We start from the raw sequence: 140,311 nt of genomic DNA on the forward strand, positions 1-140,311 counted from the left end.
GTTTACATCTTGTGAAGATCCTTCAGGGAAGGGAGAGGGCAGCCAATAATCTTCCGGAGGTGGTGATGATCCTCTGAAGCGCTTTCCTCTCTGTCTCGGTGCAGCTTGCAAACCACACACAGATAGTCAGTTGGCTCTCAATAGAGCAGCGGTGGAAGGACATAAGCACCCTTTGATTGAGATGATGCTTCCTAAGAATCCTCAGAAAATACAGTCTCAGCTGTGCCTTCTTAACCAATACTGTGGTGTTGGTGCTCCAGGTTAGAAGTTAGGTTCTCCTCTATATGCTCCAGGTTAGGTTCTCCTCTATATGCTCCAGGTTAGGTTCTCCTCTATATGCTCCAGGTTAGGTTCTCCTCTATATGCTCCAGGGTAGGTTCTCCTCTATATGGTGCAGGTTAGGTTCTCCTCTACATGTTCCAGGTTAGGTTCTCCTCTATATGGTGCAGGTTAGGTTCTCCTCTATATGCTCTAGGTTAGGTTCTCCTCTATATGCTCCAGGTTAGGTTCTCCTCTATATGCTCCAGGTTAGGTTCTCCTCTATATGCTCCAGGTTAGGTTCTCCTCTATATGCACCAGGTTAGGTTCTCCTCTATATGCTCCAGGTTAGGTTCTCCTCTATATGGTGCAGGTTAGGTTCTCCTCTACATGTTCCAGGTTAGGTTCTCCTCTATATGCTCCAGGTTAGGTTCTCCTCTATATGCTCCAGGTTAGGTTCTCCTCTATATGCTCCAGGTTAGGTTCTCCTCTATATGGTGCAGGTTAGGTTCTCCTCTACATGTTCCAGGTTAGGTTCTCCTCTATATGCTCCAGGTTAGGTTCTCCTCTATATGCACCAGGTTAGGTTCTCCTCTATATGCAGGTTAGGTTCTCCTCTATATGCTCCAGGTTAGGTTCTCCTCTATATGGTGCAGGTTAGGTTCTCCTCTATATGCTCCAGGTTAGGTTCTCCTCTATATGCTCCAGGTTAGGTTCTCCTCTATATGCTCCAGGTTAGGTTCTCCTCTATATGCTCCAGGTTAGGTTCTCCTCTATATGCTCTAGGTTAGGTTCTCCTCTATATGCTCCAGGTTAGGTTCTCCTCTACATGCTCCAGGTTAGGTTCTCCTCTACATGCTCCAGGTTAGGTTCTCCTCTACATGCTCCAGGTTAGGTTCTCCTCTATATGCTCCAGGTTAGGTTCTCCTCTATATGCTCCAGGTTAGGTTCTCCTCTATATGCTCCAGGTTAGGTTCTCCTCTATATGCTCAGACCCAGATTTACCAGTTTAGTAAACAGTCCGTGAGGAAGTGTAAGACAACTTCCGTATAATAATATATAATAATAATATTTAAGGGGCCAGATGACTCATCCGGCATTCATTCGAATGGCCCTAACTAAGACCTCTGCAGCGGATATAAATATACAAACTATAGTGAAACACTATTATTAGCAAGGTAACTTAGATCAGCAGTTTAAGACATTAAATCTGTAAGCACATAACACAAGACAATAATCTTAAAGATATAAACAAGACTTTATTGATTGTTCTAACACATAAAACTAAAATCTAACCCAATCACATGCACACACACATTCATACGAGTTGAGATAGAGTAATAAGAGTGAGGAAAGAAGGAGTTTTAAGAGTGAGATGGTGAAATCCCAAGTTTCTATATGCACTTATGAGACATGACTTGAACAAACCATCCAGTGCCGGCGCTATGGGGGGGCATTAGGGGGCAATGCCCCCCCAAATGTATTTTGTGCCCCCCCAAATTGAATTATGATATAATTTACAAAATAATATCAGTTTAATTTAATTCACATTTCAGTGAGAAATAGTACAAATATATGTCTACAAACGGCTCATTAGCTGCAAATACAATAAAGCCAACATAAAAACCAGTGTGACGCTGTGAGGAAACCCCCCTGCCGCCCCCCCAATCACGCACGTTAATACTTGAATGAAATGATTTTCAGTTGGCGCGACCGCGCGAGCTTCCTGCATTCAAAACAAAGCAAACAGATGAAAACTCCAAAAATGGAAATTAGAAAATGGTTCAATACCACAGTTTCTCCTTACACATCGATTACCCCATACAGCAAGACAACGACAGCCCGGCTTTGGTATTTGGTGCTTCTACCGTGCAGTGTTGTAGTCGAGACCGAGACCAAAGACAGTCGAGTCCGAGTCGTAAGTGTAGCTATTTATCTAACTGGCATGTACTGTAATGTTCACTATGTGTTGTCACGTGATGAAACTAATTTAGTTGGCCTAGTTTTTGCGCTGCCCATTGTCCTGAAATGTCACTCACTCCCGCCGTGGAGAAACAGGTGTTAAGCCTATATTTTCTTGTAAATGGAAATTGTAGAATAATATCTGTGTATGTTGTGGGTGTTTTTTATTTGTTAAAGGTGTTAAAGGTTTTATTTGATAAAGGTAACTACATGATGCTTTTTTAAGGCTACGAATGTAAATGCTTAATTAGAACATAGCAGAATAAAGATGAGTAACTTAGCTTTTTTTTTTCTCACTTCCGCCATTGAGATAGCATAACGGCTATTCTGTCAGTGTACATGTTCGTTAGCTTTGCTATTATAAAGCTGTGTTCAGAGTCGGTCTTGCAATTTTTTTTTTGTATAGGCCTATTTAACCCTTGATCAAATTTCTTAAGAGTCACTCGTCTTGCAACAATGTGTAATGTTTTATGTGTTTATTGTGTGGGTTGCATTCTACTTCATGTTAATAGCTAACAGAAAAGGCAGTAGCAATAATAAATATAGGATATCTAATATCGGAAAAAAAAGTCCCCATACCTACCTAGTGCCCACCCATTGAAAATAAATGCCCCCCTGCTAAAAGCGGTCTGAAGCCGGCTCTGAAACCATCAATCATTAATTTAACCCTTTTATTGTTTCTAAGGCGGTTATTCAATGTTATCTCAATGCACCAGTTCAGCTAAGAGTATATTTGCGTTTGTCTGTGCGTTGCTTTGGGGATTCCCTTTTGTCTGAGTAAAAGGGTGTTTCCCCGAGTCCGTTGTTTGGCTGGTGGTCTTCTCGTGCCTGAACAGATCTTGGGGCGGCCAATCACGTGGTGTGTTGGCAATGGATGAAAGTCTTTGGAAGTTATAAATAAGTTGCAATAAAGCTAAGAACAGAAAGAAAAATGAAACGAGAGTATAGATGGTTAGAATGAAAGCTGTTTAACCCGTGGATGTTATCCTGATCTTGTGGCTTCTCCACGACTTCTGTAACTCTAAGCATAACTTCATTATAACAGCAACATAATTCCAGTTTAACTAGCATAACTCCAAGACTTTCTCCGGGTCTTAGATTTTAAACTCAAATGTTTGTCCAGCCTCCTGGATGAGTTCGGACCAATTAGACACTGTCGTTATTAGAGAAGTGGTATGTCCTTCAGCTCTCATCGTAAATCATGCGTTATCTGGGATCTCTTTACTCTCCAGCTTTAGCAAACAGAGTACAGAGGATACAGTTTAGACATGACTATTATAAGAACACAAAACATTTTACACAGATTTCACTCAAGCCATTTTCTGAATTAAGAACATATGATCTTTCTGATAGGAAACACGATACACTTTCATTCACACTAATCTAACAGTTAGAACAATCACATGACTTATATGTGACCTAAGCATAATAGACACATACAGAGGTTGTAGACACAATATAGAATTATGTAGTTGAGCGATGTTTGATTATGAGTCCATCAATAATTGTTGTGGGATGATGTTTTGTATTTGTATATGTAAAGTCTCGGTCTCTGTGGTTTTTAGAGATGTCAACCCTGGGGTCGTTGAGGGGTCCTTAAGAAGGTCTGTTTTAAATCCGTTGTCTTAGGATCAAACAATCTCTGCTGCTCTCTTGGTGGGTCCCGAGCCGTGCCATCACTGACCCAGTCAGTCTTTTCCAAACTAGCTTTGACCAGTTCTTCCTCTATTTTGGAGCCTGCAGGGGTTTGTTTTGCTCAAATCCTACATGAAGTATGGTCTTAATTAAAAGCAGAGGTAAAGTCCACGAGCAACATCCTATTGTGGCTCCCCTGCTGCTTTAGAAGAATCAGAGGGGTTTGTGGGTAATTGTGGAGTAGCATAAACAGCAATAGAAGAATCAGAGGGGTTTGTGTGTAAATGTGGAGTAGCATAAACAGTTTTACAAGAATCAGAGGGGTTTGTGGGTAATTGTGGAGTAGCATCAACAGTTTTAGAAGAATCAGAGGGGTTTGTGGGTAATTGTGGAGTAGCATCAACAGTTTTAGAAGAATCAGAGGGGTTTGTGGGTAATTGCGGAGTTGCATAAACAGCAATAGAAGAATCAGAGGGGTTTGTGGGTAAATGTGGAGTAGCATAAACAGTTTTAGAAGAATCAGAGGGGTTTGTGGGTAAATGTGGAGTAGCATAAACAGCAACAGAAGAATCAGAGGGGTTTGTGGGTAAATGTGGAGTAGCATCAACAGTTTTAGAAGAATCAGAGGGGTTTGTGGGTAATTGTGGAGTAGCATCAACAGTTTTAGAAGAATCAGAGGGGTTTGTGGGTAATTGTGGAGTTGCATAAACAGTTTTAGAAGAATCAGAGGGGTTTGTGGGTAAATGTGGAGTAGCATAAACAGTTTTACAAGAATCAGAGGGGCTTGTGGGTAATTGTGGAGTAGCATCAACAGTTTTAGAAGAATCAGAGGGGTTTGTGGGTAATTGTGGAGTAGCATCAACAGTTTTAGAAGAATCAGAGGGGTTTGTGGGTAATTGTGGAGTTGCATAAACAGCAACAGAAGAATCAGAGGGGTTTGTGGGAAGCTGATTCTTGTCCCATTTATGCCACTCCACAGAGGGGTTTGTGGGTAATTTAGCGGTATCATAAACAGTTCTTGAAGAATCAGAGGGTGTTATGGGTAACGGAGTGTTTCTGCAGTCAGTGTGAGGTCTGGTGTCTTTAATCTCCTCGTACAGCGGTTGAGGAACCTGAGAACAGAAAGAGGAATTATTTACAGCTTTTAATGAAGGTCATTCATTCAAACACATTCTTATCAGATATTTTTAACTTTACAAACCGCTTCACTGTTTTCTGTTCCAGGTTCAGATGTTTTAGAAGCTGAATCACGGTCTGTAAAACAAATATACTACATTAAATACTGACAATAATAATTCACATTAGTGTTAAAGATATATGAGACTTGCGTTGACTAGTTGTGAGCAGCAGGGGGAAGAAACATCTTTCTAGACTACAATGTAATTCACTGGCAAACAACTGTAAACAATATTCTGGCAAATAAACCTCTACACTTCTGAGAACATTGGCTGGTTTACCTCGATGATGCTTCTTGTAGAGAGTCACTATACAAAACATGAATCCAATGATGAGCAGAAGCAGAATCACAGTCACACAGATGACCAGAGACGAAGATGATGATGAAGATGACAAAGTTGGTGTTGTACTATCCTCTAAAAAATAGACAAAAGCATTCTCAGTGACAAATAGTGTTTACATTTTCAAGGTTTAAAAAATCCAGAAACTCTCCCTTTTGTAAATGAAAAATCTTGATAAACTTTGATTTTTATAAACCTCAAACTTATTGAGAACTACACAAGGCAGACATCCCACCTTTAGTTATGATCATACTACACCTTCAGCTATAAATATCATACAATACAACCAGGGATTATCTGTGTCTCTAGAACAGACACTCAAAACACGGTTTTCCATTTCTTTAAGACACTTTAGTTCATTGCTCTTGTTTTAGACCCAGTTTCCTATTCTGTAAAAAAGGAGAGCTGTAAATTAATGGTAAAGGGCTGTAAATTAACAGTGCATTGCTGGAAACCACAGCTGCCAGTAAATTAGCCTTATTTTACAGTGCAATTTCTAACAGTCTGATTAATGATTCTATTCGTGCCCGTTCTCATCCCAAAGCGCCATATACGACGCTTTTGCAAAAGCGTAAAAATCCAACGCACATGGCACCCTTTAACGTCAAATGAGTCGCAGATATATTTGGGCAGAAGGCGCCCCCTAGTGGTCTAACCCTAACCCTACACCATACCTAAACTTAACCATAACCGAAGCGTCTCATTAGACGTTAAAGGGCGCCATGTGCGTTGGATATTTACGCTTTTGCAAAAGCGTCGTATATGGCGCTTTGGGATGAGAATGCGTTTTATATACATGTACCGTTAATTATCTCATCAGTTCATTTGCGTTTATTCTCCCTATTGGGTTATGTTCCTTGTCTGTATAGCTAGCAAGCAACCATCGAAAACATTTTTAATCAATGTTAAATCAATTTTCATGTCAAAGTTAATCAACTCCACTTCTGCACCTGCAATTAATGTTGAAAAAAATTCAATAAAAAATTCATAACTGAATCAATGTTATGATGTTTGTTCAACATCAAGCTTACACTCTCAGAAAAATGAAACACAACCAGTACAACTGACTGAAAGACACACCGCATGAAGTCCACTGAAGAGGATAGAAGACATTAAACAGTAGAGCATTGGTGCTTGCGACGCCAATTTCATGGGTTGGATTCCTGTGGAAAGCAAGTGCTGATAAGAATGTAAAAGTGTACGTTGAAATGCTACATGCTTAAAATGCTCAAGTTGCTTTGGATAAACCAGACTGACTTTATTTCTGTCAGACGTCTACAGAAGCTCCTATTGAGAATTAACAAAAGTGGATGTTTTATTGAAAATGTTTGCTCACCATTTTGGTGATCAGTGTTTGCTTTAGTTGCTCAGTTTGACTCTTTTTATCCGAGTTTGTAGTCTTTGTAACAGTGCTTCCAAAAATACACACATACAACACATACATATAAATTCACCAAACATATCTCTGCAGGATAAGAGCAAGCGTATACTTGTGAACAAGTATCTATTACTATTTGGATTGACGGCTCAATCGGACTGAAAAGTCTTTATGTAAACACTGTAATTGATCAGATTTTGCTCGATCCCAAAGACATTTCGATCAGATAGGAAAGGAAGGTTTATTCCTTTTTTATCCGATCAAGAGATCATGTAAACACTTAATCGGACTGAAAACAGAAACTGAAAGGACTTCGCATGTGCAATGATGTAAAAAGAGCGAGCTGTTGATCCTGTTGAATAAAGTGTCATGCAAATGAGTATCTCATCATCCTATAATCCTCCTTTCACTGTGTGTGATTGTGTGAGTGTGTGTGTGTGTGTAAATAAATAAATAAAGAGCAGCAAATACACCAACATTACAGATTTCACTCATATAGCCCATAATTTACCTGGATTTCAGCAAGCGATCCACATAGCAATTACGGGATATTTCAGCCATGCCAATAAAACTCATTTGAATTTTCATGAGAACAATTGCAAATGGAAAAATATAAGACCAACCAAGACTAGGTTGGTCTTATATTTTTGCATTTGCAATCTTTCTCAGTTAAATTCAGAAAGTATACCTGTTGACATTTACTGTTTTGTGGATGAAGTTAAGCATGTTTTCACATAAGACTGTAAGCAATTATCATAAGTTCCTCTTTATTATTCTTCTGGCTTTTGAATGAAGAAGTATTTTCTGAGAGCGCACGCATGATGTTGAACCAAAATCACATCTAACATTGATTTAATGGTGAAAAATGTTCAACGTTAACCGCGGGTGCAAAAGTGATGTTGATTTAGTGTGATTAACATTGACATATTAACATTGATTTAACAGTGTTTGATGGTTTCTTGCTATCTGTGGTAGCTTTATGCTCCATGTGGATGTTACTGTCATTCAAAACTGTTTTCTGTGGATTATCTTTTCTGTGATTTTTGTTATTTCCAATTTAGTTCATGCATAAAACAATAATAAAAAAAATACAGTCAGAAAAATAAAACTTAATTTAAAAGGAAAACTAATTTTACCAAACAAATTCCTCGTGCAATAATGTCAGAAATAACAGCATTAGTCATGGTCAAGTTTAAAAAGCATCTGGGTTACTCACGCTTTATAACATACAGATTCACTTCAGTGGAGAGATCTTTTCTGATAGGTCTATCAACGCCACAGTAATATTTCCCAGAATCCTCTTCTGTCAGATCTCTGATGGTCACAGTGAAGACTGCTGATCTTGTGTCGTCATACAGAGAGAATCTTCCATTATTAACCCATTTATCTTTAATATCAGTCTTGATTTGGTCTGTGCAGACTGACCACTCTCCTTTACAAAAACACTTTGTTTTGTCTGTATATTTTTTATCATATGTGCATGTGATGTTGACTCCTCCTCCTGAATATCTGGTCACACTCATGGAGCTCACGACACCTACAACAAACCAGCATTAAATACTTTATTATGTTGATTATGAGGATCCAAAAGTTTCCTCAGACTCTTACCAGGAATCATCATGAGAGTGAAAGTCCAGATGATCTTCATTCTTCTCTTATTAAATGATCTTCTCTGTTGTTAGTAGATTCAGTTCTTCTGTTGTATCAGTGGAGTCCGTTCTGTATTCAGTGTTCAGTTCTTCTGAAGCTCTCCGTGTGTTTCAGTCTTTTAGTGTTTGATTATGAATATGATGAGATGCTGACTTCCTCTTCCTTTGTCTCCGCATGTGTCACAGGTACAACTGAGAGAGAGAGAGAGAGAGAGAGAGAGAGACTATTTTTAACTGCTCAATATAACTTTTATTACAATAAAATTAACAACCATTAAACATTTTGTCACAATAAATGAATTACAAACTTAATGTGAAACACAAGTCTCCATTCACAACTGAACATAAAGCATCTCTATAACATATAACTTCATTAAATCAACAATCCTGGAAATCACCATTACTTCAAACACCTTTCCCACATCACTATCATTCATTTGATCTACATGATTTCTCTTATGACGTATTCAGCCATGTTCACTTTACCTTTAAGTATACACTTTATAAAATTAAAACACTGACATTCTCCACGTCTACTTTTCATATATTTAAAACCAAAAATTTTAATCTATACAGAAAAAAAATAATTAAAACAATTGAACTTTTATATATATATATATATATATATATATATATAAATAGAGAATGATTAATGAATGAATTGATAGATAGTTGTATTTGAGTGACTAATTATAACATTTTATATTGTATATTTTGTATTGTAATTCACCTGCTCGGGGACTACAGATGGAAACTAGCTTAAGCTAAATCTGGTGCAAAGCATCTTTAATTAATGTTTTTTTGCACATTGTCCCTGTTGAAATAAATAAATAAATGAAATAAATGAAAAATGAAATGAAATATATATATATATATATATATATATGTAGAGCAGCAAATATACAAACATTAGAGAGTTATTTCTACCAAATATCTCACAATTTACCTGAATTTCAGCAATCCAGCCACATAGCAATGGTGTGCTATTTCACACAGCCATGCCGATGAAGAACATGCCAAAAAATGAAAAAAATAAAAATAAATAAATAAATAAAACAAATTCCATCAACAAAATAAGACCAATCTTGACTTAACACAGAACTGTTGACATATACAGTTTTGTGGATGAAGTTAAGCATGTTTTCACAAAAGATTGTAAATTTCCACAAGTTCCTCTTTATTATTCTCCTGGCTTTTGAAAGAAAACCAATATTATAATAAAATGAAGTAGTAAGTGAACATACTTCTCATAATTTCACTTTACTTCCGTCTCGATTTCCCTCTATATCCACATTCTTGTTCTCTATTCAAGTATTCATGAATAAATGTAGTTCTGCTTAAACTAGAGAAAACACACACACTACTTGATCATTACGCTCATGTTTTCATTCAACAATTAGAGTTGAATTAAATATATTACATTTCTATCATGACAGCTCTTGGAGAGACTGGAATAATGGATATGACAATGTTTTCTCAGCCGATGTGCAGTTTGGAGCACAGATGTGCAACAGCTGAAAGATACTATTATACATGTGTACAGCACTTCTCACCCAGCACACACAGCAAAATCCCCAGGGTTAAATTAACACTGAGAAGTGTGAATTATATAAAGAAGCAGTGTTAAAGTTAATGAGATAATTAAGTGAATAATTGAGTGATGATTGAGCATTATTGAAGACACCTGATGTTAACAAGCAGAATCACTGAAAGGAGAAAACCAGCTGTTTTAAGTCACCATTATGGAGATCAGTGTTTGCTTTAGTTGGGCTCTTGACCCTTAAAGCTACAATACCTAAGATTTAGATGCCGCTAGAGGGCGCTACATTCAAAACAACAACAACAGCTTTGCTTGATTTTGTTTGGCTGCTGTGTGTGAATATATAACAGCCAGATGAACAAATAGAAAAGGTGATCTAATGGTGATGGTTGTGTTTTAACATAATCATTAATTGACCTGAATCGCTGAACTCTTCAAGAGCATTAATTCTGAATTAAATTTACCTTATGGTTTTTAACAGCATGGTAATTATAGAACATCCCATTTTTATCCTGTTAAATGACTTCCAAACAATAAAAAAGAAAATATAGTTTTCATGTAGGCACACACAGACATCAAGAATTAACGTATGAATCTCAGCAATGGTGACAAACAGATCACCTCTGAACATAAGCTCATTATTTATTCATGCAGCAATGCATGATGGGGGCCATGAATGAGTTTTGATTGGTGGCACCCAGAATGCAATGCAACATTCTTTATTATTGTCACCATTGTTGAGATTCACAGGGAAAACATTGATGTCTGTGTCTTAAAAAATTAAAGAAGGGAAACTTTTAAGAAATTATTTTGAATACATTGTAAATGTTAAAAATATTATGCTGTACAAGGTCACTGCTGCTATAATTAATAAAATAAACCTTACTCAGAAATTAGGCTCCAAATGAATTCAGTGATTCAGGGTTTCTACCTCTGTAAGCGGCAATCCACCTGTCACTCAAAGGGCCACTCCATTAATTATGCAGAACTTTAAAGCTTAATATAATTTAAACAGATGAGTTATGGAAAAATTCACCCCCTCGCAGTTATCATGAAGGGCAAAATTAGCTATATAGAGCAAAACCCCTTTTTGCACCAAGCTGAAAACACATTTTTTGTTTGATGCGACAAAGTGACCGTTACAAATCGATTTGTTCTTTGAGTCAGGAGTGTATGTCATCAATAGATGGGAGCATCAGCTTCTTGTCTGGGATTAGTTGTGAGATTGAGCTTATATACTTCACAGAGAGACTTTTTCAACTGCCTTGTAAGGTAACAAAACTTAAAATGGAGTACATGTCATTCATATACATTATATTTGCATCAATAGACACCTCTATTCTGAGTGAACATGTTACATTGTACACCTCTAAGCAATTTATATCTTTCCCTCTGTCTGACATGTTTCTCACATCCATGCTATCTATAATCTCTTCATTCATTCAACCACATGCATTTAAACTATAAGATAATACAACTGATTATTATTATGAATATTAATAAAGAATAATAATACAGATACATGATATCAAAAAATGAAAACATATTAGATTAAATTTTAGTCTTCAATATTCATACCCTTTTATCATTTAATGTTTTACTTGAAAAGGGATAAATAGAAAAATCTGTCACATGGAACCTTTAACATACAGATAAAATGTATCAAATATTCCAAAAACAACTCTAAACTAATTTATTAATTACACATTAACTGTTTCTTCATGTCACTCTAATATAATTACTTTCTGCAGAATGTAAACCCTGAAGATGTTTCGTTTTCACTGGTAGTTGTGATGTGGAAGTGTCCAGCGATGGGACAAAAGTTGAGTAAAGTTTAGCTGTGGCTTCAACAGAAATAAGACACACATTTACTTAAATCAACTGAACAGATGCTACAAATAATCTCAGAAAAAAAAAAAAAAAAAATATATATATATATATATATATATATATATATATATATATATATATATGTTCTGAATCAACTCATATCCAAAGAAAAGGCTATTTAGGATCTTATTGATTAACTACTGAGGACATTTTCTTTATTTTTTGATGAAATTGAGAAGACTTGAGAAACTGACAGATTCTCATATCCAGGAAAACCCTACTGGTGAACAGCAGGTCTGGGATGAACAGTCTATGGGAAAAACACATTGATTATTAATGATCTGACTTTTGAATGCAACTCTTTAGCACGTGTAGTTTTAGATATTTCTCTTACTGCGAGTGTGTTGTACAGGTCAGATGATCTGATGTTGGGCTCAAGAGATATATATGTGCCTTCACTGGGATCAGTTCTGGGATCAGTTCTAGGATCAGTTATAGGATTGTTCTACAGGGAAACAGAAAATCACTATCACCACAACACAAGAGATATTGCAGGACAATCAAAAGTGTAATCACTGCACAGTGTTTCTTCTCACAAAATCCCGTAAAATCTTGAGTGTGGTATATATTCTACATGTACAAGCTGTAATTGATTCTGTGGTTCTGTGGCCATCTCACCTCATACTCGTGTATTGCAGATCTACAGTTTATCCTTTTCTTCTGTCTGTAAAAAAAAAAAAAAAAATGGAAACATGCCATTTCATTCTTTCATGCACTTCTGCATTAAGCAAAAGCTAATAATATTACTCTCTTTCGATAATTATATATGCACTTTTTATACAGTACGATGATGATGATGATGATGATGATGGTTACACATGCCACAGTGATTCCCAACCAGACGAGCCAACCAGCAGCAGGACCAACTGAAAGAGGGAGAATATCATTATTAAAATGCTGTAATGACCTTATATACATTAAAGTCAGAGATTAGGCTTTAAATAAGTTCTATAATGCATATGATGATAATTTTTAAAACATAATCAACACTACCTGACTACCTTTTCTCTTTGTTCATCTGGCAGTTAAAGGAGAACTCCGGCGCAAAATGAACCTTTGGTCTAATTACACATTGTTACCTAGTCAACCGTTATCTGAGATTTGTTTTCATGATTGCCGAATGTAAATAGTTGTATCTATAAAAACAGTTTAGCCTATAATGCTAGTATAACGCTAGTATATAGGGCATAGAGTAATGACAAATAAAAATCTTGCTTAACTAATGCACAGATAATACTGAATTAATGTGTAACTAATGATTATTTAAGCTATTCATTAATGATTACCACATTAGGAACTAACTAAGAGTCTGTAAGGTTAATGTATTAGTTCATACATGAATTGTTATCAATTAAATATGCAATTGTGGATTAATTCCATAATAACTCCATTTTTTAACTAATAGTGTCAATTAATATGTTAATTACCAGAATGAGCCAAAGCCTTGTATTTCAACTTCCAGATAATATGACAGGTACCCTAATATGCATTAATACATGATTAATTACTTCATTGTTACTGCAAATTCATGTGCAAATTACAAAATGACTAGTTAATAATGATGTGCCCCATCAAGTAAAGTCATAACATAATGATACCTTTGCAAATCATTAGCTAATGATTAATTAAAGCAGACAACTGGAAGTTGAAGTGCATAGCTTTGACTAATTGTGGTAATTAACACATTAATTTACACTATTAGTTAATAAAATATGTTATTAAGGAATTAATACACAATGACACATTGAATTAATAGCCTCCTCTCCGCCACCAGAGGGAGCCTTCCCCGGAATATTGATCATTGGCCTTAAACTCAAATTCCCATCTTACCTGGGACTGATTGCCCCTCACACCTGCACTGCATTTACACACACACATAAAAGACACCTTCACACACCACATCTCTGCGAAGTCTTGATTTGCCCCGGTGATCATTTCTGAGCATTTATTCCCTGATTCTGGTTTTCTGGTTTTGGACTTTGGACTGTTTACTGACTCTACGATTGATATCTGCCTGCCCTGATCTCTGCCTGTTCCCTGGATTATGCTGTTGCCTTGTCTGCATTGTTCAGTCTGCCTCGTCTTGACCCTGATTAAACATCGTTTGATAGTTGCTTGCTATCTGGCGTAGCTATTCTGAGCGTGTTATTCAAACCTGTTTTCTGAAGTTATCTTATCAAAGCCTATTTCTGTGAATTTTGTGAATACAAATTTAGTTACTGTGTAAAACAAGAAAAAAAAATACAGTCAGATTTATATTTATAGTTACTTATATGGTCAAATAAATAACTTACATAACAGAAAAAATAACAGCATTAGTTATGGTCAAGATCGAAACGCATCTGGGTTACTCACTCTTTATAACATCCAGATTCACTTCAGTGTAGGGATCTGGTCCTGGTTTATCAACTCCACAGTAGTATTTCCCAGAATCCTCTTCTGTCAGATCTCTGATGGTCACAGTGAAGACTGCTGATCTTGTGTCGTCATACAGAGAGAATCTTCCAGCATCAAACCATTTATCTTTAATATCAGTCCTGATTTGGTCTGTACAGTATGACCACTCTCCTTTACAAAAACACTTTGTATTCTCTGTATATCCTTCATCATATTTGCATGTGATCGTGACTCCTCCTCCTGAATATCCTGTAACACTCATGGAGCTCACGACACCTACAACAAACCAGCATTAAAACACTTTATTATGTTGATTAAGAGGATCCAAAAGTTTCCTCAGTTTCTCATCAGAGTGAAAGTTCAGAAACCCCATACTTTTTTCCTTTTAGTAAATGGAAAATCTTGATAAACTTTGATTTGTATAAACCTCAAGTTTATTGAGAACTACACAAGTAAATGAGTCGAAAAATGATTTGTTCATTTTGATGAACAGGCGAGCCACACAGAACAGAGCAAGGTGCCCAGATAGCAAACTGACATTGAATCAACGTGGAAATATGACATCGAAACAACGTTGATCTGACATCGTTTTGCTCATCGAATTAACGTTGAACCAACGTCAGACGCGTCATTCTTTCAAAACTAACGGAAAATCAACTTGAAATCAACGTTATGAAAGCAAACCAATTTTCGATTTTCATTTAGCTTTGAAGAATGCCGCGTCTGACGTTGGTTCAACGTTAATTCGATGAGCAAAATCAACGTTGTTTCAATGTCACGAGAGACGTCGTTTCCACATTGATTCAATGTCAGTTTGCTGTCTGGGTTGTGCTTATAAAACTTAAACTTTTGTATTTATTTTTTAAATGGCCGCTAGTTTTGCGATGGCCAAAAGCCTAAATTGTAAATACCATGTTGATTATCTTGCAAAGAAATGAAAATTCACATTGGGTTTTCTGTAGGCTAAAGTCCTGTTTCTCGTTGGCTTCACGTAAACGCTTAGTTGCTGGTCTTTTTTTTGTCACAGATTGATTATGGAGATACTATCTACAGGATTGCCTCTCTGTCCACTTTGTCCAAACTTGACCCCCTCTATCATTTAGCTCTCAGATATTTCACCAACTAGTTTTAGGACGCATCATTGTACAAATTGGTAGGATCTCTTCATTTGCGCAGGCTCGAACATTGGTATATTTTAATTTATAAGGTATTTTAGGAAAACTTCCAATTTATTTAAACAGGATTTTTTTTTAATCATTTCAAAGCCGTCATATTCTCAGGTCACATCATTGGCTTCAGTTCACAGTTCAGAGGCTGGAAAGCTAAGCCTGTTCTATTATGGCTCTTGGTCTTTTGGAACGATTTGCAGACCAAACTTAAACTGCAATCCCTCATTAAACCTATATGATAAAACTGTTTGTTTCTATGCAACTAAATGTTTGTGTTTTATGCTGTGTCATGGTGTTGTATAACATGTTGTCATGGAGATTTGTTTTGTTGTGTTTTTGTTGTATGACAATGTTGTGATTGGTTATTATTAATTGTTAATATTTAATATTTTAATATTAACTTATTGTTGCTTGGAATTTGTTTAATCCTGCTATCTGACTCCTAGTTAAACTTTCCTAGTTAAATAAAGGTTAAAGGGCACCTATTATGGAAAATTCCCTTTTTACATGGTGTTTGAACATAAATGTGTGTTGGCAGTGTGTGAGCAAATCCACCCTGGAATAATAAAAATCCACCCAGTGTTTTTTTTACAATCTCAATAAATCATATGCACTGCCTCAGAACGAGCTGTTCTGAGATTCAGCTCTTTGTGACGTAGAAAGTGAGACAGGGGTTTGATTGACAGTGTGGCTGTGGCCTAGACCCCGCCCTCGGTCATCTGCACACCATCCTCCATTGTTTCAACGACGACAGCCGGTAATGTCTCTTGGAAACATAAGTGTTAAACAAAAGTTAATCCTCAAATGTGGATCGTCGTCTACTGTTTGCGATCCACCGTCATCTCCAGTAACAGTAAGTGTATTTTATGATTTTTGAGCAAATAGTCTTTTAAGTCAATGTCAGCCAATTCAACAACAAATGCGTCTAAAGTTGTTGTCGTCGTAGGATGTCTGTGGATATAATTTAAACCTTGTTTGTATAACGTTAGTGTGTAACCACACGTTTATATATACCCACATGGAAAGAAACTATATGAGGATATATGCGCATATATGAAACCTATATGCAGTTTATATGCACATATATGCTGCATATATACAGCATATATGCACATATATGATAATATATATGCTGCATATGTGTGTATATATGACACATATAGGCAATTTTAGGTGCATATATGCACATATATGATAAGATATATGCTGCATATGTGTGTATATATGACACATATAGGCAATTTTAGGTGCATATATGTGCATATACAGGCCATATACTGTAGGTCTCCTGCATTGCTTCTTTATATCCACACATAAGTGCTATATACAAGAGTATCCTATACTGTAGCTCATGGCAGGATCTGGTCATTTGTAGCTCATCCACTCTAAACAATGCTGGGTTGTTTGAACCCAAATTTGGGTGAAAAATGGACAAACCCAAATGTTTGGTTAAAAATTTAATTTCAAATTTTAACCCAAATTCAACTTTCACTGTCACTTTTTCAACTGTACATTTTTTAAATTGCATTTTTAACCCAACATTTGGGTTTGTCCATGTTTGACCCAAAGCATTTTTAGAGTGTATATGTCACTATATTGCTCAAATAAATAAATAAATATTTATATACATATCAGAATGACTTAGTGGAAAAGAAGGAAATGTATAACAAAAGGGTTTGTTGTTTTTTCATTTTACCCTTTTTCCAATTTCAAGTCACTTTCCCATACACATCCACACATTCACCGATACATCCACCAAATGCAATGCAAATTGCAATGTTTTCTGTATTGTCTGAATGCAGTTTTTTTTCTGGCTGAGATCATTACAGTCAAAAAAAAAAAAAAAAAAAAAAAGTGAATAGAACGTACATTCAAATAATAATCATCATCCCACCATCCCACCATCTATCTGAGCAATTCACAGTGGTTAATAAATTCGAATGCTGCTGCACTGCCGATTGGCCGCTACAGCGCCCCGTAGTTGATGACGTCACCCGCCTAACGCTTGACGTTATCCGTATCCGATGAGATGAAGTCAAGTTTCGCGCCGGAAGATAACGGCTGGGAGTAAAAATTGCGATTTCAGCATTAGAGATCCTCTAAGTCCTACTTATCACCAATCGTAAGTATTCCCAATTTTATATTTATTTGCAGGGTGGAAATTGCGGTGGCAGAGAAGTATAAACTTAGCATTTATTTTTTGCCAAACACACCTGTTTCAGCCCATACACTTCCTATGTTGTTAGCTGGTGAGGTAACGTAACGTTACTGTGGGTGCTAAAATAACTTAGCCGTTGATAAGATTCAATTTAGAATTAACGTGTATTTATTTGTTTCTTTCTGGAGGAATTCGTAGAGGGTTATCAAAAGTCATGGCCTAGAGAACATAACGTCATGAGAATAAATGATACTTCTCTGCCAACGGCTCAAGAAGGCAATCGGCTCCAGAAAAAAAAAAAAATACCTGTGGAGTTTGAATTTGGTCGAAATTGGTGAAAGAAAGAGCCGTATCAATGGGCTTGCCTTTACAGTTGCAGGAAATGTCTTTCAAATAGTAAACATTAACGTTAGGGCATTACTATTTTGATTAAGTGATTGTAATTGTTTTTTTTTCTTCTTTATATAACCTCTTTCTAGAATTACCTCAAATGAAAAGTTACCTCGCCATTATTGCTCAAAAAGGTAAGTTCCTCTGATTTTGCTTTTTAAAGTTGTTTCTCTAGCAGAGCTGTAGAGACTTGTGATGTTGGGCTGATTGATAGTGTTAATTATTTGATTTAAGTCATTTGCACTTTAATTTATTGAAGAGAATAACTTTTATTTTTCTTCTATGAACAAGACTGGAAGGAGTCCTGTTGAGGATTTAGATTCCTCCTCTTTTGAAAAGTGCAACCGGTGAGTAACCCCCTTGAATTTTTATTTATTTATTAATAAATATCCCCATCCCCACCCCGACACCCTATCCTCCTCCTCCTCTCCTTTAAGAACATTTAGGGCAATTATTAATTTGTTTCATATTATTATTTTGTGTAATATTATTATTTTGTTTCTTTATCATTAATCTGCATTCATACATAAAAACAAATAAACTATTGGGAAGCTAAGCATAAGAATCAATATGAAACAATGCCAATAAATGAATAAATTATTTTTCAGATTGAAGTTATAAAGGGCTCTGGGGTGTTTTGTCAGGCAGAAGTGTGGAAAGCAGCCCTCCTTGCCACCTCTGCTTCTGCCATGGTGTGGAATCTGCTGCTGGGCACATTTGATCTGGAGACTTTGCTGAAAAACAACCTGAATGGTACAAAACATTCTCCTAATCTCTTCTGTCCGTAAAAAACAATTAATATTCTGTGGAATAAATTATGTTTGTGAGCGGGCATACCATCGCTTTTTTACTTGCCATTTTTGTTTTTCCTTGCACCTCAAGAAAATGTGATGTGTATATAAAAAAAGTATTGCTTTCACAAGCTTCATTTTAACCCCCTTTTATAATAATTTTGAAATTTTACTTTAAGGTGGGAAGCCAACCAGAGGGGATGGGGAGCAGCTGGTCGCCCTTGACCAAATTAAAAAGGCATCATTATTGGTGAGTAAATGTATAAAAGTTTTGTTTTCCCTTCTCAACGCATTAGGATTTTATAAGTTCACCACTTTAACCATAGCCTACTTGTATCAATGTTTATTAGGCATCAATTGAGACTGGATAAGGGATTATTGTTACTATATCTACTTGGAACCTATAATACTAATTCATCGCTTGCTCAGTTCTTGATCCTAACTTTCCTTTTCTTAAGCCACGTTTCAGATTTTTCAGAATCTTCAGAATCATCCAATTGACATGTTTACATGACGCATTTTTTAAAATGATCAACCTTTTATCAAAAAATATGTGTCCGATCACATCTGTACTGTAAGCACTTTGGGTTCCTGATGAAGTACTATATTCTTCTTCTTCTTCTTCTTCTTCTTCTTCTTATTATTATTATTATTATAGTGTCTTATTATTTTTGTCTTCTCTAGATGCTACATTGAAGAAGGTCAGCCAGCCGAGGGGAGATGGGCACGTCTATCAATTCAAAGCTCATGGAGCTGAGAAGATCAAAAAGATTTTTTTTTCTATCCAGTTTTTTTGTCTTATTTTTGTTTTTGTACTATTTGATCTTAAGTAAATAAATAATCTAAATGCATACATTTTGGACTATTATTTATGTTGCCTAGTAGCTATGGATTTTAATAATTATTCTAATATAGGTAAACATGTTGGTGCATGTATTGGTGAACATATATGTTCATATATACATGCATACATGTACTTATATAGGTACATATATGCATGTATATATGCACCTATATGTGCACATATATGCGTGCATACATGTACATATATAGGTTCATATATGCACAAATATATGCACCTATATGTGTACATATATGCGTGCATACATGTTCATATATGCACCTATATGTGTACATATATGTGTGCATACATGTACCTATATAGGTGCGTATATATGTGTACATATATGCACATATATATGTACATATATGTGGATATATGTACATATAATATAGGAAAACGGCCAATTTTATATATGTCACATATATTAAAAACATATATCAAAACCTATATTAAAACATATATGTTTATATAGGTTTTTTCCATGTGGGTATTTAAAGATATTGTATTAAAAACTGCATATATGTTGTTGTTATCTCCTCACATTTGCCACAGAAGCACCTGTATGACAAGCTAAACATGACGTCCCTCGTATAAATGTAATTTCGCTTGTACGTAGCAAACTTTATCACAGAATGTGTATGTAATTTCAAAAAAACTGCGCCAGCATTAGTGTTTGTGTGTGTGTGTGTGTTCCACATGCCCGTCATTTCAAAGGGGACGCGATTACAACGCTATAAATACATAAATTTATCAAATAACCATACCGAGACGTACTGGTCCATTCTCATTTGTGTTTATTCTGCCGGAGTCTCTTCGTACTATTTATATATTCCGATTCAAACGTACGCTGAATGACATATAAAACAGCGGTTTCTCTCAGTCTCTCAGTAACAACTGCCATTGGTATCAAGTTACGCCCTCATCCAAAGGCAGGGCGGGGATATGCAGCTCATTTGCATTTAAGGTAGTATACACCCAAATCAGCTCATTTTTAAGCAGGCCCCAAAATGACATTTTCAAATGGTTATAATAAATTAACTGTGGGGTATTTTGAGCTGAAACTTCACAAATACATTCTGGGGACACCAGATACCAATATTACATCTTGTAAAAAGGGGCATAATAGGTGCCCTTTAAATAAAAATTAATTAATTAATGTGAAGCTGCTTTGAAAAATATTGCTATCTTATTTTATTTAATGGCTATTGGCCTGTTCCTTTGTACGTAATTTCTACTACAGGTACACACCTATTATAAATATTAGCACTTACCCAGTTTAACCTGCAACATAATCTCTGAATAGACATCAGTAAAAATACTCCTCTCCACAGCACACCAGTATTGGCCTTCATCCTCTGTTCTCAGATCAGTGATGGTGACGGTGAAGACTCTGGCCGTCGTGTCGTCAGTCAGAGAGAATCTCTCGTCTTTAGCTGGAGATCCTGATTTAACTATGATGTCACTTGACAATAAACAGTCCCCTTTACAAAAATACTTTGGATATGTTTCATATCGAGATTCATATGAGCATCTGATGTCAACTCTCTCTCCTCTGAATCCAGTAACTGTCTGTGGAGCTCGACCACCAACAGCTGAAAACACACACATCATCATATAGAGCTGTTATGTGTGAGAAAGAGACGAATAATAACTCTCAAATCTCCTCCATATGAGTCTGATGATCAAGATGTCAAACTGTGTGTAAAAGAGCTGAGAGTCTGAAACTCACCTGTACAGATGCTGGAAAAGAGCAGCAGGACGTCCAACATCATGACATCTGACGAGCGTTTCGCTCAAATAAAACAACAAACTCTGTGTGACAAACGTTACTGTCCTTCTCTTCCGTACTGAGAGGACAATGTGTGTCAGCAACTAAATGTATATTTCCTTCCCCTTCTGACTCTCTAAATCACTTCCAGCTCTACATCATTTACTAGAAAACTAGAAAAAATCAAAAACCAAATTCACACAAAAAAAACACACACACAATACAATTTATAACATCACATTGAACAATGGTAAAGTCTAGATAGGGCTGCAACAACTAATCGATAAAATCGATTATAATCGATTTTGAAAATCGTTGTCAACGAATTCCATTATCGATTAGTTGGTCTGATTACGTCACGGGGATTGTTTACATGTTACATGCGCTTCATGAGGCACACATGCAAGGTCTCTCTCCCTCGCCGCTCTACCCTGCCTCGCGCGCGCAATACGGGCTGTTTGGCGCACATTATCTTCTGTCCCTCATGCGCGCTCTTGAGTTGTTTGAAATAATTTGCGGGCATCAGCGAACCACTATCAATACGCCGCATACACGAAAATCACTCACCTTTCAGCACAATTCGCCGTCTTGAAACCAATCGTGTATACTTTATACTATATGAAGCCATACTATAGTATAATGTGAGATAGAAATGTATATTTAAGTCATTAAATTCAAGTTGACGTAAGCTTTTCCCTGTTATCATTCTCCATATGTCGGTGTTCAAACAGCGCGTCGCGTTCGGTTACGACAGTCAACACGATGAAACTCTTTCCAAGATGATTAAATGGTAATATTATTATAATTGATAGGTAGATAGATAGGTCTATGGTTTCATAAAATGACTATCTTGCTAGTCTTTTATTGCTTTAACTTAATCACTTTCTACTGTGTCTGAGTGTCTGTTAGATCATAACACTAGAGTAGAGTCAGCGCACTAGCCTATTATTGAAGAGTTCAGATGGAAAAGCCTCTAAATGCCATTTGAAATTTTCTTCTTTAATGATGATTTTTATCAAAGTTCAGTAATTTCACTAAAATAACAATTAATAGGTAATTATCATTGAAATTACTGAACTTAAATATACAAGTTTGATGAAAATCATCATTAAAGAAGAAAATTTCAAATGGGATTTAGAGGCTTTTGCATCTGAACTCTTCAATTGTTCTTCACGCGCACAGTCGCCTAACTGAAATTTAAAACTGTTAAAAGAAAAGGCTGAATAAACTATTGCATAGATACTGTATAATACACTATCTTTCTCTTTCCTTGGTGCTTTTAACTTTTCAATGCGGCGGACTCGAAGAGCTGCGCACCGCCCTGTGACTCAGTATCGCTTAAAGTGCATCATTCAGCGCTTTCGGTGCGCATAAGCGCTGTGTTCAGCACTGTTTGAGTCTTTCACAATCATGTCATAATACTTTTGCGCAATGAAAGCATATTAATAGCCTTTCTTGTTCTGTCCTATCTATAATATGTTGCTGCTGTGCTTTACATTTAAAACAGCTGTGCATCTTAGTTTTACGTTGTTATTTTACAACAATACAAAGAGCACGTAACGTTTTTCCAATTTTATTTGTTCCCCACTAAGGAATTTTTTTTTTCACTAAATGTTCAGATTTTATGCGATTATTGCGCACTTGTGATTTTTCTAGGCTAAGTTTTGCTGAGTTATCCACTAATCTAGTTTACAATAGCATTTTTGTCATAGGTTATGGTCATATATATATTTTATTTGTTGTTTTTCTGTATTAAGTAGATTTTAACACACAAAATAGTGATTATCAGATCAACGAGGCCTCACCCTGCTCGCCACAACCCTGATTTAGGGTTTTATTTAGTTATGATAAACAAAAAAAATTTATATAATTTTTATCAGATTAATCGGAAAAATAATCGTCCGATTAATCTATTATCAAAATAATCGTTAGTTGCAGCCCTACTAGAGAGTGAAAATGTCACGTAAAATTCATCTAATGAGAAAAAAGCTTTGACAGAATCGATGAATGACTCTGACATTCTTATAAAATCGGTGGATAAAGGAGGTGCGATTGTAGTTCAGGATGCGAGCAAATACCGACAAGAAATACTTTCACAATTAGACAGTAAAAAGTTCTATAAAAAAAATTCTAAAAGATCCTACGGATATTTATCAATCTGAAATATTGGCTTTTTTAAACTTTAGGTTGGATATCTCAATCGGAGTTAAAATTCTTGTACTCTCAACACCCGATTAGACCTGTTTTTTATACTCTTCCGAAAACTCATAACAGACTTATTGATCCTCCAGGTCGACTCGCCCTATCGTGGCACAGACTAATTCTCTCTTATCTCCTTTATCTGATTTCTTTATAAAGCCTTTTGTTTTTTCGTTACCAAGAATAGCACAAACACACACCCTACATATGACATACCCACATATGACATTCCCTCAATAAAAAAGTTGCTGCTCATAAGTCATTTTGAATAGACACATAACTAATATATTTAGAAAACCACTCTTGAGAGTTTCCAGTTCAAGACCCCCCCCCCACACACACACACACATTCAGACAATCAGACGCACCCCCCACACACCCCCACAAAACTAACAAAAATAATCAAATTAGTTCAACACTTTTGTTGTTTTTACTCATCTAACATTTTATTCAAATAAATAAGCTACAAACTTTTAAATAGGCTACCAACCAAAACTACTATAACTAAAGACTTTACAATAAAGTTCAAATGTTATATAAAAAAAAGAACAAATAAACTTAGTTACAAGCAGTGGCCCCCCAAAAATAGAACAAAGATGCAACAGATTAAATGCAGTTTTAAAGGAGAACTCCGGCGCAAAATGAACCTTTGGTCTAATAAAACATCGGTACATAGTCAACCGTTCTCTGAGATTTGTTTTCAGGATAATCGAATGTAAAGAGTTTTATCTCTAAAAACTGTTTAGCGTATAATGCTAGTAATGGGGGCATTGAGTAAGTAAAAAGAAATCGCTAGTTTATACCACTAACAAGGCTCAAAATAGCCCCACACTAACACGGTAACATAATGAGGGTCCCTGCATGCAAAACGAAGCATTGAGAACTTTGTAAGTGTACGGACCGTTTAATAAGAAGATACTTTATGAAGACAGTTCACTTCGCGTATAGAGACAGCAGCCATCTTTGGAAAACAGTCTCGACAAGTCGATCCACGAACGACGTTCATACAGTTCAGCTCACTCAGCACGTCGTTCGTGGTTCGACTTATCGAGACTGTTTTCCAAAGATGGCTCCTGCTGTGTATACCCGAAGTGGACTCTTTATTAAGTCCAGGGCGTTATTTTTAAAAGTCCAGGGCGTTATTTATCTTTATAAAGCTTCAAATTAATAATTTAGTTTATACACTGCAAAACTGCAGCTGCAATAAATAGCCTGTTATGAGATTAATGTTTTAAATAAATGTTTTAATTTATACAAGGAAAAAAAACAACAACTTTTAAACATGAAACTAAACCACCAGTAGGTGGCGGCAAGTGGCCGTCTTAAAAAGTGAGTCATTCGTTTAAACGATTCGTTCAAAACACAGAATGATAGTAATCATTCAGTAACAAAACACCGCACTGATTTTTTTTAGGTGAAATAAAACCATTTTGATGAACAAGTTTGAACAGGAGAGTCACGAACGCGCATCACAGAACAGAGCAAGGCGAGCATTTGAGCTTATAAAACTTAAACTTTGTTATTTAGTTTTTAAATGAGCGACCGTTTCGCTTGATAAGACCCTTATTCATCGTCTGGAATCGTAAAGTCCTTTGAACAGTTTGCACTGAAACTCTCTTTTGGACCTTGAACCGTTTGGTTCCCATTGAAGTCCATTATATGGAGAAAATCCTGGAATGTTTTCATCAAAAACCTTAATTTCTTTTCGACTGAAGAAAGAAAGACATGGACATCTTGGATGACATGGGGGTGAGTAAATTATCAGCAGTTTTTTGTGCAGTGAACTAATGGGGCACTAATCCCATAATCCCACAGTGATGCATCTGATTGGTGGAAGTCGTGTAACTGTCTGGTTAAACCCCACGAAGGTCCGTGAACACTGAAGATCTAAATGACGTAGGGCTAAGTTCATTGGTCGCACCTCAGAGACGCCCCCGCGCCATTGGATGTTCAGTAGCCGCAGCACAGCCTATGAGAGAGCCAGATGCTCAATGTTTTAGCATGTGCTGCTGCAAATGTGTTTTACATATAAGCTTCAGTAAATCGAGGAGAAGGAGTTTCCCTCCACATTCACTATATAAAATTGGCCGTCGTCAGATTTGGAAGTCACTCAAGGTCTCTTGTTGAGAAGATCACTGGATCACTGGATTATCTGCAGTGGAGTAGATCATTGGATCTGGTTTATCTGTTGAATCTGGTTTATCTGCAGTGGAGTAGATGGTTGGATCATCTGGACGTTCTGCTGTATTGTAGATAGTGTCTGTATTCTTGCACTTGAACTCGCTGATCTCCTGATAATTATGGTCACTCCAGTCAATGTCCTGCAAAAGAACTCATGTTATCTTCCAAACCATTACACATTTGAACACATTTGAGCAGAAACATGTTGAGTTTTAGATGCAGGAGAGAGATGTTCAGAGTCAGCAGCTCCAAACCAACGAGCAACAATCAGCTTTTACCAGCACTGACATTACAGCGGGTGTTTTAAAGAGCTTATAAACGTAATATCATCATCATCATCAACATCATCATCAACACTCACCTCTGCAGTGGTTTCTGCTCTTGTACTCAAAGGCAACAGCCCGACTGCGACTGCCAAAACACGAGGATAAATAAAGTTACATTCAAACAGCAAACATTAGAAAGAGCCGTGTGTGTAAGCGTAAGTAAGTGTGTGTGTGTGTGTGCGTGTGTGTGTTTAGTTTCTGAGAAACGTGCATCTAAATCTGACCATGCTGGGAAAGTCCTGATTGTGTAACTCTTGATGATTTCTTGCTTCTCTTCCTGAACAACACGATCAGCGCCATGAGGAAGATGATCATGATGAAGACTAACCCAACACAGATGTAGATGACAGACCCTGAACGAGAGGCCTGACCTGTAACACACATTTAACGTCCTTTAAACTGATATATAGATGCATCACACTCAAATACTCAAGAAATATGAGTCATAAAGAGTGGCAGACAGATGAAAACTGACCATCAGTGACGTGATGATCTGTGTGATTCATGCTGGTTATTCGTAGATTCGGTTCTGATGTACTGAAATATGATGATGATGATGTTTTTGAAAAAGAGCTGATGGTTGAAACCTCAGTAGTCTTATTTGATAGCCTGCCTACGTCAGACTTCCTACTTCCGCTAATTTCATTTCGCTCCTGTAGTGAGTCTGAGATAGCGGCCTATCTTTCAGTTTTCCACCGGCCTGAAAACAGCCGGCCAATCAACGAACAGAGGGCGGGCTGAGAGCCGTGACGTAGACGCTAAGCGCCGAGTTTACATTGTAGGTTAGAGAAATCGAAAACCGAAACAACCGCAGAAATGGGAAACGAGACACGGGATGCAATTCGCTCTCTTATGGAGAACATTCTGGGGTTTTTCCAAACTGAAGCAAAAGTCGTTTACAGCCGTGTTCACTCCGGTATTTCGCTCGCATCATCAGTGTTTACAGCCAGGATGGGCGCGTGCACTTCTGCCGCTCTAGGCGAAAAAACAATTTTGCTGCCCCTCTATTTGCAACGTAGCTATACCAGCAAAACCCAGCATGCTTGGCCATTATGTAGCTTGCACAACGCGCATACACTTTTGATTCTCTCATCAACACAGATGCAGCCGTTTTTATTTTTGCAAATCATTATAACAAGGAAAAATATTAACACTTCAAGCTTAGGCGTTTAGGCTACACAATTTTTTCAGGCTAATTGTAGTAATGACGGATCAGACCTGTTTGGCCATAACTATACGACAATTCACAACAATAACAGACGCTCTTCCGGGTGGCAAAAGCCGAAGCGTCCCTATGGCAACACTAATAAATTGATTGGAGGGAGACACACCATCGGCAGAAGCCTAATCTATATTTCAACAGTTGATTCAAAAAAAATTCAGACATAGTTAACATGATCATTAGAGCTTAGATTCTTTGATCTAGAGACGTGCACTCCCAACGCACTAGACCGCGACGCGGGACTCGATCTGATGGCCGAGTGTAATGCATTCACTCTGTGTGCGCGGATTGCAGGAGAATAAAACAATTCGCGGGACTCCCGCAAACTAGAAATATCTATGAATAAAACAAATAAAAACTAATACATTTGTATTCATCAGTTGCAGAAAAGCAACAAGAACAACTAAAACAAAATAGAAATGACTTACATGGCAGAGTTTCTTTTTATAACGTGACTGCAGCGATGAGCGATGTAGCCAATCACAGACATATGTGTTGATTTGATATTAAACGCAATGGCCAATCAGAAGCATTTACGATGAAGAAGCATTTACTCACCGCTCAAAAGAAAGTAACATAGAAAGTAATATAAATTAACTAACTTAGTTGAGAACGTCAGTTGTATAACGACCCACGTATTAAAAATGGTTGGGTTTAAATCGGGCTCAGGCTCATAATTAGTAGACGACATGCACTTTTGACGACGTCCACTCGCTTTAACCTCCTCACCCACAGTTTCCGCTGGATAGATTTACTTTTTTCTGAAGGAAATCGATAAAAAAAAACCTACACCTTTAGCTGTATATCTGGTGGCGCAACCCCAAACACAACATATTTTCGCCATAGATTCAACTTTGATCAACAACAATGATTTTAACTGTGTAACTGTTCAGTTGCCGGCTGGATCTCTTCAGTTAGTCGATAGAAGCCGCTCGCGTTCTGCCACCCGGAAGTATCGCGGTGCCTATTGTTTACAAACATTCTGAAATGCCCTATACGCATAACTATAAGGGCATAACTTACCCCCATTCAACGTCAGTTCTCCGTCTTTTTCGGCCATGACATGAAAGTCGGTCTCCTCGGCTGTGAACGCTCCTGGTGCGCTCTTATTATTATATTATTATTATCATAATAATAATCCACCATATTTCGTTTCGACATCCTGCTGCATTAGTCCCATATATGTGATTCATGAACGATCTGTTCATTGCGTATGTCACGTGACAAATGAACGTAAGTCTCGGAAGGTAAAGTGATTATTTATGTTCCCTGTAAGTCATATTTTAGTGCATTATGATTTCTTAATTCAGAATATGATCAACATTGCGTAGGTGGATGTGATCGGGGAATTTGGCTGTTAAAATTATAACATTAAGCCACTTAAATAAACGAAATGACTCGGAAAATGCACTTCCTATTCATGACTCGCGAGAGCAGCGGCTCGGGCTCGGTCTCGCCCTCGCGGCGCTTCGGAAACTAACTTAAATCAGACTCGTGAGAGCGGGGCACGCTGACGTTGCGGAGCGGCCGCAACTCAGTAATTCATATAAATAACTTAGTTTGTGAATTGTTCATTCCCGGTTAACTCACATTTTGCAGCCCTTACAAAAGCACCACCCCCTGTCTACAGTGGAAGTTCGATCATAGATTTGAGTTCGATGCATAATGTCTCGATGCGGCCGTGCCGGCGCATAACATACGTCATAAATAAACTTATCTGATTGGTTTACGGGTAACCAATGATTTTAAACTTCAGAGAAGCGCCCCCTTGCGAGAGAGAAAACACTTCTCTATTATGCCATTCCAGACTCTGTCTACGAAGCAAAGTGAAGTAGCAGAGTCTGGTATTACCAGGCTAGTTATCTGATGGATGACAGGAAAGATCAACTTAAAGTCAAAGTTTCTAAAACACTGACACAGTAAATAAATATTGTCTTCTAGGCCTGCTTTTAACTGAATGATTGTGTAATTTAATAACTTTGCAACAATGAAACTTTGAAAAATGCTGCTTTGAAAAAATATTGCTGCCTTATTTTATTTAATCACTAATTGGCCTGTTGCTTTGTAGGTAATTTCTACTACAGGTACACACTTATTATAAATATAATCACTTACCCAGTTTAACCTGCAACACAATCTTTGAATAGTCATCAATAGCAAAACTCCTCTCCACAGCACACCAGTATTGGCCTGCATCCTCTGTTCTCAGATCAGTGATGGTGACGGTGAAGACTCTGGCCGTCGTGTCGTCAGTCAGAGAGAATCTCTCGTCTTTAGCTGGAGATCCTGATTTAACCATGATGTCACTTGACAAGAAACAGTCCCCTTTACAAAAATACTTTGAATATGATTCATATCCAGATTCATATGAGCATCTGATGTCAACTCTCTCTCCTCTGAATCCAGTAATTGTCTGTGGAGCTCGGCCACCAACAGCTGAAAACACACACATCATCATATAGAGCTGTTATGTGTGAGAAAGAGACGAATAATAACTCTCAAATCTCCTCCATATGAGTCTGATGATCAAGATGTCAAACTGTGTGTAAAAGAGCTGAGAGTCTGAAACTCACCTGTACAGATGCTGGAAAAGAGCAGCAGGACGTCCAACATCATGACATCTGACGAGCGTTTCGCTCAAATAAAACAACAAACTCTGAGTGACAAACGTTACTGTCCTTCTCTTCCGTACTGAGAGGACAATGTGCGTCAACATCTAATATTGGCATTTCCTTCCCCTTCTGTCTCTCTAAACCACATCCAGCTCTACAGCAATTACTCTGACCAACTTTGCTTAGAAAAAATCAAAAAACAAATTCCACATATTATAAGCATATCTCTATGAGCATTAAAGCTATACATACAATTGCCATGTTCATGTTGGAAGCGGAGCAACAGTTTGTTATACAGTTTCATAAAGTTTTGGCCGCGAAGAAGGTGAACTTTGTAACAGTTTTTGTTTCGTGTTGCTCAAACGAACGTGAAACCGTGAAAACTGGCACTGATTGAGTGAAAGAAGATTTGCTGTGTCGTCGGATAGAGTGACGTAAGGGAATCCCGCAATCCAGTCATGAAAATGGAAAGATGTCACGTAAAACACGCGAAATAATGGATGGAGACATGGAAAGTAGAACTGACTGCAATAAATCGCAACATGATCTGTGAATATTTAAGCATATTTAAAAATACTGGATCCGTGTAACGCTTCAAAATTCAATTTTCGGACCATAAAATGCAAATGAAAAAAATTTAAAAAATGGAAATCAGACATTAATTTTTCTTGTTTTTCCAGTTACATTATCAATGGATAGTTGCCTTTTTGTCCCTTTTTTCAATTTTACTTGAAATTGTGACTTCGGAAACAAATATTTGAATAAATGAAATCTAATTGATTTTTTTAATTTTCGTCTTGTAATTTGCGCCGTGGGCGGTACCGTTAGCACGGGGGTGTGGCCCTGGACTAACTTTACTATCATTTCATTGATGCGACTGCTTTATTTCCACTGCATGCACGTTGAAGAGAAGATTAAAATACAGACCATCATCATCATCATAAAGCCACGCTTTATTTGTCATGTGGAAACGCGAAAACGAAAACATACATTTCTGTGCACTTATTATTCATCAATTATTATTTAATGCAACTTGCCAACTTTGAATGTGTAAGTAAAATAAAATTCATGGCTCTGGATATTGTTTATTTTTGTAATTGTATCTGAGTGTTTGCAAGGTTGAAACATTTAAACTATAGGCTACTTAAGTGTAGTTTAATGTAAAACAATGCCTAGTTTTACTGTGAGGGGAAAAAGTAGGCTATACTTCACATTTGTACGTGAATACTTAATGAAGTAGGCAATGAAGTTCCTTACATTCCCCCACTGGTTATGTTGAAAATTGCAGTAACAATAAATTAAAGCCTTCACACACCTGCAGACAAAAGGTGTGTATAAGAAAACGACCAAAAGAGGAGATCGGTCGACAATCTGCAAACGACAAACTCCTACATACTATCAAAGGCTTGCATTTAAAAAAAAAAAAAAAAAAAATTTTATTTGCAACGTTTTGGTGTCATGACCTTCATTGGGCATACACAAATGTCTAATCTCATCACTTTTAAAACCAAGCACATGACTACCCAGACAGCAAACTGACATTGAATCAACGTGGAAACGACGTCTCTCATGACAATGAAACAACGTTGATTTTGCTCATCGAATTAACGTTGAACCAACGTCAGACGCGGCATTCTTCAAAGCTAAATGAAAATCGAAAATTGGTTTGCTTTCATAACGTTGAAACAACGCGTTGATTTCAAGTTGATTTTTTGTTAGTTTTGAAAGAATGACGCGTCTGACGTTGGTTCAACGTTAATTCGATGAGCAAAACAATGTCAGATCAACGTTGTTTCAATGTCATATTTCCACGTTGATTCAATGTCAGTTTGCTATCTGGGTACTCACCTGCACTACAACTGTAGCCCTTTCGACTCACTATGGGCAAATAATCACCATCACATCAACATGATAATCAATAGGGCTGGGTAATAAATATCGATTTTTCGATATTAATCTATTCTCATTTTTACGAACCGATATCGATTCTTAAATCTCAAGAATCGATTAGTCATCCTGTTTCATTTGAATGAATGGGACATTGTCTCACGGCTGCGCGGATCCAAAAATTCGCAATAATCTTTGTCCTTTGTTACTATTGATATGAAACAAAGTCTCGATTTTCAAATTACGTCCATTTTCTTTAGAAATTCAAAAACATAAATAGCGTTTTGTCGCTGTGGCGTGAGATCGCTCTGGAGAAGCAGCAGCGCTGATCTCTCTTCCGGCTTAATAATACCAGTCACAGCGCCAAATAAACATGAATGAGCATCTGAAAGTGTGTTAAAGATAGAGTATAACTTATCGAAATCCGGATCATGTCACATTGATTCGCTCAATCAGCGTTTCAACCGTGGAAAGACGTCAGTTAAACAGCTTGTAATCAATGTATCGTCATATTTACCTTAGAAAACCCACATAAACTCGTTAGTCAGCTAGAAAAAATAACTCTAGAGAGGAGCATTTTGCTAAATATATACACAATATTACAGACTAATTCTCTCTTATCTCCTTTATCTGATTTCTTTAAAGCCTTTTGTTTTTTCGTTACCAAGAATAGCACAAACACACACCCTACATATGACATACCCACATATGACATTCCCTAAATTAAAAAGTTGCTGCTCGTAAGTCATTTTGAATAGACACATAACTCACATATATTTAGAAAATCACTCTTGAGAGTTTCCAGTTCAAGACTCAAAATGAATCAAGATAAGTGTTGCCCCCCCCCCCCCCCACACACACACACACACACACACACACTCAGACACTCAGACGCACCCCCCACACACCCCCACAAAACTAACAAAAATAATCAAATTAGTTCAACACTTTTGTTGTTTTTACTCATCTAACATTTTATTCAAATAAATAAGCTACAAACTTTTAAATAGGCCTACCAACCAAAACTACTATAACTAAAGACTTTAAAATAAAGTTCAAATGTTATATAAAAAAAAGAACAAATAAACTTAGTTACAAGCAGTAGCCCCCCAAAAATGATGCAACAGATTAAATGCAGTTTTAAAGGAGAACTCCGGCGCAAAATGAACCTTTGGTCTAATAAAACATCGGTACATAGTCAACCATTCTCTGAGATTTGTTTTCATGATAATCGAATGTAAAGAGTTTTATCTCTAAAAACTGTTTAGCGTATAATGCTAGTAATGGGGGCATTGAGTAAGTAAAAAGAAATCGCTAGTTTATACCACTAACAAGGCTCAAAATAGCCCCACACTAACACAGTAACATAATGAGGGTCCCTGCATGCAAAACGAAGCATTGAGAACTTTGTAAGTGTACAGACCGTTTAATAAGAAGATACTTTATGAAGACAGTTCACTTCGCGTATACAGACAGCAGCCATCTTAGAAAAACAGTCTCGACAAGTCGATCCACGAACGACGTTCATACAGTTCAGCTCACTCAGCACGTCGTTCGTGGTTCGACTTATCGAGACTGTTTTCCAAAGATGGCTCCTGCTGTGTATACCCGAAGTGGACTCTTTATTAAGTCCAGGGCGTTATTTATCTTTATAAAGCTTCAAATTAATAATTTAGTTTATACACTGCAAAACTGCAGCTGCAATAAATAGCCTGTTATGAGATTAATGTTTTAAATAAATGTTTTAATTTATACAAGGAAAAAAACAACAACTTTTGAACATGAGACTAAACCACCAGTAGGTGGCGGCAAGTGGCCATCTTAAAAAGTTAGTCATTCGTTTAAACGATTCGTTCAAAACACAGAATGATAGTAATCATTCAGTAACAAAACACCGCACTGATTTTTGTTTTCCTCTGGAACTATTTTCGTAGATGAAATAAAGTCAATAACGTGTCTAAAATGTAGGTAACTTAATATAGGCCTACAGGCTACTTGTTTATGATAATAAACATTTATGATCATTAAATAGGCTTACCTACTTTGTGATGATATTCAGCAAAACAGCTCCATTGGTTGTGTTATGTATTAAGTAGCCTAAATAATATATTAGCCTATATATATATATAATTTTTTTTTATACTTAAAAAATATTATAATAATACTACTTTAGCTGTTGTAAATTTAACAAATCTTTTTCCGAGTCAATTCGTTCATTTCGTTCGCTGAATGAACCAAATGACACGAAAAACATGAACGAATTGACTCGGACAAAGATTCGTCCATTTTGATGAACGAGTTTGAACAGGAGAGTCACGAACGCACATCACAGAACAGAGCAAGGCGAGCATTTGAGCTTATAAAACTTAAACTTTGTTATTTAGTTTTTAAATGAGCGATTGTTTTGCTTGATAAGACCCTTATTCATCGTCTGGAATCGTAAAGTCCTTTGAACAGTTTGCACTGAAACTCTCTTTTGGACCTTGAACCGTTTGGTTCCCATTGAAGTCCATTATATGGAGAAAATCCTGGAATGTTTTCATCAAAAACCTTAATTTCTTTTCGACTGAAGAAAGAAAGACATGGACATCTTGGATGACATGGGGGTGAGTAAATAATCAGCAGTTTTTTTTTTTAAAGTGAACTAATGGGGCACTAATCCCATAATCCCACAGTGATGCATCTGATCGGTGGAAGTCGTGTAACTGTCTGGTTAAACCCCACGAAGGTCCGTGAACACTAGGGTTGGGTATCGAGAATCGAGTATCGATTGGAACCGACTAACTATTTGTTTTTCCGGGAATCGTTCAAAAGTTAAAATTTCGATTCCTAGTTTCGATATTCACAGTCCGCCGAGCGGAAGAAGAAACCGCTGAACAACACCAACGAAGAAGCGTCTACCGGAAGTGTTGGCATAACCACGCGAGTCGAACATGAGTAGCTTACGTCGGCGATCCAAAGTGTGGCTTCACTTTTCTAAAAATAACGAAATCTTGGCAAAATGCAAAACTTGTGACAAAAGGAGTATTTGTGACAGGATTATTTCCTTCAGAAAGAGCGTTGGTTAGCAAGGTTAGCTAAACTTTTTTGACCCTGTATCTTACAAGAATCAGAATCGAGAATCGTTAGGAACCGGAATCGAAACAAGGAATCAGAATCAGAATCGTTCAAATTCAAACGATACCCAACCCTAGTGAACACTGAAGATCTAAATGACGTAGGGCTAAGTTCATTGGTCGCACCTCAGAGACGCCCCCGCGCCATTGGATGTGCAGTTGCCGCAGTAGCCTATGAGCGAGCCAGATGCTCAATGTTTTAGCATGTGCTGCTGCAAATGTGTTTATAAGCTTCAGTAAATCGAGGAGAAGGAGTTTCCCTCCACATTCACTATATAAAATTGGCCGTCGTCAGATTTGGAAGTCACTCAAGGTCTCTTGTTGAGAAGATCACTGGATCACTGGATTATCTGCAGTGGAGTAGATCATTGGATCTGGTTTATCTGTTGAATCTGGTTTATCTGCAGTGGAGTAGATCGTAGAAACTTGAATCTGGATTATCTGCAGTGGAGTAGATCGTTGAAACTGGTTCATCTGCTGTTGAATCTGGTTTATCTGCAATGGAGTAGATCATTGAAACTGGTTCATCTGTTGAATCTGGTTTATCTGCAGTGGAGTAGATCATTGAAACTGGTTTAACTAATGTTGAATCTGGATTATCTGCAGTGGAGTAGATCATTGAAACTGGTTCATCTGTTGAATCTGGTTTATCTGCAGTGGAGTAGATCGTAGAAACTTGAATCTGGATTATCTGCAGTGGAGTAGATCGTTGAATCTGGTTCATCTGTTGAATCTGGTTTATCTGCAGTGGAGTAGATCATTGAATCTGGTTCATCTGTTGAATCTGGTTTATCTGCAGTGGAGTAGATCGTAGAAACTTGAATCTGGATTATCTGCAGTGGAGTAGATCATTGAATCTGGTTCATCTGCTGTTGAATCTGGTTTATCTGCAATGGAGTAGATCATTGAAACTGGTTCATCTGCTGTTGAATCCGGTTTATCTGCAGTGGAGTAGATCGTTGAAACTGGTTCATCTGCTGTTGAATCTGGTTTATCTGCAATGGAGTAGATCATTGAAACTGGTTCATCTGTTGAATCTGGTTTATCTGCAGTGGAGTAGATCGTAGAAACTTGAATCTGGATTATCTGCAGTGGAGTAGATCGTTGAATCTGGTTCATCTGTTGAATCTGGTTTATCTGCAGTGGAGTAGATCATTGAAACTGGTTTAACTAATGTTGAATCTGGATTATCTGCAGTGGAGTAGATCATTGAAACTGGTTCATCTGTTGAATCTGGTTTATCTGCAGTGGAGTAGATGGTTGAATCTGGTTTATCTGCAGTGGAGTAGATCATTGGATCATCTGGACGTTCTGCTGTATTGTAGATAGTGTCTGTGTTCTTGCACTTGAACTCGCTGATTTCCTGATAATTATGGTCACTCCAGTCAATGTCCTGCAAAAGAACTCATGTTATCTTCCAAACCATTACACATTTGAACATTACACCATTATTTGTTATCACTAGCAGAAACATGTTGCGTTTTAGACCCCATTTACACCTGGTATTAAAATGCGATCTGTATCCAGATAAGTTATCCGGATAATAACGCACGTTAATGCAAGGTGTAAATGCGTTGTGATTGGATCTGCCTGACCACATCTGGAGTTAGTCTGGCTCGCATTGTGTTCGGATCTTTACTAGGTGTAAACGCAATCTGGTTGTTGAAACCACATATTTTACTCCTCCCAAAAATGCTAAATAATAAACGAGTGAGAGCGTGTTATATAGGCTGTAAGTAATGACGGCGCTACTGCGACACGCATCACCGCAGATGAGCAGCTGAGCGTCTAGCTATTCATAAAGCCAACGTGCAAACATCGCAAATAAAAGTGAAAGTAAGACGCTTAACACACAATCATCTTCAAGTAAAGAAACGAATTTTCTCACCAGGGCTGTTGCCGCTCTCTCTTATTGATGTTTTTGATTTGGAAATTAGCTGATGATCAATAAAATGCAGCTCAGATCTGTTGCTTTTGGTGGCGTGCAATCCATTAAATCTGCATATAACGCGGGAGTTTAAGATCGGATTTATATCCGTTTTGCAAAAACACATTTATGTGGCCAGGTGTAAATGGAATCGGTACTTATTATCCGGATAACTTATCTGGATACAGATCGCATTTCAATACCAGGTGTAAATGGGGTTTTAGATGCAGGAGACAGATGTTCAGAGTCAGCAGCTCCAAACCAATGAGCAACAATCAGCTTTACCAGCACTGACATTACAGCGGGTGTTTTAAAGAGCTTATAAACATAATATCATCATCATCATCAACACTCACCTCTGCAGTGGTTTCTGCTCTTGTACTCAAAGGCAACAGCCCGACTGCGACTGCCAAAACACGAGGAGAAATAAAGTTACATTCAAACAGCAAACATTAGAAAGAGCCGTGTGTGTTTAGATGAGCTCAATGACTGACTGTCAACATCTTTTCCACATAATCAACCAGATCCATCCATTTAATCCCTGATTTATACAAAACTCATTTCCACCATAGTGAATGATAACAATAGCTCACATAACTAGCTGTATAAAAGCAATAGATGTCTATGAAAAATCCCCATTTAGAGCGTAAGTAAGTCTGAGAAACGTGCATCTAAATCTGACCATGCTGGGAAAGTCCTGATTGTGTAACTCTTGATGATTTCTTGCTTCTCTTCCTGAACAACACGATCAGCGCCATGAGGAAGATGATCATGATGAAGACTACCCCAACACCGAAGTAGATGACAGACCCTGAACGAGAGGCCTGACCTGTAACACACATTTAACGTCCTTTAAACTGATATATAGATACATCACACTCAAATACTCAAGAAATATGAGTCATAAAGAGTGGCAGACAGATGAAAACTGACCATCAGTGACGTGATGATCTGTGGGATTCATGCTGGTTATTCGTAGATTCGGTTCTGATGTGCCGAAATATGATGATGATGATGTTTTTGAAAAAGAGCTGATGGTTGAAACCTCATCTGATGGATGACAGGAAAGATCGACTGAAAGTCAAAGTTTCTAAAACACTGACACAATAAATAAATATTGTCTTCTAGGCTTGCTTTAACTGAATGATTGTATAATTTAATAACTTTGCAACAATGAAACTTTTATTTTCCTGTTTATTAATGTTAAGCTGGTTTGAAAAAATATTGCTGCCTTATTTTATTTAATCACTTATTGGTCTGTTGCTTTGTAGGTCATTTCTACTTCAGGTTACACTTATTATAAATATTAGCACTTACCCAGTTTAACCTGCAACATAATCTCTGAATAGAGATCAGTAATAATTCTCCTCTCCACAGCACACCAGTATTGGCCTTCATCCTCTGTTCTCAGATCAGTGATGGTGACGGTGAAAACTCTGGCCGTCGTGTCGTCAGTCAGAGAGAATCTCTCGTCTTCAGCTGGAGATCCTGATTCAACAATGATGTCACTTGACAATAAACAGTCCCCTTTACAAAAATACTTTGAATATGTTTCATATCCAGATTCATATGAGCATGTGATGTTAAGTGTCTCTCCTCTGTATCCAGTAACTGTCTGTGGAGCTCCAGCAACAACAGCTGAAAACACACACATCATCATATAGAGCTGTTATGTGTGAGAAAGAGACGAATAATAACTCTCAAATCTCCTCCATATGAGTCTGATGATCAAGATGTCAAACTGTGTGTAAAAGAGCTGAGAGTCTGAAACTCACCTGTACAGATGCTGGAAAAGAGCAGCAGGACGTCCAACATCATGACATCTGACGAGCGTTTCGCTCAAATAAAAGAACAAACTCTGTGTGACAAACGTTACTGTCCTTCTCTTCCGTACTGAGAGGATAATGTGTGTCAGCAACTAGAATATACGTTTCCTTCCCCTTTCTGTATCTCTAAACCACATCCAGCTCTACAGGACATCATAGAGAGCTCATTTACTCTGATCAACAGCACATGCTTTGCTTAGAAAAAAATCTAAATCAAAAAACAAATTCCACATATAATAACCATATCTATGAGGATTGAAGTTATACTTACAGTTGTGAAATCACACCCAACACATTCTCATCCTAGGGCGTCATGTAGTGGCGCTTTTCACAATGCGTATACATAGCTGCCAACTCTCACGCATTGGCCGTGAGACACCCGCATTTGATTGGTTTCACACGCTCACACGCCACACCCCCGATTTCTCACGCTGAAGTGTCAACCCTCCCGTTTTTCCGGGTTTCTCACGCATTTTAGCTCTTTTACTGTCTTCCCATGTTAGTATTTCCCGTAAAATATCTCGTATTTTTACACTCTGATTGTGTATTTAAACATTCTCTATAGTATTTTTTTAATGACACAGTGCTCTTTCTCACACATATGTCGGCTAGTTCTGAACTCTTTCAACTTTTTGAACAATCGAGTCCTGGTGTCCACTACTGAGGTCATAGCATAATATAGGATTAAAATCTTTTTTTTTTTTTTTCCATTTGTTTCTTATGCTCTTAATAATGTAAAAAAAAAAAAAAATCCCGTATTTTCGCGATGGATTCCGGGAAATCTCCCTTATTTTCATTGTTCAATGTTGACAGCTATGCGTTGATCCCAGACAGCAAACTGACATTGAATCAAGGTGGAAACGAAATCTCTCATGACATCGAAACAACGTTGATTTGCTCATCGAATTAACGTTGAACCAACGTCAGACGCGGCATTCTTCAAAGCTAAATGAAATCGAAAATTGGTTTGCTTTCATAACGTTGAAACAACGCGTTGATTTCAAGTTGATTTTCCGTTAGTTTTGAAAGAATGACGCGTCTGACGTTGGTTCAACGTTAATTCGATGAGCAAAACAATGTCAGATCAACGTTGTTTCGATGTCATGTTTCCACGTTGATGCAATGTCAGTCTGCTATCTGGGATGTAATTTCAAGTGTTCGTTTTTAAAATAAGTTTGTTTTTAGTTATGTGATGATAAAAACGGTGCTCTGACATCATGATTGACAGGTTCTCTGTGCGAGGTAGTCACTGAAGCACCAGCTAACTTTTTTTAATAATGTTGATTATGTGGTTAGTAGTTGTATTTGCCTTATTTTAACGAGGTTCTTTAATGAGACAGAGGCCACTTACTGAAAGTGCAAGGCGTGTGCTTGCGTTTGATTCAGCGAGAATGAGGGCGGGGCCTTGATTTCGCGGCTTTACTTCCTGCGCAGACTCAAGATCAAGATGTCAGCGTCATATTGCGACACTGACGGCTTCAGTTCAAAAGAGCGAAGGGGCGTCGTCCATCTTTTTTTACAGTCTATGATTTCCTCATAATGGCTGCTTGTTGCTATATTTTACATTTTTAATAGCTTTATTGACTGTCGATGAGGTGTTTCAAATAATATTGAAGTTTGAGTCATTTTTAGATTTTATTCACATTCTTTATTTAGTTGTTAGAAACATTTAAGTAATATTATACACTTTATAAACTGATAATAGTAAAAAAAAGTGTGACAAAAGCATTGTACCCAATTTATTTTTTTGGATCATCAATCTGAAATGTTTTTGGACAGGCATTTTCATTTAAAGTTGATCACTGAATATATCAGACCCTCGTTAGTTGCGATTGTGATGTTTTGTGGATGTGTTGCTGTTGTGTAGATCATTTCTATCCCGCTGTCCTGTGTTGCGTCAGGACGCTTTATACTGGCATAATAATCACCGGCTGTATCTGTCACCTGATTGGTCGAGTGGGTGTGACTAGGGTTTAAATCAGAATGCCGTTTGGTTACTGTGGCGTAAACATCAGAGACATTTGTGCAGTTGTTGTGGTGTGATGCAGGCGTCTGATTGGATGAAGATGCAGGCGACTGATTGGATGAAGATGTTACCACGGTGACATCACTGTTTGGAATCTCTTCATACATGAGGTCAGTCTGAAAAACAACACATACGTCAATAATCTACTAGTTAATATAAATAATACTCTCTGTTAATCAATAAACAATCTTTAACATGAATGTCTGATGTTCTACAGGTTTGAACACACACCTCTGTATTGCGCTGCATGTTTTGCTGAAATAAAGCTGAATGGAGCATGAATAGAGAAAAAAAGAACAAGTCAAATCAATTCAAACACTAAAAAAGGACTTTATAATATAATCTCAAAGAAATTGTTACCTGTCCCAGATTTCCTCTTCCTCTTCTTCAGGATGATGAAGGTTCCACAACACAGAGTCAGAACCAGCAGAACCGAACCCAGACCGCCAGCAACAGAAGCCAGATCTAAAGACAACGCTAAACACATGATATTTACATGATGAAACACTGCAGATTCTGATTATACTGTTAAATAAACAATAGATATTGTAATATTGTAAATATACAGGTGTAACCGAAGTGAAACTGTAATGGTAAACCTCAACTCTTCAGAAGAAAACACTTCTCTTTACGGCTGATGTCAAACCAAATTAACCACAAGAAAAATGTGAAAAAAGAGTGATCATGTGATCGGAGAGTTGCATTATGGGTAGTGTAGTTTGTGTTCTTACTGGTGTTAGGCTGATGGAGTTGAACTGTAGTATTTCCTGTTGTTGTTCTTGTTTCAGTTTCTGTTTGATGAGTCGCTGACGGAGAAACACCAGTGACTGTGAATGTGACAGTAATATAATAACAAATTATAATAGACAAACACACACATAACACGGTTTGCTATTGATGCATATGAATGTCTTGTTTTTCTGCTCATAATACCGAATACTGATAATCACATTATATTAATGTTCATTTAGAAGACACTTTATTATCTGAACTGACACAGGGTAACTTTGTATAAAAGTCTCTGTCAAACACACGTGAAGCTGAACTCGTGTTGTGATGGCATTACTGTCATTATTACGAGATGATTTTACTCAGAAAGACCTGAAGAAAATGTCAGTAAAATGACACGTCACACATTCAGAGTTGAGGAACATCATAACCTCTAAATGTTCAGTGTGATTCAAGTTTATTTTTACAGAAGTCGAAACTTCCAAGTTTGTGTAAGACATGAATGAACTTGAACTAAATCATGATCATAAATGCAGCACAACTTGTTTAAAAGCTCTATTAATGATAAAGTTTAACCAATTAATGTTGTGATTGAATTTATGTCAAGTTCTATAAACACAATAACTTCACATTAACTATATTTTCATCAACACACATGTGAGTACAGACGTCAGTGTGTGTGTGTACCTGTGTTGGTGTGTTTAGGGCTGCTGTGTTTATATGGACGAATGCTGGTTGTTGAGATCTTGACAGGTGTTGTTTTCACTGGAGCTGAGAAATGAAGAAGAGCCGTCAAGCCGTAATACATTCATAAATCAATAACACAGCAGATGATTCAGATCGGTGTTAAAGCTGCAGTCCGAGTCCGAAACTTTATTGTGTTTATAAAATGAGCGAGAACGTCTTTAATCAATCTTCCAAACCGTGTTCTGTCTTCTCCTGATTCTCTACGGTATAATATCTATAATAAGTGTTTATATTGGGACTACTTTAGACCGGTCGCACCGCTGAGGAGTAATCCAGTAACCCAGAGCCGGTGCGACTCGCCATCGACACGAGAGAGAGAAGGAGATCCGGCTCAGTGTTCTTCAGCAGGACTCAAATAAATACCGTACCGTAAAATACCGTAACAGTATACACTTATGAACAGCCCAGCCAGCAATATTATGATAGAAAGTTCAATATGATTTCATGCAATACATTATCAGCAGTAATTCTGTACTGTACACCAGAACAAGCATTTCAGTTCTAGAACAGCGAAGAGTCAGTTTATGTTCAGGAACGAAAGCGTCAGCATCTGTGAACTCAGACGTGTGTAAGAACCGATCTTTTATACCGCGAGTGCCAGAACACGACTGGACGGATGAGAAGGGAATCAGTGACGTAACGATTGAGTCTTCCTGCCAGAACTTATGATAAAGCTTTCATTCGGTTTATTGACCTCTAGAGCGACACAAGTTACAGACTGCAGATTTAATATTGAATATCAGGCACCTCTGAGCACTTCTAGCTGGACGTCTAGGTAGTGTACCACTAGCCATCCAGATCTACAGCCGTACAGTCCAGCATCGTCCATCTTCAGGTCACTGATGGTCACTGTGAATGATCTGGTCTGAGGATTATCCTTCAGTGAGAATCTGCCTCTGGACACTGGGGACTTTCCATCAGATTCTAGTATAAGGACACGGTGTGCGTAAACTCCTCTGTAGAAGTATTTGTAGGAGTTTTCATATCCTGCTGGATAAGGGCAGGTAATGCTCACTCGTCCTCTCTCCGTTCCTCTCACTGTAATGTCCACAGACTGTGATCTGCTCACTACACACACACACACACACACACACACCAGCACACTGCTTTACTCATGTACACCTCCATAATATTATATATAAACACTTTTATCAGAGATCTTCAGCTCTTACCCGTCAGCAGAAACACACAAACTATCAGTGGAAACTTCATTTCTTCATCAGTTCAGGTCAGAAAATCAGTCTGAAACTCTCAGTAGTTCCTCACACGACTCTCTGAAACTCAAACAGCAATAATACTGCTCTCATCCGTCGGTAGACAGCAAAATAATCCGCTTGTTGCTCATCTGGTGTGATGAGAATCTGTGATCTCGGTGTTTCTCATGGCGTTAGTCGTGAAAACGCCTCAATTTTGACCACAAATGAACTGTAAATTCATCAACCACAACCTGTTCCTGTTCTGCCTTTCACATGTTTAAGAGCTTTCTCTTGCTCTTCTGCTCTTTTTATACTTCTACATTTTTATTAATACATACATAAAAATGTTACATGTTAATTTTAAGGAAACTATCATTGCCAAACTCTGAATGATGAAGAAGAAAAGCTTGTTAGTGGTATTTTCTGTGGTAATCGACAGCAGGGGAAAACACTGTTGTTTACAGAAACTAATACAGTTGAACATTAAGATCACAGTTTCTCCATCATATGAGCTCTGAGAAGAGTTGCATTGTGGGAAATGTAGTGTGTGTGTTTAGCTGAAGCCTCAAAGCTCTTCCTGTGGCTGTAGTTTCACTTCCTGTTTGGCGAGTGTGAGCCGAGGACATCTCATGTTTAACTGAAGCTAAACGCCTCCTAATATTATGATGATAAAGCTGTTCTTAAGGGTTATGAACCCAGTATGGGTTGAGCCATATCACTGAAAGGGTGACATTTCTGTCCCCAGGACATTATATGTATAAAATTGCAAGAAAATTAACTCTAAAATACATTTTATTATTAAGCAAAATGTCATGCACATTAAGCTAACAACAAATTTAAAACGTATAATTAAAAACATTAATAATGCTACTAAAAAAATAGCATTTTCTGCACGTCCCAACTCTCTATCTCTAAATTTTACCATGAAATATTACGATTAAAATCCTTCAGAAATCTGAATTTTTCTTGCATTGTTGTGCGACTTTATATCCAAACTGCTTTAACCCTTTCATGCATGAATTATGATATCCTCACTCAGGATTTTATTCCTTTGTGTTTTTATTGCTCTTACGGCATGAAAAACAAGATTTGATTTGATTTTTTTTAAACAATTTTTTATTAAACATAATACAGTAATCAAATATATGTGTATTTAACAAACTAATCAATACAATTACATCAAATCACGTGAAAACTATGAAATATATTGAAAAATATAAATAAATCCGAAATATTGCAAAGACAATTGACCTTCATACAAGTTGCACTACATATCTTGGATATCAGAACATGATGATGTGAATCCATCAGAAATATCTTCAACCTGTCGATGTACAACTGTGGAAACACTCAGATGCTCAGATGAAGTTTCAACCGATTTTAGCATTATAATCCAGTCTGAACGCAAACCGAGGTTTAAAATCTCCAAGTGTGTGTCCAGTCTGAGGTTTGGTGTAATGAACTCATCTGTGTTTATGAAGGAGGACGTTATAGTTTATGAAACGCCGCTGTAAAATACAGTTGATACTGTGTCTCTGTCCTCTGGATTACAGAAGAGTCCAGTGTCTTTGATCTATAATCACACAAACAACAGTTATTACGTTAATGGAGAAAATAACTCAATCAACGGGGGCCTCGAGCAGCCGCTCAGTTCGCTTACGCCTCGGGCCGGTTTCTGCTGACTCACCTGATCATAAATCACTGGAATAAACACAACAGTGCTGGACGACAGCAGACCTGAGCAATAGATCAACATTACAGTCTTAGATACTCACTTCTTCAGTTATCTTATAACTCATAATTATAAACCCTTTAATTCAGTTCTCACACGTGTAATCACACACACAACCAAATATTTAGTGTGAAATATTACCTTTATTCTTCTTTTTCTTTCTCACAGCCACTATAATCAGTGGAACTGCTATCAGGAGTAAAACTAAAGCCTCCGCAGTGACGATAATCACAAATGAACCTGGAAAACACAAGAGAGAAACACTGTATGAATATGAAATACAGTAAAAAAAAGAAAGAGAATATTAAAAAATACAGAATATTAACCCTTGTGCTGCATTAGATTTTTAACACCGTTGAGTGCATTAAGGACCAAAAATGGCCACATATTAAACATTGCCTAAAATATTATATATTATTATTATTTTCCACTTTTACCAAGTTAAATCTTTTAACCAGCATCAGTCCTCATCATAACTACCAAAAATGTATTCAATTTCAGGATTTTAACCCTTTAATTAACAGTTTTGTTTGCGAAACCATCAATTTGTATAAGAGGAAAAAACACAAAAATTCAATTATTTTCAATAAACTAAATGCAAAGAGAAAACTTTAGATTTGGATTATCACAGTCCCACTTTGCAAAAAATCCCACTTAGCGCGTTAGAGACCAAAAATGGCCACCTATTAAACATTGCCTATTGCCTAAAATAAGGTGCATTTGCACCCATAGGGAATAAATATGTAGTGACGTCATCTGGTGGAATACACTATATAATGCAAATATAATGCTTTTGCTTCAAAATGAAAGGATGTTTGTGCAAAAATCATGTTTATGTATTACTGACAGCCTCAGATTTAAACAACGTTTTAATGGGTTTCAATGGGCCATTTTTGGTCTTTATGGTGCTGAGTGTTACTATTTGATCTACACAGTGTGTGTTATACATATTTTGCAAAATGGGATCACATTTTTTACATGTATCCGAAAAGTCACAATTTTGCCAAATTTCATACCATTTGCATTAAAACAGCCAAAATGGTCAAAGAAATTAAACTGCAAAAGACCAAAAATGTCCCTAATGCAGCATAAGGGTTAAAGGAATAATAGCATTAATTTGGGGATTACTGAAATTTATGTTACTATGACAACTGCCTGTCAGACTTTTCATTTTCATGATTGCATCCACATATTTCTATGCGTATTTTGGGATATCACATAAAAACACTGGATGGAAATGGCAAGATGAACATCAATTCTAGAAATGTGCATAAAAACATGCGGTCAATTGAGACTTTCCTGTGAACAAACTGGACTAACCAGCAGAACGATCTCGTCGCACAGCATCTGAAATGTTACTTTGCTCATTCTTCGTCTCGCTGGATAAAAACGGTCCTTTATTCGCAAACATTTTATGAGTTAAATTTAAGTTAAATTTGCAACTTTGGATGAAAACATGATGTGGAAAGACAAATTGACCTGTATAATCAGCCACTCTTTGTAAAGTCTTGTATATGTGACACTGCATTCCTCAGCGCTTTCTCGTGGTTTTGATCTTCTGCCTGATTTTGTGGTTTTCCCTGTTTCCCTGTGTTTCTTGCCTTATGGTCTTTTTGGATTATTATAATTTTATATTATTATAAACCAAACACTGATCACCATAATTGTAACCATTTTACATTAATTTTCTCCTTCAGAGATTCTGATTTAGGTGTCTTCAATAATATCTCAATCATCACTCAATTATTCACTTAATTATCTCATTAACTTTAACACCGCTGGGAATATTGCTGTAGATTATTGTACCATTAAGAATATTGTAATATTGTAAATATACAGGTGTAACCGAAGTGAAACTGTAATGGTAAACCTCAACTCTTCAGAAGAAAACACTTCTCTTTACGGCTGATGTCAAACCAAATTAACCACATGAAATCTGATATGTGGATCATTTATACAGTAGTTAAATGTGTCTCAACAAATATTCAAAGCAATGTCCTTTCAAAGAGTGATCATGTGATCAGAGAGTTGCATTATGGGTAGTGTAGTTTGGGTTCTTCTTACCTGTGTTTGTCTGCTGGAGTTGAACTGTATTTCCTGTTGTTGTTCTTGTTTCAGTTTCTGTTTGATGAGTCGCTGACGGAGAAACACCAGTGACTGTGAATGTGACAGTAATATAATAATAATACACAAACACACACATAACACTGTTTACTATTGCTGCATATGAACACATGTTGTGTTTTCTGTTCATATCACTGAATACTGATAATCACATTATATTAATGTTCATTTAGAAGACACTTTATTATCTGAACTAACACAGAGTTACTTTGGATAAAAGCAACCCGGTCTCATCCCAAGACGTCATATAACTGACGTTTTGGGACGTCTTTTGACCATACGTCAATATTCGCCTTTTTAGGGCCCCCTTAAACGTCGGTAGATGAGGTTATGGGATCCTAACTCTACCCCAGACCTAAACCTAACCCTAAACCTAACCCGTCAGCTAACTGACGTTAAAGGTAAAGCGTCAGTTGTATGACGGTCCGGGATCGCCATCTACCGACGTTTAAGGGGGCCCTAAAAAGGGGGATATTGACGTATGGTCAAAAGACGTCCCAAGACGTCAGTTATATGACTTTTTGGGATGAGACTGTGTTAATAAAAGTCTCTGTCAAACACACGTGAAGCTGAACTCGTGTTTGTCGCCTTACGCTAAATAAAACCCAAGCGCAGACAGTAACTTTCACAGAACAGAGTTCATTTACAACCAGAAACAAAGACCCAATAACTAAACTTGACAATAAAACGGAAGTGGGACATTCACAGACAATACTCGAATGTTAACAAGACGAACCAGCACTGAGGAACAAACACCAGGGCCTGTACCATGATGATACTTGAACAAACTCAGGCTTACAGGATTAGTTTCGAGTGGACAAAACCAAACCAACCCAACCAGGCTTTGATCCTGAGTTTAGGAGTTTAGGTGTGACATCAGTAGCGAACAGCCAATCACATGCTGAGAAAGAGTGAAACTCATTCAAAACTCATTGAAATGAATTTTTCACGAGAGAAGTAGCGCAATTCACTTATTAAATAAAAGTATTAAAATATTAAGAATTTAAACAAATTAACACAGCAAGAAGAAAATAGCTGCCTGTGAAAGACGACAACTAAACGAAAGTCTCGCTACTGGATATCAGTGCAAGTAAAAGTTGTGAAGTTACGTAGTTTATACAGTTGATAAAGGTGTAGAGAGAATTGAACATTTAAGTTCACATGTAGTCATTTTATAACTTCATTTATTGATTCTATTTCTAAAGCGTATTTATATTACCTTTATATACGTATTCATGTAAATCTGCGTAATAATAATTGATGAACTGAAATTGTACATGTGAGATTGTTTAAGAGTATAATAATTACAGAAATAATTTCTAAATCATACAAATGTATTTACTAAAAAAAGCCATGATTTTGTCTTTTACAATCATTTGCTATGTAGTGACTTTTAATTTGGAGTGGAAACGGGTCGAGTGACTTCATTGCGTCAGACATGTGTCACTTTGCTCACAGCTGATTGGTCCAAGTTCGGTTTGCAACCTCTTACCTGGAACATAACCCGCCCCGGACCAGGTTAGCCGTGGACTGTGACGATGAACACTGCTAAAAGCCAAACCACTGTAATGGTCCCTAAAACCCAGGGTTGGCGCAAACTAAACTGAAACATATCTGGCTATCCACCTAAACCGGCTTCATGGTACAGGCCCCAGGCGCTTACACAGAACAAAGATTTACAAAGGTACAGGTGACAGTGATGAACATCAATACTAACGAGGGAACAAGGGGGCGTGGGAACATGATCACAATCACAGGTGACACTAATAGAACATTACCTAACGAGGAAACGAGGGAAAACAGAAGACAATGCAGACAACTAGCCAAAAACAAACAGCACACAAAACAAGGGACAAATACATGACGATGTTGTGATGGCATTACTGTCATTATAAAACACATGAGAGTGCAGACGTCAGTGTGTGTGTGTGTGTGTACCTGTGTTGGTGTGTTCAGTGTTTGTATATGGACGAATGCTGGTTGTCGAGATCTGGACAGGTGTTTTTATCACTGGAGCTGAGAAATGAAGAAGAGCCGTCAAGCCGTAATACATTCATAAATCAATAAAACAGCAGATGATTCAGATCGGTGTTAAAGCTGCAGTCCGAAACTTTATTGTGTTTATAAAATGAGCGAGAACGTCTTTAATCAATCTTCCAAACCGTGTTCTGTCTTCTCCTGATTCTCTACGGTATAATACCTATAATAAGTGTTTATATTGGGGCTACTTTAGACCGGTCGCACCGCTGAGGAGTAATCCAGTAACCCAGAGCCGGTGTGACTCGCCATCGACACGAGAGAGAGAAGGAGATCCGGCTCAGTGTTCTTCAGCAGGACTCAAATAAATACTGTACCGTAAAATACCATAACAGTATAGACTTATGAACAGACCAGCGAGCAATATTATGATAGAAAGTTATTTGGCGTAGGCCACGAGGGTCCGGACTCTACACTTCCTCACTGAAGACGAAGTCAGGGGCGCAGCCGACCCCCCGTGAGGTACATTAGGGACCATCCTGAGATGAGTCTGTCTGCAGACAAGAGAGAGGGGCGTAACAGGAAGTGGCGTAACTTGAATTTGTCCAAATCACACAGAACCACATGATATGTCAAACTAACGAGATGTTGTCGGCAAGATGTCAGCTCATATAGAGACGATAAGAATATCTTCCAGAGATAACTGAGTATAAGTCATTTCGCCACTTTTTACATCACAGCGAGAGCAGAGCAAGCGTTATGAACTTTGAGCTTATCAATCCGTCTCACTGATTCCCACAGATGCCACACAGTAGACGATCACCCTGGAGTGATCATTTCCCATTATTAAAAAGTGAATGCATGGGTAAGATGGCACGTAATTGATGTAAATGCATAAATCTCGTCTAATTTATTGTTTTCTATACCAGTTTACGACTGTTTCCTCGATCTTTTGTGCAGCTGTGGTGCTTTTGAGTGACGAATCCTCATTTGTGCTTTAACCCGCATTGTGTTGCCTTTCAATGAAAAGATTTTTGTTGATATCAGTGTTTTTAAAATCAGGCATACAATACGACATCAAAAGAATGACATTAAAAAAAAGAAAGAAATAAAGACCAATTGGTGGGACGAATAATCGATAAAACAACACACTGCAATATGATTTCATGCAATACATTATCAGCAGTAATTCTGTACTGTACACCAGAACAAGCATTTCAGTTCTAGAACAGCGAAGAGTCAGTTTATGTTCAGGAACGAAAGCGTCAGCATCTGTGAACTCAGACGTGTGTAAGAACCGATCTTTTATACCGCGAGTGCCAGAACACGACTGGACGGATGAGAAGGGAATCAGTGACGTAACGATTGAGTCTTCCTGCCAGAACTTATGCTAAAGCTTTCATTCGGTTTATTGACCTCTAGAGCGACACAAGTTACGGACTGCAGATTTAATATTGAATATCAGGCACCTCTGAGCACTTCTAGCTGGACGTCTAGGCGGTGTCCCCATCCAACTCTACAGCCGTACGGTCCGGCATCGTCCATCTTCAGGTCACTGATGCTCACTGTGAATGATCTGGTCTGAGGATTATTCTTCAGTGAGAATCTGCCATTGACCACTGAGGACTTTCCATCAGATTCTAGTATAACGACACGGTGTGCGTAAACTCCTCTGTAGAAGTATTTGTAGGAGTTTTCATATCCTGCTGGATAAGGGCAGTTAATGCTCACTCGATCTCTCTCCGTTCCTCTCACTGTAATGTCTGCAGACTGTGATCTGCTCACTACACAAACACACACACACACACACACATGAGCACACTGCTTTACTCATGTACACCTCCATTATATTATATATAAACACTTTTATTAGAGATCTTCAGCTCTTACCCGTCAGCAGAAACACACAAACTATCAGTGGAAACTTCATTTCTTCATCAGAAAATCAGTCTGAAACTCTCAGTAGTTCCTCACACGACTCTCTGAGACTCAAACAGCAATAATACTGCTCTCATCCGTCGGTGGACAGCAAAATAATCCGCTTGTTGCTCATCTGGTGTGATGAGAATCTGTGATCTCTGTGTTTCTCATGGTGTTAGTCGTGAAAACGCCTCAGTTTTGACCGGAAATGAACTGTGAATTCATCAACCACAACCTGTTCCTGTTCTGCCTTTCACATGTTTAAGAGCTTTCTCTTGCTCTTCTGCTCTTTTCTACATTTTTTATATATTTTCAAAGCATTTTAATTACATGTTAAGCATCATCCACTTTAACATTTTAAGGAAACAATCATTGCCAAACTCTGAATGATAAAGACATGATGAAGAATAAATAAAACAGTTGAACATTAAGATCGCAGTTTCTCCATCATATGAGCTCTGAGAAGAGTTGCATTGTGGGAAATGTAGTGTGTGTGTTTAGCTGAAGCCTCAAAGCTCTTCCTGTTTGGCGAGTGTGAGCCGAAGACATCTCATGTTTAAAAGAAGCTAAACGCCTCCTAATATTATGATGATAAAGCTATTCTTAAGGGTTATGAACCCAGTATGGGTTTTATCTGTGGGTTGTCTGTTTAGTTTGCTGGATGGAGTTAGGGTGACGTTTTCATCTCGTCTTTTCCCCCATTTGATTGTTCGTACTTTATTAGATGTTATTTTGTGCTGTCTCTTTCTTTGCGAGTCGGCCGTGACTTAAGCATCTCAATAGCAGTTTCTTTTGGGCCCAAACTAATCGGTGTCATTTATATGTTTCTTGCAATGATTTATCAGGATATTCAGCAACTTTTGAACGGTGCAGTTCCAACATCAACCAGCAGGAGTGAACAGACGAAACCAGACGAAACCCTGCATTGAACATCCAGCAAGAAAATGATACCGCGTTTTGTACATTTGAAGGAGTTTCACCGCACTCACGATAAACAAGGTGCCCGACAGACAAGACTAGAAAACTCAAAAAATTAATAAACTGTCCGCACACTTGAATCCTTTAAGCAAATTTAATAGCCAAGCTTTCGGTCAAAAAACCATCTAAATGTCTAAATACTAAATGTCACACTCCATTTAACTGGTCAAACACATCAGGACAATCAACAGTGATAACTCACACCTGCAGAAGACAGGTACGACCAGTTGTAGTCCAATGGTGGGAGTTGTAGTTTTTTTAGGTGATCAACACTAACTCCAAACTGACATAAATATACATATACAAAAAGTATACAAAAATATAAGCGCATATATAAATATATATATACACACATTCATTCACGCTTGCTATATAAGTACATGGAGACGGCAAAAACATCAGTAACACCTTCATAAACTGCAGCACTCAAGACTTATAAACAACAGCTGAGACTATAGCATGACACTCACGTCAAAGTCCACATTTAATAATTAAAGCTATGTAGATTTTACCATATTTTGAGTCATTTATGGTTGATCACTGAATATATTGTTGAGATGTTTTGTGGATGTGTTGCCGTTGTGTAGATCATTTCTATCCCGCTGTCCTGTGTTGCTTCAGGAAACTTTATACTGGCATAATTATAATCACCGGCTGTATCTGTCACCTGATTGGTCGAGTGGGTGTGACCGGGGTTTGAATCAGGCTGCTGATTGGTTACTGTGGCGTAGACAGTAGAGACTTCTGTACAGTTGTTGCGGTGTGGTGCAGGCGTCTGATTGGATGAAGACGTTGCCACGGTGACTGTGTCTGGAATCTCCTCATACATGCGGTCAGTCTGAAAAACAACACATATATCAATAATCTACTAGTTAATATAAATAATACTATATAATAAAGGTTTGGACACACACCTCTGTTTTGCGCTGCATGTTTTGCTGAAATAAAGCTGAATGAAAACAGAGAGTAAGTCAATATAAACACTAAAATATAACTTAATAATAACAATAATACTCCTGTTACCTGTCCCAGATTTCCTCTTCCTCTTCTTCAGGATGATGAAGGTTCCACAACACAGAGTCAGAACCAGCAGAACCGAACCCAGACCGCCAGCAACAGAAGCCAGATCTGAACAACACAACAACACAATGCTGATTCTGATTACACTGTTAAGTGATTATTAATATTCTTGTAATTGATATGTGTTATAGTACTATACTATAATAGCCTATATTATATTGTGTAGCTGAAGTGAAACTGCTATGGTGAACCTCAACTCTTCAGAAGGAAACGCTTCAGTCTGTGGTTGATGTTTAACCACACAAGGACGAGCCTGTTCCTTTCTCCAAAATCAGCTAATTCTATGTGATCAGAGAGTTGCATTATGGGTAGTGTAGTTTGTGTTCTTACTGGTGTTAGGCTGATGGAGTTCAACTGTATTTTCTGTTGTTGTTCTTGTGTCATTTTCTGTTTGATGAGTCAGAGAGAGACAGTGACTGTGAATGTGTCGCTGAACACATATAAACTCTAAAGCTCTACATTCACACAAACTATTCACATCACGTGAGCTATATATTATTTTATTCATAACACTGATTACTCTCAACTAAAATATTTTAAGGTTCATTTGTAAGACGTCTCTTACCCAAAGCAACTTGTACATGTTTAAAAACCGGGAGCAAAAATATGAGGACTGAACCTTCAGTTTTCAACAACTTTAATCACAAAGGAATCATCTAACATATGAATCACAATATTCAAGAAATAAGAGTCATAAGAGCGAGAGACGGAAGAACTGACCTGAGTGTGGACTCGGTTGTGTTGTACTGGAAGATGACGGTGTTTTTGAAGAAGGGCTGATGGTTGAAACCCCAGTGGTGTTATTACCTGATGGGTCACAGGAAAGATCAACTTAACACTCACACTGAATTTACCAGTGTTGTAGTCGAGACCACCTCACTCGAGTCGAGACCGAGACCAGAGAGAGTCGAGTCCGAGTCGAGACCGAGACCAGTGAGGGTTGATTACCTAATTTACTTTTAATTACTCAGAGAAATCCTTTTTTTTTACTGAATTTACTATAGTTTAAAAAATATGATCAGTTTAGGGTAAAAAGGCCACATAGTAGGTGGTGTTAAAAGTAATTTTATTACAATTTGTCATGCGCAGTTGCGCACTAGAAAATCACCAATCACTGGGTGTGTCAATCAATTTAAAGAAATATTTTATTAACATACATTAATAATCATGAAAAATATTTTGAATTGAACTCGAGTGGACTCGGGAATAAGTCCGAGTCCTAAAAAAAAAATGTTCGAGTACGAGTCAATTCCGAGTCCAAATGCACACGAGTCCATGACAAGACCAAGACCATTAAAGGATTAGTTCACTTTTGAAAAAACTTTTGCTGATAATTTACTCACCCCCATGTCATCCAAGATGTCCATGTCTTTCTTTCTTCAGTCGAAAAGAAATTAAGGTTTTTAATGAAAACATTCCAGGATTTTTCTCCATATAATGGACTTCAATGGGAACCAAACGGTTCAAGGTCCAAAAGACAGTTAATAACAATTTCAGATGCAGCTTCAAATGTCTTTAAACGACACCAAACGATGAATAAGGGTCTTATCATGCGAAACGATCGCTTATTTCAAAACTTATTCCAAAAATGTAACTTTTCTAAGGACAAATGCTAGCCTTGCTCTATTCTGTGAGGCGCGTTTGTAACGTCACGTAATACGTAATTACGTTAAAAACGTCACATCAAAAACCTTAATTTCTTTTCGACTGAGGAAAGAAAGACATGGACATCTTGGATGACATGGGGGTAGGGTTGGGTATCGAGAATCGAGTATCGATTGGAACCGAGACTAACTTTTCGTTTTTCCCGGAATCGTTCAAAAGTTAAAATTTCGATTCCTAGTTTCGATATTCACAGTCCGCCGAGCGGAAGAAGAAACCGCTGAACAACACCAACGAAGAAGCGTCTACCGGAAGTGTTGGCATAACCACGCGAGTCGAACATGAGTAGCTTACGTCGGCGGTCCAAAGTGTGGCTTCACTTTTCTAAAAATAACGAAATATCGGCAAAATGCAAAATTTGTGACAAAAGGAGTATTTCTTTCAGAAAGACCGTTGGTTAGCAAGGTTAGCTAAACTTTTTTGACCCTGCCTCTTAAAAGAATCAGAATCGAGAATCGTTAGGAACCGGAATCGAAACAAGGAATCAGAATCGGAATCAGAATCGTTCAAATTCAAACGATACCCAACCCTACATGGGGGTGAGTAAATTATCAGCAAAAGTTTTTTCAAAAGTGAACTAATCCTTTAAAATATGGTCTCGAGACCGAGTCCGAGTCTCGAGTACTACAACACTGGAATTTAATTTAAAATACATTCAATATTTCATTTAATCTCCGTTTTAATCTCTCAGTTTCTTGTTGTGCCAAAGTAATCCATCACTGTAACACACAGCCACGGTAGGCTTATTACTGTATTTAACACTCAACACACTGCAGTATACGCAGACAATCAACTCAATACAACAATATGAGTCAGCTGACAACCCCAAATCCAGAAGAGGAAATAAATTACAATAAAATGAAGAATCTGTGTAAGTGAAGGAGAAAGCTGCTCATCAGTTCAATGCAGAGTTGCCGGTGTGTTCTCTGAGCTCAAACTCTTCTCAAATGATCTAAAACACTGGATAAAACTTTGGTTCCCATTGAAGTCCATTATATGGAGAAAAATCCTGGAATGTTTTCATCAAAAACCTTAATTTCTTTTCGACTGAAGAAAGAAACACATGGACATCTTGGGTGGCATGGGGGTGAGTAAATTATCAGCAAAAGTTTTTTCAAAACAAATCACAGGACTCTGATTATTGCATTTTACTAAATGATCCATCTTTTGTGGATTTGGGTTTGTAGAAGATTAATGACTTGATCTCTCACTCTCTTGTTTCTATGCAGTTCATTTCTGATATTGACATATTTAATCACTCACCAACTTTAACCAGCAGCGCAATCTCTGAATAGTCATCAAAAATAATCCTCTCCACAGCACACCAGTATTGGCCTTGATCCTCTGTTCTCAGATCAGTGATGGTGACGGTGAAAACTCTGGCCGTCGTGTCGTCAGTCAGAGAGAATCTCTCGTCTTTACCTCGAGATCCTGATTTAACCATGATGTTTCTATTTCCATAGTTACACTTCCCTTTACAAAAAAACTTTGAATTTGATTCATATCCAGATTCATATGAGCATCTGATGTCAACTCTCTCTCCTCTGTATCCAGTAATTGTCTGTGGAGCTCCACCAACAACAGCTGAAAACACACACATCATCATATAGAGCTGTTATGTGTGAGAAAGAGACGAATAATAACTCTCAAATCTCCTCCATATGAGTCTGATGATCAAGATGTCAAACTGTGTGTAAAAGAGCTGAGAGTCTGAAACTCACCTGTACAGATGCTGGAAAAGAGCAGCAGGACGTCCAACATCATGACATCTGACGAGCGTTTCGCTCAAATAAAACAACAAACTCTGTGTGACAAACGTTACTGTCCTTCTCTTCCGTACTGAGAGGATAATGTGCGTCAGTTACTAGAATATACGTTTCCTTCCCCTTTCTGTCTCTCTAAACCACATCCAGCTCTACAGGACATCAGTAATGATTCACCAACCATTATTAAATACGTAAGCAGTGTTTTACTCTGGACGAAGGGATGATCCACTTCATTATAAGAGGGAAGGAGCATCTGTGACATTTACACAGTGTGTAACTATTTGTGTTTTACAACTCTTCTAGGACATAATAAATATAAATGATGAGATCAAAATAAAATATGACGGTAATATTTTTCTTGACCCTGTTATGTGTTAAACAAAGGCATATCCATGTAAAATACACTGAATAAACGGCATTGTTTTAAACACGATTATCCTTAACGGTACACCTTCTCAAGCACCAGTTCTCTTCAGGTGTTCATTGTCATAAGAAAGAAGAGACTTACACTTGTAGTCCACTTGTAGTCCAGATTCCCTCACAAAAACCAACAGGATTTTCCCACAGGCTTTTGGATTATCGCAAAAAAACAACCTATATGATCAACAAGTTTATGATACATGCATGTTTTGTCCTGCAACATAATTATCACATATGAACAACTTTTATGAATTATGAAGCCTAAATACATTTGCTAGAACTACACCAGGGTCCCACGACCAGAACAACCTTCACCATTTGTGTGTATCTACTTACGGTTCAGAGTATTTATTTATTTTTCTGACATTAATTTCACGTGTCTAGTACAATTATGTAGGTTTGTTTTATTATTACAGTGTATAATTTTGTCTTGATATGCCACGAAAGATTGGAAGTGAAATGTGACAACATGCCCCATAGGTGGAGTACATTATAACAAGACCATATGACAAATTAAAATGATGTCTGATCTAATAATAAAAATATATATATACACAAGACAAACTAAAATATTTTCTCAATAAAATACAAGTATTAATCTTTTCAATAAAATAATGCCATTTTTTAATAATTAATTGAGTTTGACAATGTCTTTATTCACCATTAAACAGTCTTTATTCATCGTTTTCTGAATAGAGTTCATAAAAGTATTTACCAGATTAGCATATTTCTAATAGGGGCTCATTATAACACAGTGTGACAACATGCCCCGCCTGCACATCTGGGGTTTAAACCCTGCTAGCGAATCATTTAAGAACCATATCAACGGTTAGGTCAAGCCTAACATATAGGAGATTAAAATAATATCATTTTCGTCTAATTTAAAATGAAAAATTAACAAGACATTTGCTTTTGCCAAGGTTAAGTAAACGTTTAGTGATATCTTCCAAAGATTTCTGAATTATGGTGTATTTTTTTCTCTATAGTGTTGAAATGGCAAAAAATCACTGTGTTTCGTCATGCTAGCATGTGTGGAAGTATTTAAGACACACGTTACGACGAGCCCTGCGCTGAGGTTGGCCCCAGGAAACATCAACCAAGGCCCTTCCGAAATATAGATCATCATTACCTACATGTATAATTACACAACATATACAAAGTCTTGAAAATACATTCAACAGAATGTAAGTTGTTTATTTACAAAACTTACATTTTTATAATAGAAAATACAATATTCATATTTATAACGGATTGTTCCCTTAAAAACGGTGACAGGCACAAGAAATATATGGCTGAAATCTGAATTTAATCTATATTTTAATGGTTATTACGTCAACTCAACTAATTGAATGCAAAAGAGCTGCATAAACTACTAATAAAATAAATGTCAACTAAGTAAATGTAAACGAGTAGCGGATTAATCGTTAACCGATCTCGACTCAAACACCCACGTGATCTACTTCATAACTGAGCATAATCATGCTGTTTTACACCTGTTTAATTGACACCGCTTGATATCTGCAGTGATAAACACACTCCGCTCATGCATGTGATGCGAAACTGAGACTGGTTAACCTCTGAAAGTACATCACCGCACCGCAACATTTAAATAATCTGCGTTTCTGTGCAGCTTCACGAACTAACCATCTTTCAAGCACAGATTAGCGTGTATTTATGCGTTACAAACATTTAAAAAACAGCTAAACACAGTGTTGATTAAAATAAGAGTAAATCATATTTTTAAAAAAGTATTTTGACACTTGTGACCATGAATTTGTCATTAAAGTTATAATGGCCTCATGACAGCCTGACAGTTTAATGTAATGTTAACCAATAAAGCTAGGTGGCTTCTAAAGTTTGATCATTAATCTGCTATGTCATGCTTATGACAGGTTGTGTTGTCTCAGGTTATGATGTATTAGTTTATGTCAAGGAATGTCATAATTGAGTGAATGACACTTAATGACAGTTGTCATAAACATGCATAAAACTATTTAAAACATATGATGATGAAGGTGTCATGTCAGTCTTATGCACACCTCTTCAAGTAAAGTGTTAATGATGAGGTATTTTGTTTCTCCAGAATTGTGGGAGAATCACGATTTCCGCTTTACCCAAGAAAATCGATGGAGAATCGTGGAGCGTTAAGCGGATCCTCGTCTGGTTTGATGTTTTGTGGATGTGTTGCTGTTAGGTAGTTATAATCACCGGCTGAATCTGTCACCTGATTGGTCGAGTGGGTGTGAGTGGGGTTTGAATCAGGCTGATGATTGGTTACTGTGGCGTAACCAGTATATTCAAACGTGCAGGTGTTGAGGTGTGATGCAGGCGTCTGATTGGATGAAGGCGTTCCCATGTTGAAGTCTGTGTTTGGAATCTCCTCAGACATGCGGTCAGTCTGAAAAACAACACATATATCAATAATTTAATAGTTAAGATAGATTAAAACACTCTATTCTTTAATAAATAATAATTTAACATGAATGTCTGATGTTCTACAGGTTTGAACACACACCTCTGTATTGCGCTGCATGTTTTGCTGAAATAAAGCTGAATAAACCAGAGAAAAGTCAAATATCACACAAAAACATGAATATAATAATAAAAATGCGCTCAAAGAAACTGTTACCGGTCCTAGATTTCCTCTTCCTCTTCTTCAGGATGATGAAGGTTCCACAACACAGAGTCAGAACCAGCAGAACCGAACCCAGACCGCCAGCAACAGAAGCCAGATCTAAAGGCAACGCTAAACACATGATATTTACATGATGAAACACTGCAGATTCTGATTATAATGTTAAATAAACTATAGATATTGTAATATTGTAAATATACAGGTGTAACCGAAGTGAAACTGCAATGGTAAACCTCAACTCTTCAGAAGAAAACACTTCTCTTTAAAAGGCTGATGTCAAACCAAATTAACCAGAAGCTTATATATATATATATACAGGAGCTAAAATGTGTCTTAACAAAAGTACAAAACAATTTACTTTCAAAGAGTGCTTTATGTAATCAATAATGCTGCAGTTGCATTGTGGGTAGTGTAGTTTGTGTGTTGATCGAGTTGAACTGCAGTGTTTCCTGGTGGGTGTTCAACTCTTTACCTGTAGAAGAAAACACACTGGCTGTAAAATGACACGTCAAACATTCACACAAGTGTTGAGGAACATCACAACCTCTAAATGTTGTAATTGTGGTTTATTTTTTCACAGAAGTTGAAGCTTTGATGAAATTCAGTTTCCAAGTTGGTGTAAGTTTGTGTAATCTTGTCAGAACGAGCTGGAAACACGTAATTACATCATGATCATCCATGCAGCATTAGAATAGTGTATGGGTTTGATATCTGTGTATTCAATATAATCAGACTAACTATTAATATTTTGATTGAAGTTATGTAAACACAATTAACTTTACATTATCTATATTTTCATCAACACACATGTGAGTGCAGATGTCAGTGTGTGTACCTGTGTTAGTGTGTTCAGTGTTGCTGTGTGTATATGGACTAATGCTGGTTGTCGAGATCTGGACACGTGTTGTTGTCTCTGGAGCTGAGAAACGAAGAAGAGCCGTCAATATGACAAATATAAAACAATAAAACATGAGTGATTAAGCAGATTGTTGAATATCAGTCACCTCTGATCACAATAAGCTCCACATGATGGTAATTTTCATATTCATGTCCAGCTTTACAGCCGTACGGTCCGGCATCGTCCATCTTCAGATTACTGATGCTCACTGTGAATGAACTGGTCTGACGATTATCCTGCAGTGAGAATCTGCCATTCATCGCAAACGTCTGCATTCCATCAGATTCTAGTATCGTGACCCGATCTTTGTAATGTCCTCGGTAGAAGTATTTGTAACTGTAAGCATATCTAAATCCTTCTGGATAAGGGCAGGTAATGCTCACTCCTCGTCCCTCTGTTCCTCTCACTGTAATGTTCACAGACTGTGAACTGCTCACTACACAAACACACACACCAGCAAAAAGCTTTATTCATGTACACTGCCATAATATTAGATATAAACACTTTTATTGGAGATCTTCAGCTCTTACCCGTCAGCAGAAACACACAAACTATCAGTGGAAACTTCATTTCTTCATCAGTTCAGGTCAGAAAATCAGTCTGAAACTCTCAGTAGTTCCTCACACGACTCTCTGAGACTCAAACAGCAATAATACTGCTCTCATCCGTCGGTAGAAAGTAAAATAATACGCTTGTTTTTCATCTCACGTGTACTGTTTGTGTTCAGCGAGTCTTCATCTTGCTTTATTTTTCTTTTGTTTGGACGCGCCCTTCGACGGATTGCGTCATCGCGGCGCGACGAAAGCTGTCGCGATGTAAACAAAAGCAAATTTTATTGCGTTTTTTTCCTTCTTTACTTTCTCTTTCTTCCTCTTTCTTCTTCCCCGGGCAGAATTAACCTTCTCATCTTGGCCTGCTATGAAATATTCTGCGTCTGAGATTGTCTGTGTCGCTGGGCGGAGTTTGCACGAGTTTCATGTGTTGTGTTAAATTAAACCCTGTCGCCGTCACCCCTTTCTAAGAATGGACGTGGAAATCTATCTAAACCTAAATGGTTATAATTCAAGAATGCTTTGGAACTAAAACCTAAGTTGTTGTTGTTTTTTATTTATTTATTTTATGAAGCACTGCCAATCTTTGTAGACTTAAATTTGTTGTGCTATAGTTTGGCCAAATTGCACGCAAAAACATGTTATTGAACTTAAATAAACGCTATGATGAATGCCTTTTTTATAATAGCGAATATAGCTACTCTTCATTCTTTCCCAAAGAAGATGACTTGTGCCAATAAATACCTTTACACATGACACTTTTTATTCACTTTGTTTTGAACATGACAGTAAATTTAACAATAATACATGTTATAATTTAACATCTTATTAAATTCATTATATGCAATGCTTTTTATTTCTTAAAAACCTAATTTGTTACATTTCATCTGATCAGAACAAGGGTCTTTGACTTTATCCAGATAGACGCATAACGATCACCTCATTAAGTTCAACACATGTTAAAAACGTACTTTTTAAATGTTTAATAAACTTAACATATTATTTAATATATTTTATAAGCTATTTGTAACCATTGCTATTAACTATTTTTCATTCTCCCCAACAGACAATATGGACTATGCAATGCAGCTAAAAAAAATCATATCCGTGTCAGGCCTCTTCATGTTCATAATTCCAGCGTTCTGTGAATATTTAATAACAACTTTCCCTGAAAACATTCCTTACAGTCACACAAAGCAGATTGGGTCATTGAACACACATCATAAACACTCCGTAAGCACGCACAGCAATCACCTGATAGTCAAACACACACCCCCTCTAAATCAAGGGCGTCATAAATGTTTTTTTGTCATCAGCTACAGTAAATATACCACTCACTCCTATTAACCATGTGTTTCTCTTATTTATTTGGAGACAGAAATACACACACATTAATTAAGTTTCAAGTTAGATTGAACAGCATTGTTCCTCATAATGACTAATATATAGATAGTGAACTACTAAATAAAGACAAGAGTCAGAACCATTAAACTTTGAGTGTCCACATCCTGAGCACAAGCTCTTCAACACATAACCAGAACATTTAATAACAGAAACTCCTCTAAATGTACAACATAACACATTACACATGAATATAAACTACTACAATATTTCCCATTTCTGTAAAACACATAAAATAAGGTTTCATACCTAAATTTACTCTCCAGTCTATTGCTAAGATTGATAGGAAAAGATCCACTGACCAGGTCTGCGTTTCTCAAAAGCACTGTGAGATTAATTATCAGTAAATTTAGGGATAATAAGGTGTTATTTTATGTGTTTTTCAGTGAATGGAAAGATGTTGGTAGTTGATGTAATCTATGTTACCATTGTGCTGAAGAGTAGCGCTGTCATTTGATTATAATTCACCATTAAATATAATTTATATTTAATTATTTTTATGTTATGCTTCTTAATGTTTAAAAACAAAAAAATCACAATTTTTATAATTAAAAGAAAAATTAATTGCCCAGAAGGCACACATGTGTCAAATGTATCCATGCAGAGCTTTAATGGAAAATGCATATTGAGTTAGTGTAATAACAGCTTTCTCTTGTTTTGAATTTGATTGAACCTGATTGAATTTGGTTACAACAAAATTAGAAATTTTAGGTAGAATCACGCAGAAATATCTTCTTAACAACAGCATGTTTACTGTTTACTATGCACATCTACTCGTAGAATATTTTGTAATGTAATTGGAGTACTGTATAAGTAATATTATTACAAATCCAAACAGAGCTTTAATGGTACTGTGCCCTATAGTTTCATGGACCATTTTACTACTATTCCTGCTGCTGTTGCTACTGCTCGTCCTACTAGTGCTAGTGCTGCTCCTGGTCCTCCTGCTGCTCCTCCTACTGCTCCTACTGCTACTACTGCTAGTGCTAATGCTAGTGCTGCTCCTGGTCCTCCTCCTGCTCCTCCTGCTCCTACTGCTACTACTCCCCCTCCTATTACTGTTAATGCTGTTGTTCCCTTTTCTATCAGATATTGTTTCCGAGACTCCCATTTAATTTTTTTCTGGGCTTCTTTATACATGTCATTGGTGTAGTGTTTTCCTTCATTCTTCTCCACCATCTTCTCAATCTCCTCCAGTAGTTTAGTGACCTGAGAGCGGTTCTTTATCTCATTATTATTGAAGGAGTGAATCCTGCCACCACACTCATTAACAACAGCCATGAGATCATTACTTTTGCTGATATAGTCCTCTAATGGTTTATCCAGTGAATCAGCGTGAGTGAACAGAATGATGGTGTAACGTGCAGCTTCTTCTCCGAAGTTCTCCTGAATCCATTTCACTGTGTTTTTCTCTTCATCTGTGAATTTCACGTCCAGTCTGATGACCAGGAGAAACACATGAGGACCAGGAACAGACATCTCCACACACTTCACTATCTCAGCATTCAGATGCTGTTCTGTCATTGTCGTATCAAACAGGCCTGGAGTGTCGATGACTGAGATGGTCTGGTCACCTTCTTCTACTGCTCCTTTCGCACAGGTTTTAGTGACTGACTCTGGTGAACTTTCCTTCTGAAAACACTCTCGACCCAGGATGGTGTTTCCCGTTGAACTCTTTCCTGATCCAGTTTTACCCAGAAGAATGATCCTGAGTTCTGAAAGTGAGAGGAGAAATTGATATTTTTGACATTACGGAGACATTTGGTTGGGCCCCACAAGTGTAACAGGTACATACACGTACAACAGAAAGTAGGCTATACTGTCAAATGCATGTATCATTAAGTATAATTGACACAAAATGAATCATTTACATATATTTGATGTGGCTGCCTGATTGAAATGAGTGCTTTCACCTTTAATACGCTGATTTCACGCATGCCGCCATTTTGAAATGGCTCCAGTGGGAAGACAACCGGAAGTGTCGCCTTTAATCACAGGAGAGTCACGAATGTGATGGCTCATTGTTGTGTTTAATGTAGAAATTTGGGTAACACTTTACAATATGGGTGCACTAATAAGCATGCTTAACTAATGCACAGATAATACTGAATTAATGTGTAACTAATGATTATTTAAGCTATTCATTAATGATTACCACATTAGGGTTAATGTATTAGTTCATACATGAATTGTTATTAATTAAATATGTAATTGTCGATTAATTCCATAATAACTCATTTTTTAAGTAATAGTGTTAATTAATATGTTAATTACCAGAATGAGCCAAATGAGCCTTGTATTTCAACTTCCAGATAATATGACAGGTACACTAATATGCATTAATACATGATTAATTACTTCATTGTTAGTGCAAATTAATGTGCAAATTACTAAATGACTAGTTAATAATGATGTGCCCCAACAAGTAAAGTCATAACATAATGATACCTTTGCAAATCGTTAGCTAATGATTAATTAAAGCAGACAACTGGAAGTTGAAGTGCATACTAGCTTTGACTAATGGTGATTAACACATTAATTTACACTATTAGTTAATAAAATATGTCATTAAGGAATTAATACACAATGGCACATTGAATTAATAGCAATTCATGTATTACTTAATCTATTAATAATATAGACGCTTTATTAGTTGCTGATGCAGTAATCATTAATTAATGGTTTAGCTCTTCATTAGTTATACATTAACTCATGATTATCTGTGCATTAGTTAAGGATGAATTAATGCATGTTAAAAAGTGTTACCGAAATTTGTTATTCTAAAAATGCTGTACACACATTTCTTTTATACTTTAGACTACATACAGTGAAATTTATATATATATATATATATATATATATATATATATATATATATATATATATATTCAGAACTATATACATATGCTATTTTGGATATTAACATCCAATAGTGTAAATTGCGGCAGCAGCTTTGGTAGTCCACGACATTGTTGTCTGTCTGTTCCGGGATTCTTCCCACCGAAATGCCCATCAAAATGGCGTCTGCGTGAAATCAGCGTATTGTTGTGATGTCATGAGCCAATATAACTTCCTGTTCTGTCTCCTCCTCTTCCCTTTTGCATTGTAATCTCTCATGGGATGAGTAGGTTTAGTTTTACTTCTGATAATCTTATTTAATCTTCATTGGAATTATTGCTTTTATATCTATATCGTCACTCTTGTTTATGGGTATACTGATTTTTTACTTCCCGGTCTGATTATTTTTGTCATTGTACCCTTTTTGAGTTATATTTTTGTGCCTTAATATGTGGAAATGAGAGCACATCCATTTTGACAGAGGGTCGAGTCTACTTCATATGTACACTGAAGCCAAGCTGGTTGAGGACCAAAATGCAACTTTAATAATAAACTCTTAAACACGCAACAAGCAAAGACTGGAAACTGGTGACTGAAAACAATAACAAGAAGCTGGCCAACAAACATTCAATCCTAGACAAAGACACAGGAGAACTGACATACGAATACAAGCATTGTGAATGATGATAAAATAACTTTTTGAGCCGCTACAGGTTGTGTCACATTCCTTTTGTTTAAGGATGGGGATTCAAAGCATAAAAGACAGATGACATTACCTCTCAATTATTTTGGTAACATCATGCTGTATTTTAATCATGATACTCTGTACTTGTGTACATAATTAATTCTGTCAACTACCGGAAACAAAAAGCACACGATTAATTTCTCAGTATGGTATTAAACTAGGATAACATTAGATTATTTAACTTAAGGGAGACGGGTGTACGTGATGACGTATTGACGTAGTGTGTGTGTGCGCGTTGGGTGCTAATTCAACATGGCAGCGCGCTGCTGCTAGAAAAACAAACGAACTTTTTTTTCTTTTTTTTTTTTCCCTCACTCGCTTTTTCAACTACAAAATCAACCGTTTTAACCCTAACTTAAAACCTGGATTACAACTCGGACCTGGACCAACTGGAGTATTACATTGACCACCACTTCAACAGACTCTGCAACGTTACAATGGGCCGATCACGCAAAGCCAAAAAACCACGCATTTCGGACTCTCCCTCATCAACCGATTCACCGCCGTCACCAACATCACCATTATCCACTCCGATCAAAACAAACTGCTGTTCCGACATACTCCTATCAATCAACGAGCGCTTATCAAACCTGGACTCTAGACTTTCACTAATCGAAGTACTGCACAAAGAATTTCAAAACCTCCGCCACAGCCTGGAATACAGTCAACAGCAAGTCGATTCACTCACAGAAGAAAATAAATCACTGAAAAGCTCCGTGGACACACTCACTGCAAAACTTTCAACTGTAAACACTCAACTTACCTCCGTCATCACCGAGAACAAAGCCATGCAAGAAACCATCCTGGATATACAGTCACGCAGTATGAGAGACAATTTAATCTTCTCCGGCATTCCCGAATCACCCACCGAAGACCCCGAAAAATCTGTTAAGGACTTCCTGGTTAATCAGCTCAAACTTACACCGGAGACTGTGGCGCACATCACTTTCCATCGCGTTCACCGTTTAGGACAGAAACACATCAACTCCACCCGTTCCCGCCCCATCATCGCCAAATTTGAACATTTCAAACAAAAAGTACTGGTTCAGCGACAAGGACGGCAGCTCAAAGGGACTCATTACGGACTCAACGACCAATATCCACAAGAGATCATCCGCAGACGTAAGCTACTTTTCCCCATCCGCAAGACAATGATCAACCAAGGTAAAAAAGCAATCATCACAGTGGACAAATTATACATTGATGGACAATTATTTAGAGACAAAGACACTACTCCCTGGCTTTACTGATTATTGATAATAGCAATGTAACATTTCCAATCCGTTTATACTCAATTTATACTCAATTCAAAATCCTCATATTCTTTTATTAAATCACTTGCACCACGCACGCACATTGTACTTTAAATGCACCTAAATAACCTTGCTCAATGTTTATATGTTCTGTCGTTGGTTATAGGTATCTATGTTTTCCCTGTTTTATTTGTCATTTGTTGTTATAGATTTACACACACACACACACACACACTCAACCGCATTCACATCCACACACACAGATTTATACTCACACAAGGTAACTATGAAATATACAATATAGGTTCATGCATTTGAAGTTCATAACTTGGAATATTCGTGGAGTTGGTTCACTAACAAAAAAAAATAAAGTTTTAAATTACCTACAAAATACACAAGCAGATATATGTCTAATACAGGAAACACACCTCTCACAATATACACAAAATAGCTTAAAAACTACACATTTCAACCACTGTTTTTCCTCCCACTATAATTCAAAACAAAGAGGAGTATGCATCTTAATAAACAAAAAAATACAGTTTAACCACCATACAACCATTTCCGATCCTGAAGGCCGTTTTATCATTATTAACATTTCAATCAATAATAATCCAATCACAATTGGCAACATCTATGGACCAAACTCTGATGATTCCTCCTTCTTTGCAAATTTCTTCTCCTCTCTTTCAAACATTTCCAACGGTCCAATAATTATAGGGGGAGACTATAATACTGTAATCAATCCATCATTTGACAGGTCAAAACATACAGGTAAATCTCCGCAATCCTCCAAAACAATAAAGCAGTTCATGAGTGATTTTGGTCTTTGCGATGGTTGGAGGCTACAACACCCACTCGCCAGAGAATACACCTTTTATTCTAACGTTCACCAAACCTACTCCCGCATTGATTTCTTTCTAGCCAGTAATTCAATCATACCAAATATTTTAGAAACCAAAATACATCCGATCACTATCAGTGACCACTCCCCGGTAACTCTCACATGGAACCCATCTGCAATACAGAAGCACCCCACCAGATGGCGTTTTAATACATCACTATTGAAAGATCCAGAATTTGACAGTTACTTCAAAAGAGAGTGGACATCCTTCCTTGAAGTAAATGACTCTCCAAAGTCGTCAGCATCACTGCTCTGGGAAACATGGAAAGTAGTTTTACGGGGGAAAATTATATCATATTCAGTACATAAAAAGAAAAAGGACAGAGAAAAAGAAGCACAACTGGAAGAAAGAATAAAAGAACTAGAAATTTTACACGCAAATAATCAATCAGAAAGCATCTATAAAGAAATTAGAGAAAACAAATTTTTGCTCAATGAAATAATAAACAAAAGAAACCAATTTCTGATTCACAGGCTCCGTCAAGAAACTTTTCACCATAGCAATAAATCCGGAAAATATTTAGCCAGTCAAATTAAAAGAAATAAAGAAAAAACAGCTATAACCTCCATCAGAAACTCGGCAGGGAAGCTAACCAATTCACCAGTTGAGATAAACAGGACATTTCAAGATTACTATACTAAATTATACTCATCCGATCTTGATCCGAACCAAGAAGACATAACCCAATTCCTCGATAACATCATTCTACCAAAACTCAACATGGAACAAATAAACACACTAGAATTACCAATCACAGAAAAAGAACTTCACTCCGCACTGAAAAGCATGCAAAATAATAAAGCACCAGGTCCAGATGGCTTCCCTGCTGAGTTTTACGAACATTTTTGGTCAACCTTATACCCACTATTTAGCAGAACAATAACAGAAATAAAACACAATGCAAAGTTCCCTTCCCACATGAATACAGCACTTATATCACTCATTCCTAAACCTAACAAAGACCATACCTTCACATCTAACTATCGCCCTATCTCACTCATAAATGTCGACATAAAAATTATTAGCAAAGCATTAGCCCATAGAATTGAACAAATTATACCATATATAATCCATCCTGATCAGACTGGCTTCATAAAAGGTAGACATGCATCTAATAACACCCGCAGATTATACAATTTAATGCATTACTCATCAACACAACAGAAAGATACTCTCATTGCCACATTAGACGCCGAAAAAGCTTTTGACAGGGTCAACTGGAAATTTTTATTCACCACGTTACAAAAATTCGGCTTTGGAGAGTCATTTATTAACTGGATCAAGACTTTATACACATCACCATCGGCCACAGTCACAACGAATGGACTAACATCACAAAGCTTCGCACTGCATAGGGGGACGAGGCAGGGATGTCCACTCTCTCCATCCCTATTTACCATTTTTATTGAACCTTTAGCAGCAGCTATCCGTCAAAACCCAGCAATCAAAGGTATTGAAACACCACAACAAATACATAAAATCTCACTCTATGCAGATGATATCCTACTATATATACAAAAACCCCTAACATCTACTCAAGAAATAATTAAAACAATCCAGTCCTTCTCAAAAATATCCGATTATGCAATAAACTGGAATAAATCCTCCATCCTCCCTTTACATAAAACCAAATGGGATGTGGCACCCCATCAATCACCAATACCTATTTGTCAAGATCACATCATTTACTTAGGCATTAAGATTTCCTCCAGACTGTCAGAGTTGGTAACACTCAACTTCACACCACTACTAAAAAAAATAGAAGACGATTTGCTCAGGTGGCTCAACCTCCCAATCTCCATAATCGGCAGGATAGCAGCAATAAAAATGACGATTTTACCAAAAATTAACTACCTATTCTCAATGATTCCAACCCACCCCACACTCACCTGGTTTAAATCACTAGACTCCATTATAACTCACTTCTACTGGAAAAATAAAACGCCAAGGATAAAACTCACTACACTACAAAAGAGTAAGGTTCAAGGAGGACTAGAAGCACCAAATTTCCAATATTACTCAATGGCTAACCAACTGCAATACATATACAAATGGATTCACCCCACCCAATCTGATATTATATGGCTAGATATAGAACAATCACTATGCAAAGAATTAAATATAGCTGACATACCGTTCCTCACCAAATCAATTAAACAACACACATGTTTTAATGCAGTAACTATAGCCTCCACTCTGACAGCCTGGTGGAAATTTCACCAAATCACAAACTCTACATTAGCTCCATCTAACCTCACTCCACTATGGAACAACCGTGATTTTATAAGCAATAAAAAAACATTGAATTTTCACACATGGGCGGAAAGGGGTATCACCCACATTAAGCATATTTTCAAAGCCAACACATTTAAACCATTTCCACAACTGGCTCAGGAGTATAGCATCGAGAACAACGAATTTTTAAAATACCTACAAATCAAATCTTCTGTCCTGGCAAAAATAAACATCAGAGATACAAATTTAGAACTTCCACCGGCAATATCAGACATGGTCAACATTTCCTCTCCAAAAAAACTGCTCTCTAAAATATACAAAATTATCTCAAATCAACTTCAGACTATATACTTACCAACAATAAAATGGGAAAATGATCTTTCAATAGCCACTGATGCCAACTTCTGGACCCAAATCTGTAAAAATGTCTATCTCATGTCCAAAAATGCGAATCTTCAGTTAATACAATACAAAATAATCCACAGAACACATTACACAGGCAATAGATTAGCTAAAATGGGTTTCACATCAGAAGTTTGCACACATTGCAATCAAAATTCTACAGACACATACATCCATGCAACCTGGCACTGCACTCCAATCAAACACTTTTGGGAAGAGGTCACACAATCACTATCCACTATAGTTGGCTGCCACATCCCATTGTCGCCTTCCCTTTGCTTGCTGGGGGACCTTACAATAATCACTGATAAAACTATAAACTCTAAAATACTCCTCATAGCGCTAACCATCGCCAAGAAAACTATCCTCATGAACTGGAAAACCAGAAATAAATTACACATTAACATTTGGAAAAATCTTATTACAGACTTCATTGCAATGGAACTCGCATCTCCCCTTCATAATTACACATCTGAAACTGACCTCTACCGTCCAACACTTTCTGACCTCTTACAGCTATGAATCCCTTCTCTGTTCTTAACTCAGTTTATAACCAACCCACGAATATTTGTGCATTTTAGTTGTTCGAACTTGTTTTTGTCATCATTGTTATTGCTATCTTTACTGTCACTGTTATGATTACTATTTTCACTTTTATTTTATTTTTTGTTGTTTCATTGTTGTAATTGCTGTTGTTGCTGTCTTTTGCTCTCACCGTTGTGATCACCACTGCCATCATCATTGTCATTCATTATTATTATTATTATTATTACTACTATTATTATTATTATTATTATTATTATTATTATCATCATCAATATTGCCATTGTCAATGCTGTAGAATTAGAATGTAGAACTAGAATTAAGCGTCATTGTCATCATTAATGCAATAACTTCCCCCTTATCTCTTCATGGGTTTTTAATGCACCACAACATAGAAAAGGAGAAAAAAAAAGAAAAAAAAAAAAGAAAAAAAAAAAAAAAAAAAAAGAATAAGTATATTTGGATAAACATCGCAAACACCAAGGCAGGCAAGACAGGCGAGAAGTAGTTTCAACGGGACAGCATCTCTGGCCCAATTTGAGACATTCTCGCACTGTACTCCCTCTTTTAATGCACTTTAGACATTGCACATAACACACACACAAAAAAAAAGAAAAATATAGAAAAGATAGGGACTGAAGAGATGTGGGGGAAGGTTGTCTTATATTATATTATATTATATTATTATATTATATTATTATATTATCATATTTTGTACAGGATTGACAATGGCAATTGTTACATAGGAGGAAGGATGGAAATAAAAATCTACAAAAACAATATGGGCAGTATGGTGGTAGTGGGGAGTGATGGTAATGACAATGGTAATAAATAATAAATGGTTACTTTGTGTACACACGCATACACATACCCACGCTCATACACGCTCACTTACACACTTAGATCAAACACTTAATCACTCTTGCCACTGCTGGAATTATGGATTTACAAGATTGCTCACTACTGCACTATGTTGGTTTGTTTGTATGTATGTCTGACTGTTAAATAAAAAAAAAAAAAAAAAAAAGATTATTTAACTTAGACTCACCTTTATCTGCTGATGCCATCATGTCTTTCGCAGTTAGTGCTTGTCGTTCAAAGTCCCTCTGTGTTTGTGTGTGTGAGCCGGACCTACAGTAGTTAATGTGTCTACACTTCCTCATATTGTAAAAAACGATAACACTTTACAATACGGGTGCAATAATAAGCTTAAAGGGTTAGTTCACCCAAAAATGAAAATTAAGCCATTAATTACTCACCCCCATGCTGTACCAACCCCGTAAGACCTTCGTTCGTCTTCGGAACACAAAGGAAGATATTTTTGATTAAATTTGAGAGCTGTATAACTACCACATTGGCTCCTAAGGGACTGCCTCTTGACGGCCCAAACAGTCAATGAAGAAAATGTTTAAATATCCCAAGTGACTACCGTGGCTCAACTATATGTTTATCAAGCGACGCGAATACTTTTTGTGCGAAAAAACAAACAAAAATAACGAGTTTATGCGACTATTTCTTTTCTTCCTTGTAGGCCAGAACGAGACTTCCTTAGATTTCCACGACGCATGCGCGAGAATTGCGAGATCGCAATTCTCGCGCATGCGTCGTGGAAATCTAAGGAAGTCTTGTTCTGGCCTACAAGCCACTTGTAAGCCACTTGTTACACACTGGTAAGCCACTTGTTTACAGTATGGTTACTGTCACCCACTCACTGATATTACAATGTCAATATTCAAATATTCAAACATTTACACTCTTCATACATTTATTAGACACGATTATTTAAGAAAAAAACAAATACTAAACATTCATATGCAGCAAGTGTGAAGCAGAATAAGGGGTTTGGTTTGTTGATGAGGTGTCTGTGTTCAGTCAGTCTGTTTTTTATCAATCCTGTGATATATCGACTCTTCTTGAGCAGAATCAGCTGTGAGATCCTGATAAACGTGACTCTGTCGACTGGCGTTCAGTTCAGTGTAGATCGGATCTGGACTCAGACTGTTTGTCGATGCAGCAGCAACATTTATATAGAAGAGGTTGGTGTCGGCTGCTTTTGTGGGAATCTCGTTTGCTGCCGAACTATTATCACTTTGAGCTGCGTTTGAGTTTGGCAGGACAGTCGGGCAGGACAATCGGGCTTTATCGTATTCATTCTGTACATTGGAGGAAGGAAAGTATTGCTTGGTCATTACTGGACAAGAACGTGAACCTTGACTTATACTTGAGAAGAATAGTTAATAATGATGGACATGTTCAACTCACCTCTTCTCCTTTTCTTAATAACAGATGAAGCCTTGCAGTGAAGATTGCCAGACCTGTGATAGATGAATGTTATATAAGTTTCAAAACTTCCAGTATCTGAATTCAGTCCATCATGATTGAATCTCATTTCTTTAGTTAAGTTAGTTTTTTCACAACCCCAATTGTTTTAATCTAAATGATTATGTCTGTTTACATGTATAGATTTTCCCTCATCAGGGACTATTAAGTGTCCACACTGTCTGAATTTTATATATTGTAATATTTGATTGTGGCTTTGATTGGGCTTTAATATAAAGATAACTTTAGGAATATATCAAATAAACCCTCGGACACGGACGAGCTCTTTTCTCAACTCCTTTTACTTCCGCTCTCCTCTCTCTGTACCCCCGTCATAATAAAAGTCCCTCCAGTAACATCCACTTTAACACAATATACTGATGAATCAACAGTGAAATATTCAAATAAAACATCAGGATCAATCTTTTTAATATAATGTGCTACATTTAAGTCTTACAATATTAATATATCGTTAACCAAATATTACCACAAGTCAGCTTTTTCTTTTGTATGGCCAACACAAACAATACTCCACATATCAGGAGCAAAAACAAAACTCCTGCGACGATGATGCCAATTGAACCTGAGAATAGAAACAAATATAAAATTGCTAAGCATCTTCAAAGAATGAAATGAAAGATGATAACATGAGATGAGGTGTTGAGAGGCGTTTACCTGTGTCAGGTGAAGAGGTTTGGGGAAAAGGGGTTTGAGCCAATGCATCTGATGAAAGATGTGTGCTTGTAATTAAAAACAGGCTGATAGTCGTCTTCTTATTTAAAGGGGTAACAATGAAGATGGACTATCAATTATTAAACTAATACATGACATGAGCACACTCAATTTAATTCAAAACAGATACAAACATTCATTTAGACTATTGCAGAAGTGGCATTAATCACTTACCCAGTATAACCAGCAACAAAATCTCTGAATAGACATCAGTAATAATACTCCTCTCCACAGCACACCAGTATTGGCCTTGATCCTCTGTTCTCAGATCAGTGATGGTGACGGTGAAAACTCTGGCCGTCGTGTCGTCAGTCAGAGAGAATCTCTCGTCTTCAGCTGGAGATCCTGATTTAACCATAATGATTTTATTTCCATAGATACACTCCCCTTTACAAAAATACTTTGAATTTGATTCATATCTAGAATCATATGAGCATCTGATGTCAACTCTCTCTCCTCTGTATCCAGTAATTTTCTGTGGAGCTCCACCACCAACAGCTGAAAATACACGTATCATTAGCGAGCATGTTGGATTAAGAGAGACACATAGACATTTTGAACTCACCGATGCGAATGCAGGCCCAGAGAAGAACAATACGGTTCCACATGGTGAAGCTTTACGGGACTTTGTTGACTAAATAAAATCCTTAAACGTTGACAAATGTCTCTTTCTTCCGTTCTGGCATATGGTGTAAGGCTTAACTTCTCCTTCCCCTTATTTCCACATTCATCATTATAACGGGTCCTAAAACATCTTGACATTAAAAGCTTACTGTGCATATCAAAACTGTGCATAGTTTATAGTTTTATAATCTGTTCATTGTGTTATTATGAGGCCTCAGAGGGTATTAAGCATCCATGTAGAACAAGTAGAAGTTCAGTTAAAGATGTTTTTAATAGTTTTCATAATCCATTCTCCGATTTTAATACCGATACAAAATGGAGAAAATACTTCATCGAGAAATGGGGGGTTGTTGAACCTATTGAAATACACTTAGGTGTCAGATACGGTGCAAGAAAGAATATGATCTCAGGAATGTATGAACAGACTTTCATATATATTTCCCTCTTCTTAAGACTCTTGAATTCATTTTTAGGAATATCTTTTTCAAGAGAAACGGCAAAGTGACGTATCGAGATTTGTGTGACGGAAAAACATCCTGTGCTCCATCAATAGCAATGCACTTCAGATCCGAAATTTACTACGATGATCTTGAAACTGAAAACCCATTAGGATCTAAACATGGGATTCATAAACTTGGCTGTTTATATGTTGGATGCACACATAAATTCTTCCTTAATAAACATACATCTAATTTATTTGTTTCGTTCTGAAGATGGAAGAAAGTATGGCATTGACAAAATACCCAGCCCATTGGTTGACGATGTAAAAACACTTGAGCAGGAGGGAATGAAGGTGGAATTTTTTGAGGAGCCCATCTTTGGTTCTTTTGCGCAATTTACTGGCGATAACCTACGTCTACATGATATCCTTGGTTATGTTAAATATATTCACATTCCTGACGGTGCCTCACTGACAAGGTGTAGCACAGTAAGTAGTGAGGATGATCCGCAGGTGATATTGCGTAACAGAAACCTAAATGATTAATATTATAAGTATCTTGCTGACGACCCCAATGAAAACTCCAGTTATGGTATTCTGTACTCAATACCTTGACTTACTTTAATGTATCAGAGAACTTTGTGCTGGATATTATGCATGATATACTGGAGGGAGTTGCACAGTATGAAGTGAAACTGCTTTTTCAATACATGAGTTACAATATAATTTTAGGCGATTCCATTCCTCAAAGATTGTATGCCTTCAACTATGGCTATTCGGACAAAAATAACCACCCAACCAGGGTCAACCTATAAAGCATACACTCTTAGAAGAAATGGTTCTATTTAGAACCAGAAATGGTTCCTTCCCCCTTCTTTATATATGGAACTCCAAACCTTTTTTTTGGTAAAAGGTTCTATTGGCCAAGTATGGAACCCCAGGGTTCTATATAGAACCCAGAGGAACCCTTTTTTTAAGAGTGTATAGAACCTTTTAGGGGTTCCAAATATGTAGCACTGATAAAACCTTTTAAGAACCTTTTCTTCTAAGAGTGTGAGGTGGCCTTCAGCTGCTTGCAAATGGACTCTTTTGAGGAGACAGTGGATTTCCAAATGTGTTGCCCTGATTCCACAGTCCACGCACAATGAGTGTGAAATGGAGATAAGCAGCCTTGTAGATCTGTAGCATCAAACCCACATTGCTTATAGAAATACAAGTTGTAAATAGTAATGAGATAAGAAGACCTCATGCAGCATGGACCAACAAGGGTATCAAACAACCTCCAACCAAATATCGTAAAAGTCCAAAAAGTTCTTCGTTTGAAGGCAAACTTAAACAGTTCTCAAATTGGGCTTAAAGAAAAGGTAGTCATGAACTCAACCATGGGGTTTCCCTCAATCCAAACACAACTCTCTTGCTCGTCTGTGATCAGGGTTATATGCTGTAATCAATTAACTCTAGCGCCCTCAAGCGGCTGCTAGTGGTGGTAACACATGTTGGCCCCAATGCATCATCCTCAAGAAAACAATGGAAAACAATATACAAGTAACGTTTTATACTGTTACATCAGAAATTGGTCACTGAATTCAGTGATTCAGGTCAAATGATTGTGAAATAATGATTATTAAAACACAATAACACCAACAGATCACATTTTCTATTTGTTCATCTCATCTGGCTGTTATAACTCACGTACTGCAGCCAAACAAAATATAAAGTTAATGATTCATGGGTAAAGAGCCGAACTAAAACAAACACTGATCAACATAATAGATCCCCAGACATATGTTGTGATGCAATTGTGACATATCGAGATCTTTACTCACACATATTTCTATACCGACACTTAGACTGGGTAGAAACAGTAGACATTAGATTTACAGTACATTTAATGTGTGAGAGTTCATTAAATAAAATAATAATTTACAGTCTTACACTATTAGACATTAAAGCTTATTTATTCAAGAGTGCAATTCAATGATTTTTCTTTATATACACATTACCATTCACAGTTTTGGGGTAACATTTCTTACTGAATTAATACTTTCACACATTAAACCGATTAAAAGTGACAGTAAAAAAATTACCTTTACATTGTTCGAAAAATAAAATCAGCTCTGATCACAGGAATTAATTACGGTTTACAATAGATTCACGTAGAAATATTGCTGTTTTGCTTTTTTTTTTTGCCATTGTGAGAATAAGAGACATATAAGAACATATGAAAATTATTAAGGAGAAACCAGACAGGCTGCATGTTATCAGTCAGTATTTTGATCGATACTGTAATAAATTGACTCTTGAGCAAAACCAGGTTTCATTTCTGTGTAGATCGGATCCAGGCAGTCTGCTGGAGCAGAATCGATGTAGTTGACGTCTTTGCTGTGGGTCTGTTGTGTGTTTGTCAGTCTGTGAATATCCTCAACATACGAACCTTTCTCCCTTTGAGCCACGGATGAGTTTGAGAGTACGACTGGGCTCATTTTCAGATACTCGTCCTGTAAAGAGGACGCTCCATATCAGCAATGAAATCAGTGCCGACCCAGTACCAACCCGATCTCACGGGGAATTCGTACGAATTAGTACGATTTTGCTAAATTGTACATATTTTACGAATTAACCAATTCGTATGAATTCGTACGAATGACCTACCCCTGACCCCGCCCCTAAACATAACGTCACGTGGGTTTGGACTAATCGTATGAATTCGTATGAGTGAGGTCATACGAATTAGCCACTTTTGAATCACTCGTACGAATTGGTCGTGAGATAGTACTCGTGAATGTGATATGATAGATTACGGACTTACAACAATGTGATCTGATGTTGTCCTGGTGTGATAAGATACAGAAACTGGAGAAAAAAATACATGTATTAATTGCATGATAAATGTTAACAATGTTTAATATTGTTTATATGTCTAGGTGGTGTTTTTAATGCTTTATACGATGTGAAAATTCATAAGTTGACAGCATTGCTGAGTATTTGCTTAAAACTGCAGTGTAAACTCAAAAACACGGTCATTTTGGTGATCAAAGATGAGTTTTAAGGGGGATTTTAGTCAGTGAAGATGGTGTAGATAAGAGGAAGTCTTGTCAAGCCGACTCACCTGACTGCTTGCAGGTGGCGGCCCATTTAAAAACCTTAAACAGAGCGTATGGACACACAAGTAGAAGTGTGCCGACACACACCAGACCCAACACGGTCACAAACCAGAGGTGAGATTCTGTAGAAAGAGGAAACGATCTGACACACATGATAAAAACACCATTCATTTGTGTGAAAAAAGAAACAGAGAGAGAGAGAGAGAGACCCTCGCAGATTTCTTCAAGACTGGTGACGATATTAGATCTGTTAATGAACACCAAGACACAAGCTGTGTGTTTGTGAGAAGTTACAAAGAATGGAAGTTACTGTAAAGAATCAGATGTGATGGATATAGATAGATAGAACCAACCAACCAGACAAAACAAATGATTGAAAGAGTGAACTGTGAATAACACGATACACAGACAGATACCCTGTTCTCCTGTCTCGGCCCAGTTCTGTGCTGTGATGTTTGCAGGACTGTTTGTGCTGCTGACAACCACTAAAACACATCATTTGAAGGAAGTTCATTAAAACATTGTGTGAATATTTTTTATTTTTTGTAAACAATAAACATAATTTTCCTGGTTTACTATCGTACCTCTTGGTAATGAAGTTGTGGGTCTCTGTGGTTTATCTGTGAAGAGAAGGAACGTGAACAGGAAAGATTCGCTAACAGGGAATGTTCCCAGAACTTTCTGGCAAGGTGCTCTCAAATGTTCTTCCAGTAATGTCCGCTCAAAATGACATGGTTCTTAATGTCAGCACTCCAATCTAATCTTATTGAATGAGGTCTAACATTTAATAATATTACTTGTTTTAGAATGTTCAGAGAACATTCAAAAGTAACAATGGGCGTGTTTCCATTACAGATTTGCACAAAACTTTTGCGATATTTTCCAAATGTCGATAAAAAACGATTGCGAAATGACGGTGTTTCCATTAACCGATGTTATGCGACTAAAACGTATTTTTTTCCCTCTCGCGATAAGTCATTACAAAAATCATGGCAACGGACTTTGTTAGGTTTATAACCTATTTCAGAGCCATGACATGACATTCACCGCACTAGACATTATTATTATTAATGGAAGGAAGGAGACGTGGTGTGTTATCCAAGCATTAATGGCAGGGAAAGACACAGAGTTCCTGGGTGTTTCTCCCTTATTTCTGATTTGATGTCTTAATGGCAAGTCTTTGAGGTTTAGAGAGGCTATTCCTGTAATTACTGTTTCTTTTTTTTTTAAATGAATTTAATAAACAACTCTATCTCGTATTATGTCCCAAACGGTCGTTGCAAAATGAAAAATGAACGGTTGTTCTATTTTTAAAACGCAAAGTTGAACACCAACATTTTAGTTTGACCACGCCAATGCTGCGCTATATACATCTCAACGAATTTTCAGATATTTGTTTATGACTTTTTGCCCCGTTTAAAACAAATTAATATGGGGAAAAAATGTAGATTTTACTGGTTTTCTAAGGCCAAATTAGAACCTGGATATTTATGATATTTTTCCCGCAGTGCTGTATAGGTAAGTTATTATAAATGCGTCTGAAAAGATAACGAGCTAAAAACATAATCTCCGGATGCACCTTTCATACGGATTACATAATCAGAAGGTATTAGCTTACGATTCGAATTTGTTCTTTTTAAAGTGGACATTTAAAGCTTTAGTCTATAAAGGATATTGTTTCAGTTCTCGCGCTCCAGTTCACGAAGATCATAAATCGCACCTGATTGTTTTATGTTATTTTACAAAAGCACAACGTTTTCTTGTTATTGTGACATCACGCAAATAAAAGTAGTTGCGAATAATATATTATTATTTTCTGTATAACCAGAAATGATAGAGTATTTTAAGTGGATTTCACTGTTGATGGGAAAATGAAAGTGTTCACCACGCGGCTCTTGAATATTGGTCAAAATCGAGTGTTATCCTAGCCCTATTATTATTATTCTCCAACCTCTAGGCCTACTATGAATGAGATGTGACGAATTGCTTTGTTCCTTTTTTTGGATAAAAGCGTCTTCAGATGTAGCCTGATAAATGTTATAATAGGCTAATGATGATAATTATTATCATTATTTGTGGACACGGGCCTAAAACACACTCCGTCTTCTAAGTCAGGTGACTGTAAATGCGCAAAATCAGTTTTGCGAAAAAATCCTTTTTCGAATTGCCTGAAAAACCTCCGTAAAAACTTTTTTTGCGATAAACGGGAGTTTTTTGCGAAATTGACGTGTTTCCATTGAGTGTATTTTCATTTCGCAATTTCAATTTGCGCAAATTGAAGGGTAATGGAAACGCAGCTATTGTTATAATGTTTGCCAAATGCAGGGCTGCCAACAGAGAAGGTCTAGCGCCAAGCTAAACTCAAAAGTTGTCAGCTCTGCCAAATGAAATGTTTCATTTATGTTCACATTACCATTTTTAAACATTCAGATCTACCATTCTGCAAAACGTTCTTAGAACATATTTTTGTTGGCTGGGATGTGTGCGTAAAGGACTCTCACCTCGTCTTCTGACAATTAGTTGTCTTTCGGCATCGGGATCAGGCATCATTTTAACATCCACGCCGAAGGTGTACACGTCAGAATCCTCTGAGATCAGTCCGAAGATGGTGGCGGTGAGAAAGTGCGCGGATGTGTTGTCAAGAAGAGCGAATCGTCCTCGTCTGGTCCACCTGTTGGATTCAGTGGTCTGAACCAGTTTCTCAAAGAATAATCCATTTGATCTGCCGAAGTACTTGCTGTTTCCCTCGTAGTGCGATGGGTATCCGACGTGAAACGTAAAGTCTTCTCCCTCATATCCAATCTCAGTCACAGTGCAACTAATGTCCAGTAGACAGACTGGAAATGAAGTGACATAAAATGACAATTGGCTAATAATATAGTAGGTAAATACGTTTAACTGTGGTGTTTTACTTGTGGTAGATCTGTTCAGATTATGTCAAGTCAAGTATATTTACACAATATAGATTGCATCACAGCAGCTTCACAGTATCAATCAAAACATAATAACAGTGTTCATTACTTGGTGGAAAAACATCCTCGATGTAACCCTTAAGATCCTAATTTTGTGTACAAGCAATTATATTAAAAATTGTTTTTTTATTAGTAGATAGTGAACTATAGATTACCAAACTAAAGTTTCAAAATCATTTTCCCAATACTAATGCAGACAGAATATCTTCTGAAATTCAGATAGTGTTATTTTATTGTAAAACGATCACTAAAACTCACCTGCACAGATGCAGAAACCAAAGACTCTTGCTGTCCGCATGCTGAATGGTTTAATATGCTTTTGATGGTGGGCAGTGTATAAACCTCATCTGTCTTTCTGTCTGTCTCTCACTTCCTTGTTTCTATTTGGGTCCAAAACACAAGACTTCAGTTGTACAAATGCAGTTCAACTGAGATTTCTCAATATGATCAACTTCCCTAACTTTTCACCAATATGCAGCCTTCTCTTTTCTGTATAATTGCTTGCACAGAAACAAAACATTTAAACACAATTTACTGTAACAACTGCATTGTAAGTATTGATTTGACTGGGGTGTTTTTACCGGTTTGATTAAGCACATTACTCTATAACTGTGCAAACTGACACTGCAAAACATTGGAAACTTGTTTTCCATTAGAATGTTTATTTGAAGCAAAATTGCATGGTCTAATGAAACTTTTTTTCAGAGAAACAATGTATATTTACATTGGATTGCAAGACAAAAACAACAGTGCAAAGTGAAGATGAGAAACACAATAGAATAATAATAGTACCTCATAATACTGTATCAGGCAGTTACTGCTTCTCAAAACCAGACAAATCTGAAGGAATTCTGTATTATATTCAATAACTTACATATCAAGATCCTTTTTTATTTTTTCTTCTTTGTTGTGCATTTTTTGTGCAACGTTTTTATGCTCCATATTAAAGAAGGCAATTTTATCCCTGTGATTTTTTTTTCAAACTCATCATATTCATTTTATAATTTTAGCAAACTCATATTTAATCATAAAGTTACATATTTAAAAGTTTTTTCCACAAACATTTCTTCATGCCATAAAATAGTTGAATGCAACTCTAGATCCTTGCCTCATTTAGTATGTGCGGTTCTATGAATATGCAGATGAGCCACGCCCTCACTCCCTCACTCAGCTCTGAGATCCACTGGTTGACGATCTGATTGGTTGCAAGTTCGTTTGTGACGTCAGAAACGCCAGCGATTTCAAAGCGTGTTTTTGAGACTGTCTTTGGTTCACTGCAGTTTTAAGGAGGAAATACTCAATGCTGTCCACTTATGAACTTACACATGGTGTGTGTTAAAGCGTATTAAACACACAAAAATAGACATAAACAACATTACAAACTTGATTTTCACCACAGGGACTTTAACAAAAGACTGTATCAATTGATTCACTTAATATTTTTTATTTTATTTTGTGAAAATACCACAAAAAGGGTTTTGATGCCGCTGTTGATGAGGATTCAGTGATCAATAGTGTGATAGATCGCCTCTTCTTGAGCAGAATCGGCTGTAAAACTCTGATACACGTGACTCCGTCTGCTGGCGTTCAGTTCTGTGTAGATGTGGTCTTGTGTTTGTGCTGGAACTACATCTATGTAGTAGGAGTCTGTGTCGACTGCTTCTGTGTTTATGTAATCCAGGTTTATGGGTCTGTAAAATTCCTCTTGACCACTTTGAGCTTTGGATGAGTCTGAAAGCCTTATTCTCTGGTAGGCATCCTATATAAAATACATAAATATAACTTAAACAATTATAAGCAGATAATGGCTAATATATATATATATATATATATATATATATATATATATATATATAAAAGCCTGGCCATAAAAAAAGAGTTGCTCTTTAGATTAGGCAAATGCTTAACACTGTGTCCTAGCCAGACGTGATGCAATAATCAATATAATATAATAATAAATCAGATCACCTTTTCTTTTTGTTCACCTGGCTGTAATAACTCAAGTATTGAAGCCAAACAAAATCTAAAGTTAATGAATTAAGGGTCAAGAGCCCAACTAAAGCAAATACTTATCTCCATAATGGTGACTTAAAAGATGTGGTTTTCTCCTTCAGTGATTCTGCTTGTTATCATCAGGTGTCTTCAATAATGCTCAATCATCACTCAATTATTCACTTAATTATCTCATTAACTTTAACACTGCTTCAGTGTTCATTTAACACTCAGCTCAGAGTTTATATAATTCACACTCTCAGTGTCAATTTAACACCGGGGATTTTGCTGTGTACTATACAAGATCTTGCCCAAAAACTGATGCACCTCTTGATGGAAACAACATCACAACATTTATTTCCATAAATCTTGTCATTGTCATCCTGGAATATGGCCATGATGTGTATAACAATAGTAATGTTAAAACAACATGATAAATTATGAATGAGATTTGCTGTCGTCACCTGCACTGGGTTTGATATTGTCCTTCGGTGAGGAGCAGAATCTGATAAGAGCATAACCAATTTAATTATCCATTCATTAAACTCAGAACATTAACAGAAGATGTTTTGAAGAACAGACATGTGCTCTAGTCTCACCTGAGTTACGCCGACTGCTGTGTTTCAGGACTTGAAACAGACCAAACAGAATCACAAAAAGCAGAGCGCAAACACACATCAAAGCCACCATCATCATGAACCTGGAGTAAGACTCTGTTGATGCAAACCCACAATGAGTTGACTGAAAAAAGGAGAACCACATGTGTGTGTGTGTGTGTGTGTTTTCGTAACCTCACCGTCACGTTCTTCTGGGAACAGGTCAATGGTTTGTTCTTGTGGATCCCCTGCACAGAAATCAAAAGCGAAAGGACTATAGTTCATCTATATCGAAACCTCACCACACATGCAATTGAGATCCGTCCTCACACTCATTATGAGCCGTGTAAGAGGAAGACGATGCCGTATCACATCCCATCTGAAACCAATCTCAGAGTCTCAAATGCACCTCAAATATCTCTGTAACTGTTGTAGGGTCAGTGTTTCACAGTGCATATGATCTCAGTACAGATCGACATGGGAAATATACAATAATATACTTTTATCAAGATATTAGGTGTCACAGTTTGTGACGAATCTATATTCCATGTCCTCATGTCTCAATTTACATACATACGCCGATCCATGAGAACATACCTGAAATTTACATGAGCTTTTAAAAACCACAGGCACAGTGTAAAAAGAGCTTTTTAAAGTAGAATGTTTAAGATGTTTAAGTCAAGTCAAGTCAATAACGCTTTTAACAATATAGATTGTTTCAAAGCAGCTTTACAGTGATAAAAGGGAATCACAGGAACAGAGATTTTTTGGCTTTACATCCGCTCGAATAAAGTTATTGTCCAGCTTAAGTTAGTTTTGATTGATTCACTTCCATTGCAAAGATCATTAGTTATTAAAGGGATACTCCACTTTTTTAGGAAATAGGCTCATTTTACAACTCCCCCAGAGTTGAACAGTTGGGTTTTACCGTTTTCGAAAGTATTCAGTTGATTTTTTGATTTTTAGAAGAATATCAGCAAGCAATTTTTTTCCTACTATGGAAGTCAATGAGACCAGAAACTGTCTGGTTACTGCTATTCTTCTAAATCGGCTGAATGGATTTGAAAACGGTAAAACCCAACTGTTTAACTCTGGGGGAGTGGTAAAATGAGCCTATTTCCAAAAACAAGTGGAGTATCCCTTTAACTTAGGGGCCGCTAAACACGACACCGTTCCAACAGAAAACCCTACATCACATTAGCCGCTCGTACATATTAACTATATTCAGGACAGTGAGTCTCCAGCTGTTGTTCATCTCACCTTTGCTGACCGTAATCCAGATCTCAGAGGTAAAATCCGGCAGGAGATCGATATCCACCCCACACCAGTACCTCCCCGAGTCTTCTGGAGCCAGCCTAGAGACGAGAGCCGTGAGAACATGAGCGCTGGTGTCGTCCAGAAGAGCCAGTCTCCCTCGTTCAGACCTCGCGTCTCGACGGCTCGTGTGGACACACTGAAACCGGCCGCTCATCTGACAGAAGAACTTGCTGCTGTTCTCGTATGTTTCAGGGTATCTACAGGAGACTGAGATGTTGCTTCCCACAGATCCGGTGACGGTAAGAGCCAGTGGGTTATTCATCAGACACAGCGCTGACAGAACAAACACTGCTGACAGAGAAAGATTCAGTTATTAGAGGAGAAAAAAGGGCAATTCTCACTGATTCAGTGTCATGAGAGATATCATACCTGAGAAACTGATGGAGGAGACGGTTCTCATGACTGTCGACTTCAACATCGACTCCCACTACCTGTTCTCACACTACATACTAGATAGAGATTGTGTGTGTGTGTTTATAGAGTTACACTTCCCTAATGGATAAACACAAACACAGTGTCAGAAGAATAAACCTCTCCCTCTTCAGGCCAGTGGAGGGAAAGTCTGGCGATCCTCAATGTTACACCATCCATCCATCATATTCTTTCATTATTTCTTTATTTCATTCATTAATTCATCCATTCATTCATCCATCCATCCCTATATTCATCCATCCATCATGTTGTTTCCTGATTCTGCTGTAAGGGAAGGCAATTGAATGTTCCTGCCTGAAGGAGCTGTAAAATATTACTGAACATAAAAACATACACAGTTTGATCTTATTTTTTAAACACTGTCTTTAAAAATGAAGAACTTGTCTTAAAGAAAGAAAAACATTTACGACTTAAAATTGCTATATGTGTCAGAGGTCGCACGCCTCTGGAGCAACTAGGGGTTAAGTGTCTTGCTCATTGGTGTCTCACAGTGGATTCGAACCTGGGTCTCTCACACCAAAGGCATGTGTCTTATCCACTGCGCCATCACCACCCCAAAACACTTTCATGAAGCTGTAAAACACCATCTAATGACGGTGACAGCAAGTTTCCCTTCACACTGAAGTATTCGTTTGATATCTGTAAGATCTGTAGTCATTCATTTAGATGTTTTTTAACCAATCTTTTTGAGTGAGTGTTTTTTCTTTTTCTTTTTGCAAGAGGTTTCATGTGGGTTGTTGCTTAAGTAGACTTTAAAAAGAGGAAGGAAAAAAAAAGACTGAAAATAGCAGAAGAAAGTTTTCAGCTTGCATTTGCACTTCACTCTCCTGGAGTGTTTACAGCGGCTGAAACTACAAAATGGTAAGAGTTACTATCGTTCCGTCATTAATATTGTCTAAATAATGAATCTCCACAGAATATTGAAGGGAGAAACATTTTCTATCGTAATAACCTCTGAACATCCGGAGCTCATGTGTTCCTAACATTGTCTTTAAATGAGTTTCAATCGTGGAAATCCACTACAGTAAAGATATTTTTCAATCATTTTTGCACTGTTTATAATCTAATACACTGCTGTTATTGTAGTTTTCATGAAACAAAAGCTGACATGTTGTACTGTTGTGTAAATGATTCAGTTTGCTGTGGTGATGTCCCTGATAACTCTTGCTCTGGTGTTTCTGCTCCTGATTCCAGGTCAGTCTCTTCTGTAAATGACACACGAGTTAATTACTAACTAAGAGTGAAAGGTTTTGGCTAGTTAGCATGAAAAATATGACTAGTAAAATATCTACTATAACGTAGGGAAATTTCTATGATTCATTTGTTGCTTCCAAACAAAATTGCATCATTCAGGTTTTTGCTGATATAATGCGAACTGCTGAAGCTGCTAACATTTACAGCGTGACGTTGTTCATAGTTAGTGTTCAATGTTCTGCTTCCTGCATTTCATCACCGTCTGTCTGATGTCTGTAGACACAGATCAAATCATATGTGATTCAAAACATTTTCTTAAACCTTGTAAATATTTATTTCCTTGTAAATATTATGTTTCAGGAGTTTGTAGTGAGTGGAGTGTGAGTTACAGTCCTCCACACATCTGTGCACTAAACGACTCAACAGTGATAATGAGATGCACTTATACATACCCTACTGGATATAAGATCGAGAAAGTGTTCTGGATAAAAACACTGGTAAAAGATGATGACGAGTTTCCAGATCTGTCTAATGATCCTGAATACAGTCAGAGGCTTCAGTATCTGGGAGATAAACAGCAGGACTGCACCGTCAGACTGAGTCATGTGACACTGAAGGATTCACGCATGTACTATTTCAGATTCATCACTGATAAATACAAATGGATTGGTAAATCAGGAGTGAATCTTACTGTCACAGGTGACTTTGATGAGGTTTATCTCTTCTTCTGTGCATTATGTTGAATAATAATCAGTGTGTGACAGCAGCACTAGATATAATGTGTGTGTTGTGTTCAGATCTTCAGGTGGAGTCTCCTGAGAGAGTGACAGAGGGAGATTCAGTCAGTCTGACATGTAAAAGCAGCTGCGCTCTGACTGACAGAGCAACATTCATCTGGTACAGAAACTCACTGAAGATATTAACTGAGAGTAAATTCAGGAACACACTCATCCTCAATCAAGTCAGAAGAGAGGATTCAGGCAGATATAGCTGTGCTGTAGACGGACACACACACGTCTCTCCTGATGTTCACCTCAATGTCACGTGTGAGTATGTTCTTTAAAGTTTTCTTTCCAAAGTTCACTCGTCCCTCCTTTTCTTTAAAAATTGAAGTAATTGGGGCTAATCTTTAAAATATTAATATACTCTCTGTTTAGTACAGCCAAAACACATGAACAATACATGTGTTTTTAACATTTTCTGTAGAATGAATCATTCAAGAGCCGAACATATAGCGCTTTCTTCAGTCACATCTAACAATTACGTTACTAACTTCAATTTGTCATATAATTAGGAATCACTAACTGACCTAGTTTGTAAGTAATCTAACAGCACTGAACACAAACACAGAAAAAATATGTTTCTTAATACTTGACATGATCTTTTGACACAAGGATCCATGGATGTATGTTATTATTGCTAAACTCTGCACCTACAATCTGTGTGTAAGGATAGAAATAGAAGTGTTTTGTTGGGCTGATGGGTGATACAATAAATTTCTCCTGTAGATCCTCCAGTGAAACCAGTGATCTCCATCAGTCTATCTGGTGTAATAGTGGAGGGAGATTCAGTGACTCTGAAGTGCATCAGTGACTCAAACCCTCCTGCAGAAATCCACTGGTTTAAAGGAGGAACGATTGTAGGATCTGGAAGAATCTTCAACATCTCAAAGATCAGATCTGATGACAGTGGAGAATACAAGTGCAAGTCCATCAATGAACATGGAGAGAAATACTCTGATACTGTGACTTTAAACGTCATGTGTGAGTTGTTGATGGTTCAGTAACTGTAGTAACAAACAAATGAGTGGATTAGCATTTGCAAAACATTAATGTAGAGTTTATTTTGTCTGTTTTAGATCCTCCCAGGAACGTCTCAGTGTCCATCATTCAGTCTGGTCAGATCTGGGCAGGAGATTCAGTGACTCTGAAGTGCATCAGTGACTCAAACCCTCCTGCTGTGAACTTCAGCTGGTTTAAGGAGAATGAAAGCTCAGCTGTTGGATCTGGACAGAGTTTCAGTGCACTACAGAGTGGACGCTTCTACTGTCAGGCTCACAATCAACATGGATCTCAGAGATCAGACGCTGTAACTGTCACAGGTGAAGCTTTTATTAACACACTCCAGTCTCAGTTTTTAGATTTAATTATGATATTCTCCCTCTTTCAGTTGGTCCTGCTGCTGGTTGGCTCGTCTGGTTGGGGATCACAGTGGCATGTGTAATCACCATCATCATCATCATCGTATTGTATAAAATGTATATAAAATAATCAACAGAGAGTAACATAATTAGCTTTTACTTAATGCAGAAGTGCAGAAATTAAGAAAATGATTATTAAATGATCGTTTTTTTTTACAGTCAGAAGAAAAGGATAAACTGTAGATCTGCAATACACGAGTATGAGGTGAGATGGCCACAGAACCACAGAATGATAGTAATAAATCAATCACAGCTTCTCTGTTCATGTAGAATATATATATATTAGCACACTCGAGATTTTACAGGATTTTATGTGGGAAGAAACACTGTGGAGTGATTACACTTTTGATTGTCATTATAATAATTTATAATCTCTTACATTTAATACGGTGATGATTATGGTTGGGTATCGTTTGAATTTGAACGATTCTGATTCCGATTGTGATTCCTTGTTTCGATTCCGGTTCCTAACGATTCTCGATTCCGATTCTTTTAAGAGGCAGGGTCAAAAAAGTTTAGCTAACCTTGCTAACCAACGGTCTTTCTGAAGGAAATAATCCTTCTGTATAAATACTCCTTTTGTCACAAATTTAGCATTTTGCCGAGATTTCGTTATTTTTAGAAAAGTGAAGCCACACTTTGGATCGCCGACGTAAGGTACTCATGTTCGACTCGCGTGGTTATGCCAACACTTCCGGTAGACGCTTCTTCGTTGGTGTTGTTCAGCGGCTTCTTCTTCCGCACGGCGGACTGTGAATATCGAAACTAGGAACCGAAATTTTAACTTTGGAACGATTCCGGGAAAAACGAAAAGTTAGTCTCGGTTCCAATCGATACTCGATTCTCGATACCCAACCCTAGTGATGATCCTTTTCTCTGTTTCCCTGTAGAACTATCCCAGAACTGATCCCAGAACTGATCCCAGTGAAGGCACATATACATCTCTTGATCTCAAGACCAGATCATCTGACCTGTACGACACACTCACAGTAAGAGAAATATCTGAATCTACACGTGCTAAAGAGTTGCAGTCAAAAGTCAGATCATTAACCCCTTTAAGACCGGCGGGAGCGCCAGCGCTCCGGTTTATGTGTGTCTGTTTAAGAGCTTATAGAAACTGAAATTAAATGGCTAGCTCAATCATTCTTTTTCAGAGATGTAACATGTTCATATAAAGCCTCAAACATGCTCATGTTGCGTTGTTTTCACCCTCTAATGAGTCTGTACAAATTGCGTAAAATGCGTTTCACAAAAAAATCACAAAAATGCATTGCACGTCTTTCCACACATGATCTGTAGATCTGCGATTGATAGTTACGTCTTCCGATGGCTCATTGTTCGTATCACGTTCTGTGCACTATGACCCCAGCGTGTGTCGTATATTGTGACGTCAAAAGCTGCGTCATTTGACCATGCGTTTGACTCCTATTTGACTCCCATCTTCTTTATGTTCCTTCTTATTGTTATTGTCTTTTTACCATTGCTTCATTCTATCATTTCCTTCTCGTTTAGACACTCGCAAATACAAGCACATTCACACACAAACACAACACGCAACACGCAACGTTATGTCTAAACGAAAGTACACGGACGCGGAGGTTTTGGAAATACGTCTGCTCATCGGCTTTATTTATTCATTTTATATTTATTTTATTAGTAATTGTTCTGACAGGGTCTATTTATTTTATATTTTAACCAATTCAATGTTCAATCAATATTCAAAAGCAAAATGTTGACCACAAATGTAATTGAATATTTTACATTTTTACCCCTTTTTTGAGTTTGAATGAGTGTATCTTAAAAACTAATTTATGTAAAGAGTTCAAATCAATTCTGTATAGTTTTAAATTGTTTTATGCACGTTTTTCACATTGACAAGTTTCAGGTTGACATTTATCCATTTTTTGTATTGAATAAAATATGCATATATTTTTTTAAATTGTTTTTCTTTTAGTTTATTGCACTTTTGAGATATTTATCTAGGTACTATTGATTTATTACAAACATAGCCTTCAATTTGGGAAAGTAAGGATTATTTTGATGTATGACATATGAAAATGCTCAAAAGAATGGCATATAAAAAGAGAAAGATATACTCTGGTGGGATTGTTCTATGGCAGGTCATAAAGGGTTAATAATCAATGTGTTTTTGCCATAGATTGTCCATCCCAGACCTGCTGTTCACCAGTCGGGCTCTTCTGGATATGAGAATCTGTCAATTTAATCTGTAAGTCTTCCTAATTTCATCAAAAAATAAAGAAAATGTCCTCGGTAGTCAATTAACTAGTCAAAACAGTCTTTTCTCAGATTATTTTTTAGGTCTTGTAGTGTTGATTTATGTAAATGTGTGTCTTATTTCTGTTGAAGCCACAGCAAGACGCCGCAGTGAGATGAAGCTCAAGCTAAACTTTACTGTCCCATCGCTGGACACTTCCACATCACAACTACCAGTGAAAACGAAACATCTTCAGGATTTACATTTTGCACAAAGTAATGGATTATATTCATGTGACATTAATAACAGTCAATGTGTAATTAATAAATTAATTTCGAGTCTTTAATATGTTATACATTTTATCTGTGTATTTAAGGTCCATGCGACAGATTTTTCTCTTTAATTGTTTTCAAATAAAACATTAAATGATAAAAAAATGTATGAAAATTCAATATTTTGTTTTGAATCTGTGCTTTAGAGTTAATATCAGCACTGGCCAAGTCACGTGATTTCAGCAAACGTGGCTTCGTTGGGTCATAATGTCAAACGAAATTTGATAATAAAACGGTTCACAACTTTTTTTTGTTCTTGCCCCCTTTAATCCTTTAAGAAAGATATTGTGCCCCCACCTCAGACTACCATATAAGTTCACCAAAAATTATGAAAATTGAAACATTTGCAACTGAAAAATATATGCAACGAGAAAAAACAGCAATAGTTTAATGTCATACCTGAGAAACTGATGGAGGAGACGGTTCTCATGACTGTCGACTTCAACATCGACTCCCACTACCTGTTCTCACACTAGATACTAGATAGAGATTGTGTGTGTGTGTTTGTAGAGTTACACTTCCCTAATGGATAAACACAAACACAGTGTCAGAAGAATAAACCTCTCCCTCTTCAGGCCAGTGGAGGTAAAGTCTGGCCATCCTCACACCATCCATCCATCATATTCTTTCTTTATTTCTTTCTTTCTTTCTTCATCCATTCAAAAATTCTTCAATCTACACATCCATCCATCTACTCAATCATCCACCCATCCCTACACTGCAAAATCCCCAGCGTTAAATTAACACTTTAAAGTGTGAATTATATAAACTCTGAGCAGAGTGTTAAATGAACACTGAAGCAGTGTTAAAGTTAATGAGATAATTAAGTGAATAATTGAGTGATAATTGAGCATTATTGAAGACACCTGATGATAACAAGCAGAATCACTGAAGGAGAAAACCACATCTTTTAAGTCACCATTATGGAGATCAGTGTTTGCTTTAGTTGGGCTCTTGACCCTTAATGCATTAACTTTAGATTTTGTTTGGTTGTTGTACATGACTTATAACAGCCAGATGAACAAATAGAAAAGGTGATCTGATGGTGATGGTTGTGTTTTAACACTATCATTAATTCAGAATCATTTAACCTGAATCACTGAATTCATATAGAACCTAATTTCTGAGTTAGGTTTACTTTATTAATTATAGCAGCAGTGACCTTGTACACCAAAATATTTTTAATGTTTACAATGTATTCAAAAAAATTTCTTTAAAGCTTTTCTTATACAATTATTTACTTCTCTACTAGTGATGGGAAGTCCGGTTCTTTTCCGCGAACCGGTTCTTTCGGACAGTTCGTTTTAATGAACCGGTTCAAAAAACCGGTTCACCAGTTCTTTTACGTCATCACGTAATGACGTCAATTCTATCATCCCGGCGGATAAAAATACTTCAAATTAAAGGGCATTTTTAATCACAACTTCAGTTAAATAATAGTATGCATTTTCATAATCATCTTGGATAAGTTTCTTACATTTACATTTTGAAAACGAACCCTGCTGCGCAGCATAGCGATGTGCTAACGCGGATGTTTTACATGTTTTAAATATATAAAATGCATAAATGGTCTTCATCATTTTATTTGTTATTAAATAAACTTACATTTCGCCGATTCGCCCTCTCATTTAAGTCCTGGGTTCACCCGTACTACTGCGTGCTCGTATATATCAGCACAGGATCAGCCGAAAGAAAGTTCTGTTTAGAGACGGTGCTATCACGCATGCGCAGTATCTCCAGCTCATCGGTTCTCCGTATCGAACGTGTCCGAAAGAAACAGTTCTTGGTTCTGTACTAGTGATTCAAGAACTGCAACAACCAGTTCTCGACTCGAGAACCATAGCAGAGCTGTGTGCTGAGCTGAAACCTGAATATACAGTCGACAAAACTAAAAAATCGATGCATGTCTGTCTCCAATAGCCTTCTGTAGCCTATACAGTTTATATATATCATGTTTATAATGTGTTAAACATAACGAATTAATTCGTTATGTTAACACATTATAAACATTTACTAAGCAGTGCACCAAACCTTGGCAAGAGTTTACATCAATGATTTATATTGTTACTTAGAAATTAAATGAGCTAGCTGTTCCTGAAAATATTATTTAATAATAAATGTTTAGTAGTTTGACAGTTTTAGAATCCAATCATTATTTCCAATCGTTAAAATAATACAGTGATAGCCTACAGTAATGTGATAAACATGTTTCCAAAATGTTTTATTTTGTTACACTTACTGATGTTCAATTAAAGACATGGAAACGTACATTTCGTCCCTCAGAAAAAAATGCACGCATGCTCAGCTCATCAACTCATCAGTTCTCAGTATGTCGAACGTGTCCGAAAGAAACAGATCTCGGTTCTGTGCTGGTTATCCGACCGCTGTACCTGTATGTTCGGTAGTACACGCATGCGCAGTATCAGCTGCTCGTGCTCGTCACTTCTCTCAGCACCAACATGTCTCCGTTCAGTGAAGTTTTTGAGTTACTGAATAAAATCTACTAATGGATATTGGTTTATTTCGATTCGGAGGGACTGTCAGGCATGTCTGAAAGTGAGTAACTTTAGTAACTTGTGGTTTAGCGCTGACGCAAGACGCGAACTGTTTCGAAAGATTCAGTCCGATTTAGTGTACTGGTTCGACCGGTTCACTAAAAAGAACCGGTTCAAAAGAACGATTCGTTCACGAACCGGCCATCACTATTCTCTACTATTGTAAGACACACATACATCAATAATCAGCCTGTGAATCTCAACAATGGTGACAATAATAAAGAATGTTGCAGTGCATTCTGGGTGCCACCAATCAAATCTCATTCATGGCTCCCATCATGCATTGCAGCATGAATAAATAATGAGCTTATGTTCAGAGGTGATCTGTTTGTCACCATTGCTGAGATTAATATGTTAATTCTTGAAGTCTGTGCCTATATGAAATATTTTGGGGATTTTTTAATATATATATATATATATATATATATATATATATACATATTAGGGGTTGAACGACTTCAGATTTTTTTAAGTCGACTGTTATGACATCAAAGTCGAGTCGACGTCGACTAGTCGCTGACGTCATTCATAAAAACACAAGAGATGTGACAGATTTGCAACATGCCACAATTAGCAATTAATTAACAGAAAGTGACGCTGACAGCTCATAATGGGGCCATTTACACCTGGACACTTCATGCGTTTTTACTGATCTGATTTATCAAAACGATTCCATTTACACCTGGTCACATAAATATGTTTTCGCAAAATGGATATAAATCCGATTTTAAACAACGCACTATATGCAGATTTAACGGAGTTCACATCACCGAAAGCAACAGTAATGAGCTGCATTTTATTGATCATCGGCTAATTTCACAATCAAAGACCGCACTGAGAGAGACAGCACTGGTAAGATCATTTTATTTATTTACTTTTAACGAAGATGATTGTTTGTTAAGCGTCTGTGACTTACTTTCACTTTGATTTACGATAGTTTGCACGTTGGCTTTATGATGCTCAGCTGCGGTGTGTCTTATAGCTTCGTCATGAATATAATAGGCTGCTCTCACACGTTTTATTTTAGCATTTTTGGGAGAAGTCCAATTTACATATGCGGTTTCAACAACCAGATGCATGTACGTGTCCAGTTTCGGCCCAGACCTCCTCATGAAGTGGTTTGAGCGATCGGATTTAAATCCGTCTCGAATGCGTTTCGGAGGGCATTTAGCTTAGCCTACACCTGGTCTTTTCACGATCGGATAGCAATCAGATCACAGAAACACGTGAAGTGGCCAGATGAAGCTAAACAGCCCATTGTTTACATCATCATTTAGGATGAAAAGGGAAAAAAAGCTATAAATTCACATCTGCACGTTAGTGATGGATCTAAGTAATACAAAATAATATTCCAATTGATTGCGGGTGAATTAGAGATGCATTGATATGTTTAAATAAATATATGGAGAAAAAAAATTAGGGTGTTTGAATGATTGTTTTTCATTGAAAAGGCTAAAAATTGTATGTCTTAAAATGACAGTGCTGCTAAAATCCTTCAGCTAAATTTAACTCAGAATTTATGTTCTTGATGATTTCAATGATTCAGGTCAATTAATGATTAAAATAAAACACAACCAACACCATCAGATCACCTTTTCTGTTTGTTCATCTGGCTGTTATAAGTCACATACAACAGCCAAACAAAATCTAATGAATCAGTGGGTCAAGAGCCCAGCTAAAGCAAACAGTTTATATAATTCTCACTTCTCTGTGTTAATTTTACACTGGGGATTTTGCTGTGTACATTCATCCATCCATCATGTTGTTTCCTGATTCTGCTGTAAGGGAAGGCAATTGCATGTTCCTGCCTGAAGGAGCTGTAAAATATTACTGAACATGAAATCATACACAGCTTGATCTTATTTTTTAAACACTGTCTTTAAAAATGAAGAACTACCTGTCTTAAAGAAAGAAAAACACTTCCATGAAGCTGTAAAACACCATCTAATGATGGTGACAGGAAGTTTATCTTCACACTGAGATGTGTAAGATAGATGCATTTAGATTTTTTTTTTAACCAATCATTTGAGAAAGAAGTTTTATGTGGGTTGTTTTTGTCTCAACATGGGCCGTTGCTTAAGTTGACACTAAAAAGGGGAAGGAGAAAAACTGCAAAATAGCAGAAGAAATTTTTCAGCTTGTATTTGCACTTCACTCCCCTGGAGTGTGTTTACAGCGGCTGAAACTACAAAACGGTAAGAGTTACTCTCGTTCAGTCATTAATATTGTCTAAATAATGAATCTCCACAGAATATTGAAGGGAGAAACATTTTCTATCGTAATAACCTCTGAACATCCGGAGCTCATGTGTTCCTAACATTGTCTTTAAATGAGTTTCAATCGTGGAAATCCACTACAGTAAAGATATTTTTCAATCATTTTTGCACTGTTTATAATCTAATACACTGCTGTTATTGTAGTTTTCATGAAACAAAAGCTGACATGTTGTACTGTTGTGTAAATGATTCAGTTTGCTGTGGTGATGTCCCTGATAACTCTTGCTCTGGTGTTTCTGCTCCTGATTCCAGGTCAGTCTCTTCTGTAAATGACACACGAGTTAATTACTAACTAACAGTGAAAGGTTTTGGCTAGTTAGCATGGATCAGTTAGCACTATGACTAGTAAAATATCTACTATAACGTAGGGAAATTTCTATGATTCATTTGTTGCTTCCAAACAAAATTGCATCATTCAGGTTTTTGCTGATATAATGCGAACTGCTGAAGCTGCTAACATTTACAGCGTGACGTTGTTCATAGTTAGTGTTCAATGTTCTGCTTCCTGCATTTCATCACCGTCTGTCTGATGTCTGTAGACACCGATCAAATCATATGTGATTCAAAACTTTTAATTAAACTGTATGGTCCTGTTTAACTCATAGATGGACATTTGTTTCCTATCCTTGTTTCCTTGTGAATGTTGTGTTTCAGGAGTTTGTAGTCAGTGGGCTGATTGGGGTGTGATTTACAGTCCTCCACACATCTGTGCACTAAAGGACTCAACAGTGATAATGAGATGCACTTATACATACCCTACTGGATATAAGATCAAGAAAGTGTTCTGGAGCAAAACACCGGTAAAAGATGATGACGAGTTTCCAAATCTGTCTAATGACCCTGAATACCGTCAGAGGCTTCAGTATCTGGGAGATAAACAGCAGAACTGCACCGTCAGACTGAGTCATGTGACACTGGAGGATTCACACATGTACTATTTCAGATTCATCACTGATATAACAGATGGAAAATGGATTGGTGCTTCTGGAGTGACTCTTAATGTCACAGGTGACTTTGATGAGGTTTATCTCTTCTTCTGGGCATTATGTTGAATAATAATCAGTGTGTGACAGCAGCACTAGATATAATGTGTGTGTTGTGTTCAGATCTTCAGGTGGAGTCTCCTGAGAGAGTGACAGAGGGAGATTCAGTCAGTCTGACATGTAAAAGCAGCTGCGCTCTGACTGACAGAGCAACATTCATCTGGTACAGAAACTCACTGAAGATATTAACTGGGAGAAGAGACAGTAACAAACTCATCCTCGATTCAGTCAGAAGAGAGGATTCAGGCAGATATAGCTGTGCTGTAGACGGACACACACACGTCTCTCCTGATGTTCACCTCAATGTCATGTGTGAGTATGTTCTTTGAAGTTTTCTTTGCAAAGTTCACTCGTCCCTCCTTTTCTTTAATAATGGAAGTAATTGGGGCTAATGTTTAAAACATTAACATTATCACTGTTTAGTACAGCCACAAGACATGAACCATATGTGTGTGTGAGGGTGTGTTTATAACATTTTCTGTTATATTATATAAGAATGATTCGTTCAAGAGCCGAACATCACTAGCACTTTTTCACCTAACAATTACCTTACTAACTACAATTTTTGTCATGTAATTTGGAATCACTAAGCGACTAATGGAGTTCTGTACAGAGTGTACAAGGGTTCTTCAGGAGTTATGCAAATTCTGTGGAAATTGATGAAAGTGGCATGGGAAAGACAGGTTGTACCTAGAGCATGGAGCAGTTGGTGTCTTTATACCTAAAGAAAAAGATGCTACAAGCATCAGTCAGTTTCGTCCTATTTCGCTATTAAACAGTGAGATTTTCTTCAGCATTATTGCCCAGAGATTGTCCACCTACTTATTAAAGAATGGCTTCATTGATACTTCAGTTCACAAAGCGGGAACTCCAGGGTTCTCGGGATGCTTGGCTAATGCATATGGTTCAGTGCCACATGAGCTCCTTTGGGCAGCATTTGATTTTTTTCAGAGTACCAATGTCTATAACAAAGTTAGTGAAAGCCTATTTTGGAGATTTGCAATTTAGTTTCTTAACTCCAAAATTCAGCACTGCATGGCAATGCTTAAAGGTTGGAATACTGCCAATTCTCTACTGGCTTTTACCATGGCAATGGAAGTAATCATTAGGGCATTAAGATGGGTAGTAGGACGCTTGGCTTCTGGGATGCGATACCATCTGTGTGTAAGGATAGAAATAGAAGGGCTTTTTTGGGTTGACAGGTGATAGTATATATTTCTCCTGTAGATCCTCCAGTGAATCCTGTGATCTCCATCAGTCCATCTGGTGTAATAGTGGAGGGAAATTCAGTGACTCTGAACTGCATCAGTGACTCAAACCCTCCTGCAGAAATCCACTGGTTTAAAGGAGGAACGTTTGTAGGATCTGGAAAAATCTTCAGCATCTCAAAGATCAGATCTGATGACAGTGGAGAATACAAGTGCAAGTCCATCAATGAACATGGAGAGAAATACTCTAATAATGTGACTTTAAACGTCATGTGTGAGTTAATGATGGTTCAGTAACTGTTGTAACAAACAAACGAGTGGATTAACATTCGCAAAACATTAATATAGAGTTTATTTTGTCTGTTTTAGATCCTCCCAGGAACGTCTCAGTGTCCATCATTCAGTCTGGTCAGATCTGGGCAGGAGATTCAGTGACTCTGAAGTGCATCAGTGACTCAAATCCTCCTGCTGTGAACTTCAGCTGGTTTAAGGAGAATGAAAGCTCAGCTGTTGGATCTGGACAGAGTTTCAGTGCACTACAGAGTGGACGCTTCTACTGTCAGGCTCACAATCAACATGGATCTCAGAGATCAGACGCTGTAACTGGTGAGGCTTAGATTTTATTAAGGGTTCAAGACACTTGTGTAGCTTTGAGAGTTAATATGAACTCAAATTCTTCATCATTCAGTACATCGTGGTCATGGATGGCTCTGGTTGGGGATCACAGTGTGTTTAGGATTCATCATCGTCATCATCATCATTCTGTTTATAATGTAAGTTTGATTAAAATCATTCTCAAATACAGTGGGTGTATGAATGTAATTCGATTTAAAACTAGGGCAGGTGGAAATTCCTCATGTGATGTGATTAGTATTAATCTTTAAAATGCATTTACAAGTTTAACATATCTGTTAAATCAGGAGAAAACGAAGAGGTGCTAAAGCTGAAGACCTCACCGAAAATCAGGTACATCTTCCAGACACAACTTTCACACAAAACATGAGAGGCAAGTCAGTGGAACGAGAGACAAAACACCCCAAAAAGTTTAGAGATGTGCCTAGAACAGTTTACCGCTTTTTAATTTTAGTGCTGTGTTTAACGTCGTCATGTGCGTGTGTTATAGAAAAACTATGGAAAGCACTGAAATGGAAAACCATTTTTCCTGTTTGAACAGCCTTTAAATTTATATGAATGATAAATAATATTTCATTTTCTTCCATTTCAGGACAATCTGTACTCTACTGTAACAGGGAGAAATGCTCATGTTTCTGAATCAGCCGATTGTGATGACGCTCGGTACGAAAGTGTTACTCCCAGCAAACCCAGAAGAGACGGAAATGCTCCTGAAGGCAGAGATACTGAGGAGATCCAGTACGCAACTGTCCAACATCACAGAAAGACCGAAACGAAGAGAGCAGAGGAGGACGAAAGCCACTACGACAATATCAGGATTGGTCAGCCTGATGCTGCCGTGAGGTGAGAAAACAAGCTTGAAGAGACAGTTCACACACAAATAAAACATTTGCCATCAACTCAGTCATGTTAATTTTTTTCTTAATAACTTTGTGTCCCACTGATGTTCACTCAAAAAAAATGATGTTGGCTTTAATTAACTTTTTAATGTCAACTGGTTCCACATAAATGGGTTACGCTAAACAAACATAATTTGTTCATGTAACTTCAACATAATGGAATTAAGTAATTTTAAGCTATGAGCACTGAAGCAGTGTTAAAGTTAATGAGATAATTTAGTAAATAATTGAGGGATAATTGATCTTTATTGAAGACACCTGATGGTAACAAGCAGAATCACTGAAGGAGAAAACCGGAATTTAAAAAATTCATAATTGTCACCATTATGGTGATCAGTGTGTGTTTAAGTTGGGCTCTTGACCCTCACATCTTTAACTTTAGATTTTATTTAGCTGCTGTACATGAGTTATATCAGCCAGATGAACAAATATAAAATATGATTTGATGGTGTTGGTTATGTTTAACATAATTGATATTTTACAATCATTTTACTTGAATCGTTGAACTCATACAGAAGCCAATTTCTGTGTGAAGTTTAATTTATTGAATATAGCAGCACAGTCATTGTAGCACATACCATTTTTAGCATTTGAAATCAAATGAAATCAAAATGATCAAATCAATAAAAACTAAAGACATTTCAAAACAAAATTTTATGTAGGCATACACAGACATCAAGAATCAGCCTGTGAATCTCAACAATGGTGACAATTATAAAGCATGTTGCAGTGCATTCTAGGTGCCACCAATCAAAACTCATTCATGGCTCTCATCATGCATTGCTGTGTGAATAAATAATGAGATTATGTTAAGAGGTGATCTGTTTGTCACCATTGCTGAGATTCATACGCTAAATCTTCAGGTCTGTGTGTGCCTACAGAAAATACATTATATATATATTTATATTTTCATTCTTTAATAAATTTCTTGATTTGGTTGATTTTATCATTTGGATTTCATTAAAAGGCTACCATTGATGTGCTCTACAATGACAGAGCTGCTATAACCCATGAGGTAAAATTAACTTAGAAATTGGGTTCTATATAAGTTAAGTGATTCAGTTCAAATGATTATGCAATATTGATTATGTTAAAACATAACCAACACTATCAGATCACTTTTTTATTTGTTTATCTGGCTGTTATAATACATAGAAGTTACATGAACAAATTATGGTTGTTTAACGTAACCCAGTTATGTGGAACCAGTTGACATAAAGTTAATTTATGGAACCTGTTAAGGTAAAAAGTTAATTAAAGCCAACATTTAATTTTTTGGGGAATTTTTAATGACTTTTATCATCATGTAATCTGATGCATGACATGATTGTTTTTATTTGATGTTTTTAGGCGATCAAATGTGCAGACTGTGGAAGATGTTTCTGTTATCTACAGTCGTGTCAAATGAGTAAATGAGACCATCATGAAGACAAAGGCCAAAACAATGAAACAATATTCTGAGAGTAGGGCTGTCACATGCTACTTCACTCAGTTATTTGTTATTCGTTAAATTAGGTAAATATGTCAGGAATGCAAAGTCTGTAATCTTTTTCTCATTACAAGAGCCAAGAACCAACAACACAGTGTTTAGTGAGACTAAAAACATTTTGTGATGTCACTGGCTTGGTAATTTTTGTTCTTAATGTCATTTGAACTTTTGACTTCATGTGTTTCTGTAAGCAAATAAAAATGATGTATCAGTTTTACCAAATTCAAGCTTGTGTGTGGTCATTTCTGGGTCATTGTAGACCTAAACTCAGAAGAACCTTCCATATGTGTAATATCAAGTGTTTTTTCTGATTAAAAAGGAAAACCAAAAATCAAATCATAATTTAGTTTTTTCCCCCTAAAATAGTTTTTTTCTCATTTTTTTTTTCATACATGAAAGCAAGAACAAATGAATGGACGATACTTGAACATTTCATGGCTGCTGTAACAGTGCATAAAATGCATTTGTTGTGGCAAAGAAAGCCAAGGTGGAGTGAGATTACATGATGATGATATAATTGTCATAAAGTGGTCACATTAGTGCTATTAATGCATGCAAATTTTGTTATTTTGTCTATTGACTTTGTGATAATGCAGTGTTAGCAGTGTTATGCAATCTGATAATTTGAAGATCTTTAAAAACACACAAACAACCACAATCCACCACTTTCTGTCTTTTTTTTTTTTTTTTTTGCCAAAAGAGCAAAAAAGAGCTTCTCTTACGGCTGTCAAAAATAACTCTCTGTGGTCGAAGTGACAACATCCAGTCTTACTCAATACATGTTTCAAAATGATTCCGAAAATGTTTCCAGGAAGAAACCGTGGTCAGAATAAAAAGCCAAAGGTTTTATTTTAAAAAGTTTGATCTAAATATCTCTTCATATTTAACATCTCTTCAGTTTTAATATGTGAAAAAGCAAGCAAAACTGTAAATACATTCATATCTGACAATATGCCAATTAATCTGAGATTCACTGATCAATTAAAGTGGTGGACCAAAAAATATGACAAAAGTAATTAAACCCAAAATGCCTTAACACTAGGAAATGAGAGTTCCTATTATTAAAAAAATAAGGGATTTAATTACTTTTTAGATTACAATAAATGCCATTGGATCATGATGAAATGTTTTGAGAAGTTTCTCACTCAAGGGCAGGACCCAAGAAAGAGGAAGGAACATTTTGTTTTAAAATGGGGATTTTAAAACAGCGTTGATCACGTGAAAACAGTTGTACCCGAGATCAGACTCCCCAGAACACGGTAAGAGATACAATGGTTAATATCTGAAAACAGTATAGTCAGATTAATACTTTTGTGGAAACCTCTAGCCTATTCAATAGGAGATATTCTAAATCTAATATATGGAAATATTTTGGAAGATAAATACTTTTTCTAATGATGTGTGTGTTATATTGTAGAAATCCATCAGAATGGCTCCTTGTCTTCCTCTGGTGATTCTGCTCATGGTTCACAGTGAGTCATTTGAGAATTAATATAATTAATATTACATAGTCACTTAATAAATAAACCTGTTTTTTCTGGGATCTGACAATCATTGGATTCCCTGGTGAACCCCCTTTACTTTTTTACAATAAGGCTAGACACTACAGGTGAATAGGGTAAAATTTTTAAATATTAGATATCACCATGAAACTTCATCAGTTGAATACTTAAACAAGTATGTAAAAAAAATGTATTATACGTTGTTGAAATTTGTATGTTTAATTATGCAAATTAGGCATTATCTCATTAAATATGCACAATTTTGCATATATTTTAGTAGTAATAGATAGATCTGAACATATGATAAAGCCAGGTGCAAATTACTTTTTTTCATTTTGTTTACACACAAGATGAAAAAAAAAGTTCAGAGGAATTTTCAGGATATATGCTTTCATTACCTAGGAAATCAAAATATACTGTCCATAGCCTATTTTCGCCATATTTTTAAGTTAAAATGTCACATAAATCAGGCCAGGAATGATTTATTAACAAATCCCTCTGAAAATATTTTCAGAATACTGCTAAGTGTATAACTGGAAAGTTTGGTGTACATAGGCTAAGATATTTGTACTGGAGAATTTAAAGATTTAAATAGTGAATTTAATACATTTCTATTAGAAAAAAAATGCTAATAATACTGTATATGATATTTCAAGCTCATGAAAACTGATTATTTAATAACACGGCAGGCATAAAAGACCTGCAACTGCAGTAAATCAATGAATTAACATTGGCAGAGTAACAATGTGTCTGAGCGAATCACGTCAGCAGAAACTGGCAGTAGCCAATGAGATTTCGTCATTAGCTTTAAATCACCCTTTGGACATTCATGATTGGTTACTGATAGAAAGGAAATGGCCATATTTGGGTTACATAGCGTTGTGCAGGAGATTCAAAACTTTACAACGAGACCGGTCATGACAGACTTCAGTAAACAGACGGAGCGTGGCGTGACTTCTTGGTAAATTCGGGATAAATTTACTGCCGCAAGTGAACAAAATGTAATAAAATAAACATTTTGATGTATATTTTCAACGTTTTCTTTATAGCAGCTTGAAAGAGCACTTATTGAAGGAGTAAACTAGCCCAAAAACTGATCACTGCATGAAAATTTTTACGTTTTTGCCTGCTGTGTCTCGCCTTAATCAGATATAGAACATTTCACAAGATGTAAACAACACTGGTCCAGAAGCACTTCCTGTTTCAGTTTTTTAACACTACATAAAAGCTGGGATAAAATACAACCAACAGAACATTTAAAACTGAATCAAAAAGTTAAACAAACATCTTTAAGATGTTTTCTTTACATGTGAAATAAAGAAAACAGTTACAAACTGAAACAGGAAGTGCTTCTGGACCAGTGTTGTTTACATCTTGTGAAATGGTCTATACAATGTCATTTACCACGGTCTATCTGAATAGTTAATTCTTATTGGCTGAAAGGTTTGCAATAAAACCGTTTAATTGTAGTTCCATGTCAGTTTAATCACTGTTCTATATTAATGCGCTGCTTTCATTGAACTCTAAACTTCATTGATATAGAGTGATTCTGCACAGACGTCTCTCTCTCTCACGTCTCTGCAGTGTGACCAAAATCCTGGCTCTTCCATGCTTTATAAAGTCCATAAAAGTGCATCAATCCATGATAAAACTGCTCCACGCAGCTCTGCAGGGTTTATACAGGCCTTCTGAAGCAAAGCCATGTGTTTGTGTAAGGAAAATATTCATATTTAACACGTAAAATAGAAAAAATTACAGCTTCTGGCCAGTGGCCACACAGTCTACAGAACTACCACGGCAGAGCAACAGCCCCTCTCCCCAAACACGTTATCCCCCTCTCTCCAACATCTCCACTTCTGTGCTTTTCAGAGAAAATGGAAAAACTGGTGTATGCTGGAACCAAACTATCTGCTGCAAGCCCCCAGATACCAAACTAATAACAGCAGGCCCCGCAACCACCAAAGCCTGCGGGCCCAGCTCCCCCTCCTCCTGTGAGAGCTCTTTGGCCTCTCTGCCATAGTGCCATGGCCCACACCCTCCTCAATCTGCTTGAGGTGAACCAAAAACAACTGATACCAGGTCTCAGTGATATGTGTCGGGTGCCCGCTATGAAAACAGTAACTTTCTTAAATGTTTACAGAACAAGCGGGAACCCAGAGTGCCTGAATCTTTCTCTATTGCTGTTCAGTTACATGATAGAAAATCTAAGGCCTTCAAAAGCCGCACAGCAAACCCATCTAATCTGGTGCCTATTACACACCAAAGATTGCTGTGGGGACAAAAAGTAAGACTGTTAAGTTATATATTGGCTCACTTAAAAATAAATCACTTCTAGCCAACAACTTAATTACCAGATACAACCTGGACTTTATTGGCGCTTTTCCATTACCAGTACCAGTTCGACTCGGCTCGGCTCACCTTGGCTCGGCTCAGCTCGCTTTTCGTTCCGTTTTCCATTGCAGGCAGTACCGCCACAAATAGTCGTCATAGCGACGCCTTTCGTTCCTCGTTGCCCTATCAATCTCCTGCTGGATCCTCTCTTCGGCCACCAAACAATAATTATAACAACAAAACCTAGAATCAGTGAGACATACAAAACAAAAAAAACTACATACCAATTGAATTCAGGATTGTATTTTTAGACAGAAATATAAACCAGGTTAACTGGAAATTTTGGGTGAACTATCCCTTGCTAAATTAAAATTAAAATGACTGTACAAGTTTATGACAGCAGAAAGGTTTGGGACAACATTAGAAAATTATGAGAGGTGAACTATCAATTTAATGTGTGTTTCAGGAGTTTATGGACAGAATGATGATTGGGGTGTGAGTTACAGTCATTTAGACATCTGTGCACTGAAGGACTCAACAGTGAAAATGACATGCTATTTTACATACTCTGGATATTATATTACCAATGTGTATTGGACTAAAGATTCTGTAATAAAGGGTAAAGAGATTCCAGATCTGTCTAATGACCCTGAATACAGTCAGAGGCTTCAGTATCTGGGAGATAAACAGCAGGACTGCACTGTCATCATGAGTCATGTGACACTGAAGGATGAAGACACGTACTACTGCAGATTCATCACTGATCAATACAAATGGACTGGTTATCCACCAGGAGTGACTCTTACTGTCACAGGTGACTTTGATGAGGTTTATCTCTTCTTCTGTGCATTATGTTGAATAATAATCAGTGTGTGACAGCAGCACTAGATATAATGTGTGTGTTGTGTTCAGATCTTCAGGTGGAGTCTCCTGAGAGAGTGACAGAGGGAGATTCAGTCAGTCTGACATGTAAAAGCAGCTGCGCTCTGACTGACAGAGCAACATTCATCTGGTACAGAAACTCACTGAAGATATTAACTGAGAGTCAATTCAGGAACACACTCATCCTCAATCCAGTCAGAAGAGAGGATTCAGGCAGATATAGCTGTGCTGTAGACGGACACACACACGTCTCTCCTGATGTTCACCTCAATGTCATGTGTGAGTATCTTATTATTAGTATTTTATTTAGTAAATAAGAAAAAAAGGCCACATTCTGAGGCCATTTTCCATTAAAACAGTAATATACAGCAGAAAACAATGCATTATTGGCAATATTTATCATTTTCGAGAGAATAGCCTAAATCAGTGTTTCCCAATCCTGCTCCTGAAGGACCCCCCAACACTGCATGTTTTCTTTATCTCCCTAATCAAACAAACCTGATTCAACTCATCAGCTCATTATCACAAGGGGATATACAGACGTGGAAAATTCCAGGGCTGCATTCAGCCCCGACAAAACGTCGCACAACGTTTTTTTAAACAGAAATGGTGATGTGTTGAACACACTGTTCTGATGACGCAAGAGTTGCAACTATGGCAGCAGAGAAGGTCATTCTTTGGCCATGTTTACACGGAAACGATTCTGAAGAGAAAACGCAAAAGTGGCGTTGCTTCATTACTTTTTATTCTGCGTTTAGACGAGTGTTTTGTGCGGGAAATTTGCGTGCAGATGGAGACGCAAAAGTCTGTGAAATTCAATGTAGTATGCACTTCAGGCGGCTAGGAGTGAATACTACAACAACACCAAGTCCACGCGCCTGCATACAAGCTTCACTGTCAAACAGACTTTTGAGTTTTAACCGTTTACACGGGAACGGCGGCGGTGGAGCGTTTTTAAGATTTCCACTCTGGAGGGTGGTTTCACTTTTTTGCGTTTTTGAGCCTCAAAAACGCCGTCGCCGTGTAAACGAAAGGCACATCCGATAAAATATTTTTACGTTTTCAACAGGGCCTTTGTGTTCTTTGTTAAGAATCTGGAGCCTGATGAAGTCGGTATAGATATGTGTTTACTACAAAATGTGCCCGATGTTACAGTTACTGCACTTGCTGCCCGGAACACAAGAGAACATCTCAAATCGAGTGAAGCGATTTGTGAAAACTGAAATGGAAGCACATATTTTCCAAATTCAGATTAAAACACTTCTATTTAGCCTCATACTGACTTTATTTGTTGAACACTGTTTTAATAATACACAGCAAAAACTCCAGTGTTAAATAAACCAAATTAAAATGAGTGTTAAATTAACAGTCAAGAGTGTTAAAGTTAGACCATGTCCACACGGACACAGGTATTTTTATAACCGTGACTTTTTTTACGCGGTTCGGCCGTTTGCCCACATGGAAAACGCAGTATTTTTGAAAACCCTTGCCAGGGTGAGGATTTTCAGAAACAACCGTTACAGTGTTGTCATGTAGACAGTAAAACCGGGGATTTTGCCTTGCGACGTCAGAGTATGCACACGTGCCGCACCGTTAATAGTTATAACTGCCAGATAAACAAAGAGAAAAGATCACCAGGAAGTTAATCACAAATCATTTGACTGAATCAATGAGCTTGTTAATAATGCTGAGCATACACAGGTCGAACAGTTTTCGAGTCAAGAAATGGTTGTTGCGGTTCTTGAATCACCAGCATGGAACCAAGAACTGTTTTTTTTTCGTACATGTTCGCATGCATGCGTGAAAGCACCGTCTCTAAACAGAACTTTCTTTCGGCCAACTGATGATGTGCTCATACATGAGCACATGGCACGAGTAAACCGAGGACTTAAAATGGTTCATTTAGTTTATTTAATAACAAATAAAATGATGAAGACCATTTATAGACTTTATATCTTTAAGACATGTAAAACATCCATGTTTGCACATCGCCTGTAGGCTACTGGGTTCGTTTGCAAAGTGTAAAAGTAAGAAACTTATACAAGATAATGATGACGATGAGTACTATTATTTAACTTAAGTTATGATAAAAAAGCATTTATTTTAAATCTGCCGGGATGATAGAATTGAAGTCATTACATGAGGACGTAAAAGAACTGGTGAACCGTTTTTTTGAACGAAACGAACTGTCCGAAATAACCGGACTTCCCATCTCTACTAATTAGTGAAACAGGACTTTTTGTCTTTGACCCCTGGATTACCCATCTCTGCTCATGACAGATAATGAGGGCTTTAAAACTAGACGATATATAGCTCCATCAAACCCTGCTGTGAGATTTATAAAGAAATGACTTACCGACTCTGGTCTGGAAGAATTTGATTGCATGAAGTCTGTGAGTCTGTGTGAGTGAATTCAAATCAAAGTTTTTCTTGACACTTTGAGGCATTTAATGATGAACTAAAGATACAAATATCAAATATTTCACCTGTAGATCCTCCAGTGAATCCTGTGATCTCCATCAGTCCATCTGGTGTAATAGTGGAGGGAGATTCAGTGACTCTGAACTGCATCAGTGACTCAAACCCTCCTGCAGAAATCCACTGGATTAAAGGAAGAAAGATTGTAGGATCTGGAAGAATCTTCAGCATCTCAAAGATCAGATCTGATGACAGTGGAGAATACAAGTGCAAGTCCATCAATGAACATGGAGAGAAATACTCCGCTGTGACTTTAAACGTCATGTGTGAGTTAATGATGGTTCAGTTACAGTAACCATTAAATGAATGGATTTACAATCACAAAATATTAATATACCCTTTCTTTTGTCTATTTAAGATCCTCCCAGGAACATCTCAGTGTCCATCATCAGTCCATCTGGTGTAATAGTGGAGGGAGATTCAGTGACTCTGAACTGCATCAGTGACTCAAACCCTCCTGCAGAAATCCACTGGATTAAAGGAAGAAAGATTGTAGGATCTGGAAGAATCTTCAGCATCTATAAGATCAGATCTGATGACAGTGGAGAATACAAGTGCAAGTCCATCAATGAACTTGGAGAGAAATACTCCGCTGTGACTTTAAACGTCATGTGTGAGTTAATGATGTTTCAGTTACAGTAACCATTAAATGAATGGATTTACAATCACAAAACATTAATATACCCTTTCTTTTGTCTATTTAAGATCCTCCCAGGAGCGTCTCAGTGTCCATCAGTCCATCTGGTGTAATAGTGGAGGGAGATTCAGTGACTCTGAACTGCATCAGTGACTCAAACCCTCCTGCAGAAATCCGCTGGTTTAAAAGAGGAACGTTTGTAGGATCTGGAAGAATCTTCAGCATCTCAAAGATCAGATCTGATGACAGTGGAGAATACAAGTGCAAGTCCTTCAATAAATATGGAGAGATATACTCTGATGCTGTGACTCTGAATGTCATGTGTGAGTTAATGATTGTTCAGTTACTGTGACATTAAATCCTCTGAACATTTTTGTGATGTGAATTTTTTGGTGTGTTTTCTACTTAGACCCGCCAAAGAACGTCTTAGTGTCTGTCTCTGGTGAAATAGTGGAGGGAGATTCAGTGACTCTGAAGTGCATCAGTGACTCAAACCCTCCTGCTGTGAACTTCAGCTGGTTTAAGGAGAATGAAAGCTCAGCTGTTGGATCTGGACAGAGTTTCAGTGCACTACAGAGTGGACGCTTCTACTGTCAGGCTCACGATCAACATGGATCTCAGAGATCAGACGCTGTAACTGTCACAGGTGAAGCTTTTATTAACACACTCCTGTATCTTCACATCATTCATCAGTTTGGAGAGTTAATCATGATGATCTTCCTCTTTCAGTTCATCATGTTGCTGGTAGGAATGTAATGGTGATCACAGCGGCTTCTGGAGGAGTATTCATCATCATCATAATCATCATCTTCATCACAATATTTATAATGTAAATACAATATTAGAGAATATAAATTGCATCTACTTTCAAAATAATGCAAAAGGATATTTGATAATTATTCATATGTGAAACAATTACATTTTCAGTCGTTCAACGTTATGTCAACGTAACTGGGATCACTTCAGGGATCCCTATGATTTTCGATTGTATACAGAACAAGCCAATGCACACTGGAGTGCGAGATTTGCATGTCACCCCCCACCCTACAGCACGGGTATACATACAGAAGCGGATGCACGCACCTTTGGCTTTCACTTCGGAGCATAGCTTCCTGTACTCTCTAAGTGTGTTGCAGACTTCAAGAGCTTCTACTTTGTGGAAATTATTTTGTTTGGTGTTGGTGTGACGGCACAATCAGTGGTGTCCGGAAGCTATAAAGAGAAAGCTCAACAAATGCTGTTTTCACAGCACTAAAATTCTGTTTCGGTTTGGCGTTCCCCCGTTTTGAGTGTGGACAGCAGGCTGTACTATCCCTACTTTTGCACTGGAGCTATCACTGGGTGCCTAAGCACTTAAACTAAAATTGTTACTGTTTGAGCAATGCAGAAAACTTCACATTCAGTTGGTCAAGTGATGTCCGCCATGGTAGTCCAGGAATGCCACCAGTGGCTCAACCTGGCAGACATGAGGGAGACTGATAAATATTCGTTCCTGGACTCCCTCATCTTCCAGTTTGGGCTGCACTCAACAGCTTTTCCCAAAAGTTCTTGTCTACCCAGAAGCAAACGGAGGTCAACCGGCACATTCTGTCCCGGCGGACCGCTTCTGCCAGACCGTTCCTATGCTTTGCGTTCAGGGGACGGGCATAACAGTACAAGGTCTTACCCTTCGGGCAGGCCCCGTGTCTTGAAGGTCGCTCCCATTATAGAGTGTGGTGTTCGCATCCTCAACTGTCTCGACAACTGGCTCATTCTGCTGTAATCAAGAGATCAGTTATGCGAAAACACAGGGATATTGCCTCATTGAAACTTTTTCAGTGGATGTGACGTCGCTTGGATTGCTTCATATGAGGCACTGCCTTCACGACCAGGTCCCAAGATTGGCGTGGCAGCATGGCTCATGCCGGGTTTCCATCAACCCACACTGTCGCCAAGTGGTCAGACCTTTCCTTTCTACCACCAGGTGTCCCCCTAGAACAATTGTCTAGGTATGCTGCAGTCTTCATGGATGCCCCTGCCACCAACTAGGGGGCCACACACTACGGTCACAATTAGAAGGGAGAGGTTATTATGTGAGTATAGGTAAGTCTGAGTGGACATCCATGACATGCGGAGTTCCTCAAGGCTCAATTCTTGCGCCACTCCTGTTCAACCATGCTTCCAATGAGCTAAATAATGAGAAAGAACCAAATTGCTTACCACAGCTGTGCAGACGACACACAGCTCTACTTAGCCCTATCGCCTAACAACTACAGCCCCATTGACTCCCTGTGCCAATACATTGATGGAATAACAGTTGGATGTGCCAAAACTTTCTTCATTTAAACAAACACAAAACTGAAGTCATTGCATTTGGAAACAAAGATGAAGTTCTCAAGTTGAATGCATACCTTCACTCTGGGGGTCTAGCAACTAAAAGTACCCGAAGTACCCGCTCAAGTGTTGGCTTCCTTCATTTTTCTCTCCATGGAGAGGATACGTGCGCTTGTTGCTCCAGAGAGTTCTTCCACCCTTGGCAATCAGAAGGGTCGGAGCGTCCGATGCCAGGCCTAACACTCGTATGCATTGGTGGAACCTGTGCTAGGCTGGGTCCTATATGTTGTGATCCCTGCGACGATCCCATTTGTGTATTCTTCCACGGAACAGCTCCCTGTGGTGAGCCCCTGTCTTTCCCTTGGTAGAGTCTACCCTTCCGTCACTGTCCGGTGTTGTGCCCTTATGTTGTACATTGTTTGGATCATTCCAATCATTCCATAAGATAGACTGATCGGCAAGTCCATATGTGTAACTTCCACGTGTTACCTCCCAACCCCTTCCTCTCCCCTGAAAGGGACGCACTTTCCCAAAGTTATCCAAAGAGTCTTACTTGTTGGGTAATGAGGAAAATCAGTATAAACTCTCTCTATGCAGGTCTTCCGACTAGAGACTTGTGTAGGGTGCTGGAGGTGGTAGCAATACGGTTTCCATAGAGATCCCAATTACATTGGCACGTCGATGTAGCGTCGAACATGAACTACGGAAAGGGAATTTCTTGGTTACGTAAGGTAACGTGGATTTCCTGCAGGGTTTCAGGCTGCAAGACTTCCAGATTACCGAAGAAATGTGGGACCCAGAGAATCAAAGAGACAGATCAACAGTTACAATCTTCTTTTATCCCTTCCGTGACCATGTGACTAAAACCCAAGTGTGAGACATTCAAACTGACCAATCAGATAATTACAACTTCTCCCATTGTGGGCAGCGTGGCTCAGTGATACCATTGTCCTGTGACAGTTTGAGCCCTATCAGCACCCCTGTGCCTTTAGGAACTCAAAATGGTCATTGATAGAATGATGATATATAGAGGGGGTGGAAAACAGTAAAAGCAAATGTGTTTGTTCATTTCAAATATCTTAGATTATTTTCAATCCCACACCAGGAGGGAATGAGAGAAGTTATGTCCCGACGCCATGGTTCCTGTACCATCGCTGAAGAGCCCGTCACTATCTCGGCTCCTAAGCGAAAAACAAAAGTGCGTGCATCCGCTTCTGTGTTTATACCCGTGCTGTGGGGTGGGGCACAAGATGCAAATCTAGCACGCCAATAAGCATTGGCTCGTTCTGTATATACTCGAAGATGACAGGGCTCCCAGCTAACAAAGTTAGGTTCTGAGAACGTTTTTCTAACGTTCCATTTTGGTTGTAGGAACGTTAATTTAAAATGTTCTAAAAACGTGGAAATGTCCAGTTTGCAGAACGTTGCTGGAACGTTAGCATAATGTTGTCCTAAGGTTAGCATAATGTTGCTGGAACGTTATGAGAACGTTTATCAAACACAAATAACCTGATAAAGACGTTCCGATAACGTTGTTCTAAGAACGTTTTTTATCAACGTAATGAGAACGTTCGTCAAATACAAATAACGTGATAAAGACGTTCCAAGAACGTTGTTCTAAGAACGTTTTCTCTCAACGTTACAAGAACGTTAATAATGTTATATGAACGTTCCGAAAACATTATTTTAATAACGTTTTGTCCTAACATTTACACAACTTTTAAAGAACGTTAGTGAATGTTCTGGGAACGTTCCCTGTTAGCTGGGCTCCCAGAAGTGATCCGAATTATGTTGGCATGTTGACATAACGTTTCCCGTTCGGAGGGTTACCATACATAAATGAGACGTTTCTTTCTTTTTTAACAGACAGAGGAAAATGATGAACAGAAGATCTGCAATACATGAGTATGAGGTGAGATGATCACATAAACACAGAATAAAATCAATAAAAGAAGGAAATTAGCCTTTTCATTCATGCAGAGATTGTGTGTGTGTGTGTGTGTGTAGAATTATGATCCCAGTGCAAGCTCATATGCAGCTCTTGACCTCAAGACCAGATCTCCTGACCAGTACAACACGCTCACAGTAAGTGACATTTCCAAAAAGAGTTGCATTAAAAATTCAGGTAATAAATAATCAATGTGTTTTTCACATAGACTGTTCATCCCAGACCTGCTGTTCACCAGTCAGACTCTCACGAATATGAAAATGTGTCAGTAAGTGTGAGATCCTCAGGTCTTCTCAATATAATCAGTAAATAAAGTGTCCTCAATAGATAATGAACATCACTTAAATTTTCATCACTTTTAATTACCTAAATTATCTTGTCTCATTTTTGTTGTAGCCACAACGCAATAACGCCACGGTAAAATGAATGAACTTTTGTGGGCATCGCTGGACACGCCCACATCACAACTACCAATAAAAATGAGCAACTTTATCTGTGAACGCCACTGTAGAGTTTCTGTTCTGTAGTGAAGAAATGTTTATAGGTTTTGTAAAATAAAGTAACGGATTATGTTCATGTGTGACCTCAGTGTGTGATGAATGAACTGCATTGTAATCAATAAACATGTTTTCCACTATGAGAAATTGGTGAAAGGACCTTGCACAAATTATAGTGTGCCTGAATCATGTAAGTCCCCATTAATTCAAAATTGACCATACTTACTTTGTTTGCCTAAATTGATTGTTTTGTTGTGAACTTCATCCATGCAAGCCATGTTTGGCTTCGTAATCTTTAATCAAAATTTGAACATTCCCCTCTGCACTAAAGGACCTTCCCTGATGATGTAGGTTTGACGGGTTTGGTGTCTGCTTAACATCCATAACCAAGCCGCTCCAACTGACTAGACACCTGCCTGTGTGTTTGCGAACATTGACAGCGTGTGAAAGGAGAGATGGCGAGGAGGTGCATTTTTGGTTGTGGCACTCATGGGTTATTGAGTTACACGCAGGGATCATAATGGTTAAGGTTGATTTATTAAAGGACTTGCGTGAGTATCATGGCTGATAATACATATCAGTTTATTAAAGGGTTTTATCTCAATTCCTAACACATTAAATTATAGAAAGATACACAAGCCATTCAACATTCTGTTTTGAATGAGTGCTTTAGAGTGTGTATCAAACTGGCTAATGTTGTTTTGAAATTCTACTGCTTTGACGCTAGAGGGCGACGAGCAAACTCCTGATCTGAAAATGTTGTGAGTTTGTACACTTCATGTGTTTAAAAAAAAATGAAAACACCCCATATACAGATGTTTTATAGATACTGTAAGATTTAAACAATAATTACAATTACACAAATAAAACATACATATTGGATAGCCAGTTAAGATTAATTTAAAATTAAAACACATATAAAACAATAATATTAATAATGAAAGATTTGACTTGTATATTAAGTTCTATAGTCTGCAAAATATCTACGGAGGCGTATTGTATTCACTTGAAGAAAAAAAATCTACTCTGTTTTGCTGAATTAACGAGTTAATTTTTCATGAGAAAAAAAATTGCTCTGTTTTTCTGAATTAACGAGTTAATTTTTCATGAGAAAATTTTTTTTTGCTCTGTTTTTCTGAATTAACGAGTTCATTTTTCATGAGAAAATTTTTTTTGCTCTGTTTTTCTGAATTAATGAGTTCATTTTTAATGGATTTTTTTTTTTGCTCTGTTTTTCTGAATTAATGAGTTAATTCAGAAAAACAGCAAAAATAAATTTTCTCATGAAAAATTAACTCATTAATTCAGAAAAATAGAGCAAAAACTTTTTTTCTCATGAAAAATTAACTCATTAATTCAGAAAAACAGAGCAAAAACTTTTTTTTCTCATGAAAAATTAACTCATTAATTCAGAAAAACAGGGGAAAAAAATTTTTCTCATGAAAAATTAACTCGTTAATTCAGAAAAACAGAGCAAAAAAATTTTTTCTCATGAAAAATTAACTCGTTAATTCAGAAAAACAGAGTAGATTTTTTTTTATTGAAGTGAATGCAATACGCCTCAGTAAATATTTAATGTATTGAAGGATTTTACAATATTATTAATAAATTGCGTTGTATTAGTCAGCTTGTTCCTAGGTCTTATTTTTGCATGTACACGCATTTGACCAGCAGATGTCCTCAGAGAAACACTGACGGCCAATGCATTGACGTCAAACCAAGAACAGCGTCCAAAGGCGCCATTTTGAAATTCATCGAGGATCATTACAGTCATGGCGAAAAGAAAACAACGAATGTGTTGAAATGGCCTGTGGAGGTGAGGGTAACACTTTAGAATTGATTAATGAGCTAGTAATTAATAGCTCACAGACGAAAGTGTTACTAGATACTTCTGTGGGAATTACTTATTTTTTGGATTCGTATTATAAAGTGAAGATCACTGGAACTAACTAGTAATGACTCAAGTGTTACTACATGATCTAGTCATGATTTGTGCAAATGTTTGAGATTTTTTGGTGAACTTTAGTTACTTTTAAATAGAAAATGTATTTAGTAACACTTGAGTCATTACTAGTTAGTTCCAATGATCTTCACTTTATAATACGGATCCAAATAATTAGTAATTCCCACAGAAGTATCTAGTAACACTTTCATCTGTGAGCTATTACTTACTAATTCTTTAATAAGAGTTTCTTTTAGTTAATAGTAGTTACTAGATTGTTAATAAACTTTTTCAGTAGTTCTCTGGGAAGTATTAAAAAATAGTAGTTATTGATTACTTAATAGTGAACTACCACTTTCGTCTGTGCGCTATTACTTACTAGCTCGTTAATCAGAGTTTCTTGTTAGTTAATAATAGTTACTAGATTGTTAATATTGTGTTACTCATTAGTTCTTGTGTAGTTTTTCATTAACGAAGGAACCGTATTCTAGAGTGTTACCGAGGTGAGTCTGGATTTTCTGAAGGTTTTATATTAAATAATTGAAATAGATGAGAGGGACTCCTAGTGGATGTGACTCATTTATTGGATAAATTTGCATTGACTTTGAATGATTTGCACCAGTGTTTAGCTGCTTTATATACTTCATTAACAAAGTAAACATCTAATGTGAGGAACAATTGTCACATGTCAAAGTGTTTGTTTCTTTTTAACAAAAAATAATATACTGAGATGATTATGTTTCGTGTACAGTTCATGTTTTATAGAAAAACTTAAATAAGGGAGCAAGAAAGTTGATACAGAGCTTTAAAAACATTATTTTATTGACACAAATATTGATCTTTAATGAGCTGTAGTATTCAACATGACATCAGCTAGATATTAACGTCAGAGTAGCTGAGCACAGCAGAAAAATATGAATTCCTTGAGGTAAAAATGATTTAAGTGCAAATGTCATTCATACTGCAGCAGATAGTCAAGTATTTACATAACTTCAGTTAACATATCGAATCGTAAAATGTCACAGTATACACAGAAGTGTCTGTAGTCAGTCCTGGTCTCATTTTCCCACACTCTTATAGAGGATCATGGAGACGACCATCGCTGCAATCTGTGAAGAAACAAATGATTGTAAAAAATAGTTTTGTACAGTAAAATGTGAGTTGCTTACATGGCTTTTGTTTTTAACGATGTTTTACTCTGTTGGTATTGTAAAAAATACCCGTTCTAATGTTTTTATTTTAGTTGTGATGACTTTTGTAGCAAATTTTAGTTATACAGATGTTTACATAAACCTTAATATCTTGTCCGAAGATGGTCTGAGGTACAAAAACGGGTTAATTTGATGAAATATGAACTTGAGCATGACCATCGCTGTTAATGCACACACAATTATCTGACTAATGCTTTCCCAAGCATTCAGACCATCAATTGCATCACATACTGAGATTGATCATAATGATGTTTGACGTTTGTCTTTCAGTGCAAACTGCATATTAGTCTACATTGAAGTAAATACCTCTAAAGCTGAGATTCCCAGAGCCACTCCAGCCAACAGAACTGCATTATCCTTGAAGAACTGCTCTAATGCCATTAAACAGCCCCTGACACGCTACAAAAAACACACACATCAATACAATACCTACATAGACAATCATTTTTTCAATAGTTGAGTCAGATACTGTGTCAATGGTTTTCTCTTTTTAAAATCGTAGTTGTTTTTTTGCACATCATGTGCATCTTTAAGGCCATGCAACCTTTATCATTTTACCGCACCACAGTTGTGTTTCACTTCGCTGTCCTTCATGCGCAATTACACGGTTGGTTGCATTTTGTTACAGGCATTTAGTGTTTAAAAACCCATTGAGCCAAAACAATGCGTCTTTCATGCAAAACGTATATCGCTGTCTTCCTCATTAACTGGCTGAGTGAGTGACAAATGAATATGTATTCATGCATTACATTAATGTCAAACATTTCTGCTTTGATAGTAAGTTTAGCTCAAAGCGTTCTGTTACGTACGTCTATATCTGCTATATTTTCAGTACAGATTCCACTGTTTGCGCAACACGTTTCAGGATATGTTGATGTTGAAGATACGAACGAAGAGTCCGTGAAGTCGGTGTAGTTGTTATATCCACAGCATTTCAGCTAGAAAACACACACATGCGCACGTTTGCGTTATTTGGGATTGTAATGTCAGAAAACATTAGCTAGAATCATCACTAAACGCATGATGGCTGGTGTCGTACCTCAGTCATAGTGCTGTTCCAGATTGAAGTGAAACCGTCATCCGTTCCATATTTGATCTCAATGCTTTTAACAACTTCCTGTCCAATTTCATCCAGAAATTTCTCAACCTGGAATGCAGTTAAAATCACATTCAGCCTCTGATTTCACAGTCACGTTCCATAATACTTATAAACACAGATTAATTTAAGTCATACATGCTTATGTAATCATAAGGAGACCATATAATGAGAATTTATTTTTGTACAGACTTAATAAGCCATTGTGGTTTTTAATGTGCAGTATTTTGTATTGATACATTGAGCTTGGTAATGAAAAAATGTATTTATTCAAATTCATTTAAAGCTCACATCTTTTAAGGCTTAACTTATATTTTAAGCCCCTTCTGAAGCTTTTTGAGTTTTGCATTTGTGTGTTATTATTTCTGATGGCTCCCACGGTTATGAAATATTTTGAAATGCAGACATTTCTATAATGACTTTTCTATAAATGTGTCTAGATATGTTAGAACTTGTACTTTGTGGGTGCAATCTCAAATAAAATTGATTTTTCAAAAATCCTTCTCCAATAAAAATAATATTGAACAACCATCCAATTGGAAATGCATTGGTCAGAAGGTGTGTGAACCCTGCAGTGGTAACAAAATAAATTAAAAAAAATATATATAAATGATAACTTAAGTAAAAAGATCATGTTTTACAAGAACATTATATTAAAGTCTTTCAAAATATCCTGTTACTTGCTGTTTCTTTATCTTTATTTAGGTAACACTTTACAATAAGGTTCATTAGTTAGGTAACATGAACTAAGAATGAACAACACTGATTCAGAATGTATTAATCTTAGATAATATTAATTTCAACAACCAATACATTATTAAAATCAAAGGTTAATGCACTGTGAACATGAACAGACAATGAACGGCTGGATTTTTATTCACTAATATTAACAAAGATTAACAACTGTATTACTCTTTGTTAGTTCATGTTAGTTAATAGATTAACTAATGAACCTTATAGTAAAGTGTCACCATTATTTGTGAAATTTCTAGCAATTTTTAAGTGAAAATTGTATCCTTCACCAGACTTTGTCAGTGTGTATGTGATTTTGTTGTGTTGAATCAGCTCTCACCAAAGGCTCGAAGACGATGAGCACGATCCCTGCCGCCACCTCAATGAGGAAGATGATGAGCACGATGATGAAGAACTAGGGAGACAGTCGAGAAATTTACTTTAACATCAATTTCGGGAGTGGAACCATTCAGGGGTGCATATCCCAAATAGAGCCCGACCGATAAAGGATTTTGAAGGCTGATACCGATACAAATATTTTTTGGTTTCAAAATCCGGTATGCCGATATATCGGCCGATATTTTTTTTTTTTTTTTTCATAAAGGCGCAACAAAACATTAACAGATTTCCCTAAGATTAGTCATTTGTAGTTATTTATGAGTTTTAACCAAAATAATATGATAATGTATTTTAAAAAGAAACTTTCTAAAAGTTTCTTTTATTGTCACAACAGAACAGACTGATGATAGTGGCATTAGCTAGCTTTATGGTTAGCTAGTCTATGATGAACCATAATTTAGCAATGGATTACGTCATACTGCAAATTGTAAAACATGCATTTTCAATATAACTGGCCAAGGAAACTTCCGCCAGCCACAAATTTTGTCAAATTTTTTCATGCAGAACTGATGGGTATGTTCTTTTAATTGTTATTCAATTTCAATATTCAATATTATGTTGCCAACAGGGACGGTGTAGAGTGCCCTCTGGTGGACAAACTATATAACACTCATGACATAGTTCAAGCGTGTTTCGTCCGTTTTTATTTTATTTTTGAAAAATTAATTTATCGGCCATTATAACTGCAGATACCGATAGTTTGGAAAATGCCTAATATCGGCCGATATATCGGTCTGGCTCTAATCCCAAACGATGAACGCAAGTTCTGTCATTAGTATTTCAACGAGTCTGTGTTTTTTCTCGAAACCATCGTTCCAACGAACATTCACAAAAAGCATCACAAATCACATCTGTAATTTCTAGCATAAAATATAGTATTGATTCGATCTCGAACGATTCATTAAAATAAATTATTACTCCACCACGTGTGTGACATCATTAGCAAACATAAATTGGCTTTATTTCTTTCAGACTTCTACAGAAGCTCCTAGTGAGTATTAAAAGAAGTTTAAAAGTTGAGGTTTTATTTTGAAGTCACGATTATGATGATCAGTGTGATCTAATATTTCAATGCCAACATTGCTGTGATTGTGTACGGGAAACACACAAGCTGTAGCTGAACACATCCGAACACTCACCGAGAGCAACATGCATTTGCTTTCCTTCATGGCTCCACAACATCCCAGAAAACCCATGAGCGTCAGGAACGCCCCCACTCCGATCAGCAGGTATCCGATGTTTGCCAGCTGCGCCAGTTCGGGCGGAGCGTCGTCAATGTGGTCGAGAAACCCCAGAAGTGAGACTCGGTCCACCGCCACCCAGATGCCCACCGCCAAGATGGCCGCTCCCGCCAGCTGCAATGAGGAAGAGGAGGACGTGTCGTTTACAGCCTCAATAAAGGTGTGTGTGTGTGGAAAAATGGGTGAAAGTGCTTTATCCTTGTCCTAGTTTGATTAGAGTTATGGTAAATCACTTTTAGATAGTCATCCAGTGACGTCAGAGATTAGTAATTAAGATACAATAGTGATAGGGAAGTCCTTTAAAATAGATGTGTTAGTCAAAGGAAGTCTTAAAAGATTGTTAGATGATGAAAATTTGGGAAAGTTTTACTCACAAAGATGATGCCATTGAAGACAAACATCATGATTTTGAGAAAACCCTTACAGCACATTTTGGCAGATTTCCGTTACTCCTAAAAATAAAGAGGAAATAAAGATTATTACATCACATATCAAATACTGTATCATAATGATGCTGTGAGAAACAATGAGTTATTTGTGTTGGCTGGTTTTATAAAGAGCATTGTGTTACAGTCACACACACTTTTATTCAGCAAGACAACATGACTTGCGTAAACATACATACACTTTCGAGTCAGGTGGCGTGTTATCTCTACGCATTTTGAGCTATCCGCTTGTATGCGTGTATGTCTACGCCATTAACGTCCGCGTCATTCCGCGTGTCTGTACACGACGTCAAATCTCCAGTCATAAATGCCATTAACCCCAGTGACGGTTAGGTTTAGGGATCGGGTCGAGGTAAGTCATATATTTATATAACGTTAAGTCAACGGCGTTCATAAACACGCTGAAAGGCGATTATGCGTCTTGATAGCACGCCAAAAATGGAAATACGAATTGCCGTGGCATACACAAGCAGTTTCATGAGATCAGCCTGAGCAAGAAAACATTAAATTGATCAAGAGTGACTGTAAAGACATTTATGTTACAAAATTTTTCTATTTCAAATATATCATTGAACTGTCTATTCATAAAATAGCCCTGAAAAACAAAAATGCATCACGTTTCCACAGCAGAACTGCCAAAGTTACAGTAAATGCATTTATAAAGTTACAAAAGATTACATTTAAAATAAAAACTGTTATCAAAATTGATAATTATAATGAAGGTTTTTTTGAGCATCATACTAGGGTGATTTCTGACGGATCATGTGACACTGAAGACTGGAGTAATGATGCTGAAAGTACAGCGTTATCCAACCCGATCTCACGGGAATTCGCGCGGATTTTACGAGGTGGCTAATTCGTCGACCTCACTCGTACAAATTAGTACGATTTTGCTAAATCGTACATATTTTATGAATTGGCCAATTCGTATGAATTCGTACGAATGACCTACCCCTGACCCCGCCCCTAAACCTAACCATTACGTGGGTTTAGACAAATCGTATGAATTCGAACGAGTGAGGTCGTACGAATTAGCTACTTTTTAATCACTCATACGAATTCGTACGAATTGGTCATGAGATAGGGTAGCGTTATCGCAGGAATAAGTTACAGTTTAACTTCTAGACAGATAGAAAAAACTATTTTAGATGGTAATATTTTACAATATTACTGTATTTTTGATCAAATAAATAGCCCTTGGTGAGAGTTCTTACAAATATCTCACCAACTCCAAACTTGTATATTGTGCTTCAGTGTTCATATCAGTAGCAGTGTGTGTTATCAGCAGCTTCTCTCAAATGATGTCAGAGCTGTAAAGAAGTGAACCATTAAAACACTAAGTATCCATAAAACGAGGCTAGGCATCTGAACAGAGATAATAGAAACCTGTGTCAGAAGAGACACAAACACCAGGAGGAAATTCGACTGTATTTGGTTTTGGGGAAATGTCTGACTAATGCAATGATTCTGAAGAAGACTGTGTGTGTAGGTTCCTCTAAATGTGGTGAAGATTGCAGTGGAAGGTGGTTCTTTGGCACAACTTTGATGGTATTCTATAGCGGTTTCTGAGTCATTGTGTGCGTGTGTATGAGAGAGAGAGAGAAGCATTCAGAGCTTCAGATCAATTAAACTATCACATTTTCTATAAGTTTGGTTGCACAAACACAAATGTTTTCCTCTTCTTGCAAATCTACAATGAAATGATATAAATATTTCGAGTTTTAATCTTGAAACCTCGTCTCATCCAGTAAATGAAGGCAGATTTTCATATGAAAGGGATGAAAGAACAGATCTTACCTGTCCACAGGTGGATGATGCTCTCAGGTGTGTGAGACGAGTGTGAAGATTAGTGCGCGTCTCCAGGGTTGTGTATCCGCGGGGGGCGGGCTTAAACACAAACACGCCTCATGATTCTCCTGAAAGACTTCCTTATGGATGAAGCTTTTATGGCATGAGCTGGAAGTCAGCTGATGATACAGTCATGGAAAAGTTACTTTTATATTGCGTGTTGAGTAGACCTTTGTGTGGTGTGAAGTGCAAGGAAAGGTAGGCCACGGGCAGCAAACACAAAAACTTGTCTTATCAGCTCATCTGTGTACTTTACCAGATCAAATCTACACAGCAAAATCCCCAGTGTTAAATTAACACTTAAAAGTGTGAATTAAATAAACTCTGAGCAAAATGTTAAATGAACATTGAAGCAGGGTTAAAGTTAATGAGATAATTAAGTGAACAATTGAGTGATGATTGAGCATTATTGAAGACACCTGAGAATCTCTGAAGCAGAAAACCAGAATATTTTAAGTCACCATTATGGAGATCAGTGTTTGCTTTAGTTGGGCTCTTGACCCTTAATACATTAGTTTTAGATTTTGTTTGACAGCTGTACATGATTTATAACAGCCAGTTGAACAAATAGAAAAAGTTGTTTGAAGGTGATGGTTGTGTTTTAACATAATCATTTGACCTCAATCACTGAACTCAAATAGAGCCTAATTTCTGAGTTAGGTTTACTTTATTCATTATAGCAGCAGAGACCTTGCACAGCATATTATTTTCAACATTTACAATGTATTCAAAACAATTTCTTAAAAGTTTATCATATTTTTAATTTTTAAGACACAGACATCAATAATTAGCATGTGAGTCTCAACAATGGTGACAATAATAAAGAATGTTGCATTGCATTCTGTGTGACTGGGACACCAATCAAAACTCATTCATTGCTCCCATCATGCATTGCAGCATGAATAAATAATGAGCTTATGTTCAGAGGTGATCTGTTTGTCACCATTGTTGAGATTCATACGTTAATTCTTGATGTCTGTGTGAGCCTACATAAAAGGTTTTTTGGGATTTTTTTTTGGGGGGGGGATTTCATTGAAAAGGCTAAAAATATTATGTTCTAAAACTACCATGCTGTTAAAATCAATAAGGTAAATTTAACTCAGAAGTTATGCTCTTTATGAGTTCAGCGATTCAGGTCAATTAATGATTAAAATACAACCATCACCATCAGATCACCACTTCTATTTGTTTATCTGGCTGTTATAAGTCATGTACAGCAGCCAAACAAAATCTAAAGTTAATGATTTAAGGGTCAAGAGTCCAACTAAAGCAAACACTGATCTCCATAATGGTGACTTAAAAATTATGGTTTTTCTCCTTCAGAGATTCTCAGGTGTCTTCAATAATGCTCAATCATCACTCAATTATTTATTTAATAATCTCATTAACTTTAACACTGCTTCAGTGTTCATTTATCACTCTGCTCAGAGTTGATATAATTCACACTCTCAGTCTTAATGTAAAACTGGGGATTTTGCTGTGTATCTTTCTATCTATCTAAGTTCTTCAAATTGTTCTCTTTTTTTTCTTTTTTGCCACAATCCAAAGGCAGAGGAAGTTAACTCATGGTGGTTTACCATGATGCGTGTTCCAGCTCAATGTCTCATAATTTGTCATATGGTCACTAGGAGAACGGTAAGACAGACATTAATATTTCTTTCTTATTTTTTGTGTTTTGTCCTATTTCTTTATTAGTTTTGATGATTTACCATAGGCAATAGAATAAAAGAACAGTGGATACAAATAGTACTAGTAATATCTGTACAAAAATATGCGAAAGAAGAAAGAAAACTCTAGTTCCAGCTGAGGTCAATGATTTGGTCATATAGTTTTTAAAGCATATCTGGGGCCAGAGGATCAGATATTTTCCTTCTTGTTTCAACTTTTAGTATTTTTGCCCCATTATCCGTTGTTGATAACATACAATCTTTCAAACTATGTCTATTGACTACATTGGGGTAAGCTGAGCCAGGTTTTACTTAAGAAGAAACGAGACTGTATTTTAGAATATCTCCTGTCAGCTGGAATGATGAAAGCATCTATAACACTGTAAAAGCTGTATTAAAAAGCATTGTTAAATTCTTTCTGATTTGATTAGCTTGACTAATAGATTGTCAAAGTTTTGAATATAGAACAATTCATATTTTTGGGATGGATTTCTATAGTCTATGATTAAAGGTCTGTGTCGAAATAAGACAACAAAATCTATGCATAAAAATGTTAAAATCTTTATTTTTACACAAAAATCTAAAATGTCAGTCTTTAAAGAAGCGCCTACAAATTATATTGTATGTAGTTTACAGTTTTTCTCAATCGCTTTTGTGCATTTTCTAAAACTAAACATTCTCTAAACTGTAAATTCAATTGTCACAACTGTTTGCTGTTTTTACTAAAAATGTAGTAACTTACCCAACACATTTCATTCAGACTTCGAAACCTATTTTGTCATTAAGTTGAATTAAGAATGAACTGCATTTAGTTACTGTGCAAATTGTAGACAATTGTTCTTACTCTTTTCCACACATCTGTCAATACGCATGCAATTTTCCAAAATCAGTAATAAATTCAAATGTTATTGTTATTGTATTTCTGAGAATTTGAGAATTGAGCCAAAGGGATTGAGAAAAACTGTAATAAATACAGGTGGGTGTCCAAACTCGTTTAGATGCTGATCCATATGCTGACCTCACAGGGGACTTCTATCCACTGGAGATGGTTCAAATTATAAACAATTACAAAATACCAAAAAAATAATTTTGAAAATCTCTTGTACATTTGTTGTAGGTGTTGTTATATGGTAATGTCAGACAGAATGACTACTCTTCTGATCTTTCTGCTCATGATTCACGGTGAGTCACTCTGCAGACACGCTCAGTACATTCGTTTTGCACTCATTGATGTATTGTGTGTTCCATATTTCAAGCATTTATCAAGGATAAAATACCTATCAAATTATACAACACATTTTTATGATACTGATATACTATGCTTATGATGAATTCTGTGTTTCAGGGGTTTCTAGTGAAGATCGGAGTGTGAGTTACAGTCCTACACACATCTGTGCACTAAAGGACTCAACAGTGATAATGAGATGCACTTATACATACTATACCAAATATAAGATCAAGAAAGCTTTCTGGACAAAAACGCTGGTAAAAGATAATGGAGAGTATCCAGATCTGTCTAATGACCCTGAATACCGTCAGAGGCTTCAGTATCTGGGAGATGAACAGCAGAACTGCACCGTCAGACTGAGTCATGTGACACTGAACGATTCACGCATGTACTATTTCAGATTCGTCACTGATAAAGACAAATGGATTGGTAAATCAGGAGTGAATCTTACTGTCACAGGTGACTTTGATGAGGTTTATCTCTTCTTCTGTGCATTATGTTGAATAATAATCAGTGTGTGACAGCAGCACTAGATATAATGTGTGTGTTGTGTTCAGATCTTCAGGTGGAGTCTCCTGAGAGAGTGACAGAGGGAGATTCAGTCAGTCTGACATGTAAAAGCAGCTGCGCTCTGACTGACAGAGCAACATTCATCTGGTACAGAAACTCACTGAAGATATTAACTGAGAGTAAATTCAGGAACACACTCATCCTCAATCCAGTCAGAAGAGAGGATTCAGGCAGATATAGTTGTGCTGTAGACGGACACACACACGTCTCTCCTGATGTTCACCTCAATGTCATGTGTGAGTACATATTCATTTGTTCTTTTTAAAATAAGGAGATTGTGTTTGAATTACATTGTTTATGGTTTTAATGTTTGTCGTGTTAGACGCACCTAGAAACGTCTCAGTGTCCATCAGTCCATCTGGTGTAATAGTGGAGGGAGATTCAGTGACTCTGAACTGCATCAGTGACTCAAACCCTCCTGCAGGAATCCGTTGGTTTAAAGGAGGAACGATTGTAGGATCTGGAAGAATCTTCAGCATCTCAAAGATCAGATCTGATGACAGTGGAGAATACAAGTGCAGGTCCTTCAATGGACATGGAGAGAAATACTCTGATACTGTGACTTTAAACGTCATGTGTGAGTTTATGGTGGTTCCGTTTCTATAGTAACCAGCAAATTAATGTATTAACATTCACAAATATACCCGTTCTTTTGTCTATTTAAGATCCTCCCAGAAACGTCTCAGTGTCCATCAGTCCATCTGGTGTAATAGTGGAGGGAGATTCAGTGACTCTGAAGTGCATCAGTGACTCAAACCCTCCTGCAGGAATCCGCTGGTTTAAAGGAGGAACGATTGTAGGATCTGGAAGAATCTTCAACATCTCAAAGATCAGATCTGATGACAGTAGAGAATACACGTGCAAGTCCTTCAATAAACATGGAGAGAAATACTCTGATACTAAGACTTTAAACATCATGTGTGAGTTAATAATCATCTGCACATTGTTTAAAATGTCCAAACACATAATTTTGTAATAGTTTTGTGAATTTTAATTTTTGTCTGTTTTAGATCCTCCCAGGAACGTCTCAGTGTTGATAAATGGATCTGGTGTAATAGTGGAGGGAGATTCAGTGACTCTGAAGTGCATCAGTGACTCAAACCCTCCTGCTGTGAACTTCAGCTGGTTTAAGGAGAATGAAAGCTCAGCTGTTGGATCTGGACAGAGTTTCAGTGCACTACAGAGTGGACGCTTCTACTGTCAGGCTCACAATCAACATGGATCTCAGAGATCAGACGCTGTAACTGTCACAGGTAAAGGTAGAGCGGCTCATTTACTTACATTACTCTTTTTAAATGGCGGTAAACTGATCAGTTTATCTTGTCCCAGTGAAATATTGGAGGATATTTCACATTGCAATTGTAGCATCAGTTTGTGGAGTTGTAGCTACTGTCATCATTGTGTTACTAACCTGGTAAGAGTCTGTTTTTCCTTTTTTTGTATTTAGTTATGTAATTTAATATTATTTTGTGTTAATATAATGTGTTTTCTTTTCAAGCTGGAAGAAACTGCACTCCAAGGTCAGTCTGTTTCAATTCAATATTGGCTCAATGCAACTGATCACAACTGAATTTCTCATATTTCTTTCTGTTTTTTTTCCCTCTCAGTCCACCACAAACAATTCTGATGGCATAAGCATGAAGTCTGAAAATAAAGAGATTTCATATGTCTATGAGAATGTGGGGGTACGTTTACTTAATTTTCTTTGAGCCTACGCTAATTTCAAAACTAGATTTGTTTTACCTTTTTCCTGGTTCACATGTTTTCTTCTATCTCTTTTCCATTAAGGCTGTTCATCCTTGCACCAACGCTCCTAAAATGACCTTCCCTCTGTATGAGAATGTAACAATTTATGAGAATTGTACCGTGAGTGTCCAGCTTTTCTCTTTGTCAGTCAATTGAGAAGTCTATTCTCTAGACTAGATATTGGTCTTGTGGTATTAAATATCCAGTTTTCTCTTGACACCACTGCAGACAGTCTTTAAGTGTGCCATAAACATTTCAAAATAGTTGAACTTGGTAAAAAGATTTAATTTTTGTTTTAATTTTTGTCTCAGGCTCACAGGAATATGCCGTAGTGGACGATGGCACACACCAAAACATTAGTCTTCATTTGACTGTGGGTGAAGCCCAAATGTGACAATGGATACAAGTAGAAGTTATCATGAAAATATATTGTTGCTTTATGCATTGTGACTTGTTTGATTATAATTGCTTATAGTTAATACTAATTATTTATTAATTAGCTTGCCTTTAACACACACAAATGCTTCATGTTGCAATTCATGATGTGAGCCACAAATCAAAACGCATCCATAAACATCTTAAGCCTAACTTGATTGTAGAACAATAGCAACAAATGGTCTGACTCTGTTCAATCAAATTATGCTTACAATGCTTTTGGTAAACGCAGACCAGGTCATAGTTTGTCTTAAAGGGATACTCCACTTTTTTTTTGAAAATAGGCTAATTTTACAACTCCCCCAGAGTTAAACAGTCGAGTTTTACCGTTTTCGAATCCATTCAGCCGATTTTCTAATTTTTAGAAGAAAATCAGTAACCAGACAGTTTCTGGTCTCTTTGACTACCATAGTAGGAAAAAAAATATACTATGGAAGTCAATGGGACCAGAAACTGTTTGGTTACTGATATTCTTCTAAATATTAGAAAATCGGCTGAATGGATTCGAAAACGGTAAAACTCGACTGTTTAACTCTGGGGGAGTTGTAAAATGAGCCTATTTCCAAAAAAAAAGTGGAGTATCCCTTTAATGAACACAGGGTTGGAATGGCCAGATAAAAACTGATATTGAAAAGTAAAGGGTCAAAAGCCCAACTAAACCAAACACTGATCACCACAATGGTGACATAAAATGAAACATTCCATAAAACATCGCCATCTAAACTTCTTTAAATCTGCATAAGACCGTGTGTAGATGTATGACACAAATAAAGTCAATCTGGTAATAAGAAGTGCAATAATGTGTAGTGACTCGAAATCAGTGTCTCTTTTTTTCTGTTCTTGTTTCTCTTTCCTTCATTGATTCTTCTTATTAACATCAGGTGTCACCACTAATGGCCAATCATCACTTAAATAATCACTTAATTATCTAACTAACTTCAACACTGCTTCAATGTTAATTTTTAACACCCTGTAGTTGGACCGAGTGTTCAGGCCAATTTATACTTCTGCGTAGGGTGCGCGCAGTAGGTACGGCGTAGCATACGCACAGACACGTAGCATACCGCGTACCCTTCGCCATAGCCTGACGCGCACCTCCTCAAAAATGTAACTACACGTCGCGACGACGCAGACCGCAAGATCTGTGATTGGTCAGCTTGGTAGCATCACATTTCCTCCTACGCATTTCCGCACGTACCATCTCCTCCGACGTCTTCTCTCATTTCTGCCTTTTAGTTTTAGTAATTTCATAAGTAATTTAATAAGCTCCGCTCTCTTTCAGTCGCCATTGCTTGTAGTAACCTAGCTGCGAGGAATCTAAACACAGTGGAACATTCAAACCCTCCGTCGCCAACTAGGGTTTCGGAGCGGTACTGCAGAGCAACCAAGACCTGAACGCAGAAGTATAAATGCTCACGATGGTGTCGCTTACGTACGTAGCCTACGTCGTACGCTTTGGCATACTCTTGACGAAGAAGTATAAATTGGCCTTTAATTTAACACTGGGGATTTTGCTGTGTACACTGGAACTGACCCATCAAGATCACCCACAGGTGCCTCTCCATCGCTGCCATCAATCTACCAACTGCGGCGGCGCTCTGCTTGGTGGTGCAGAGATCCAGATCTCTGATATCGCATCAAAGGGAAGACCCTTACCCGGATCCAAATACTTCAGCAGATCGGCTTGAGCCTTGTTCACACTACATGATTTTAAAATGTCGGACTGAATGGTGCGATTCACACTACATGACTTGCTCTCAGTGAAATCAGGAGTGTTCAAGTTGTTTAGCTGTTCACACCACACAACACAATGTGATTGATCCACAACAGGAGGTAACTCACTACACGAGTTGACAACGCACTACATAGTGATACAACCACGATCGGATGATAAGAGCAAATCATTTGTGACTCAATGAGAGCTGTGTTAGTACTATGTTACGGTCTAAATCCTGAAAATAATCAAATAAATAACAAGTTGACAACAACTCCGTCACCCAATGATTCTATCTGGTCTAGAAACCACGTTTTGTCACGAAAAAACACGCAATAAATAAATAAATAAATATTGCGCCAATACCCAGCGAAGAAGAGAACACAGCATGTGAATATGGACGTCAGACAGAAACTAGTGCTGCACACTGTTTGCGCGACGATCTGCTCTGAGGAAAAAAATGCAAAAAGAAAAAAAGAAAAACTAAGATTTACCTGGTGTCCTCAACCCATGCGTTGCTATGATTGGCTTTACTCATGACATCACTGAGTTTGAGTCGCGCGATGGCTCTGGATATCTAGCAGGCAAGATATATTTCTGGGCTCGGCGAGGCGTCTGCGAGCGTTTTCGCTGCGTTTTTGGCTCTTTCATACTAACAGATTGGTTCATCGTCCGCTTATCCCCCGCGATTTACACACGATAACACCCTGACCTGTCAGCGAGCTCAAATCGGGCATAAATCGGGTTTAAAATCCTGTAGTGTGAACTTAGCATTGGTAAGACTGAAGCACGACCATGGAGTGAAGCACCAGCCTAACCTGCTGCCGCATATGGAGCTTTCAAGATCAAAAACGTCTTGTTGATTGGGATGTATCCATGCTCCTGTATCCCCTAGATATGTGCATAATTTGCATGTTGGTAGACACGGGCAGAATACGATTTCTTCCTTGTGCTCGTGATCTCAGTTTCATCCTGGTTGCAGTTCCATTAGAGTTCCACTGGAGGTGATTGCGGGCGAGAGCAGAATGAATGGGAGTCTATGGGGCTAAACGCATGTGAGTAGAGTAGCGATGCTGTACAGGGGTTGTTCTTCCACATCAGAAAATAGCCTCCTGACAGCTGCAGCTAAGGTCCCTTTCATAGTTTTGATGCCCTGGTCATCGTCGGTCTCTCTAGAAAGAAATCTCTGCAGTACAGTGACAGCAGGAATCAAATCTGCTGCCATAGCATTATAAGAGCTATTTTTTCTCGTTAACTCCTCAAACGGACCCAGAACAGTAACAATCTTCTCCAGCAGTGACCACTGGTGAGCCGTGAGATTATCAGGGAGTTCTTTCTCGGACACAGCCCGTTTCTGCTCAATCAGAGACTGGATCATGTAAAATGTACTGTTCCAGCGTGTCTGGAAGTCCTGCTGTAGTCGTTTTGCAGGCTGACCGATCTCTAACTGAATGTCTTCGAGGCAGGAGTAGGCTAGAGGAGAATGCTTAAAATGGCCAACTATTTTGCGTCCGATAGCCAATGCATCCGCAACACTTCTCTGTGACAAAATGCCCTCGTTGACCACCAGCTGGAGAGTGTGAGCGGCACAAGGAAGACTGGGGAGTCCAGCATCACTCATGCCCTTAATCATATTTTTAGCGTTGTCTCGTAGCACAACGTGAACAGAGGTTTTCAGAATGCCCCAGGTCTGAAGCATCCCATCGAATGCACCGGCTATGGCTTGGCTGGTGTGCGAGCCCCGGAACGGCTTTGCTTGTAAGGTGGCGTGGCGAAAAGTAAAGTCGTCATCAATCCACTGCGCAGTTAAAGGGTTAGTTCACCCAAAAATGAAAATTAAGTCATTAATTACTCACCCCCATGCTGTTCCAACCCCGTAAGACCTTCGTTCGTCTTCGGAACACAAATAAAGATATTTTTGATTGAATCTGAGAGCTGGATCAGTCCTACATAGACTGCCTAAGGGACTGGCTCTTGACGGCCCATAAAGTCATTAAAGAAAAGGTTTAAATATTCCATGTGCCTACAGCGGCTCAACTATAAGTTTATCAAGCGACGAGACTACTTTTTGTGCGAAAAAAACATAAATAACGACTTTATTCCACTATTCCATTACTTCCTTATGGGTGCATGCGCGAGAACTGAGACGAGGACGTTCTCATTCGTCTACTTCTTGTTACCGGCTGCTCACCGCTTAGGAGTTTTACCGCCCCCTACCGTATAAAATGATGATCCATATATAAGGCGCTCCGGATTATAAGGAACACTGTCGTTTTTTGAGAAGATTAAAGGCTTTTAAGTGCACCTTATAGTGCGGAAAATACGCTAATTGAAAAGCGTATGTACAGCGCACATCTTCCTCTGCTTGTAAACTGAAAGTTTTGCGCTTCCAGCTATATCAGCATGTCATCTTATACGGTAGGGGGCGGTAAAACTCCTAAGCGGTGAGCAGCCGGTAACAAGAAGTAGACGAATGAGAACGTCCTCGTCTCAGTTCTCGCGCATGCGCCCATAAGGAAGTAATAGAATAGTCGAATAAAGTCGTTATTGATGTTTTTTTCGCACAAAAAGTAGTCTCGTCGCTTGATAAACTTATAATTGAGCCGCTGTAGGCACATGGAATATTTAAACCTTTTCTTTAATGACTTTATGGGCCGTCAAGAGCCAGTCCCTTAGGCAGTCTATGGAAGAGTGATCCAGCCCTCAGATTCAATCAAAAATATCTTCATTTGTGTTCCGAAGATGAACGAAGGTCTTACGGGGTTGGTACAGCATGGGGGTGAGTAATAAATGACTTAATTTTCATTTTTGGGTGAACTAACCCTTTAAACTTAGTAGAGACATTGGGCAGACACTGCTTGACCAAACATCTGTTGTAAAACTGAAGGCCGAAACGTCACACAACAGGCCACTGACGTGCTTTTTCACCTCATGAAACACTTTCGGTAGCATAGCGTCTGTAATGTAATGTCGACTGGGAATTTCGTATCGCGGCTCCAGGATGCCAAGAAGATGTCGAAATCCTGCATTTTCAACAGCCGACAATGGCTGGTCATCAAGTGCAATAAAGTATGCAATTCCCTCTGTTATTTTTTGTGCCCGCGGATTATCTCTGGACATCTTCTCGCGCTTCTGTAAAACCTGTGTTAGTGTTGGCTGCTGCGGAGTAGGTTTAGCTTTCCGAAACTGTGAGTATTCAGCGCTATGATGCGTCTTCAGATGTTTAATTAATTTTACGAGTAAGAGTATATGAGGACAGTATCGACCCGATCCCCGATGCCAGTATCGGTATCGGGCCATCCCATTATAGGCAGTGCACAACTGTGACCTGACACCTTTTAAGCGCTTCAAAGCATGTATGGTGCCACTATGTCTGCTCTATAAGGCATAATAACTCAAATTAATTTCTCATCTGTAATATCTTGTGGTTTGAATGATGCACTGGAAACGGTGGTTGCAATAACTCAATAACCTTTACTGACAACTGCCAAAGACCATCAGCAATAACACACATACACAGCTGAGCTTCCTGGTAACACTGAGTCACGTGAACTACGAACCAATCACATTACTGCCTTTCACCCCAGTCTATTACATCATCGACTATATAATTAAGAATTGCAAACTTACTTTTGCATTCATGCACAACATTTTGTCAATAGCCTCTATGCACGATATCTTCCGGGTTTGTTTCAGCACGCCCAGTTACATCCGGTGCTGCGTCAGAAACCAGTTTTGCGTTAGGTGGAGATAGTGTTAAGTTACACTTGCTGTTTAGAAAAACGTCCTGCGGTTAACGATGTTAACAATACTGTGAGGCAGTTAGCTGTCACACAAGAGTAAAAAAGAGAAGTTAATTAAATTATATATTTGGAGCTACATCAACAACTTTGAGGGTTAGTATTCTCTCATATCGTACGAAATTCGACTAACAAATCAGCGTTTCTAAAATCGTTGTCTCCGTTTCTGAGAAAACGGATTTTATTAAAGTTTTGCCGCAATACACTTGGCCTGCAGAACGTGCTTCCGGAAGTAAAGACGCTGACTGAGATTCTTTCGGACACACGTCGGCAGGGTTCGTGCATAGAGGCTATTAGGCAACATATCCTGCGAACAAGATTACAAAGAACTTGTTTTTCCACCTGCACGAAGAGACGAGTGCCATAAGTAAGTAATAGTTGTCCTTGCTTTAAACTGGGCTTTAAGTAAAAAGATGCAACGCATTGCAGTGCGGGTACAGAAAAATAGATGCACCACATACACACTGCAAACAGAGTAGGCCTATGTGTGAAACAGGCGCTATTGTTGTCTGATAAAACTCTTCCTCTGCTCGATCTGCACTAGTTGAGGCGTCATAAGCTCATACGTTAATATAAGGTGTTAATCACGTCATTCAGGGTGTGAAAAACGCCTATACTGGTTTGATCCGGATCATTTGTAGTGCTGTCGCTGGTCACGGGTGTTGGTGAAACGGGTAAGAGCGTTATTTTATAACTGTTCTGTTAAATCTCTAAAGTGTGGAGGGATTTATGGGGCTAGTTGTCACAGAGCTGTGTCTTAGTAACTATTTGGTTTAAAATCAATACAGCATACATTTGTTTTCTCTAGCAGTGTTTTGTTGGCGAAAAACAAATTGATACAAAATCCTTTTTAATATTATGTAATGAAGATAGATTAAATTGCAGTTACTTGCAAGAAACAACTTCTCTCTTCGAGCACACAAATACGTGTGTCGTTTTATTTTGGTATAAAAAAACCACAAGCCAACAAAAGGCGCTGGCAAGCGTCGTACGCCATCCATACAGAACATTCAAAGGGACCACGATCTCTGGACAATTATGAGGGAAAACGCTAAGAGCAAAGTACTGCATTTATCACCGACCATGTATAGAACTACATTTAACACAAAGGGTGAATTATGTAAGTCACAGTCACTACAATATAGACTTATACCGATGACTTATATTAGAGTGGCTTTTACAAATAAACCTGCATATTCACCAGAGACAACAAGCTCCAGAGTATAGAAAACATTAGCAATGTACTGATACAAAAGTCAACTAAAGTACTTTATAACAGTTTCTCTGTATGAAATCAAAGGCCATCGTTCTGGCAGGGTCCTTCTGTCTGTGATGGGCTGTCAATCAAAAGGGGAAGTGAAAGACATTGAACAGTTACAAACTCATGCAGTGCAAAAATTCCTGTTGCTGTCATGTATAAATATGATAAATATGACTGTTTTTGTATAAATATGACTGTTGTTGTCATGTTCTTGTATAATTAAAGTAGTATTTGTTGTTATGTTTCATGCTGACATTGAAGCTGAAAATAAGCCACTGTATGTGTGTTGTAGCTGTTGCTATGGTGACATCAGTCAGATTGGCTCCGCCTCTTTCTCTGATCTTTCTGCTCATGATTCACGGTGAGTCTCTGCAACCCTTGCTCAGGAATCTTTATATACGTTTTTATGCACAAGCTGCTGCTAATTTGTTCAGTATTAACTTTTTTAGGGGTTTCTAGTGCTGATTGGGGTGTGAGTTACAGTCCTTCACACATCTGTGCACTAAAGGACTCAACAGTGATAATGAACTGCACTTATACATACCCTACTGGATATAAGATCGAGAAAGTGTTCTGGACCAAAACACTGGTAAAAGATAATGAAGAGTATCCAGATCTGTCTAATGATCCTGAATACAGTCAGAGGCTTCAGTATCTGGGAGATAAACAGCAGGACTGCACCGTCAGACTGAGTCATGTGACACTGAAGGATTCACGCATGTACTATTTCAGATTCACCACTGATAAAGACAAATGGATTGGTAAACCAGGAGTGAATCTTACTGTCACAGGTGACTTTGATGAGGTTTATCTCTTCTTCTGTGCATTATGTTGAATAATAATCAGTGTGTGACAGCAGCACTAGATATAATGTGTGTGTTGTGTTCAGATCTTCAGGTGGAGTCTCCTGAGAGAGTGACAGAGGGAGATTCAGTCAGTCTGACATGTAAAAGCAGCTGCGCTCTGACTGACAGAGCAACATTCATCTGGTACAGAAACTCACTGAAGATATTAACTGAGAGTAAATTCAGGAACACACTCATCCTCAATCCAGTCAGAAGAAAGCATTCAGGCAGATATAGCTGTGCTGTAGACGGACACACACACGTCTCTCCTGATGTTCACCTCAATGTCATGTGTGAGTGCAGATTCATGAGTTCTTTTTTTAAATTAGGAGATTGAGTTTGAATGAGATGATTTGAGGTTGTTTATTATTTTCCTTTTTAGACCCTCCAAAGAGCGTCTCGGTGTCCATCAGTCCATCTGGTGTAATAGTGGAGGGAGATTCAGTGACTCTGAAGTGCATCAGTGACTCAAACCCTCCTGCTGTGAACTTCAGCTGGTTTAAAGGAGGAACGATTGTAGGATCTGGAAGAATCTTCAGCATCTCAAAGATCAGATCTGATGACAGTGGAGAATACAAGTGCAGGTCCTTCAATAAACATGGAGAGAAATACTCTATTACTAAGACTTTAAACATCATGTGTGAGTTAATAATCATCTGCACATTGTTTAAAATTTCTAAACACATAATTTTGTAATAGTTTTTGTGAATTTTAATTTTTGTCTGTTTTAGATCCTCCCAGGAACGTCTCAGTGTTGATAAATGGATCTGGTGTAATAGTGGAGGGAGATTCAGTGACTCTGAAGTGCATCAGTGACTCAAACCCTCCTGCTGTGAACTTCAGCTGGTTTAAGGAGAATGAAAGCTCAGCTGTTGGATCTGGACAGAGTTTCAGTGCACTACAGAGTGGACGCTTCTACTGTCAGGCTCACAATCAACATGGATCTCAGAGATCAGACGCTGTAACTGTCGCAGGTAAAGGTAGAGCGGCTCATTTACTTACATTGCTCTTTTTAAATGGCGGTAAACTGATCAGTTTATCTTGTCCCAGTGAAATATTGGAGGATATATCACATTGCAATTGTAGCATCAGTTTGTGGAGTTGTAGCTACTGTCATCATTGTGTTACTAACCTGGTAAGAGTCTGTTTTCCTTTTTTTGTATTTAGTTATGTAATTTAATATTATATTGTGTTAATATAATGTGTTTTCTTTTCAAGCTGGAAGAAACTGCACTCCAAGGTCAGTCTGTTTCAATTCAATATTGGCTCAATGCAACTGATCACAACTGAATTTCTCATATTTCTTTCTGTTTTTTTTCCCTCTCAGTCCACCACAAACAATTCTGATGGCATAAGCATGAAGCCTGAAAATAAAGAGATTTCATATGTGTATGAGAATGTGGGGGTACGTTTACTTAATTTTCTTTGAGCCTACGTTAATTCCAAAACTAGATTTGTTTTACCTTTTTCCTTCACATGTTTTCTTCTATCTCTCTTCCATTAAGGCTGTTCATCCTTGCACCAACGCTCCTAAAATGACCTTCCCTCTGTATGAGAATGTAACAATTTATGAGAATTGTACCGTGAGTGTCCAGCTTTTCTCTTTGTCAGTCAATTGAGAAGTCTATTCTCTAGACTAGATATTGGTCTTGTGGTATTAAATATCCAGTTTTCTCTTGATACCACTGCAGACAGTCTTTAAGTGTGCCATAAACATTTCAAAATAGTTGAACTTGGTAAAAAGATCTAATTTTTGTTTTAATTTTTGTCTCAGGCTCACAGGAATATGCCGTAGTGGACGATGACACACACCAAAACAGTCTTCATTTGACTGTGTGGGTGAAGCCCAAATGTGACAATGGATACAAGTAGAAGTTATCATGAAAATATATTGTTGCTTTATGCATTGTGACTTGTTTGATTATAATTGCCTATAGTTAATACTAATTATTTATTAATCAGCTTGCCTTTAACACACACAAATGCTTCATGTTGCAATTCATGATGTGAGCCACAAATCAAAACGCATCCATAAACATCTTAAGCCTAACTTGATTGTAGAACAATAGCAACAAATGGTCTTACTCTGTTCAATCAATGCTTTTGGGAAACGCAGACCAGGTCATAGTTTGTCTTAAAGGGATACTCCACTTTTTTTTGAAAATAGGCTAATTTTACAACTCCCCCAGAGTTAAACAGTTGGGTTTTACCGTTTTCGAATCCATTCAGCCGATTTTCTAATATTTAGAAGAAAATCAGTAACCAGACAGTTTCTGGTCTCTTTGACTACCATAGTAGAAAAAATATACTATGGAAGTCAATGGTACCAGAAACTGTTTGGTTACTGATATTCTTCTAAATATTAGAAAATCGGCTGAATGGATTCGAAAACGGTAAAACTCGACTCTGGGGGAGTTGTAAAATGAGCCTATTTCCAAAAAAAAAGTGGAGTATCCCTTTAATGAACACAGGGTTGGAATGGCCAGATAAAAACTGATATTGAAAAGTAAAGAGTCAAAAGCCCAACTAAACCAAACACTGATCACCATAATGGTGACATAAAATGAAACATTCCATTAAACATCTCCATCTAAACTTCTTTAAATCTGCATAAGACCGTGTGTAGATGTATGACACAAATAAAGTCAATCTGGTAATAAGAAGTGCAATAATGTGTAATGACTCGAAATCAGTGTCTCTTTTTTTCTGTTCTTGTTTCTCTTTCCTTCATTGATTCTTCTTATTAACATCAGGTGTCACCACTAATGGCCAATCATCACTTAAATAATCACTTAATTATCTAATTAACTTCAACACTGCTTCAATGTTAATTTTTAACACCCTGTAGTTGGACCAAGACATTAAGGCCAATTTATACTTCTGCGTAGGGTGCGCGCAGTAGGTACGGCGTAGCATACGCACAGATGTGTAGTATACCGCGTACCCTTCGCCGTGGCCTGACGCGCACCTCCTCAAAAATGTAACTACACGTCGCGACGACGCAGACCGCAAGATCTGTGATTGGTCAGCTTGGTAGCATCGCATTTCCTCCTACGCATTTCCGCACGTACCATCTCCTCCGACGTCTTCTCTCATTTCTGCCTTTTAGTTTTAGTAATTTCACTAAAATTAACTGTTTTCCACCTTAATAAGCTCCGCTCTCTTTCAGTCGGCATTTCTTGTAGTAACCTAGTCGCGAGGAATCTAAACACAGTGGAACATTAAAACCCTCCGCCGCCAACTAGCGTTTCGGAGCAGTACTGCAGAGCAACCAAGACCTAAACGCAGAAGTATAAATGCTCACGATGGCGTCGCCTACATTGTACACTACGGCATACCTTGATGCAGAAGTGTAAATTGGCCTTTAATTTAACACTGGGGATTTTGCTGTGTACACTGGAACTGACCCAGAAAGATCACCCACAGGTGCCTCTCCATCGCTGCCATCAATCTACCAACTGCGGCGGCGCTCTGCTTGGTGGTGCAGAGATCCAGATCTCTGATATCGCATCAGGGGAAAGACCCTTACCCGGATCCAACTACTTCAGCAGATCGGCTTGGTAAGA

General features: G+C 37.5%; 18 protein-coding genes and 2 long non-coding RNA genes across 24 annotated transcripts in view; 8 read left to right on the forward strand and 12 right to left on the reverse strand.

Moving 5' to 3' along the window:
- Positions 1-1,695: 1,695 nt before the first annotated feature.
- LOC120460431 (uncharacterized) lies at positions 1,696-9,449 on the reverse strand. Its single transcript, XM_089132739.1, has 6 exons — positions 9,346-9,449; positions 8,359-8,591; positions 7,967-8,287; positions 5,313-5,447; positions 5,057-5,109; positions 1,696-4,967 (listed from the first exon to the last, which is right to left on the reverse strand). Exons 2-6 carry the CDS (start codon positions 8,396-8,398, stop codon positions 4,038-4,040), a joined length of 1,479 nt encoding a protein of 492 aa, XP_088988865.1. The 5' UTR covers positions 8,399-8,591; positions 9,346-9,449; the 3' UTR covers positions 1,696-4,037.
- A 4,727-nt stretch (positions 9,450-14,176) lies between these two features.
- Positions 14,177-21,441, reverse strand: LOC148978437 (protein CD300H-like). Its single transcript, XM_089132640.1, has 3 exons — positions 21,308-21,441; positions 20,850-21,170; positions 14,177-14,502 (listed from the first exon to the last, which is right to left on the reverse strand). The coding sequence occupies exons 1-3, from the start codon at positions 21,348-21,350 to the stop codon at positions 14,177-14,179; spliced, it is 690 nt and encodes a 229-aa protein (XP_088988766.1). The 5' UTR covers positions 21,351-21,441.
- LOC120477732 (uncharacterized) lies at positions 17,099-19,585 on the forward strand. The gene is made up of 6 exons (XR_016168991.1): positions 17,099-17,517; positions 18,033-18,077; positions 18,235-18,290; positions 18,552-18,696; positions 18,914-18,984; positions 19,419-19,585. It is a non-coding gene; the product is annotated as an uncharacterized LOC120477732 (long non-coding RNA).
- A 3,231-nt stretch (positions 21,442-24,672) lies between the features above and the next one.
- On the reverse strand, positions 24,673-31,475 carry LOC120459989 (uncharacterized). Its single transcript, XM_089132783.1, has 5 exons — positions 29,848-31,475; positions 29,390-29,710; positions 26,277-26,423; positions 26,088-26,137; positions 24,673-25,866 (listed from the first exon to the last, which is right to left on the reverse strand). Exons 1-5 carry the CDS (start codon positions 29,888-29,890, stop codon positions 25,678-25,680), a joined length of 750 nt encoding a protein of 249 aa, XP_088988909.1. The 5' UTR covers positions 29,891-31,475; the 3' UTR covers positions 24,673-25,677.
- Positions 31,476-33,412: 1,937 nt separating this feature from the next.
- LOC148978438 (uncharacterized) lies at positions 33,413-40,330 on the reverse strand. The gene is made up of 6 exons (XM_089132772.1): positions 38,592-40,330; positions 38,134-38,454; positions 37,750-37,866; positions 37,499-37,645; positions 37,173-37,222; positions 33,413-36,282 (listed from the first exon to the last, which is right to left on the reverse strand). Exons 1-6 carry the CDS (start codon positions 38,632-38,634, stop codon positions 35,932-35,934), a joined length of 1,029 nt encoding a protein of 342 aa, XP_088988898.1. The 5' UTR covers positions 38,635-40,330; the 3' UTR covers positions 33,413-35,931.
- Positions 40,331-40,424: 94 nt separating this feature from the next.
- Positions 40,425-75,158, reverse strand: LOC120459038 (uncharacterized). Its single transcript, XM_089132641.1, has 14 exons — positions 75,022-75,158; positions 74,631-74,954; positions 74,400-74,447; positions 74,212-74,307; positions 73,668-73,720; positions 73,279-73,558; positions 63,403-64,199; positions 61,241-61,337; positions 61,063-61,104; positions 60,639-60,968; positions 60,470-60,553; positions 41,029-41,145; positions 40,900-40,934; positions 40,425-40,784 (listed from the first exon to the last, which is right to left on the reverse strand). The coding sequence occupies exons 1-14, from the start codon at positions 75,062-75,064 to the stop codon at positions 40,428-40,430; spliced, it is 2,703 nt and encodes a 900-aa protein (XP_088988767.1). The 5' UTR covers positions 75,065-75,158; the 3' UTR covers positions 40,425-40,427.
- Positions 42,175-44,041, reverse strand: LOC148978439 (CMRF35-like molecule 1). The gene is made up of 2 exons (XM_089132793.1): positions 43,317-44,041; positions 42,175-43,212 (listed from the first exon to the last, which is right to left on the reverse strand). Exons 1-2 carry the CDS (start codon positions 43,354-43,356, stop codon positions 42,884-42,886), a joined length of 369 nt encoding a protein of 122 aa, XP_088988919.1. The 5' UTR covers positions 43,357-44,041; the 3' UTR covers positions 42,175-42,883.
- On the reverse strand, positions 44,502-51,359 carry LOC120460169 (CMRF35-like molecule 8). The gene is made up of 7 exons (XM_089132782.1): positions 51,064-51,359; positions 50,643-50,957; positions 49,135-49,212; positions 47,137-47,229; positions 45,214-45,312; positions 45,028-45,077; positions 44,502-44,913 (listed from the first exon to the last, which is right to left on the reverse strand). The coding sequence occupies exons 1-7, from the start codon at positions 51,101-51,103 to the stop codon at positions 44,836-44,838; spliced, it is 753 nt and encodes a 250-aa protein (XP_088988908.1). The 5' UTR covers positions 51,104-51,359; the 3' UTR covers positions 44,502-44,835.
- LOC148978440 (uncharacterized) lies at positions 51,952-53,241 on the forward strand. Its single transcript, XR_016168993.1, has 3 exons — positions 51,952-52,092; positions 52,693-52,903; positions 53,104-53,241. It is a non-coding gene; the product is annotated as an uncharacterized LOC148978440 (long non-coding RNA).
- On the reverse strand, positions 52,152-56,980 carry LOC120460060 (uncharacterized). 2 transcript variants are annotated; one of them, XM_039647683.2, is made up of 7 exons: positions 56,535-56,971; positions 56,077-56,397; positions 53,872-53,958; positions 53,482-53,538; positions 53,095-53,199; positions 52,986-53,020; positions 52,152-52,909 (listed from the first exon to the last, which is right to left on the reverse strand). In XM_039647683.2, the coding sequence occupies exons 1-7, from the start codon at positions 56,575-56,577 to the stop codon at positions 52,595-52,597; spliced, it is 963 nt and encodes a 320-aa protein (XP_039503617.2). In that variant the 5' UTR covers positions 56,578-56,971; the 3' UTR covers positions 52,152-52,594. The 2 variants fall into 2 exon arrangements, with proteins under 2 accessions (XP_039503617.2, XP_088988904.1); XM_089132778.1 differs by lacking the exon at positions 53,482-53,538 and having other exon boundaries at positions 56,535-56,980.
- Positions 57,635-60,172, reverse strand: LOC148978441 (uncharacterized). Its single transcript, XM_089132622.1, has 5 exons — positions 60,157-60,172; positions 59,993-60,004; positions 59,629-59,745; positions 59,515-59,549; positions 57,635-59,397 (listed from the first exon to the last, which is right to left on the reverse strand). The coding sequence occupies exons 1-5, from the start codon at positions 60,170-60,172 to the stop codon at positions 59,110-59,112; spliced, it is 468 nt and encodes a 155-aa protein (XP_088988748.1). The 3' UTR covers positions 57,635-59,109.
- A 1,329-nt stretch (positions 75,159-76,487) lies between the features above and the next one.
- Positions 76,488-81,951, reverse strand: LOC120460086 (uncharacterized). The gene is made up of 7 exons (XM_039647715.2): positions 81,854-81,951; positions 81,125-81,460; positions 79,208-79,243; positions 79,040-79,108; positions 78,629-78,745; positions 78,329-78,372; positions 76,488-78,017 (listed from the first exon to the last, which is right to left on the reverse strand). Exons 1-7 carry the CDS (start codon positions 81,891-81,893, stop codon positions 77,781-77,783), a joined length of 879 nt encoding a protein of 292 aa, XP_039503649.2. The 5' UTR covers positions 81,894-81,951; the 3' UTR covers positions 76,488-77,780.
- A 340-nt stretch (positions 81,952-82,291) lies between these two features.
- LOC120460106 (uncharacterized) lies at positions 82,292-85,968 on the reverse strand. Of its 2 annotated transcripts, none has more exons than XM_039647749.2 (6): positions 85,870-85,968; positions 85,444-85,791; positions 84,384-84,431; positions 84,187-84,300; positions 84,052-84,092; positions 82,292-83,354 (listed from the first exon to the last, which is right to left on the reverse strand). In XM_039647749.2, exons 1-6 carry the CDS (start codon positions 85,916-85,918, stop codon positions 83,097-83,099), a joined length of 858 nt encoding a protein of 285 aa, XP_039503683.2. In that variant the 5' UTR covers positions 85,919-85,968; the 3' UTR covers positions 82,292-83,096. The 2 variants fall into 2 exon arrangements, with proteins under 2 accessions (XP_039503683.2, XP_039503691.2); XM_039647757.2 differs by having other exon boundaries at positions 85,444-85,788; positions 85,870-85,966.
- Positions 85,969-86,749: 781 nt separating this feature from the next.
- Positions 86,750-92,121, forward strand: LOC120459045 (B-cell receptor CD22). 2 transcript variants are annotated; one of them, XM_089132744.1, is made up of 11 exons: positions 86,750-86,793; positions 87,069-87,126; positions 87,487-87,825; positions 87,924-88,172; positions 88,635-88,889; positions 88,985-89,227; positions 89,296-89,383; positions 89,486-89,531; positions 90,217-90,315; positions 91,485-91,553; positions 91,694-92,121. In XM_089132744.1, the coding sequence occupies exons 1-10, from the start codon at positions 86,791-86,793 to the stop codon at positions 91,548-91,550; spliced, it is 1,446 nt and encodes a 481-aa protein (XP_088988870.1). In that variant the 5' UTR covers positions 86,750-86,790; the 3' UTR covers positions 91,551-91,553; positions 91,694-92,121. The 2 variants fall into 2 exon arrangements, with proteins under 2 accessions (XP_088988870.1, XP_088988871.1); XM_089132745.1 differs by lacking the exon at positions 88,635-88,889.
- A 4,124-nt stretch (positions 92,122-96,245) lies between these two features.
- LOC148978442 (B-cell receptor CD22-like) lies at positions 96,246-102,198 on the forward strand. 2 transcript variants are annotated; one of them, XM_089132728.1, is made up of 10 exons: positions 96,246-96,623; positions 96,899-96,956; positions 97,359-97,712; positions 97,811-98,059; positions 98,975-99,229; positions 99,325-99,561; positions 99,644-99,728; positions 99,876-99,921; positions 100,181-100,431; positions 101,838-102,198. In XM_089132728.1, the coding sequence occupies exons 2-10, from the start codon at positions 96,911-96,913 to the stop codon at positions 101,893-101,895; spliced, it is 1,581 nt and encodes a 526-aa protein (XP_088988854.1). In that variant the 5' UTR covers positions 96,246-96,623; positions 96,899-96,910; the 3' UTR covers positions 101,896-102,198. The 2 variants fall into 2 exon arrangements, with proteins under 2 accessions (XP_088988854.1, XP_088988855.1); XM_089132729.1 differs by lacking the exon at positions 98,975-99,229 and having other exon boundaries at positions 96,466-96,623.
- A 975-nt stretch (positions 102,199-103,173) lies between these two features.
- Positions 103,174-114,643, forward strand: LOC148978443 (B-cell receptor CD22-like). Its single transcript, XM_089132708.1, has 13 exons — positions 103,174-103,235; positions 103,394-103,448; positions 106,276-106,623; positions 106,722-106,970; positions 109,184-109,435; positions 109,528-109,782; positions 109,875-110,129; positions 110,216-110,452; positions 110,536-110,635; positions 113,986-114,031; positions 114,127-114,204; positions 114,276-114,335; positions 114,464-114,643. Exons 2-13 carry the CDS (start codon positions 103,406-103,408, stop codon positions 114,491-114,493), a joined length of 1,953 nt encoding a protein of 650 aa, XP_088988834.1. The 5' UTR covers positions 103,174-103,235; positions 103,394-103,405; the 3' UTR covers positions 114,494-114,643.
- Positions 114,644-117,302: 2,659 nt separating this feature from the next.
- On the reverse strand, positions 117,303-123,536 carry tspan34a (tetraspanin 34a). Its single transcript, XM_039647877.2, has 8 exons — positions 123,429-123,536; positions 121,560-121,637; positions 121,084-121,299; positions 119,886-119,960; positions 118,757-118,864; positions 118,527-118,655; positions 118,024-118,116; positions 117,303-117,615 (listed from the first exon to the last, which is right to left on the reverse strand). Exons 2-8 carry the CDS (start codon positions 121,614-121,616, stop codon positions 117,565-117,567), a joined length of 729 nt encoding a protein of 242 aa, XP_039503811.2. The 5' UTR covers positions 121,617-121,637; positions 123,429-123,536; the 3' UTR covers positions 117,303-117,564.
- A 1,483-nt stretch (positions 123,537-125,019) lies between these two features.
- Positions 125,020-129,421, forward strand: LOC120459763 (B-cell receptor CD22). The gene is made up of 12 exons (XM_089132723.1): positions 125,020-125,114; positions 126,264-126,328; positions 126,492-126,833; positions 126,932-127,180; positions 127,267-127,521; positions 127,610-127,864; positions 127,955-128,197; positions 128,274-128,358; positions 128,443-128,464; positions 128,552-128,629; positions 128,733-128,810; positions 129,002-129,421. The coding sequence occupies exons 2-12, from the start codon at positions 126,274-126,276 to the stop codon at positions 129,020-129,022; spliced, it is 1,683 nt and encodes a 560-aa protein (XP_088988849.1). The 5' UTR covers positions 125,020-125,114; positions 126,264-126,273; the 3' UTR covers positions 129,023-129,421.
- Positions 129,422-136,148: 6,727 nt separating this feature from the next.
- On the forward strand, positions 136,149-138,930 carry LOC120460362 (B-cell receptor CD22-like). Its single transcript, XM_089132738.1, has 10 exons — positions 136,149-136,261; positions 136,350-136,691; positions 136,790-137,038; positions 137,128-137,385; positions 137,477-137,719; positions 137,796-137,880; positions 137,964-137,985; positions 138,073-138,150; positions 138,251-138,328; positions 138,520-138,930. The coding sequence occupies exons 1-10, from the start codon at positions 136,180-136,182 to the stop codon at positions 138,538-138,540; spliced, it is 1,458 nt and encodes a 485-aa protein (XP_088988864.1). The 5' UTR covers positions 136,149-136,179; the 3' UTR covers positions 138,541-138,930.
- A 1,120-nt stretch (positions 138,931-140,050) lies between these two features.
- The window catches only part of LOC120459053 (B-cell receptor CD22), an 18,180-nt gene continuing 17,919 nt past the window's right edge, over positions 140,051-140,311 (forward strand). Inside the window, exons 1-2 of the mRNA XM_089132642.1 lie at positions 140,051-140,067; positions 140,172-140,305. Coding sequence (XP_088988768.1) covers positions 140,051-140,067; positions 140,172-140,305 — 151 coding nt within the window. The remainder of the gene's footprint in view (positions 140,068-140,171; positions 140,306-140,311) is intronic.

This window comes from Pimephales promelas, chromosome 6, assembly GCF_988280905.1.
Source record: "Pimephales promelas chromosome 6, fPimPro1.hap1.1, whole genome shotgun sequence".
NCBI lineage: Eukaryota > Metazoa > Chordata > Actinopteri > Cypriniformes > Leuciscidae > Pimephales > Pimephales promelas.

Bases quoted from the DNA above. Each gene is read 5' to 3' on its own strand.
- LOC148978443 (XM_089132708.1), top strand. From the start codon at position 103,406: ATGGCTCCTTGTCTTCCTCTGGTGATTCTGCTCATGGTTCACA. The intron at 103,449-106,275 runs GTGAGTCATTTG...TGTGTGTTTCAG, and splicing joins GATTCTGCTCATGGTTCACA to GAGTTTATGGACAGAATGAT. The intron at 106,971-109,183 runs GTGAGTATCTTA...TTTCACCTGTAG, and splicing joins TGTTCACCTCAATGTCATGT to ATCCTCCAGTGAATCCTGTG.
- LOC120460060 (XM_039647683.2), bottom strand. From the start codon at position 56,577: ATGATGTTGGACGTCCTGCTGCTCTTTTCCAGCATCTGTACAG. The intron at 53,200-53,481 runs GTAAGAACACAA...TGTGTTGTTCAG, and splicing joins ACTCCATCAGCCTAACACCA to ATCTGGCTTCTGTTGCTGGC. The intron at 52,910-52,985 runs GTGTGTGTCCAA...GTTGTTTTTCAG, and splicing joins ACATGCAGCGCAAAACAGAG to ACTGACCGCATGTATGAGGA.
- LOC148978438 (XM_089132772.1), bottom strand. From the start codon at position 38,634: ATGATGTTGGACGTCCTGCTGCTCTTTTCCAGCATCTGTACAG. The intron at 38,455-38,591 runs GTGAGTTTCAGA...GTGTGTTTTCAG, and splicing joins CTTTTCCAGCATCTGTACAG to CTGTTGTTGCTGGAGCTCCA. The intron at 37,867-38,133 runs GTAAGTGCTAAT...GTCATCCATCAG, and splicing joins TATGTTGCAGGTTAAACTGG to ATGAGGTTTCAACCATCAGC.
- LOC148978439 (XM_089132793.1), bottom strand. From the start codon at position 43,356: ATGAAGTTTCCACTGATAGTTTGTGTGTTTCTGCTGACGG. The intron at 43,213-43,316 runs GTAAGAGCTGAA...GTGTGTGTGTAG, and splicing joins TTGTGTGTTTCTGCTGACGG to TGAGCAGATCACAGTCTGTG.
- LOC120459038 (XM_089132641.1), bottom strand. From the start codon at position 75,064: ATGTGGAACCGTATTGTTCTTCTCTGGGCCTGCATTCGCATCG. The intron at 74,308-74,399 runs GTAAACGCCTCT...TTCTATTCTCAG, and splicing joins AACCTCTTCACCTGACACAG to GTTCAATTGGCATCATCGTC. The intron at 61,105-61,240 runs GTGAGATGAAAA...GAACTGATGAAG, and splicing joins GCTGAACACAAACAGTACAC to AAATGAAGTTTCCACTGATA.
- LOC120460431 (XM_089132739.1), bottom strand. From the start codon at position 8,398: ATGAAGATCATCTGGACTTTCACTCTCATGATGATTCCTG. The intron at 8,288-8,358 runs GTAAGAGTCTGA...GGTTTGTTGTAG, and splicing joins CACTCTCATGATGATTCCTG to GTGTCGTGAGCTCCATGAGT. The intron at 5,448-7,966 runs GTGAGTAACCCA...TCTATTTTTTAG, and splicing joins GAATCTGTATGTTATAAAGC to AGGATAGTACAACACCAACT.
- LOC120460169 (XM_089132782.1), bottom strand. From the start codon at position 51,103: ATGAAGTTTCCACTGATAGTTTGTGTGTTTCTGCTGACGG. The intron at 45,313-47,136 runs GTAAGAAGAACC...TGTGTTTTCCAG, and splicing joins ACTCCAGCAGACAAACACAG to GTTCATTTGTGATTATCGTC. The intron at 44,914-45,027 runs GTGAGTCAGCAG...GTGTGATTATAG, and splicing joins TTCCAGTGATTTATGATCAG to ATCAAAGACACTGGACTCTT.
- LOC148978441 (XM_089132622.1), bottom strand. The intron at 59,550-59,628 runs GTAACAGTTTCT...TGGTTTATTCAG, and splicing joins GAAGAGGAAATCTAGGACCG to CTTTATTTCAGCAAAACATG. The intron at 59,398-59,514 runs GTGTGTGTTCAA...GTTGTTTTTCAG, and splicing joins ACATGCAGCGCAATACAGAG to ACTGACCGCATGTCTGAGGA.
- LOC148978437 (XM_089132640.1), bottom strand. From the start codon at position 21,350: ATGATGTTGGACGTCCTGCTGCTCTTTTCCAGCATCTGTACAG. The intron at 21,171-21,307 runs GTGAGTTTCAGA...GTGTGTTTTCAG, and splicing joins CTTTTCCAGCATCTGTACAG to CTGTTGGTGGTCGAGCTCCA. The intron at 14,503-20,849 runs GTAAGTGCTAAT...GGTTTGTTGTAG, and splicing joins TATGTTGCAGGTTAAACTGG to GTGTCGTGAGCTCCATGAGT.
- LOC120459763 (XM_089132723.1), top strand. From the start codon at position 126,274: ATGGTAATGTCAGACAGAATGACTACTCTTCTGATCTTTCTGCTCATG. The intron at 127,181-127,266 runs GTGAGTACATAT...TTGTCGTGTTAG, and splicing joins TGTTCACCTCAATGTCATGT to ACGCACCTAGAAACGTCTCA. The intron at 128,811-129,001 runs GTGAGTGTCCAG...TTTTTGTCTCAG, and splicing joins CAATTTATGAGAATTGTACC to GCTCACAGGAATATGCCGTA.
- LOC148978442 (XM_089132728.1), top strand. From the start codon at position 96,911: ATGTCCCTGATAACTCTTGCTCTGGTGTTTCTGCTCCTGATTCCAG. The intron at 98,060-98,974 runs GTGAGTATGTTC...TTTCTCCTGTAG, and splicing joins TGTTCACCTCAATGTCATGT to ATCCTCCAGTGAATCCTGTG. The intron at 99,230-99,324 runs GTGAGTTAATGA...TGTCTGTTTTAG, and splicing joins TGTGACTTTAAACGTCATGT to ATCCTCCCAGGAACGTCTCA.
- tspan34a (XM_039647877.2), bottom strand. From the start codon at position 121,616: ATGTGCTGTAAGGGTTTTCTCAAAATCATGATGTTTGTCTTCAATGGC. The intron at 119,961-121,083 runs GTGAGTGTTCGG...CTGTCTCCCTAG, and splicing joins GCAAATGCATGTTGCTCTCG to TTCTTCATCATCGTGCTCAT. The intron at 118,865-119,885 runs GTGAGAGCTGAT...ACTGCATTCCAG, and splicing joins TCATCGTCTTCGAGCCTTTG to GTTGAGAAATTTCTGGATGA.
- LOC120459045 (XM_089132744.1), top strand. The intron at 87,127-87,486 runs GTCAGTCTCTTC...ATTATGTTTCAG, and splicing joins GTTTCTGCTCCTGATTCCAG to GAGTTTGTAGTGAGTGGAGT. The intron at 87,826-87,923 runs GTGACTTTGATG...TGTTGTGTTCAG, and splicing joins AGTGAATCTTACTGTCACAG to ATCTTCAGGTGGAGTCTCCT.
- LOC120460106 (XM_039647749.2), bottom strand. From the start codon at position 85,918: ATGTTGAAGTCGACAGTCATGAGAACCGTCTCCTCCATCAGTTTCTCA. The intron at 84,093-84,186 runs GTGAGACTAGAG...TGCTCTTATCAG, and splicing joins CAGCAGTCGGCGTAACTCAG to ATTCTGCTCCTCACCGAAGG. The intron at 83,355-84,051 runs GTGACGACAGCA...TATTTTATATAG, and splicing joins CAATATCAAACCCAGTGCAG to GATGCCTACCAGAGAATAAG.
- LOC120460362 (XM_089132738.1), top strand. From the start codon at position 136,180: ATGTGTGTTGTAGCTGTTGCTATGGTGACATCAGTCAGATTGGCTCCG. The intron at 136,692-136,789 runs GTGACTTTGATG...TGTTGTGTTCAG, and splicing joins AGTGAATCTTACTGTCACAG to ATCTTCAGGTGGAGTCTCCT. The intron at 137,881-137,963 runs GTAAGAGTCTGT...TTTCTTTTCAAG, and splicing joins ATCATTGTGTTACTAACCTG to CTGGAAGAAACTGCACTCCA.
- LOC120460086 (XM_039647715.2), bottom strand. From the start codon at position 81,893: ATGCGGACAGCAAGAGTCTTTGGTTTCTGCATCTGTGCAG. The intron at 79,109-79,207 runs GTACGATAGTAA...GATGTGTTTTAG, and splicing joins CACAACTTCATTACCAAGAG to TGGTTGTCAGCAGCACAAAC. The intron at 78,746-79,039 runs GTATCTGTCTGT...CTCTTTCTACAG, and splicing joins GGCCGAGACAGGAGAACAGG to AATCTCACCTCTGGTTTGTG.
- LOC120459989 (XM_089132783.1), bottom strand. From the start codon at position 29,890: ATGATGTTGGACGTCCTGCTGCTCTTTTCCAGCATCTGTACAG. The intron at 29,711-29,847 runs GTGAGTTTCAGA...GTGTGTTTTCAG, and splicing joins CTTTTCCAGCATCTGTACAG to CTGTTGGTGGCCGAGCTCCA. The intron at 25,867-26,087 runs GTGAGTGTTGAT...GTTCTTTTGCAG, and splicing joins GAGCAGAAACCACTGCAGAG to GACATTGACTGGAGTGACCA.